We start from the raw sequence: 144,179 nt of genomic DNA, 5'->3' as shown, positions 1-144,179 counted from the left end.
CAGGGTCTCAAACCTCCATCTTTCTTCAAGACAAAGAAGAACCTGGTGGCGGCTGGTGAGTCCTGATGGTTTCATTATTAAGGGCTTCTGCCACTAACTGCTCCATAGCCTGTTATTCAGACTTGGAATACAGATGTCCTGATTAGGTCATGATAGTAAGGTGGGACAGTGTCAAATGCGTGAGGGCGGTGGCTGTGGTTGAATGCACTGGCAATGACAGAGGGAGCCCCACTCCAGCACTAAACCCGAGGACTAGGAGAGAAGGGGTTCGTGAGCGGCAAGCCATGGGTGGCCTAAGAGGAGAGAGACGGAGACGATTGTTGTGACAAGGAAGGTGATTGATTTGGTGTGGGCATTCATGTGCAGTTTCAGAGGTGTGGTCTTATGCGTGATGGGATCTGAACCTACCGGCGGCCGTCTATGAAGTTCCGTGCCACCCCAGAGTCAGCAAATTCAGTGGTCTTCTCTTGGAGTGGGTTCTCCAGGACAGCAAGTAGGACAAGACGTGCAGGTAAGGGCAGGGGTGATGTGACCTGAAGGTCAGCTGACATGGCCACGGCAATGGGACAGGTGGCATGGTGATGCAAGGGGGGGGCACAGCAGGCACATAGACATACTCAGTACCAATGCTCGCTCTCTGTGGCTGTCAGGGAGGTCTGGCCCAGTTGATTGGGTTCCCCCAGATTTCCTAGTCGTTTGAGGACTGGACGAGGCATTGAGGCTGGCGGTCTGGCTGGTCGCTGCACATTTCTGGTGTGAGCCTGGGACTTCACCTCCGTGTTGCTCCACCACTCAGAGAGGGCAAGGTTGCATTCTGGGGAAGGAGGAAGCGGGACGTGAGCCACTGCCGAATGCGCCCCGCAGCCACTTCATGTAAACGCTGCTGAGTAACCTCCTGCGAGAGACGTTAAATACTGGTGGCATGTCTGGGAACCCGATCACATAATTCAGTGAAGTCCACTGGGTTAATTGTGGGCTCAGTCATCCTGTCACACACAGTGGAGGAGACCGGTGTAGGTAGGGTCGAGAAACCCAATTGCAGTGAGGTGCAAGAGAGGTGAGTGAGTCCCACCATTTTATTCTATGAGCAATAATCAGTTTACGCTGCAACACCCACAGATGTCAAACCAAGATCAGGTCAGAGATAATAGGAGATAGAAAACACAGAGCAGGCAGATGAAAAGCAAGGCTCAGACTCACTGTCATTAGGGGGTGTAGCCAAACAATGACTGAGCAGTGGAAACAGGTATCCCTCTGAATATATGCCGGGCGTGTCACTGACTTCCATGTCTACTGGGTCACGTTAGCGCGGTCACGTGAGATTGAATTATTCATATTTGCAGCATGACCTCAGTTAAACAGACAGTCATGAACCTTTCAACAAACCATTTTTATGGTGTCACCATAATTTAGCCACAACTAATACATTCGATTTTACCTAGGAGATAGAAGGAAAAAAAAACATTCTAAATATATATATGCCTTCACAGAGGACACAGGTACTATGCACTGCAAGCCACTGCGCAAAAAACAACATCTACAGAGAGTCCAGAAAGCCTTTGAAAAATGACATCTGTTGGAAAAGTTGCATTTTAAAATTCTGCTTTTCTGTACTGTAGCCGCTATGCATCCTCCCGAGGTCAATGGATGGTTCAAGGTAAGATTCTGGCCAACATCTCCTTTGAGCAGGCACAGTCTATGGCCTTATTGATCCATAAGCAAGAGAAACTTGGGCTCATCAAAGCAACGAAGTCCCTTTGAAGGTGTGTTGATCAGTCAGCTCTTATCTTTCACCAGGAACAGGAGGGCACTCAAGAAGGGATAAAAGGGAATGATTCCAATAATCCCCTGCTGTACGGAAGAGGATTCAGCAAATACATGGTATCATAGGAGGCTATCATGATTTTTGTTTTTATCACATCTTCAATAATGAGATTTAACACCAAACAAAAACAAATCACCAAGCAAATATTTTAGGTTACTTCCTTTTTCCCTACTTTAATATATTTCAATAATTTCACAATATTTTGTTTGCAGGTCATTGATCAAGAACCAGTTCAATATCCATTAAAATTGGTGTGTAAAGATATAGCATTGAACTCATTTACACACTCACTCACTCAGAATTCCTAATCAGGACTTTGGAGGTGAGGCGGGCACAGCCCACCACAGGGTGCACACACACACACACACTTCACTCACTCAGTCAGACAATTTAGAGATGTCAATTCACCTACTGCACATGCCTTTGAGTGGCGAGAGGAAACTAAAGTACCCAGAGGAAAGCCACACCCACTCAGGGACAGTATGCAGACTCATAGGGTCTGTAGAGTTGTATTCATTTTGTGATGAGGATGGAAAAAATAGAACCACCGTGTAAAGTCCATTAGAAGAAAATCCCAAAGATTCTCATTCACGTCCATGGGGCAGTGGTGGCCTAGTGGTTAAGGAAGCGGCCCCATAATCAGAAGGTTGCTGGTTCGAATCCCAATCTGCCAAGGTACCACTGAGGTGCCACTGAGCAAAGCCCCCACACACTGCTCCCCGGGCGCCTGTCATGGCTGCCCACTGCTCACTCAGGGTGATGGGTTAAATGCAGAGGATAAATTTCACTGTGTGCTGTGCAGCTCTGTATCACGTGTGACAATCACTGAGTGCGGAGTTCAATCGGCCAGAGCCTGAGCCATGGATCGAACTCTGCCCCACCACCACATCCAGCGCCAGTCAGGATCCGGTGCATGAAGACCCAGCACTGGCGGGCGGGTGATCCTGGCTGTTCCCCCTGAGGAGGAATGTCAGCCACAATTCCCTTCTTTGTGTCCACCAGATGGCGATCCGGCAGCAGAGCCGAACCCCAGGGAGGAAGTTCCTGACCTGACTGCGTGGTTCCAGGACGAGTTTTTGGTGGGGCTGCATGTGCCCAGAAGGCACCAGCCTGGAGTGCAGTGAATGATCGCCAGAGGGTCCAGGACTGCCTCCCTGCGCAGTACAGGGAGAGAAGCTGGCCGCACTGCCAGCAGGCACGTGCAGCAAGAGGGGCCCCATGTACCCCGAATGCACCTGCCTGGGAGCCTGGGGAGCATTGAACGGTCGCCGGAGGGTCCCGGACCACATCCCTGCGCGGTGCAGGGAGAGAAGCTGGCTGCTCTGCCAGCGGGGACGTGCAGCGTGAGGGGCAGCATGTTCCCAGAAGGCACCAGACAGAGGTGCCGTATGTGGTTGCTGGAGGGTCCGGGACCGCCTCCCTGTGTGGGGCAGGGAGAGAGGCTGAGTCACTCTGCCAGTGGGGACGTGCAGCGTGAGGGGCTGAACGTTCCCAGAAGGCACCAGACAGCGGTGTCGTGTGCTGTTGCCAGAGGGTCCGGGACCGCCTCCCTGCACGGGGTTGACACGGGAAGCGTCGGAGGGGACGTGCCTGCACTTACAGGGTTGGCCCTGTTTTATGTGTGCAGGTTCGAGGGACCGAGGCCACCATGCGGGACCACGTCGGGGGGCCGCTAGTGGGGGGGTTCAGCAGGGCAGGAGCCCTGTGGTTGCCGCCGGCTGCCCCGCCTCCTCCACTGATGGTACTGTTGGGGCTCCGAGAACGTAGCCCTTGGAGTGGGGCTATGTCAGGATTGGCGTGAGCTGGGGACATCACCTGGGGCCAATCGGGACAGGAGTTAAAAGGCAACCTGCATTTTTGTGAACATGACAATCTTTTGTGAAACGACTTTCTTTTGTGGACCCTGCAACTTATGCATGTTTTGAGTTCTGGCAATCGCCGCACGCCTGCAGGCTAGTTTTGTTTCTCACCTTTTTTCCCCTGTTTTTGGCCATCGTGCCATTGTTTATTTATTAATTAATAAATCCTTGTTTACATTATGTCCCGCCTCTGTGCTTCCTTACTTTTGTTTTACAATTAGCCACATTAACAAGTGCCTTTATTGGCCAAATAGAAGTTGAATCCCATTTCTCTAAATTCTTACAAAGTGTGAGTTCAATGTTTCACAATTTTAATATACCAAACATTTACATGGACTCTGATTCATCCTCTGATCATTCAAAGTTGAAGTTGAAGTTGAGCTTTATTGTCGTAGCTATATACTTGTTAAAAAGTACAATGAAACAACGTTTCTCCAGAACCTGGTGCTACATGTAATATTTGAACAATTAATGTGTGGTCAATATGGTTGTTAAAGAAATGATAAGGTATTCACTTTGTCAGGAAAGATTAAATAGCATGTTACCAACTGAAACATAAATAAATCAAATTTAACCATTAAAATCCTAATGATTAGTTATTCATTTAAAAAAAGCAGATGACTACAGTTGTTTTGGTTGCTTTTAATTGTAGTCTGGTCTTTGTGTCAAGTTTTTTTGTTGGATTGTTTGTTTTTATTTGTCTTAGTCACATGCATACTCAGTTTAGTCTAGTCAAGTTTCAGTAGACTAAAAGTCATTTTAGTCAGAATTATCCATGACTGTTGTTTTAGTCAGTTGACTAGTTTTAGTCATGGGTGGTAGTAGCCAAGTGGGTAACACACTCACCTATGAACCAGAAGACCCAGGTTCAAACCCCACTTACTACCATGGTGTTCCTGTGCAAGACACTTAACCCTTAGTTGCTCCAGGGGGACTGTCCCTGTAACTATTCGCTCTGGATAAGGGTGTCTGATAAATGCTGTAAATATAATGTAATGTAATGTAGTCAACAAGAACAGCTAACATTTTAGTCTAATTTTAGTCAATGAAAATAGCATTTTACTCTATTTAAACCAGTCAATATACTGTAGTTGAAGCACCTAGAAAAGACAAAAGAAACATGTTCTTTTGGTCAAACCTATTTCATAATTAAAACATCTTATTATTATCTTATTATTTTATTATTTTATTATTTAGGGCCTTTGTCCCTTTTATGTAAATAAACCAATTGCAAATTAAAAATATGAACTGAACACGCACAATGGCAAACAGACACCAACAGGATAGTTTTATACAATTATATAAACAGACAACAGGTGAACACGATCAGGGAACATTACACAGGACGAACATGAAACTCCGGTCCGGACTATGGATCCGTAGTAACCCCTGCCGGTCCGGATCATGACAGTAACATTAAAACAGAAGATGACTTAGAACAAGAAAGAAAGTGAAGTGATTGTCACATGTGATACACAGCACACGGTGCACACAGTGAAATTTGTCCTCTGCATTTAACCCATCACCCTGTGTGAGCAGTGGGCAGCCATGACAGGCGCACGGGGAGCAGTGTGTGGGGACGGTGCTTTGCTCAGTGGCACCTCAGTGGCACCTTGGCAGATGGGGATTCGAACCGGCAACCTTCTGATTACAGGGCCGCTTCCTTAACTGCTAGGCCACTCTTTGCTTGAAATGAAGCTTGGAGCTCCTATGGATGGGTTGAATTTAGGAAGATTTCGTTACAAGTAGCAGAATAATGCGGAAAATTCCAGGATGACTTTTCAATGTTGGTAGTTTTGCATTTTATGAGTGCGGCTATGTGTTTAGAGAGAATCCGTCAATAGAGCAGCCATAGTGGGATGGGGTAGCACTCCTCTTAAATGAATGAATGTCTGTCAGGGCCAAGGAGGAATACACAATTACCAGAAGAGAACCATAAACTGGCAATTTGAGAGGCGACTTTTATGTTCAAAATGTAATCTGAATATAGGGATTCTTTCATTCAAAATGAATTTAAACTACACTCCTACTACAGAACCATGCAAATACAAAACACCACAGAAAGAGCCAGCAATGTTCGCTGAAAGAACCAATCTTCATGATAATGCTCATGGTAATCTTCATGATAAGCCCTGTGGTGTAACCATTCATACATTTATTTTTACTCTTTTATCCAAAGCAACAGGAGTTTGTATGGATTTGTAGAGAACTATAGACAACGAACTGTACACAATGCATTATATGAAATATGAAAGATGAACATCCATTTACCTGCTTATTTGGAAAAAAATAACTATAGCCAGGGCAGGACCATACACAAAGGCATTTTGTATAGATCTGTCAAGAACTGCAATATGTTCAGGTGTGAGAACAGAAGCTGTACCTTTCCTATGGGTGGCTGGAAGATAGATGGTCTGGTCTGTTATGTTACGTTTCATAAGTAAGGTTTTGTTTTTATGCATTGACTCTTCGTTCGCTCATTATTACAGCCGTATGCGGCGCAAAAGTCAAGACCGGCATCTTTGCAGACAAGCATGGTTGAATGAGCATGAAACCCCATCCAAATACAGTAGTAGCATGCTGAGAGGCAGAACATCTGTGGTGAGGAAGCCTATGGTGAGGTCTGCTTCGGGATGGGCGATATAGGAAACAGAAACTGCAATATAATGCGATTAAACTAAATAACGTCTTGTATCGTCTGGCCAACGGCAATGAAGAGATATTTTAGAGACATTTTTTAATTGTCAACCCATATTATATTACATGATTCATTATAATTATTGTCACAAGACCAGCATTTACATCTAGTCTCATCTTCACCATGTTGAAAAGGTTAGTTATGAGAACAACACAACTTCTCTTTTTCGTCCCCATCTCCATATACCACAGGGCCCTACCTCAGTGCTGATTGGATAACTGAGAAGTTCATTTCTGTTTACCAGTAACACACTCGCCTGTGAACCAGAGGACCCAGGTTCAAATACCAAGTGTCTTACTACCGTTGTGTCCCTGAGCAAGACACTTAACCCCATGTTGCTCCAGGGGGGGACTGTCCCTGTAACTCCTGATTGTAAGTCGCTCTGGATAAGGGCGTCTGATAAATGCTGTAAATGTAAATGTTGACATTACAAGGGGCATCTAACTTGCATTGCATGATTTCATCAAGTTTATTTTTATCTTTATTTTAAAATGAAGAGTTCATACGAGACGTAGATTATATTGCCAGGTAGGGGGTTTGTTTTTTGACAAGGCAAAAGAGGCAAAATGTGCAAACAGTCAACATTTGATCATCAATGTCAATGTTGCCCTAGTGACATGGCATCTCACACTGCAACTGTTTCAGGATGCTGCACACGTTACCAGGCTGATGCAGGGAGTCAGGGCTTGACACATTAAATGAGAACAAACACGTTACAAGCAGCCCTGCCAACACCACAGGTTTCACCCGACCTAACACCCTTTCTGAGAGGAGAAAAAAAAAAACACGCATGGAAGAGGGAATGTGAAAGGTCTCCACAAAGAGCTTCTCCAAATGCTGAAGTTTTGATACTTGACGCCGCCGCCGTTGAAGAAGGGCGCTGTAAGAACACTCTGTTTTGCACGCCAAATGTCTGCAGTGCTTCCCACAAAGGATTCGTCTGTCGGTCTTCTACACGGATGACAAGATCTTTTGACCAAGACTGACATTTTTTTTAAAACAGATATAAAAATTTCCAACTGGTAAGGATCGGGAAGTCAAGAGTGAGTACACCACAAATGCTAAAAAAGGGCGACTTATTTTGTGAAGCTCCATGCGGTCTACGCATGTTTCAGTGGCCTCGCTTCATCAAAACTGAAAGGCTTTCCAATGGGTAGAGGGGAGGGTGTCATTCTCTCATTGTACAGATGGAATAGAACATTTTGTGAACTTTCTGACGTCAGTGTAACTGCAGCGGGAAATAAAACTGGCATATGGTAATATCTTCTGTCCACAAGGCTCAAACAAACGGACTCTATAAATAGAGTGATAAATGTCTGTCCACGGATAAAAAAAAAAAAAAGCATTTTAAATATTTTATTGATTTAGCTGAAGAAGTGTTGCAGACAGAACAAATCCTGTTCTATTTCAGAATTAGCTCTCAGATGTAGGACAGAGAAGCACTTTATTATATTCGTAATGCACTTCTCACTGATCCATTCTGCAGAAGCAAAGGGGGGGAAACCGAGGGAACAGATAATGATTTCTCTCTTTCCTCAATTTGTCTAAATGAGGGTCATTCCACAATTATGTTTTAATATTTTGGAGGTGTATATGTCAACAGGTGTGTATTTATTTATTTATTTTCTATGTACACGTTTTCAAAAATTGCCACTTTTTTTCTCATTTCCATAAATGGAAGAATGAACAATTCCCTGAATATTCAGTCTCACAGGCATCTATTCAGCTACTGTCTTTAAATATTCATCTGCAGGCCTGAACATGCAGGTGCAATGCGCTTCCTCATACATGCCATATGGCCCATGTTTTCATCTACATAAATATCGCTAATTCATTCTAATGACTGCAGGTGGGGTGTCAATCTTACCCTTTTATAGCTGATTATTGAATAAAACGATTAACTGATTTACTCCTGAAGAATGTTAGCGGTATGGAGTGTCCCAGTCCTGCTACCTGGAGATGTTCTGGGATAAGGGGCATTACTCTGATGAGCAAACGTGGAGCTGCAGCAGACCAGGGCCCAGCATGAGACACACACACCTGTATAAATGAAGTGTATAACCTTGCACACATTTGTGGTGCATAAGACACAATTTATATATTTTATAAGACCTAATTAGGATCCCCCTAACTCTTGAGAGCTTACAAGGTGTGTTCTTCGTTCCTGAAGGAAGGGACCAGGAAAGAAAGAAAGGAGAGAACGAAAGAACTTCTTTTCCGACTCTGGCCAGCAGCAGTAATGAGGCTGGCTTCCCCCTCGGCTGTCTGAACAGCCCTTAATGGGCGTCCAGGGGCTGTGAGCGGAGGTAGCGCAGAGCAGGGTGGGAATTACAGTGGATCACACTCGCCGGCGCCTGTGCCCACTTCTGCACGAGCTCCCTACTGCTTCAATTACAGGAACCCCCCCCTCAAACTCGCCAGCCTGCCTGCCTGCTTCAGCAGCCCGGCACAGTTGTTACACCCTCTCTGACAGCCCTCCGGCCCTGCCGAAGATCTCCCAGCGCCGGAAAGCAGGCTGCGGCCCATCAGCCGCCAGAGACTTCAGGAGCTAATTCCTCAGCTGCCGTTCATTCCGGTTAAACAGCGTTCAGGCCCAAACAGGAATCGTACTCAAATCCTGATGGCATGCCCAGCAGCACAGTTATGTCTCCGTTGGCGCCTCCATTTGTACGGCAATGTCACTCACGTCCAAGACCGGGCCACCTGCTTGCCGAGCCAAGCGGAACACTGATAGAGTGTCAGTGATGGAGCTGGCAGCCAGTTCGGGGTGACGCCTGCAGGAAGCTCCTTGTGTGGTGATACGTCCTGATACTGTCTGTGTCACTGCTGAGTCATCGACAGAGTGTGTATGAACCGAGGGGACTGTTTCATTTAGTCTGCCGGCCAGTGCTAGTCTGCATCCCACCCTCCCTTACATGCGCGCACACACACACACACACACACACACACATGCACTGCCCTCTGGCATCCTCCATATGGACCACACACTGGGAGTAACCTGGTAATGCCCACACACCACTGAACACTACGCACAGTTTACTGCCCAGACACAAGATTCCAAAAAGGGACGGGAAAAATCTCCCGCTCTGCCTCTCCGTCTGATCATTTTTATTCCACTTTATTTCATGGAGTGATGCCAGGAGTCAGAGATAAAGCCTGAGGTGCAAAGAACATCTTTTGAGCTTTGCTTTTATTGATGGGGCAGCAAAGCCCTGTTCAACTATTTGTGTCATAGCTATGATCTTTTCTGTGTAACTCAATTAAGGACAAGACCAAAATGTCAAAGAAGGGATGACATTATTGTCTTTATTCAAATAGGTTAATGTCTAGTCAAGTCTCTGGAAATATGTAATATGGGGAGTCAAGGTTAAAATAAATGTTATGTTGCGCCAATCTAGGAGACATCATTGGCTCTGTCATGTCTAATTACCGCTTCATCTTATTTCATGTTGCCATGCCAAAACATTCTCCAGGCAGCAAGAGAGTCTGGATAGTATGACATGCGAAAAAAAATTGATCCCATAGAGGCTAATTAGACATTTGGAAGACAGTGTGTTGAACTCCATCTGCATGCATCCTTTAATTTCTCAGTAGTGAACTGTGACTTGACCTTGGCCCTCTGACCCCTCTTCCATTCTAGGAAAAAAAAAAACTGTCCTCTCCTGTAATTGCAAAATGTACAAAATTGGAAAAAGGCTTGTCCAGTCAGCAAGGTATAGAAAACTTAACAACAAACTTATTATTTAATTTCCTCTATTTTTTGCGTAACTAGCCATAACTTAGTCATGACCTGCTCTGTTTTTCTGTATAGGACAGTTATGTAAGCGTAGGACGGCCTTGGTTGGCGCGCTCAGACACTCTTTTTCTTAATAAAAAGCCAGTGGACTCATGTATGTACAGAAATTTTATTCATTTGATCTTTGCCTTATGTTCGATGTTAGAGGAGTCCTTGAATGCGGTAAGGAGTTGTTCCTACCTAACGATATGGAGTTTGTGGCATCTGTCATGGTCAAAAACCATGAGGCTGCATGCCTTGCTAACTGGGTTCCACTTCCTAGAAATGATTCATGCAATAAAGTTTTAATTCCAGCCCCTTATTAATGACTGTCTTCTGTCTCCTGTGTAACTAAACTGTCTCAAGCAAATAATACCACAAAAAAATTCTATCACATAATCAAGGAAAAGGTGTAAATGAATAAAGCAGACAGCAACGTGCCTCCCTGTTGGATTATACCCCTAATTACGGAGTCCTGAGTAATCTCAGATGAAGCCAATAAAGCATGATTACTCAAGACTCCTTAAAAGCAGGTCGGAAGCACCCAGTAAGATGTTGCGACATTAATGTGGTTACAGTTGAGACCTGTTGGATATGGTTGTTTCATGTACTTTTGACACACGCCTGTGAGTTAGTTTTAGGGTGTTCCTTTGTTTCTGGTTTTCGGCCCTCGTGCAGTTTATGTTGACATTTCGAATAAAGTCCTTTTCCTCAAATGTCCTGTTCCTGCTCTTCCTTTCCCCACAGCCCTCAGTCGTGACAATATGACTGTTAACAGGAAGTCATTAAATGTAACAGTAAAAACTCACAATGTATCTGCTCTCTCAAAATATCCTCTGGTGAATACATTAAGAAGAAAATTAAAAAAATTGAAACAGGTGAATTCATATGTATGTCTATACGAATTTACTTGTTATACACATGCACACACTGTTGCCCAGGCGAGTCCCACTGAAAGAACTGTCAAATTCCTGTTTGTGAAGACAGGACACTGGCTTTATTTATTTATTTTTTCTTGTTCTGTAATCAACGGCGACAAAATCGATTTGTTCTAATCTGACCCATTTTATTGCCAAAAGTAACTCAACAGGCCTAGCACATTGTGTGCTGGTACATTGAGAAATCAACGATCCTTGCTTGAGCACCATCTAAGATCTATTCTTTCCTGTTTATTTAGGATAAGCACCGTCTCGAGAGTTCAAAGAATATACTCCTTACCCCATTAGCACTCAGCAGGGCTTGTGTTTCCTGGTGCCCGACATTGAAGACATGCAGCTAATCATGGGCCAATCTCCAGCTAAGGAAGCCCCAGGTAACATACATATTGAATTAGCACGCATCAAAGAGCTTTTGAATGAGTAGTTTCTAATGATAACACAGCCTTTTCATCTCCACATTAAGCAAAATGCTCCATAAAAATATCCCATTGTGCTTTTTTTCTTCTCCCTGCTCTTAAAGAATCTAACTCACAGCACTGAGAATAAATGGGATAAAATCGGAAAAAATTATGCAGGGTGATTGTAAAAGGACCTTCTTGAAATTCTAATGACAGCCATTATAGTGCCACTTCAGTAATGCCCAATTACAACAAGAACAGATAATTGAAAAAGAGGACCAGAATCATTCAAGGGAGAAATGTTGACAAGTCTAGCAAAACTGAAGCTATGAAAAAGCAGACTATTGTATTAAAAAGAACAAGCCTACGGTGAACGTTGCTGTTGTTAATTTGGCTGGAATGCTAATGATAGATTTTTTTTCTTTCGATTTTAGAATTCATTGGAATATTAAACAGGATTCAGTTTAGCATCTAACCAGACAGAAGACAGTGTGTATGTGTGTGTGTATATATGATATTTTATATTTCAAGCTATGGATGGCGGGTGTTCCCGCCATATACTTTAACAGATTCAGTATTACATGTAGAGCCTCAACAAAGAGTTTCTATAGTTCAGCTCCGAAAAAAAAACGATTATCGGGAAGGCACCCCATCCTGTAGTTAATGTAGTTTACTTTTACTGCAAGGGCGAAAGAGACGAAAGCAGCTGTTCCTGCCATGCTCACACGCCCAATTGCTGCAACCCAAAACAGTGCAAAGTCTGACAAACTTGCTCGCATTTGAGTTGTTATTTCACCAGGCAGAAATCACACTGTCCAGGGGTTGATGGGTGGACTCAGGTTTTAATGCAATAACCTGCCTGGAAGAGACAGACGTTGATGTTAACCTTTTTTCGATGGTGGGGGGTCGAGGGGTAGGAGTACTGTTCTAGCTTCTCAGTGAGTACCCTGCAAATTTTCAAATATCCGTCAGACTTAATGCCGTGTTTTGATGCTGCGGCATTTGAACAGCGCCGATAGAAATTCCAGGTAAATATCAAAAGGGCAAAATCTATCGGGGACGGACGGCAAAGCTGAGATCAGAACTGAGATGCCAGTTGGATCAATCACGATGTTTTTCTTACTTTACTCAGAGCCTGGCTTCCATCTTGTGGAGGAGGCAAACGAAACTGGCGTTGAGGGCCGACTCAGCCACAACACCCGAGGGCAACAATTTGAGTCGTCAGCTAACTGTCGCGAGCCCGCTGCCCTGCGCTAGCTAGTTTTCCGCCCGCTAGCTGTCATTAACATGCCAATCAGCTTTACACAACGACCTAATCAATCAAGCTGATTGGTCGTGCCACGAACCAGCTGCAATCAGCAGGGGGGGTCGCACCTGTTGCTGCCGCTAATCCGACACAGCACTTTCTGCACACGCCTCCCTCGGCTGCCGCGTTGCCACAAGACCGTGGTGTCAGGAAGCACTAGTCTAACCTCAAATTGGCGCAATGAGCCAGAATCATCACTTTCAACGTCTGATTAAACGCGGGAGATCGTAAAATGCGGCGCTCGCGTGATGTACGCAGAGCGATCGTGCCAGGTGTCTGCTTTCCCAAGGTGAAATGAAAGTGTTACTTATTCATGCGTCTTTCTCTCCCTCGCTCTCCTCCCTGGGGAGTTGGGGTGGCCCAAATAGCAGGGACGGGCAGTGGAGGAGAAAAGCAGTCTGCCATGGAAGATTCTGCCCTTTTTCTAAATGAAGCAACCTCAATAAAAACAAAACACAAAAGACACAATCATGTGACAATAAGCTATGCATTAATGATCACACACACACACATATATATTTCTCAGTTTCTCACACACTCCAAAGTAGAAATTACATGCTCAGTAGCCCTGAGCATTGTGACTTTTCTGTGTTTTTGGAAAATGACAACAACCCTCTGCATAAAAAGTGAAAATGCCAACAAAGACTCATTTAAATATAAATTGAAAGCATCCAAGGTGTTAAATTATATGCCACCTAGTCACATTCACTTTATTATTGGGGGTTGTCATTAATGGAGGTGTCTAGTTTCAAACAATGTATTATGAATAAAACATACATATAAAATCTGTGTGTAATAATCTCCCTGGGCTAATTACCATAAGTCAACACCACAAGTTGGCTTGGTGCAATACTTTAAAGCAGCACAAGAAAACATAAAAAATTGATAGTGAAGTGATTGTCATTGTAATACACACCACAGAACAGAAGACAATGATAACCAACACTTTCATAGCTGTGTTGATTGTGATGCACTCAAAGCTGAATTATATTGTGAAGCCTATTTTCTTTTCCTTAGCCATTGGCAAGGCGGTAAACATAACATGCATTCCACTACTTTATATTGATTGATCCTTTAAATGCATCTTCAGCAAATCTTTCAGATTTCAGCAACATCAAAATGGACACTCAGGTGAACCCTGAATGCACAGATTCTTGCTGATGTTAAGCAGGCGAATATTCATTGCACCCTTGGAAATTTTAATGAATTTCAAGGGCTGACATCATTATTTGCATTTGAGGTCAGCTCACGGGAGCTCTGCACTGTGATGACACCCAGCAGTGTCCATTCAGATGAGAGATACTTTATTGATCCAGAGGGAGAGTCAGGAAAAACTTAATTAAAGAATATAATTCAGGTTTAAACTGAGCATCCATAGGTGAATGTTCAGTCAGTGGAATCAATATCAATGACATCATTTGCATGTATGGTATTTGATGCCGATTTGATTTGGGGAAAATTGGTGTACATCCATTCAATGCAATACCAACCAAAACCATACAGTGAGATATGTCACAACTATTTTTTGCTCTTTTATTTTTTACAGCATCCATGGTCATTGGTTGCTTTGACTAAAGTCTTAGTTTAGTTTCAAGCAACACCCAATGTTGTCTTGTTTCCTATAGAAGTTTCTTATATATTCTCATATAAATTATTACCAAAACCAAAATTTTGTATTTGCATGTATTCTAGCACCATTCTATTGCATCCGGTACAATATTTGTCAAACTTAGGTCAGATTATCATTGCTCATTGAATAAAAATAAATACTTAACTTGTGTTTTTATTTATTATTTAATTTGTTTTGCTCTGTACATACATTGTCTGCTGTACATTTGTCTTGTCTAACATTAAAATGGAGCTATAAATTTGCCTCTATTTGCCGGGGCACTGCTTGCAGACCGAAAGACCTAGTGTCATTGATTGGAGGCTGGCAGACTGAAGAGGACGTATGGACTTTACCTCGTGGCTCTCTTTCCATCCGCCTTCCTCCATCACCACTCCCCCATCTACTACATCTGCCGATATGGTCAGATGGGCTTTTTAGACAGTGGTCAATATTTAACCACCCCCACACATTGACTCAGCAATTATGGCCTAATTGATACGAGTCGGATGGTTGTCAGAAAGATGATGGTAGTTCCTACTTGACGTCAGTGGAAAAGAATTTTAAGAAAGGCCCAGAGATCTTTCCAGCTGGAACAAATTGGCATTTGAGTGTTGGGTTTTGGACCATGAATTGGCTTAAGCAGTGGTTGAATGAGGAAAGCCTTTTTTGGACTATGCAAGGTGCATAGGCTATTAGAGTCATGAACTTTAACAATGACCAAATGAAGTTGGTCAAAGGTGGTGATTAAGATTAAGTGCTCAAAAGTCCCTGGAATCTTCTTGCAGTGCTGGCTACTGCCTGTTCCTGAGCCCCCAACCGACTCATCCAATCAAAGCCGCATCCAGCGAGCTCAGTACAAAGAGGCAGCGCTCTCCGGGAAAAACTCTTTCCAGACGCAGCCCGCCACATCAATCCAGCCCAACACCGGGCTCCGTGCTGCCACAGCTACTCTGATGTTCACTCCCAAAGCATTCTGGGGGGTACAATCGAAGTTTGTGTGTGTGTGTGTGTGTGTGTGTGTCGGGGGGAGGGGATGGGGGTTTTTGTCCTCATTCTAGAGGACATTTTCTTTTTGTCCCCACTATGTCTTTGTGCATCATTCCATCAGAACAAACAAGCCTTCTGAAAGACACTCCCATGCTGTGTGTTTTGAACACCGAGGAAGTTTTTGGCAAACTCTCAAGTCTGCGAGCCTAGCATAAAAAAAGGGGTAATCTAATAATTTCATGAGGCGCAGTGTGAGAAAGGCAGCCATGAATCTATCCTCGTCCGCACGGAGACAAGTCAGGTTCCTTGGTAGCAATCGGATCAAGAGCATCTTTGTTTACCTGTGTGGCACAGCAGAAGAGGTTAAGAGCGGCGGATGAGTGGAGCGTCAGACTCGCTTTGAAGACAACAGCCTTGGAGGAGAAGGTGTTTGGGCGGACCTCGCGGTTCATTACGCGTCTAAAATATCTACAGCTTAATTTGTTTCAGGAGTGATTATGACTGCACGATTGGCTAATTAAGAGCCCTCATTAAAATTTTCCCAAGACTGTTTGTAAAGCAGTAAGTCCCACTGATTAAAAATGAGATCCATGACGAGTACCCATTGGCGAAACGATGCGTCCTGAAAAGAACAACTGCTCGGCGGCATGCAAATTCTGCGGCCGGGTTTCCTTGTACTGGGAAGCGCAGAGTGGCTGTGGAGTGGGGGTTTATGCATAACATATTCCAAGGCCATTGGGCTTGTTTTGTTTGTGTGTACTTTTCAAATGTCTGGGTACAGGTGCTCCAACTCCAACGCGAACTGCGTGAAGTCATGCAAAAATCGATAAGTGCTAAGCTGCGCCGTCCCCAGAGCAAATAGCGCGAACGCCACCCCAGCCCCTCGCATTTCTGCATAACCTTTTGCTCAATGTGGTCCGATTGATTTGATTTGTTTTTTTCTCTTCGTTCTACCGACTCTCCCTTTCCTCCGATGCCACTTCCGCTCTCCTTTTGTTTAAGTCACAGAATGCCACCGTTCTGTGTGGCGCGCCCCTATGGTTGGCCCCCAATGTTCCAGGGTCATGGACATTTATCTGGGCTCTAAACAATGGAGGTGCCCCAGACCACAATGAGTCCAGGGGGGCAATAAAAACAATACATCCACCCCTCCCCCCCCCCTTGCCACTGTTAGCAGGCAATTTATCCTTCCGCAGGTCAGACACGGTAAACACCGGACGTCATTTGGCCACTGGCCTTGCTCATTGGAGCTTGTAGGCGACTTCCCACTGCGAAGTCGTGACTGATGACTAAACTAAGCGCAAGAAATGAAGCTGGAACGGGGCCACAACGGCACCGGAAAGAGAGACCTGGTGGGACCTGGCAGACAGGCGGTGGACATGAGGGATGAAATCTGACTGGTGTTTACTGTACGGCTGCACGCTGTACGACGATGACCTTCTGCTCAGGCCATGATGGTCATTCACGAGGACGTTTACATGCAGCTGTCGGGCAGAAGAGAAGAACCGACACTCAACCTCTGGCTCTTTTTTAATGTTTTGCCATTCAGCTAAATGAAAAGCCACGCAGTTTCGAATTTTAAGCACCCACCCAGCCAGGATTGTGACAAGAGACTACAGTTTTTTTGCTTGAATGCTTGCTCATTAAGACTGCATACAAACACACACACACACACACACACACACACACACACACACACACACACAGCTGTTTAGACCAAATGATTGCAGATCAGTTGCGGCTGCTAAGTAATCAGATGTAGATAGGAGCTATTAAAAAGCTTGCGCTGTAAGCACTGCTGAGAGAGAGAGAGAGAGAGAGAGAGAGAGAGATGGGAAGAGATGGGGGGATGAAAGGAGGGGAGGGCAGCGTTTAGCTAGCAGACAGTTAGCCTGATTCAGCTTGGCTGGGGAGAGGGGTAGGCTGTCTTGCTCCATGTACCTCATCTATCACTGACTATTTCTGGAGACTCTCACCCTCCTTCCCCTGCGCAACAGAAAAGCGAATTCAATCTTTCCTGTGCCTTCCAGTCATCTTCGCAAATGCATTTGTTTGCCCTTCATGCAGCGTAGCCCCGCCCCAATCTGCCAGTAGTAACCGGGGGGGGGCATAGATGGCCAGGGCAAACCAAGCCTTCTCCATGTATTCAGATATCAATCCGTATAGTCTCTTTGGGTAGGCTGGGTCTGGAGGGTGGATGTTGCTGTCTCTCAAGGTTTCTCTGGAGCCGCGAGGTCCAGACAGCGAGAACCAGAGCAGATAAGGACAATCATTCAAGTGCCCTCAGCTCAGTTTGTCACATGGCTGTGTGATTAAATCCTACTTCTTCCCAGCATCGCTCCAGTGGCAATTCTAAAAAAAATTAGAATAATCTTGCATGCTAATGTATCCTGCAAGCAGTGTAAAAAAGTAAAGAAAACGACTGTCTCCTCAATGCAGACGTAGTTTGACATATTCAAACTAGACATATTCCTGGGACAATTAGCTGATCAGTGACAACTAAAGAATACATTAAGTCCCTTTTCTTAGTTCTGAACAATGCATGATATTTTATTTGCTGTTGCTGCTGTAATCTTTATTAGCATTTTATTTTATGGAAAACAACGGTTTTCACCTCCCACCAGCCTACACACCACAGGAACCCCACCTCGTACTCAGTTCTTCGGTCTAAAGACCTGAGAAGTGTGGTTCTTGTGACGTTATTGGCAGGTGTGTTGTCAGGTACTCCATACGTGTGAGGAAGCTGTTGCTCTAACCTGCAACAAACAACCATACAAGAATCATTGTGAAAGACAGACAGAGATCAGTAAACCAGTAAAGGCTGGCTTAGGCTCTGGCTGAACCCCGAAAATCCTACCCTTCTTACCGTTCTACGGCAATCTTCTTCAGTGTCTTACAAAGGTGTCAAGAAAAGCAAAGAACCTTTCGAAACAACCAATTCCAAAGTTCCTGGCCTTTTTTTTTTTTTTTTAAGTTGTGCAATCTGTCTGTCTGTCAGTCAATGGCTTCATTTCACACAGGGAGTTTTATTAGACGTGCATGTTATGCTGTTTTCATCTGTGAGTCGAAGATGGAGGAATGAGCTACTGACTGCTGGCAGAGAAGCTCCATCACTCTCTTTCTCAAGAATCTTTTGAAGACTTCTCTTCTGAACTTATACTTGCTCACTCTGTCTTTGCACACCTGTTCTAAAACCGCATACAGTTCATGCACTTCCAATTGAGCATCACGTTTAAATTTACTTGTGTATAGGTTTGTTTCCTGTGCAAATTTTTTTAATCCACAGAAACTCTTTTCATGAAGGGGTAATGACCCAAACCTTCTCAAACCTCCCAAAGAGGCCCTGTGAATAACGAGCCTGCAGGCCTTTAGGTCGAGAACAACATGAGAACCACAGCTGTACTCACCAAAAGCCAGAACCTTAGTGCCATGCTATCTGGCAGCTCTGTAAGACCCTTACGAATGATATTTTATTTGTATTATATGTACCATAGATTAAAAGCGCCATTGCAGAAAAGTCCTGAGCAGATTACACGGTCCGCTGAAAGCAGCAAATAGATTGAATACAGGAATGAAAGGACGTGTGATATGATTCCTCATAAAGCTGCAATAACCCATTCACCTGCAGACTGGGGTCAATAAGCCAAGGGGACGGTGGGGTTGCAGTTAACATAAAAGACACAGAGCAGAGAAAGGTGATAGCGTTGCAGATATAGCATATGACTAATGACTTCGGCATACAATACCTTGAAAGAAAAAAAAAAACATGCATTTATGAAAATGCATTAATAAATAAACAGCCCGCACATACATGCAGTGGGCATGAGTGTCTGGTTTAGATCAGGCAACAGCGTTCATTTATACTAGTGGAAAAAAATAAGGAAGTGAGACAAACAGGATGTTGTATGGGCACGGCTATAACAGGATGAGCTCCAAACACACAAATACCGAACACGCACCCGTCTCGCACACACAAACGCACGCTCAGAAACTCATCCACTTCCACCACAGCCCTTATTGCCCCAAACACAAGGCAGAAAGCCTGGGAACCATGAGACCCTTGACACTCGAATGCTTCCCGCCGCCGAAGAGCGGTTTAAAGAAAACGCAACCCCTAAATTACACCGCAAAGGCTTTGTTTTAAAACCGTGTACTTTTTTCCAGATGTTCCTGAGACGGGGAAAACAAAAGAAAAAAGAAGCAGTTTGTTTGTTTCAACACTGCCCCCAAGTGGAGTTGGGATGGTCGATGACAGATATTTTACCTGAGAGCTGTGAACCTCGTTATGTTCCCCATTACGTCATTATGGGATTTGCACTTAAAAAAAAAAAAAAACCTGGAAAGGAATCCGAATTCTTTAAATGAAATGTAACTCATTTGGATGTTACGATGATTTCACTACATTTAATTAAAATTCAGGTTTCGGACCGTAGCGGATTTCAGCTCTGCCAGTGGCCTACCAGCATAGGATTTTTTACTTGAGAGAGTGACAGTGCGAGATGGTGACCTCACCGTCAGAGTGTCTGATAAGAGCCTGTTTATTCCCCCGCGTCGGTCTGACCCACAGCTCTCCAGAACATGGGGGCGGATGTGTTGGGGGCTAATGCTTTTTTTTCCCCCCTCCAAGCCAGAGTCACATTCTGAGAGTCTCCCCCTCGGCACTCAGACCCAACAATGCAGACCAAGCACCATGACGTAATGAGAGGAGATGAAGGGGACGGGACGCGCTGACATGTCTGACACTAATCGGTCGGTACAGCTTTTGCGGCGATGGAGGGCCGAGCCACGGCACAGGGTTAAATTATTTAGCAGGTGCAATATGTTCAGGCGGGGGGGAAACTTCCCTTAAAATGGCTGCTCTGCCCTCTGGTTTGTTCAGAGTCATCAAGTGTTGGTGGAAAATATACTCTATCCCCTCCCCATCCCTCTTGTCTGTGACAGATCTTCCTCTCAATCCCCAGGACAAGAAGCAGTGATTTTTTTTTTTCACGCCTTCCTCACTTTTTTCCCCGTTCACTCTTTTTTTTTTTTTTTTTTTGATAAGATATTTATTGTTTTTCAGCTTTTCATCAGGGCTGTGTTGCCATGACAACAAAGTGGAATGTCGTGCTGCATTTCACCTTTGCTGTCTCACCTCATATGGCGTTCTCTCCTCTGTGAAAAACACGAGAGGCTGAGGCTGCCATACAGATGCCTGATTTCACAGCGGCGCTGGGTGGCAAGGGACTGACCTTGGGAAGATGGCCCTCCCCAGGGTCAGCCCCCCCGTCGGCACCTTGCTGGGCACAAACGGTGGATGCCACCGCTGCACTCGGGTGTAACCGATGGCTCTCGCCGCTGAAAGCAAAGGTCTGTTCAGAGAGAGAGAGAGAAAGAGAGCGAGGAAGAGAGACAGACAGATTGCCACAGAGTGCAGAATTTCGATTCAAAGATCAAAGTGAGGTGAAAGGTCAAAGTAATGTGTTCATATGTACCTCTGTCTATAGAATTTTTATGTAAAAGTCGTTGAGTTGCATTCAAGTGTATGCAAAGCACCGTGAAGTAAGATTTGCTTTATGATTTATAATATTGAATATGGATTTTTAAAAAAGGCTGAGAGTGGAGGAGGAAGGAAAAAAGCAGATGCCATCTCCTTCCTGTCAGAACTGAGTGGCTAGGCGGATGAAAAATGCCCTCCAGAGGAAAAGCCGGTCCAGGCTCACTTTCGGTTAGGTGTATCGTGGGAGACCTGTCAGTCCACCAAACAAAGGCAGCCGGGCTGCGTGCGGCACACCTGACAATAATGGGTGCCACTGTCACCACTGACGGCTGTATTATTCTGCCTGACAAATGTGTTTGAATAGGAAGAGGAGAGGCAGCCATAGATCATACTGCCTGTAATCCGGCTGCACCTCCATAGTACTCTTCCCACTTATATATATATAAAAAAAAAAAAAAAGTGACGGACAAGTTCATTATGGCGTTCTTGAGGCTCGGTCCAACCCACAAACTGAAAACGGCAGGAGAGTTAACCAACGTGAGCCTGAGGACTGGGACGAGAAAGCCTTTTGACGGGTTTGATAAGTACTGTTGGAGGGGTGCTGAGAGCATGCGGACTGGTGATCAAGTGGATTGTGTCAACAACAAAGATTGAACGTTTCTTTCATTTAAAATAACACTTGCAAAAGAATGAGCTACAATTCTGATGACTGAAAAGCAACAATTCTGATGCAGTTAATTTTAACCTTTCACAGCATGGTCAAAAACAGTAACTAGGGACAAACATTGGAACAAATAAGAATAATTAGTAGAGCCAATATATTACCAAGAAGCTGCCCAACTGTATAATGGGACACCGGGTATTACAAAGATCTTCCTTTTCTTTTAAAGTAATTTAAATCTTAAGAACAATCCGTTATTAAGTCACCTTTTCTCCTAAAGGAATGAAGTGTTATTACAAGGCATGGCTGGCTACTGCTAGCTGGTTAACATGCTTACTTACTACTTATCACCCACTTTAAGAAGTTTTATGTCCTCCAATTTTTTCAATCTTAGAATAAATAGATCAACTGCATGAATAGAAAAATTAATCTCATTCACTCTCAGTTTTAATATAATGATCTTCACCGAGCAAGTTATTTCAACCTTATTCTGCTCGAGCTTGCGTTTCCTGATTCCTTCAGTGGTGTTTTTGTCTGTCCACTATCATGCTGCTGTGGTCATCTATGGGTACGTGCCCCTGTCTTGTTCTTTTGTTTCGGGAAAATGTTTGAGGTCTCCTTTAAGAATAAATCCAATGTACTTCAGCGTTGCAGTTTTACATAATGATGTCTTAAACATCTAATTCAAGATAACAATCCTACACAACCATTTGTATCAGTGTAAAAAGTTATTGAACATCCCTTGAAGCTCTGCATGTCCCAGTTTCTTCTTTTGAATCTGAGCAACACAGTGGTTACATTAATGATGGCACAGAAATTGAAACCCTCTCTGAAAATGATCTAGTGGAAGTGACATTTTGACATTTTTTGAAAGGACCTACAACATATAATCAGTCTCCAAACAGGTGTTTAGAATTGCAGGTAGATGCCAGAAATGGAAAATCTGACCCCTGACCACCTCCATACTCATTCAAAAGTACAGTTGATTGATTCCCAGTCAAGGTTTAGGATTTTTATATTGTTTAACAGATGATATTATCTCACTCCATCGTCCTTTTGTTTCCCAATTGAACTCAACCCTTCCACACACACCACCCAGAAAGGATCTCCTCAAGATAAGCTAATGCTCTTTATTCCGTGATGAATGTATATCTGTCAGTTTCCATAAGAAAACAGGCGAAGCGGCCTGAGCGCTGCCGGGAGCCCTCAGGCTCGCTGCTCCTGTTAGAATTTATTAAAACGGAGAGCCCCTATGGATTATGTGCGTTTCATAGGCTGGCATGAGTCCTGCAGCCCTGACAGGTCATTATTGCACATCACACTGGGCCCCACTACAGCGAGAGCTGTGCCAGCCGTGCCTCACACACACACGCCCGCACACGCCTCACAGGTACACAGGAGGTCCTGATGCTACTCTTGCACCAGTCTCGGGTCTCACCGGAGGACGGCATGCCTTGGCCTGGCTTCTTCATCCGAAGCTTACAGTCGACGCCGAAGATAAAGTGTTAATCCCGAATGGATGTGTCTGATGCATGAAAGAGGTGTGAGGCAAGAATAGCACAGCAGGCAGCTTTGATGGACACAGGCATGGGAAATGGACAATTTTACAATGATCATGTGACCTACAGACAGATGGACAGATCACATGGATTTAAATTGTTTTTACAGGTTAACAGATAGGGAAAATGGATAAATAGCATTTACACACAGTAAATCAATATGATGAGCGTGGGACGATATTAACAGCTGACAATGTCAGGGAGTGGCTGCAGTGCAGGGCAAAGAAAAACAGGATCTACGATGGCAGATGGTATTGATTTGTTCTCCTGTTTAAACAAAGCTCCATAATGCAATTCCGGGGGTAACAGACGACCAAAGAAAAGCTATTATTTCTCAATATAGCAAAACAAATTGTAATTAGACTGGATGATTAAAAAAAAAAAAGAAAAAAGAATAAGCATCAGCAGGTGGAAAGATGCAAAAGTTCATCAGATTTGTTCCACTCAACCCCAATAAACTGCCCAGATTATTATGGGTCCGATTATAAACCCCCGTGAACCTGCTGCAGCGGATCTGACTGGCAGGCCGTGGGAGGAGGTGGAGGAAGAGACGGGAAGAGAAAGGGGGGAACAGCAGATCTCCCGAAATGAAAAGGCAGCTTAACCCTCCGGCGGATATGGGTTGCAGGCGGATGGCAGTGCATGGCGTGCGAGGAGCGCGCTGGGCAGGGGTGCCTCCGTGCACTGGCTGGTTGGCCAGCCACAGCTTTAATAATGAAGCTACGGACACCGGGATTTATGAGGGGGTCATTTGGAGTGCAGCCCAGCTGAACGCGTTCAATCAGACAAGGCCGGAGCGGCATTAGCTCCCCCATTTTATCCAACAGCGCCGGATGAAATCTGACACACACACACACAGTTAATATTCGTTGTAATTAGATGACACATGTGGCATGTCAAACCTGGCCTGGATTGATGTCTCCCATCTGCACAAATAAGCCATTTGTTGAAGTCCAGTAAGACTTTCTTCTCTGCTTTTTTGGAGCAATATTAATACAATTTGCACTTACTGACCTGCGAATATGTGCTTTCTGCATGTGAGTGAGTGAATGGTGGATTTGTGATGAGAGACGTCGGTATCAAAATTTTGTATGTTACACTGTACAAAATGTTAAAGATAGAATGCAACATAATTAGCTGTACTTACTCTCTAAGGAGTTTTTTTTTCTTCTCTCATCACTTTTTTATACTCATGTTGGACAGCAGGTGCAGAGTTTTAGTTTATACATTTATTATACATGTCAAAAGCATTTACATTTTAATAAATACATTTAAATACATTTTAAATTAATGCAGTTGTGTCCTGGATGTGAGAGGGGATTCCAACTCTTTGGAACTATTCCAGCTTAGTGGGCTGCAGTTGGCTGGCATCACGCCCTGAGACTTTTCCAATTATGAAAAATGAGTGAGTAAGAAATGTAGCTTATGTCACTCTATACATATAGGTATATCTATGTTTCAGTGTTTGTTACACCATCTATCATGTGGCAGATTATCACTTTCCCATGTGACCAGTAAACCATGATAAATGTCTCTAACAAACATGAATTCCACAGAAACCCTTAAAATTCAAAATCCAGACCTGGTTAAACCAGGAAAGGACTCCAGTGGAGCTGGAGCCTATCCCAGCAACAACATGCACAAGCTCCAAGATTCACAAAAACCCACCAGGGCCCTTTAGCATCACCAACTTCATGTTTTGGACTGGGAGGAAACCACTGAGTCAAACTCTACTCAGAGTGCAGCCAGGCCGAGACCCAGGGTTCCAGGCAACAGTCAAAATTGAGCAAAACAGCCCCTCTTCCCAAAAATGTCACTGCAGATCTGCATTGAGTCGTGTGCAAAAATGTCTCGCTGTGAGAAAGATCAATAAGCAGATGATGAATTTGGGTTTCATAATGAAACAGTTGAACTAGCCTTGGGGGGGCATTTCACCCAGTTGTGGCTCTGTGCAGTGCTTAGCTTTCCAATAATTGTCTTTATTGGAATGTCTCATGCCAGACGTTGGATCAAAATCTCATTGCATCTTTCATGGCCAGCGACAAATCAAAAAGAAAGGGAGCAAATAACTGTTTGGGGTACTGTAAACAGATTGCAACACAGATTCTCTGGCCCTCGATGGCAAACTGCTTTGAGTGTTTACATCATCGATGAGTAATTAAAGGACTTAGGTCCCATAGAGAGGGGCTTAACAAGACCCTAAATAACCCCTATCTGACAATGGCTTCCATTAATTGCTCTTGATTCAAGGATTAAAACGTAATGCCACTGGCCAGCTCACATTAGGATGGCGAAAGAAGGGACCAATTCCAAACCGCAGGTGAGGAACGCGTCTTTGTTCTGAGAAAGCTGGATATGGAATTGGCATGAAAGTGAAATACTGTGATGCCACCTGTTCCTCTGGATCCGGTACATTTGTCACTTGCCCTGCCTCCTCGTTCGGCTGTTCCTGCTGTAGCTCCATCGCTAGTTGTTTTGGGTCGTTTTGATTCTGCTGCTCCAGTAGGCCATTTTATTGTAGCACCTTTGCTGTGCTGATGGGCTCGTCAGAAACTCTTCCTTCACTTCTGGTCCAGATGGGTGAGTCTGCCCCTGGTTAAACGGGTTTGGGTCAGTCTGTCCTGAGGTCACTAGACTGGTCTTTTATATATTGGCTGTGTTATTAGAATGATACCTCCTTTTAAAGAACACGAGGGAGATAAATATTTTATTCATTTTGAAAGAGTTGCTGTGACTTTGAAATGGCCGATCGATGTTTGAACCTTGTTATTGCAATCTGTTTTGACAGGAAAAAGCACACTCAATTTTTTCCGCTTTGACAGTACAACAAAGTTCTGATTATGGGTTTGTGAAAGCCGCTATTTTACCTGCATATGAGCTGGTCCCTGAGAGATTTGTGGGCTTTGGAAAATGGACAGAGTTACGTTTGTCGGAGAGAAAGAGAGTGCCTTAGCATTTACACACAGCGTGCACATACTAAGGAACAAATTTGAATTCTTTTGGAAGAATTTAAAAACTGTATTCCCCCCCCAAAAAAATTGCGATGTACCTCAGATAGTTACCACTTTGGCGGAGGTGAGCTGATGAGTTTGTACTTATTCAGTCACCTCTTCCTCCTCCACCTTCAACCTCCCAGTTCGTGCCAGGTTTGGAGAATTCCAAGCAGGATCAATAATCATCCAAAAGTGAGGCACACACTTTCTTTTTTTCATTATTTAGAAATAAATATTCTATAAAATCTTGACCATAGTGCACTGCATTGTGCTTTCCCCACACATATTTGTTCAAATCCCCATTACCCCAAGGCCGGAATGTAGCACCCAACAAGAGTGGAATTCAGGTCGTATCACCAGTCTTCGCTTTCCCAAAATCTCAGGGAAACGGGCGCAATGAATTTTGCATGGAGTCATCCATCAGAATGGAGTCATCCACCAGAATTACTGATGTCACTTCAATATTAAATCTCCTGGGACTAGCCATCCAATGGTAGTGAGAAGCTATACTATGGTGTTTAAATGGCAGGGTCACCATTATATGTCCGAAAAATCTGCACAATTTTCAAAAATATCTTTTTAATTTACACACTGATGTATTCACAACTCATAAACTAATGGTAATCATTAGTGTTTGTATATGCACAGCATGGCACAGAACATGCTTGAGCAGACATGATGTCAACAGTGTTGACATTTACATAAAACACATAGACATATTCAAGACACATTCAGCTGTTCATAATGGTCCTGACATTCAACATTCGACAGTTATCAATGAAACAGAATATAACTCCCCACCCCGGGCTCCACCTGCTTGGAGGTTTGCATGCGTCTGGCAACGTGAGTGAAATGATGACTATTTCTTTTGAAAATACACCCTCAAGCAACTGAGAAATTGACTCCCTGAAAAGTGGCATGTTTTAAGACTGAAATATTTCACATGAATGGTCTGAATTCACACACACAAACACACACACACACACTCTGCAGGAAAACTTTACACACATGCAGGCTCCATTTGGTACTCTGGGTACAGGCCAAACAGACATCCAGTCTGGAACAGTCCAGCTTTGGTTCTGCTAAAGGTAAGAGGCTCTAGATGTACATCTCGACTGCAGATTTGGACCCCCATCCACTCCCCGAACCCCCAGCCATCTTTCTGCTGAGTCAGGCCCCCACTGGGGGTCAGGATAAAGGCCCTCAGTGCATATGAGACCGATTGCAGCACAGCTCTGCAGGGGTTTTAAACGTGAAGGCCCGGCTTAGCAGCATTAAGAGTCACGCAGCCAACATCTTCAGCCTGCTTGGCATGCTGCTGGAGGCAGCGGGACACTGGTGTGATGTGTTAAGTCACAAAGAGCCTCTGTGGGAGAACACTCTTTACACATTCCGATCACCGTCCGGCCATCCAAGGCTCAGAGAGATCCGGACCCTGGGATTTATACATTTATCTGAGACGGGCCTCTGCTCCTTTCTGGAACCATAAATTCTTTTACAGCCCTCGCACAAATGCCACTGTGGGGAATAAGCAAGGTTACTGGAGATAAGACAAGCTTGAGAATTTTGGCTGGAGAAGCGGACGAGAGGGGAGAGTAATGAGACGAGTTGCCGCTGCCGTCCCCTGTGCAAGCTGCTGGACTGATCGCTTAGACAATACATTAACATGATGTGCCTTTCAAGGTTCTTTGTAGGCATACAGTAATGCCCAAACATAATGTAGTTCGCCCGTGCATTTATCTAAAGGCTGGGAAAAACATTATATCAATCACAATATTTTGGACAATTTTGATCAGATTAACAAATCCAGCTGCAGAATGACATGGTTTCATATTGTCATGACTTTGGGTGCGACGGGAATGAAGCGAAGGAGCAGGACATTATGGGAACAAAGGATTTATGGAGTCCTTACCAATCCAGCCTAATTGGTTTAAGATGGAATTGATCAGGACTTCTTCATCACACATATGAATGTGTATGTTGTACATTGCCAGGGGCAGCGGTGGCTTTGCAGTTAAGTAAGCGGCCCCATAATCAGAAGGTTGCCTGTTCGAATCCCGAGCCGCCAAGGTGCCACTGAGCAAAGCACCGTCCCCACACTTTGCTGCCCACTGTTCACCAAGAGTGATGGTTAAATGCATAGGACACATTTCGTTGTGTGAACTGCAGTGTTTCACAATGACAATCCCTTCACTTTCATTGCATTTATTTATATATTGTGTTTTCTTGTTCATATACAGTATGTCTGTACATATTGCCCTTTATACAAAAGTCTGCTAATGGCTATTTACTCTTTTCCAAGTTTGAGCTAATTGTATTATTTTCACTGATGACCTGCTCTACTATGTGGTCATTAATTTTCAAAATTTGCAAATAAGATGTGCAGGACAATAACAAAGCAACACAGGTGTCACTATGCTGACCTCCTGCCCTAAGAGCATTCTAATCTTTTTTTTCTCTGTCCCACTGCTATCAATTGTAGATTATCCACAGCATAAGCAATTTCCCCAGAAGTTAAGATGCATCCCTACCACAGAATTTCCAGGGTGAGCAAACTGATGACCTTGGTAGTAATTCTTATCACCAAAATTAAGCATGTATTATTCAAATGAATTACTTCACTTCAGGTTTAAACGGCACTCATTCGGACAACTTCATAAAACTTGCAGGAACTAAATTCATGAAATATGTATACTGAAGCCATCACTTGCTGGATAATGAATAAGCATACCTTGGAAGTGACACATTTACTATGCCCTGATTATAGAGCTGTCATTTATATGACCAGGAGATTGTCAGGATGCTGATATACTGTTCAAACACCTAGTGCAAAAATAATAGTATGTAATTCTAGCTATTGCAGATACTATGCACATACAATGTTTATATCCAATGTTTTTTTTTTTTTGTTTTGTTTTTTTTTTGCAAATCTTAAATATATGATTGTTTCAACATTCACTAATAGATTGAGAAGAGCACTCCAATGAGTAACACACTCTCACCTTATAAGCCACACGGAATAATTTCATTTGATGCAGCATGTACTAAATTACTGATCCCTTTTTTTGCAGGGGATCTGAAAAGGACAGAAATAATGTGGCGTTGGTGAATCACAATTCAAACACTTCTCTGCAGGCAGAGAACTTCAATATTTGATCACAGTTTAGACTCTGTGTGGATGGCAATAAGGGGATCGTGCTCAGAAGGCTTGATCGTAAAACGAGCTCTTCCATCCAGCCCTACGGCGATCCGCTTGCCAGTGCACTTCCTCCCTCTCTGCTGGCCTGAGATCACATCGCAGTAGACCCCAGCAGCCATGCTCGTTTTGTAGGATGACATCCAAAGTGCTAATATTCAGATGTCTTTTGTCATATATACAATAATAAACACATTTGATGAATTCTGTGTAATAAGTGACAATTATCTCATTCTCTTATTCTATTCTCCTTAAGTCTATTAAATATACATATTTGTTAATGACTTTAAACTGCCAGTTTGACCTGAATATAAAACAGTTTGCAAAACCAACTGATGGTAAATATGATATTTTGTAACATGTATATTAATTTATCTAGAAAAAGGGGGTTCCTCTGTTATTTGGGGTAATTTTATATTTGGGCCATTATTATTATTGGACTTTCCTGTAATGTCATGGCATTTCATGGGATAAAAGTCTTACCAGACATCTTTATTGATTACAATGAAGCCACGGTCACCATGCCCAAATGCAATTTGGTTTTCTCCATTGTCCCACCAGTTTACTAATGGCTGCCCATCTACAATATTGCAGAACGCAACCATATTCCTAAACGTAAAGAGGAAAGTGGGGAAGGAAGCATGAAACACATTCAACCCTGACTGGACGGTTAAATTAGATCGTGGTATATGTCAATATTTAAACCAATATTAAACCAATATTTAATTTATCCTACAAATGGAATTGATGAACATGAATGGTTGGCAAGAGAGGGAATGGCGTGTTGCCTTAATCACCTGATCTGATGCCATCTGTGTTCACACCCCCACCCACCCCCACAAGTGCCATCAGGGTTGATGGGCACAGGCTTGGTGGAGCCGTCAGGGTAGCTGGGGGGGACCCATCCAGTTGTTCTGATCCTGACAGAGAGAAAGAAATACAGAGGAATGTACACCCAGGAGAAAAGAGGAGAGGAGACAGTTTTGCGCTGGCGTGACAACGACAGCACAATCTGGAAAAGCCATAGTTGGAAGTGCTTCTGAAAGTGTTGCAAGTGCTTCACATCGGTGCCTGAAGCAGGGCAGGACACCCTCCAGACTGCGCCTGTACTCCACAGTGTTTACTTATTTATCTGCGTCTGACACGTCCTGTCCCAACAGAGGCCAGAGAAGAGATGTCTTTTACCGCCACCCACCTCTCCCTCCGCTATTTGCCGATCCCAGCGGTAGCTTGACATCACTCTGGTAACTCCATAAGGGCGTGCCAGCATGAAGGCCACAGCCATTCTGTACAATCTGTGGACAGTACTTGCAAATTCATAAGTTGGGTTTAATTGCTTTTAGAAATACTCCTAGTATGATCTCTGCATCTATAATGAGGTGTGAAATAAAAGATGCGCCGGTGTTTTAACTAGTTGGATAGTCATGTATTGGGGAACGGTACAGTAATTCTTGCTCGCTGAGCTACCTTGGCTCCCAAAAGGTGAGAATGGATGCCCCTCCAGCTCCATGCCCTCTCTGGTTGTCGTGGTTACACCAGGCCTTTTTCAGAAGGCATCAGTGCACAGCTTTCTCTCCAAGTCCTGCAATACAAGACTTGCTAAAATAAATTTGTCCAACAAATCGAGTCCAGGTCTTTCAGAAACTGCTGGAAAGAGGTTGTGTATGCTCAATGCTGGTTTCCTCATATACGATGCACTTCCAAGAAGCGTGACTTACTTAAGGTCAGCCAGCTTGTCTCCATTCCATCTGCAGATGATGGCTCCCAGCACAGCACCATATTTGAACTCGGTGACATGGCCATGTCCAAAGTATTCACTGCATTTTACTGGTTCTCCACCGAGGTCAATGACCTCAAAAAAAAAAATTTCTTTTTTTTTTAGTGTGTGACTTTTGGAATGGTCTTTAATCGTGGCATACTACAAAACAACAACAGCTTTAATTACTTTAATTCCTTTCCTGTTGGTATTGCATGCCCCTTTGAACTTACTTCCTGGCAAATGAAGGGTCTGGAACCTTCAGGAAACCATTTCATATTGAGGTTGTGCAATTTGCCATAGATGGCCTTGAGGTCCTCCGGCCACCCTGATGTTGGCCACCCCCATGCCGATGAGGGAGTTCATATATTCGGCCACCTTGTCCCGCACATGCCGCTTATCGTGGGCCAAGTCGAGCAGCCCCAGCAGGCGGCAGTTCCGCACCCGCAGAGTACCCATCATCGGTTATGTGCAAATAACATCTGAGATTTCATTTCGTTCAAGAAGAAACATTCACCCTTCCAGGGGAGAAGGGGAAAAAAAATAAAACAGATCTATTTCCATCTGTGTCCAACTGTATTCACAAGCGGAGATCTTCCATCTTCTCCCCAAATCATACCTGATAAATGTCCTGGTAATTCTCAATATTTCCACTGGCGGACGTGCATTTGTCATCATTGAAGTGGGGAGTTGAGTAGGGCACAGATGGGAACTCCTCTTTGCTGGCATTGAAGTACGATCCACAGGTCGAGCGTCTGCCCCCCCCCCCACTTGATGCACACATATGATTGATGACCACATCTGCATAGATCTTTACCTGCAGAAGACACATGTAGCCTCATTACCATATTCATACTGCACATCTCCTAAATACCACAACAGTTACACCAAAAAGGCAAAGGAATAAACAAGCCAAAGGTTATGTCAATGAACATTAGTATTGCTCCCTAATAAATTCCATAACCCAGACTTTAATACCCATGGGAGCCGGAAAATATTTTCTTTTTTTAAAAATAGTGACATACTTTGTCATACAGATGGGTCACAATTTAAAGAGAAGGTCAAAACACAGTGTCTCAAAAGGATGTTGGGCACAAAAGACCACCATTGTTTCTTTTCGTATGGTGGTGGACGATGTGTCCAAAATCTGTTGAGCCGGATCTGGTGAATAAAGGTCACATTATGTGCTTAAACGTGACGCTCATGTCAGGTGGATGTGGTACGGTCTTCCAGAGTGACAACTGTGAATGTGATATTCTACACAGTTGTAAAATTCTACCCTTCAGTGGAAAGAAAGTACAGTCAAACATCCTATTCAAGGATTTGTCAACAATCTGCATGCTTAATAGAAATTACTGCATCATTTTTGTTAAAAAAAAAAAAACAACAACAACAATCTGCTCAAGCCCAACACTGTTGCATCTGGAGATCATGTCCCTCAACTCCTGCTCTGTTCCAGATCTGGAGCACAACTTATAGCTGATGGGCTGGTATCTCTCCCACCAGGGTCTGTGTGGTTCCTCCACTACAATGCTCTCATTGGGTGGAGAAATCTGATAAAGACACACAAATGTTACACCTTAATCAGATGTATTTTTTTGCGCCTAGTAACAGGATGCAAAAATGTCATAATACAATAGAGAAATAATTATATATATATATATATATATATATAGATAGATAGATAGAGAGAGAGAGAGAGAGGGTGCTGACTACCACAATAATACAGAGCCACTTCAGAATTTGCTATTCATTCCCCGTACACTGACCTGTACTGCATCAAACCCACAGGGCGCTAGGTAACGTTCACATTCTTCAGCTATGTCAAGCCAGCGCCACTCAAACAAATGGACAATTGCTGTTCCTCCGGGTTTCTTACTTGAGTGATAGAGAGAGAGAGACCAAGACCAAGAGCCAGTAAACACAATCTGGAATTAACCTGGCCACAGAAATGCAACAGAACAAATACTATACTACCTATAAATCAATTAACAATACACACCCACATGTCGTATTTCCATAAGGTCATATTTTTTTGCAGTGAAAGGTTCTCAAATTTGATCAGAAACACTGTCCAGGTATTCTTCATGTTGTAAAAGATTATGGTAGCTGAAAGTGGCTGCCAATGAATGGAATATTTGCAGAAAGAATCTGATAGTTTCCAGTTCACAAATTTTCTTCAATTATCATAGTACAGTTGAAAGCAGTTGCATTGATTAAGGAAGCATTTCAATTGTCCTTCTGAAGACTAGTTGTGTATCTGTTGAATCAGTAAATGTAGCTTCCTTTAACGTTTGCTACGGTAGTGTGTTTATTAGGTAAAATTGCAATCAATTAATAAAAAAATTGATTTTACAAATACAGTACAGGCCAAAAGTTTGTACACACCTTCTCATTCAATGTGTTTTCTTTATTTTCATGACCATTTACATTGGTAGATTCTCACTGAAGGCATCAAAACTATGAATGAACACATGTGGAGTTATGTACTTAACAAAAAAGGTGAAATAACTGAAAACATGTTTTATATTCTAGTTTCTTTGCTCTGATTACTGCTTTACACACTCTTGGCATTCTCTCGATGAGCTTCAAGAGGTCGTCACCTGAAATGGTCTTGAAGGAGTTCCCATAGGTGTTTAGCACTTGTTGGTCCCTTTGCCTTCACTCTGCGGTCCAGCTCACCCCAAACCATCTCGACTGGGTTCAGGTCCGGTGTCTGTGGAGGCCAGGTCTCCACTTTTTGTTAAGTACATAACTCCACATGTGTTCATTCATAGTGTTGATGCCTTCAGTGAGAATCTACCAATGTAAATGGTCATGAAAATAAAGAAAACACATTGAATGAGAAGTTCAAACTGAGAAGTGTTCAAACCTTTGGCCTGTACTGTACATGACTCTGAAAACAGAGACATGATATGAACCCAGAATAAAAATGCAGTCTACCAAACATCTCACCTTCATCCTGTTTCCTCCACTCCTCCCCAGACTCACGCAGACACAATGTGGGTCAGTTTGTTTTCGAGAGCAGCAGCTGCAGTTGTTCTGCAGTTGTCACGGCAAGCCCCGGACCGGGGGGTGGGGGGTGGCGCTGTTTCTGCTCAGTTCCCATCCGACCAAACGCAATCTGTGGGGGGAGACGCATGCTAACAAGTTCCCCACCAACTGCTACAAATTCGTGGGTCTGTTCGTTTGGCCGATAAACATTCGTAATTTGTAAGCGGGAGATGTGGCGTATGAACATGTTGAAATGCGTGAGACTTGAGAGCACTGATCATTGCAAGATGATATAATATATAATAATATAATAACACACACACACACAGATAGCAAGATATATTTATTGAGCTGTCTCAACAGCTGAAGTCTCAACTTGATACACATTCTTATATTTGAATCTTAAGGTCACGGGCAGGCGTACAACTGTATATAAACACGTCCTCAGTGTCGCACTCGCCCCTGAACGAAAGCACTTTTCACACTCCGCAGGTCTAAACATGTCTCACTCGCCGTACACCCTACAAAGAACCCGGGTCAGCCCAGACCAATGGGGTTCAGAGAGCAAAAGCATAAAAAGCAGCCTCCGCCAGATCAAGGCCAGCTTTTCAGCCGTGGCCATTTTCCCCCGGATTTCTTTCTCTCTTTTGTTTATTTGTTTTTCATTGGCTATTCCCTCCCCGCTTTCGCAGGACCGACGCGGCCATCTGTTGCGTGGCATCTGAAAGCAGAGATGGATTTCAGATGACAAGCAAGCTCAAATTCACACTCCATCAGACAGCTGTCCTATCGCCATCGCAACACCATGGAAAACCCAGATGAACTGGCGTACATGACTCAAATGACACATGGTCTCAGGCAGGGTTTTTTAAAACATTTTTATTTATAAAAAAAAAAAAAAAAAAAAAAAAAAAACACTATTTACATAGATCTTCAGTCTTCATTCATGAAGGGTTCATCACGAGGTCTGGAAGCAGATACGGCACAAAAAAATACATCAGATTCACAGGCGTGTCAGTGGAAACAAACTAGATGTGGTGATATTTTATTATCAAATCATAACGCTACATATCAAAACAAAAACTATTCTAAAATATCATTTTAGTAATAGCTTTTATTCATAATTCTTTTAAGATTTTTTATTTTTTTACATCCTAGGATTAAAGGTGCAGTATATAACATCTAAATATCAGTTGAGGTGATAACCAAGCTGAATTCTCAATGGGTTAATCCTGGTCCGTCCTATGGAAACATGACGACTTGTGGTTAACTGCACCTTCAGCCTCTATAGTCTGAGTAGGGGCAGCCTCCAATGGTTCTCTATGCTATTGCATCTTGCAGACACTTAGTGATAATTTCATACATTATGTAAACGACGGTTGTTCCCGTTTTTTTTTTTTTTTTTTCTCGTGATTAAAGCAATGTATAGACAGGTCCAGTCAGATGCAAATGTTAACTAAACAAGTAGGGGTGTTTTAAAAGGATATGTTAGCATTAGAAGGATACATTTGCTGATTGGCCGCAATAGAAGTCTGTTACTTGTGATCAATCTCTTGAAAGAATAAAAAAAATGAAACAAAATGAAAAAATACAAACAACAAATGTACTTCAAAATTATATTACATTGTTGGCAAAAATGAATTTTATGAATTGTGTCTGATCTACAGTACAGGCCAAATGTTTGGACACACCTTCTCATTCAATGTTTTTTCTATATTTTCATGACCATTTACATTGGTAGATTCTCACTGAAGGCATCAAGTGCTAAACACCTCTGGGAACTCCTTCAAGACTGTTGGAAAACCATTTCAGGTGACGACCTCTTGAAGGTCATCAAGAGAAGAGTGTGCAAAGCAGTAATCAGAGCAAAGAAACTAGAATATAAAACATTTTCAGTACATAACGCCACATGTGTTCATTCAAAAGGTTGATGCCTTCAGTGAGAATCTACCAATGTAAATGGTCATGAAAATAAAGAAAAACACATTGAATGAAAAGGTGTCCAAACGTGAGGCTTGTATGTTGACTGCATTTTTGCTCATTCAACAGCAAAACTTACCTCACCATTCTACTGCCTCTTCCCTCCTTTCTTTGACTCTGCTGCATCCGGTTTAGGTTTCGCTGAGCGAGCAAATTGCTGATCTTTGCATTAAGGTTAATTTCACGAGAAGAGAAAATTCACTCAGATTGACGAGCAGTGAAGTCTGTTGATATGCAGATTTGTCTTCAGCACTAAGGCAGCAGAACATTCTCATTAACACAGATGGATACTCTTACACTCAAATTACACCAATGCTTATATGAGTTAAAGACTCAAGAGGTCTAATTTGAGAGATTTTTGTTTAAGGTTACCAGTATTTTTAAAATGTGAAAAAATAGCTGTTTACAGCTATCAAATGCCATCAAGGATACCACAATGAGGGGCTTGTCGTGTAGTACATATCCATTGGTGTCCCTCAAGGCCCGCTCTGCACTTTTCTCACTGGGGAGGCCAATGAAGGCTTGACCTTTCATTCTTCCCTCCTTCATTAAAACGATATCAAACCTGCAAAAAAGGAACAGTGACATTCAGTCAGCTGGAATTTCAAACACCTGCTGTGACAGTCACTTTCCCCATCTAAATATCAAACCTTACATGTTCCTCTCAGCCTCTGATGTGACGTTGATGTATCGCCCATAGATGTATTTCAAGTCCTATAGCAGAAAAGTAAGGGTTAGACGTGTTTAAGCCTGGCTTAATTTTTTTCTTTCTTGAGGCAGTCACAACACACACTTACTTTTTCCTCAACTTGCTTAGATATGTTCTTCACGTAAAGTCTGCAGGTTGCTTCTCCGGGTTCATAATTTTTAAACACAGACATCCTTTTTATCTCTGTTTTAGAAAGAAAGATGTGGAACATAGGCCAATGCAAAATGATTAGCAAGGGAGTTCTTGCATCAAAGAAATGCCAAAAAAAAAAAAAAGTCCTAAACACGTATCAGTATTGAATGCTACAGAATTTAAAACAAACAAAATACACTGAGTGAAACACTCATATGACACATTTACAAATGTAAATGGGCTCCTTACAATGACAGGAGCGGCTCTGAATCAAATATTAATCTCCTGTTGAAACCTCAGAGGTCGTCTGAGGCACAAACTTGCAAGTGTGGATATTTTATTCTGTCTGATGTAGCATGTTTGTGTTCAATACAGCACAAGTGTTTCACACCTTCTCTTGAGAGCCGGCCCTTCTCCAGCTCTTTCCTGGAGATGAAGTCAGATGGGATGTCGTCGTCTTCCTCGCCATCTTCCTCCTGTGGAGGGGCCTGGGCTGTGGGATAGAGCTTGCCAAACCCATCAGTGGTTTCATCAGTGACTGCCTCATGTTCCTCTTCTTCTATAAGGAAAAAGTGTGCATGGAGGGAAACAGAACATTTATTTAAGAAACACTGTATGATATTTAAAAAAACGATATATGCGAGCTGACCAAAATACTGGAATATTGGGGATTATTGCTAGACACCTAGACAGAAAAATCCAAGAGATGTATCCTGTGATGTATTCCATGTTTAGAGATCAGTACACTAATTTAGATCATACTATGGCCCTCTATTGCATTTGACTGGTTCTGACCCCATTTTGTTATGTTCACATTGTTGTATGTGTACACATATTTACTGTATTTGTGTCGCTGCACAGCACCTTGCACTGCAAACCTTTTGTCAGAAAATACAAATACAACAGAAATTTCACTGTAGTGGTAGCACGAGACTGAGTGAGCTGTGGCAAAAAGGTTTGCAGTGTCTGTCAGCGTAGTGTCCAGAGCATGGAGGTGCTACCAGGAGACAGGCCAGTACGTGGGAGGCTGTAGGAGGACAATCCAGCTGCAGGACTGCTAGCTCTTCCTTTGTGCAAGGAGCGCTGCCAGACCTCCAGCAGGCCACAAATGTGCATGTGTCTGCTCAAACGGTCAGAAACTGACTCAATGAGGGTGGCATGAGGGCCCGACATGCAAAGGTGGGGGTTGCACTTACAGCCCAACGCCAAGCATTATGTTTGGCATTTGCCAGAGAATGCAAAGATTGGCAAAATTGCCAGTAGCGGCCTGTGCTCTTCACAGATGAAGGCAGGTTCACACTGAGCACATGTGACAGACGTGACTTAAGTCTGCAGATGCCCTGGAAAACGTTCTCCAGCATGACCGGTTTGGCAGTGGGTCAGTAATGGTGTGGGGTGGCATTTCTTTGGTCAATGCCATGTGCCCGCCAGAGGTAGCCTGACTGCCATTAGGTACTGAGATGAGATCCTTAGACCCCTTGTGAGCCAAACACACTACTGAGCCTCATTTTGACTTGTTTTAAGGAAATTACATCAAAGTTGGATAAACCTGTAGTGTGTTTTTCCACTTTAAATTTTGAGTTTGACTCCAAATCCAGACCTCCATGGGTTGATAAATTTTATTTCCATTGAAAATTGTGTGATTGTGCTGTCAGCACATTCAACTATGTAAAGAACAAAGAATTAAATAAGAATATTTCATTCATTCAGATGTAAGATGTCTTATTTTTGTGTTCCCTTTATTTTTTGAGCAGTGTAGTTATGTGTGTGCGGGTGTGTGATTGCCGACAAGTCTCAAGGCAAGGGTGGGACTTCAAGCTGTGGGTGATAATGAACACAGTTCGTTTCTATAAATCTCTGCGCAAACAGCTCTACTGCATGTGCAGCCAAGCCCACTGTCCCAGGATGACATCAGAGACGAGCTGCCACTTCCGAGCGGACTGCCGCATGCTCGTAGGTAATACACAAACATGCCCATTCCCCGTTCTTGGCTCGACAAAGAAGGAACCGTCATCTGGCAGACAGCGCGCAGACGAGATTCTGACGCACGAGAGGAATTACAGGGGAGCCGGCAGCCCGCGCAAATCCTCTGGAAACGCACGCCGCAGATCTGTGGTTGCGTGTGTGTCGGAGCAGAAAGGCACGGGCCGCGCTGATAAATTCTCCTCCGAGAACTTAGATCCGTTTTCAAATTATCCTACTCCTTATCACAGCCTGCCCTCCTCACTTCATTTCAATGCTTGTTTATCAGCCCAAAACAAAATGGATGGAAAAAAAAAAAAAAAAAAAACCTGGGAAAAAATGAGCTCGTGTCATTCTGGTTGACATGCGAACAAGGGGGAAAAACAGAAGGAAGAAATGCTTCCTGAATAATTTTATAAAATCCCCCCCCCCCAAAGTCTAGCCTTGAGCGTAAGTGCACTCATGTTTAAAAGTTCAAAATTAAAAGTTCTGCTTAGTGGCACAGTCACCTGCTTTGGCTCAATGCTCCTACGTCTAGGTGGAGTGGGGATGGGGGCACGTGGTATTTTCACTCCGACTGAGTCCCAACTCTCAGGGCTAATTGGAATGTTAATTAAACCGCTCGTCTCCAGGTACAGTCTGGAACCCCGGTGTCTGCGAAGTGGGCCCAGGGAGCCAGGTGTACCGAGGAGCTGCGCCACAGAGACTTACCTTGCTGGTCCTGGCCGGCGGACACCTCAGCGGGGATGTGGAGCTCGATCTTTTTAGTCCCCAGTGTCTGTGGCTGATCAAACACGTCACAGGGCTGCAGTGTCTGGGCAGGGGTGCTGAGGGATGGAGACACCATGACCATGATATTAAACTTCCAGCAAAACTATTTCACCACATCCCTCTATTTCAGCTTAATTTGTGAAATATTTGGTCTGGACCACTTCCTATAAAGTAATATGTTATATCAGACAAATCCTATAAACATGATATTATTATACATATAGTATTAAACATTTATTATGTGAGGACAACTCATGCGATGGACACTTGTCATGGGTTAGGTGTCAGCCATGCTGCAGACAACAAAAATAAACAAAAAGTGAGCACAGACATGGTGTTTTTCCACTAAAATTGAAGTAAATCCCTACACACTCAAGGTTAGAACACACGGTGCTTACACAAATACAGAGATCAATCAGCAGACTCAGATTTATGCAAACAATGAATGACTGACATACTATGATCCACATTTTGGAACACTGAATGCAAATGCCTACTAGTGCACTGTGCAGCCCGTTCTTTCTCAATCTAGCTTTCATCTCCACAGGGTGCCATTTATATTTTGCACCGGCACAGTTCAACAGAGAAAACAGAACGATCCATTGGTATTTTAACAGACAACCTGCATTCTTCTATTCAATCTTGCTAGATACAGAGGACTGGTGTAATATGCAAGCAAAGATAATGAAAGAGAACAGAATTTTGTTGACACCAGCCCAACCTGTGCAGGGGGTGTGAGAGGGACAGATAGACATGCATGGATGGGAGAGGCTACCTGTGAGATTCGGGTTTGGGAGTGTACAGAAGGTCTTTCAGCTTTGGCTTCTTTCTCTGAGCGGATGACTTCGTTCGTGCAGGACGTTTGCATGGCTGGTTCAGACCAATCACTCTGAGTATTCTTAACAAAAAAAAAAAAAAAAAATTAATACATCTAATGTCTTGTCTCTTTACCCTTTACAACTTCTCGTTTTTGTTAAGGATGCTCCGTGCAAAACTCCAATTTGAAAAAGCTAACAAAGATAGAGATGGTACATGACTAAATTTCGACAGACAATCTGTATTTTGTTTCAGCGTGAGCAGACATTGCCTGGGGCTGCAGAATGGTGCAGACGAACTCGGGACAAAACTAATGGAAGTCTGTTTTCACACACACCTCTCCTTTTCCTCATCATCCTCGCTCTCATACTCCGACTCTTCCTCGCTCCCATCCAACCCTTCCTCAGGCAAGGGAGGGTTCTCTGGAGGATAAGGCGGGGGCATGGGTACCATCGCAATAGGTGGTGTGGGGAACAGGTCAAACTGAATATGGACAATTAAAAAGCAGTTTTAAACAAAAATAAGGCTAACAGTACCGGGCACACAATATTGGCAAATATGTAAAATCAGGTAAAAACCTAACTGCCTTTCCAAGATTTGTTAAAGCATCTGAACACTAATTACCAAAAATGATGACTTATATCAGACTATGATTATCACTTGCCAAAAGAGCTTCCAGACCTGTTTGCTTATTTGAGTTAAACAGTTTCATGTGGTCTGCAAATTATGTTTGCATTAATTGATACATGTTTTCTCACATTTGGATAAATGTTTGTTTGGGACCCAACCACTCAAACATAAAAAAAAAAAAATCAACCTCTCCTCCAGCTTGGTTTGAGCGCCTGTTTTGATGCTTTGTTTCTTTTGGTTGCACGATAACTAATCGTTTCTGCAGCGGCTCGTGGAGCGTCACTTTCCTGCTCCACTCTGGCCACTCTGCTGGGGGGCAGCGCAAGATGGTTTTTAGCCACGCATCCCATAGGAAACAATGGGATTCAGAATGCAGTGGCATGCTGGAGATTTACATTTACATTATCCAGAGCGACTTACAGTCAGTAGTTACAGGGACAGTCTCCCTGGAGCAACTTAGGGTTAAGTGTCTTGCTCAGGGACACAATGGTAGTAAGTGGGATTCATAGGCGAGTGTGTTACCCACTAGGCTACTACACAACCCACAAGATGATTGGTCTGTGAAGGCCTTTACAGCACTCAGTGTGAATGGTCCTGTAGGGCTGTGGTATAGTGGACCCCAACATATCTAGTGTCAATCAGAACAAGTAAGAGATTGTGTTTACACCATTAAAAGGTCCCATGACAATTTTATTTAAATAGGTCTTAATGTTGTATATGAAGTCTCTTTCCAAAATTCACCCATGGTGTGGAATGGCTGTAGCCACTGTGAGCCAGTCCCACTCTGAGATTTCGCCAGGATGCATTGTTTGTGTGTGTGTAGCTTTAAGGAAGAGAGTGGCCTACAGAAGTTGTGGGGGCACCATTCATAAACCACAATGTTTGGCGCAGGTTTTAAGCTAATTCTGTGTGTTTCTGATCAGTCATAACAGGGTACTGTGTGGAATTTGAGGAAGGACTAAGCAAATAACCCTTTATAAAGAAGAACGCCTATTAATATCTTAACCACCTTGAAAGCTAGATCAATCAAGAATGAATGTGAATGTCAGAATATATCAGTCCATTTTTATGCAAAGTTGTAATGGAATTGCAGATCCATGTAAATGAGTAGCTTTTCCAGCTGTAAAAATAAGGGTGAATTTGGCATTATACACTTAAAAAGCCAGATTTCATGCTGCCTAAGGTAATACAGCTTGCTTGACAAACACTCATACTCTGCAACACGACTGTGGTCTTACCACGGGTGGTCTGGGCGTAATGGGGCCAAACGGACAAGGCAAGTTCATCTTGTTCATCAAGTGCAGCACCTGAGAAAGCAAGAGTGTGGAATTAACAGAGGGTGTGATGAAAGACAGGTGCAGAAGCAAGAAGAAACAAGGTAGGAGAGAGATCAGAAGTTCCCATCAGAGAGGCTCATTACGGATGCCCAGTGGCGAGGAATGTGCGTTGAAGGCCGGGCACAGCAGGGAATCGTACGTGCTGGATTTCAGCACCTGCTGTTGGGCATCGGTTCGACACAAACAGTAATTGTGACCTCGCCTCCATATGCAACACAGATTGCAGGGAAACAACAGATCTGGGGCATTTAGGTTAGTGAGTGACGGCCGGGGTATCTGAGAAATTTGCGTTGCTGGGGAGTGGAGAACCAGGCGCTTCAACAACCCAACAGCACCACCCGCAGGCTGCAGATAAAACCAAGAAAAAGCTAGAAAAAAAATGGGAAATTATGCCTTGAACGAAAAAGTTAATTATTTATGCTCTCTACTGAAAACCTCAATCAAAATATTTTCCATTTGATCTTTCTAAAGCTTGATTTGGGTAAAAAAAAAAAAAATCACCTGCTGACCAATAACGAAGGCAAAACCTGCATTCTTTGGAAAAACTCATTTATTTTTCACTCTCATTTATGTGACTTTATTCTCTTTTAAATACATTAACATCCTTTGACACAAGAAGCCATCATCCTGAGAAATCATCATCCGTTCTATGTACAAGCCGATGAATTCGTGCTGAGGACCAGGTCGCACTTACTTGAACGTAAAACTTAGGCACGCTCAGAAGGGCATGTGCGATGTTTGTCAGAACCCCGCTGGAGGGGGGCGGGAAGAGGTACTTCAGCGAGGGGTTGATTTGAAATTTCAGCCTGTGGAGAAACACAATATAGTGTAATGTACACAGGAAAAAAGGGGCGCGCGCACCCCCCCCCCCCCAAAAAAAAAAAACAACCCCGGTGACAAACTGCACCAATATGGTGAGGCATAAATATGTAAGTAGGTAGCTGTAATGGTTGACTTTCCACCTTCTCTCTCATGCTGTGTTTGAGGAGAATGTCAATCTGCCTGTGCCGAAAGAAACTCAATAGCAGGAGTGGAGAGGTGGAAAAAGTGTACAATCGTAGCATCTATTCAGGCTGTGGACTGCTGCGGCATTAAAAAAAAAGAAAAAAAAAAATTCTTCTCACAGAGCCTTTTTGTGGGCCGTAACCGAGGCCGGGGGTGAGCACATTACAATCCCCTAGCCTGCTGTGTTTGGTAGGGCTGCGTGTGCTATCTGTTCACTAAAATAAGACAGTCGTCGGGCCGACCGGCTATGTATTACGGGGGTGCAGCTGGACATCCCCTCTACTTAGCACGCTGACTAGAACACCACACCTGTTTTTGAAAAAGGCAAGCAGGGGAAAAGAATAGAATTTATTACATTCTGATGCACTCCCCCCCCTACTTTGTAGCTGACCTGCAGTTTACACAAAGTCTAAATAAGACTTAGTACATGTGTAATGTTGGTTATGGTCAAATCTAATTACACTGCAAAAAAATGTGTCTACACACTACACTTAATATATTTTGGTGGCGGGTTGTATGTTGGCAACATCAACAAACTTTAATGATGGTTTAGGCAGTTTAAAAAGGGAGGAGCCTGTTCACTCTTTAGTGACATTTGCAAACACTCACTGTGGCAAGTATTATTTAGCCTCAGTAGTGAAGCGAATGTGATTTTTGTTCACACAGCAAGCACAACACACGATGCACACAAGAAAATGTGTCCTCTGCTTTTAACCGATCACCCTTGGTGAGCACTGAGCAGCCATGAAAGGGGATTGTTTGGGGCAGTGTGTGGGGACTCAGTCGAAACGCGACCTTCCGATTATGGGTCCGTTTCCTTACCCACTAGGCCACCACTGCCCCAAGGCAATTCACTACCCCCAAAAGGGACCTTATTGGAACCTTGGAGATTCAATATTTGAACCCGCAACCCTTTGGTTAGTCTGCTTCCTTAAAGCCACCATGCCCTCTGAATGTCCCATAAATGGAAGACTGTTTAATAAGACAAATAAGTTGTCTGTATGTATACTTGCTCAATAGCCTGACCATTTCAAGTTCCATTTGGCACGGAGGAAGGGTAATTAAATGGAATAACATGTAGTCAAGTTGTCCAGTGACTGAAGGTGAGTTGACTACTACTCAATGTGGAATTATATCTTAGCCCAGAGCGTCTTTATCAAAGGCCACCTGGTGCCGGCACATGGCAGGAGCAGACGTGCTGTCAGAGCGGAGCAGCCAGCCCCAGACGGGGCCACGTAATTGGACATGAGACTGCTGGTGACAGCCGCTCGCTGACTCTCCATCAACCCCTGGGCAATGCAGGAGCCTGGAGGACAACATGAGCCGGCACTGACACCACGCTTAGATGGCCCCAGAATGAGTGTGTGTGTGTGAGTGACGCCAGGGTTTAGACATGCAAACACTAAATAAAAAAATAATTAATTATTTGAGGAGAGTTACATAGACAACACACACAGAGAGCGAGAGAGAGAACACCTTTTCATTTCTGTACTTTATAAAAGGCATCCACAATGAACAGTAAAAGTTTTCCTTCTAGTCCTCTGCTTAGATAGCGACCAATGCTTGTCATTCTGACCATGACTCCATTTTTATTTCAGCTGCTTTAGCACTAGGGACTAATACACAACCGTTTTCTGTTATGCTCAATACACTAGAATCAGGTACCTATGGGTTCATTAAAGTGTACTAACAGGAACCGTAAGAGAACTTTTAAAACTGAACTGGAATACAACAGAGTGGGGCAAACTAGTTCAAAAGTTGGCTGAACTTTTTCAGTGGAAAGGCAAAATACACACTTGAATTCAGGGATTAGGTCCAGAATGCCAGAATACACACATAAACACACAAACACAGAGACAGACAGTAAATAAAGTTACCCACCCGAGCTTTGGAGCTATACCAGTCTCTATGAGAGGAATGTTCTCCTGTGGTCTCCCTTTCTTCTGCTGGCCATTGGAGGCGCTGGAGCAATAAAATGACAGACGGCAATGGGGACTTCCTGCCACATTTGTGCTAAAGTCTGAAAACAAACAGCCTTTCCGACCATATGGCCTTCTTTCTAGCATGGACATACAATGGATATATTTCCATCTGCTCAGAATAAATTGCTTTAATAACAGCACGTACCTGTTGGCTATGGGTGGGTTTTTCAGGACAATAACATTTTCCTGATCTTTGGCAAACTCGACTACTAATGTGTGACCGAGAAGCTTCATCTGATGGAGTCTGGTCAGGGCCTTCAGTGAATAAGGAAGAGACGAGCTGCATTATTTATTATGAATGCAAATGTATAATTCATAATTTCACATTAAATAAAAAGGTAATTAACTGTGATGCACAAGTACCTTTGCTGCTGAACCCTCGCTGTCAAAACTGGCAAATGCTGTGTGTTTCTGGAAAAGACATCACCAGATGATTTTAGAGAATACAAGTCAGAAGCGGTGGACAGGTTATTTTTATTTTGTTAACAGACAGACCAGGGCTCCTTTATCAGACATGATGCGGACACATGTCGCCCCAAAGTACTTCAGAAAGTCTTCCTTCTCATCTCTGGTCAATTCCGCAGGGAGATGTCGAACAATTAGCGTCCGAATCTGTTTTGGCTGGGCTTTGACGTCTTCTGGGTCCGCCATTTTGCTATGAAGAAGGGAAATATCACAAATGAGACATCAGAATAATGTCTCAGGCCTAGGGATCATGTTTATACCATGAACTCCATAAACAGGCGATGCTTATTGCATAAACGCTGATTACAAATAGATTGGAAACTGTTTTATTTACGAATTGCAAGATCCTCAGCATCTGGCTGACGAAATGCTTTGAAAGGCCTTGATGTCCTGTTTACTGCCACAACGAAAGAGGCTGCAAAACTGGTGCAAACCACTGAGATTCTCAATGAAACTGGCATGACAGACTAGAATTTGTCAGGCCTGTTCTCACTCAAATCTCAGTCCAGCACAAGCTTTGCTCAGATGCACAGAAGAAGACATTGACGCTATTATTTTGTCAAGCCTACAGACATAAAGTGGTGACGTGGACATTCAGCTTCTGTGGTGTCCACAACGTCCAAACAAAGTGTCTCAATGGAAATATTAAACAATCAGATTTAATTTATGCTGAAGAAGTTGTTGCAGGCAACAGATCTGCAACAGTAAAGCATCCATGAGCACAAATACAATGTGAAGTAATTAAATACAGGGTTATTACATGTTTGTAAAAGAATATCCATAACTTTTCCATTACTCTAAGGCAAATTTTCATTGCCATACGTTCTTTGTACTTTTAAACGTTGTAGTTATAAAACGTAGAAAAACAGTTCCTGTAAGACTGCACGAGAAACATGTACCTCAGGTTATACATTAAATTTCAATGACTTTTCCAAGACTTTATATGTTCATTCCAAAACTTTTTTCAAGGCCTGGACAATCCTCTTTTCAAACTCCATCACTTTTCCAGGTTATTCATGACCGTAGAAACCCTGTATATACAGTACAGGCCAAAAGTTTGGACAGACCTTCTCGTTCAATGTGTTTATTTTCATGACCATGTACATTGGTAGATTCTCACTGAATGAACATGTGGAGTTATGTACTTATGGGTGGTAGTAGTCTAGTGGGTAACACACTCGCCTGTGAACGAGAAGATCCGGGTTCGAATCTCACTTACTACCATTGAGTCCCTGAGCAAGACACTTAACCCTAAATTGTAAGTCGCTCTGGATAAGGGCGTCTGATAAATGCTGTAAAATGTAAATGTACTTAAAAAATGGTGAAATAACTGAAAACATATTTTATATTCTAATGTCTTCAAAATAGCCGCCCTTTGTTCTGATTACTGCTTTGCACACTCTTGGCATTCTCTCGATGAGCTTCAAGAGGTCGTCACCTGAAATGGTTTTCACCATTCAGGGCTTCACACTGTGGTCCAGGTCACCCCAAATCATCTCAATTAGGTTCAGGTCTGGTGATTGTAGAGGTCAGGTCTCCACTTTTTGTTAAGTACATAACTCCACATGTTTTCATGTATAGTTTTGATGCCTTCAGTGAGAATCTACCAATGTAAATGGTCATGAAAATAAACAAAACACATTGAATGAGAAGGTGTGTCCAAACTTTTGCCATGTACTGTAATAATCACTTTCAAACCTGAAGCTAAGGTGACGATTTAAGGGAACGCAGGGAACCTTACCAGTGATGTTTGGCGATATTTCTTTGCCCTAAAGACCTATAATAAGATCGCCCTGTGTATAATCTTCAAAGAGGCAACTGTTTAAGAACGATTATTAATGTCGGCCACGTTTATTATGCACTGAATGAAAGAAGGACGTTCCTTTCCCTTTCCCTCGAAGCTTAGAAACAAAAGCTAAATGTTGCTCAACACGCAACGTTAACAAATTCAGGGCCGCGACCAAAACTAACAGCGACCAAACTGCGCACATACCCGTCGCCACTACACGAATAACACACTTCACCTCCAATTCACATGGTTTCGTTACAAAAAATACAAAAAAAAAAAGCATTCGTTTCGTACCTTTTTCCTTCCCGGTGGCAAGCGTGGGCGGGACCTGGCCGTACACAGTTTCCGCCTTTTTGACTTCTGATTGGATGGCATGACCTTCCCTTCTACTATTGGCTTAATTTTGGTGTCAATCACAGAACTATTTAACCGGCTTCCGGAAAGCAGTTTTTTTAAACTGGTGACCAATAGATGTCACTGTTTGCAAACTAAAAAAGCCTCTAGGTCAGTCTGTCACTCACATGTTGAGGCCGAGTTCATAAATCCTTCATAAAATCTTCATGCAACTTCTGCATTGTTGCTTTTTATTGTGTATTTTTCAATAAGATTGCTTTTATTAAAACTGATCTAAGGTGAGCATGACAAGTATTTCAAGACAGTTTACATTGATTGAAAAAAATTACCAATTCCTGCTTATTGGTCAGTTTCAAAGAAAACAGAAGCATCACTTACCTCAATGCATTGTGGGTCGTCTAGTCAGGTTAACATAGGGATGGGAGACATCCCTTCTACCACCGGGTTGTCAGAGACCCTCCAAATTCCTGCGCAAATTGAGTCTTTTCTTCATGGACAACGTGGGCATTCCTCGCCGAGGGAAACAATGCCGCCTTTCAGGCTGTCTGGTCCTGAAATTTCACAGGTAAGGGGAGGATCGGAAGACATTTGATCTCAGGCCTGGCCACTGGCTGGGGAGCCTGGGCAATTAGGAAGGGGGCTGGCTGCGGCCTATCCATCAGCTGGCCCGGCTAGTGAAAGAAATGTGTCTGCGCACCATCACGGATAAAAGCGCCCCCCCAAAAAAAAAATCTACCAAAATGCCAATATACCAGGACAGGGTTTGTATTGTGTAAAGTGCTTTTACTTTACCAAGTGACGACTTTTTTTTCTTTCCAATATCTGAGCTGTTGTGGGAGTCAGACCCCTTGCCATCACTACTACACATTTACTATCAGAAAAACATGCGGTCAAAATGGAAACCTTTTGTTCATCATATTTCCCAGGAGGAAGGAGGAGGAAAGCCAGCGGGATCTAAAGTCTTTCATTTTCGAATTCCAGCAGGCTTCTTAATAGTCACATCCATATTTATTTGTACCTTGAATTGTACTTGATTTTGGACCTTAATGGAGACTTCGCTGGAAGACTTGGGGCCTGATGGATGAAAAGGAACTCAGATTTTACATATAGTTTTTTTTTGTTTTTTGATTAATTCCCTTTGATGACCTTTGGGAATCCATGATTTTTTTTTTTGACATTTTACACTCAATAGAAAAATGTGGACTGGCACCATACCTAGTCAAATTAAAATTGTTTGAGGTGCTTTTTTTTTTTTTACACAACTCGATGCACAGCCTATGCCTTTGAAACAGGAACTTCTTTGAAAATCAAAAGACCACTTGATAAAAGGACGATGTACTTTAAAGAACACCGTGCTGTGCTTGCAAAAGTAAAAGGCATACGTCCCCAGAGAGAGACCTGGTCCCAACTTTGAGATGTTTGCTAATAACAAACATCAATTTAGGGTAGGAAGGGGGTGCTGGAGATAACCCTCACTGCCATGCTGCAGTAAAAAAAAAAAAAAAAAGCAAGAGGCTGGATCAACAACAGAGTAAGGCCTGCATTCCTGCAGCTGTAATTTATATGACAGCTCCAACACAAGACTCCTGTCCCCCGCTGTAGGCTAAAACTCTCACGTCCTGCGCATCCTGGTTCTTTCCAGAACATTTGAAGGAGGTCGTAGTCCTTTTATGCTTTATCTACTTTTGATTGGGTTGTAAAAGTATGAGGGGTTTTCTTTGACACACAAAGTGCACGTGTGACCCTTGCAGGGTAAGCCAAACCATATTTTCAAGCGTCCTTTGTAAGCATACATAGTGTTTTTTGATAGACATTAATGTTAGCACTAGCCCAAAAAGTAAACCCAGGCCAACCTTTTAAAAAGTCTCTTTCATGCTGGAGACTGTGAGTGGAGCCAAGTGTATTTAAAAAAAGTTTTATAAGGAAACATTGTCTTTCATTGAAGCCTGTCATTCAACGTGACATGCAGTTAAAATGTATTTTATTTTAGTGCTATTGAGCTGGAATGTTTCCATTTGATACCTGAAATCATTTAAACATGAGGTTTTAAGCCTCTTGTAATAGTTTTGCCGGTCAAGAGAACAGAACTTGTCATCAAGTGTGACCAGATCCTAAAAAAAAAGAAAAGAAATGCAACGCTGGGATGGAGTGTAGTTTCCACCTACTGCTCATGCCAGGGATCTCAACCTCAGACCCCGCAGGGATGAATCGCTTCTCCTGCACACATGATTCCGCTCACGAGTGGTGGAATAACTCGCTCGTTAGTTAAGTCAGGTATGTACAAGCTGGCAAAAGCCTGAGTTGTGGAGCTGTGCTACTGGAACTGGGCTCTGTCCAGAAAACGTGAGCCCCCTGCACCGTTCCAACATTTTCATGATTTGTCATTTGTGGGGGAAAGGAGGAAACAGGGAATAGAGTGAACACTCGGACACCGATTTTAACACCATTACACTTTAGGGTTTGGGAAACATGACCACAGAACGAGGGGAATGTGTGAAATATTGTGCTGTTATTTACAGTGAGCGGTGAACAACCAACCAAACCTAAACTACACAACAATCCATAGGAGGACTACACATCATGAAAAGAGAGGCTATACAGATACACAACAAAGCCACAACTAACAACACTAACCACTCTAACACAAAAAAAAGGCTTGTCTCTAACTCTACAACTCTACAAAACTCCCAAACTCTCCTCTCGCCGCCTCTTCCTCCTCCGGCTCCACAACAATGAGCCTCGACTGGTGGTTGGAATGGTCCTTAAGTGCTCCATGGGCCTGTGCCTTGATTGGCTGGCACCGGAACCATAATCCCAATCTCTGCCCAGCAGACAGCCTAAAAGGTACCACGCACAAACACAGAGCACCCCAAACCATGCTATGGCCCAAAGGACGTAACAGTCCCCTAATATGAAAATGTAACTTTGTGAGATTATTTAACATTAATTTGATGTCCCCTAGCCTGTCTGTGGTCCTGCAGTAGCTGGAAATGGCGATAGGTGTAAAGTGTGCTTTGTCCAATGTGCTTCATCGTTCATGTCAGGCGGTCGGATCTGGAATGTCTCCCCTTATGTTGTCATAAGGGGAAAGGCTTTGTCTGCCCAGAGAATTTAAAAAAGGAGCTCCACCGTCCATCATGGCTTGAAAACGTGCAAAGCAATGCAGTTGCTCGGTGATTGGATATGAGCTCAAATGTATTTTATAGATTCGTTTAGTTCCAACTCTGAAGATCCAGTGGGTTAAACGTCAAAATGACTTCCTGTTTGAGCCAAACATTGTGGATACAGAATGGTGTTGATGACGTCATTTATGTGAATGCCCCCTCAAGTTCTATAGGCTGCTCTCCTCCTCATCCCACCTCTCTCCTCCTCATTAACATTTAAAGCTAGGATGCACTATTTCGGGAAATCTCATTGTGTGACTGGGAAAAAGTGGCTGCAATTCTGCTTCAGATACAGTATTAGGGGACACTAAGACCTATATAAAAGCTAAAACATGTTCATAATAGGGGTCCTGTAAATGAAAGGCAAATGAAACCTATTAAGTACCTTTGAACCATTATATTTCGCAATATTTCAGTGTTGGACATTTTGATCAGGTGTGTATCAGTATTTTAGTTAGTGTTTCATGGGCTACGTACAGATCTGTGTCTTCATTACATAAAAAAAGTATGTTTTTTGTCCCTAAAGTTGTAACAAGTTCTTAATATTAGAAATAGAATGTAAAAATTATTGATGTCCTGTAAAATCATTGAAAAATCAGTTTAAAACTGAAACAGATGTGTCTCTCAGCAGTCTGAAGAAAATGGGACAGGAACAAAAAACTCTCAGTTCTGGACACCATGAATAAAAAAATTCAAGAGAAGCCTGCAGGAGATGGAATAAGATAAGACAGAGATCAATGAGACTGTCGGTTAACATCATGGCCCTTCAGGCGCAGTTTAAATCCAATTCAAAACAGCTCAGCATTCTTAGCACACACTCATTGTAGACATTAGTACAATCACACCCATGTTGTAATTACATATGACAGTAAGGCGCACTGTGTGCCGCAATTATCAGTCATTTAATTGTCCTTACAGCCAATGAGAGGCAGGCCCAGATGAACGTGATATGAACTTTAATAGCATTCCATTGCAATGTGCCATGCAGATGTGTTCCTAGAATTATGGAAAGAGTTGCACCCTTGGACTCCCTTTATTCTCACTTTATATAAGCTAAGTGCCCCAGCACTTCCTGTCCTCCTCTCTTCCAATTACACTAAAATCAAAATCCTCCTTGGGTGATTTGGTAATATTAATGCTTTTTGTGAGCAAAAAATTGCATTATTTTTAGGGAATAACATAATGTAAACTATAGAAGGTCATTTGTTTTATATTTTAAATAAGCTTATCAAAATTAACCATGACCATGATCAAGCTTTGGGTACATTGTATGAATAGTGCCTGGACCTTGGTATACCAGTAAAAAAATGTTACCTAACAGACATGTCAGGTTATTATGAGTATGGCGAACATGGGGAAAACTAGGATGGGGGAAAGAGATTTGATGCTGTGAAACCCCTGGGCATGTGATGTAATGCCAGTAGTGGGTTTACATCATGTGGAAATAGGAAGTAGGGTGAATGAGAGTTGTCAGTCATCCTATTGGCTCCTTAACTTTGCTTCAGAAATCATATTAAATTTACACATTCTGGGTCTTGGAACCACACATTTGAGAAAAAGCTGAGAAGGTAGTTAATTCCTCCAATTTGCAGTTTACTTGATAGCATTCTTATTTGATTCTATTTATTTTATGCAGAAACCATATTTGATGTGACATTAGTGAACATGCCTCTTGTCCAAAGCTTAATTTAACATTTGAAAAATATGTAAATTTGTCTTTAATCAATGCACAATTAACTTTATTGTAATTTTTAGAAATAAAAATGTACTTTTTTAGGTCTTGCCCTACATGCTCAAGCCACATTTTAATATATTAAACTGAACAGTAAATGTAAAAACAAGCATGTTCGTTTGTAAAGAAATTAGCTAGCAAAATGTTCTAGTTGCACCTGTTCATGGACTGTGCTCCACTCTGTCTGAGAGACGCCAAATGCCAAAGCGCAAGCCGAATGATGGCTGTCTGAGCCAAGAACCCAACTTTTCTTCTGTACTCAGCCTGACTTCACATAATGTCCTTGTCCTGCATATTTTCGGGCAAGCCTGACAAGGCCACAAGAGGCTTAAATATGAAGTTAAAATGTTCATCCCATCAATTACAGTACGCAGTGCTCTGTGACATCATACCGCCAATTGCAGATGTAGACAAGCTGGGGATTTGTCCTGCTTCTTATGTTTCTGAGAGATATTTTCCTCTTCATGCCCTGTCAGCAGGTCAGTCTACCTTATTCCAGGAACAGTGTCAAATGGAAATGATCTTTTCTTTAAGCTCCTTAAGAATAATATAATAGAATCAGATATAATAAGCTCAGATTTTTCAGTCCACATTATACAGCAAAAATCACTTTTGGAGGACTGTGTGAGGGGAAATTCTTGTTTTCCAGAGAGGAAAGTCTCTGAAACTCTGAAAGCTCTATGCAATACAGATATGTTGAATTTCACAAGTTGGATGAATATGTGTATTGTTATTTCAACAAAAAGTTCTAGAAAAAATTTTTTGAGGACCAGATGAATGCTATTAGCATTACTGGCCTACAGATGATTTCTGGACAGCTCCAACCCCCGTTTTCTAAAGACTTCTGAAAGACCATAATGTATAGCCATTCACACAGCATCAGTCTATTTCTGATCCAGGATCCTGCAATTCAGACAGCGCTCATCCTTACATTCCCGCCGCGCTCTTTTGATCTGCAGTCTTCCTCCGCCTCAGTCCACCGGTTCAGCCATGCCGCTTTCTCTGAGCTAGCAATTATCTCTGTGATGCCGGGCCCCTCCTGTGGTGCTCAGTACACCACATGGTCACGAAACCTCGGGCCCTGACCACACTGGCAGCCTCCTCCTATGCTTGGCAAAGCAGAAGTCGGCACAGTGCTAGACTGGGAGTCATAACTGACATGAATTTGCCATCACAGCAAGGTTTGTTATGTTCGTTGTGTACAGCAAAATGCATTATAGCCACTCGGTAAACTCGGTAATGTTCATTGATCAGCAATCAAATGTGGATGAGAGATTGGAAAAGACAGACAGGGGTCGTGCTGAACATATGTTCTAAAAACATAGGTCACGCCTTGTGCGAAGAGAGCAGCATGGCTGAGGTATGGTGATTTCATTAACAATGTGGTGAAAGGATCCTTACGCTCAGAAAATTTGTCATGCTTTCATTGTACCAGTTTTTTAAAGAAGTTGTAAATGGAGTCACTTGTTCCATATTTTATTTATTATATGCTAATGGATCCTCTAAATAAACTGACTTTACTGTCTTCCCAGGAAAACAAGAAAGATTCTATATTGCACAATAAGGAACAATAAACTTCATGCAGAGCTAGGTAAACTGAAACAAGGATCTTGCCCGAACCGCCAAGGTGCCACTGAGCAAAGTGCCGTCCCCAAACACTGCTTCCACACAGTAATGGCACACTGCTCAAAAAAGCAGAGGACACATTCTGTTGTGTGCATCGTGTGCTGTGCTGCGTTTCACAATCACTTCATTTCCAATGTGCACCATTGGGGGACAGCATGCCAAATCACTGTAAACTGTAATCATTGTACATTTTCTTTAAATATAAAAGGAGACCATCTAGTCATGCACGAGTTATGCAGACAGCTGCTTTTCTTTTCATCAATATGCACCAGAAGATTGATCAAAAGTTTCTCCCTGCCGCTAATTGCTAAGTGCAGATCCAGTGTAAATATGAGGTTCCTCCATAGGGCAACCACTCATTATCTGACTGGCAGAGTTGCTCTGGATGCCAGGGTCGAGGCCCGCTCAGTGGCAGTTCTTGTATTCTTTGATGCAATGGGTAGTGAGGCATTTGAAGTTTTAATTGAAGGCTGCAAAGCAACCCGTGCGCGTTGATGTTCCATACGTGAAGAAACTTGAACCTGGGGAGGATGGAAGATCATCATGCAATGAAAGCATAACAAGATAGACCAGGGGCAAACAATCATCATGCATGAGCTTAAACGGCAATGACAAGGTGGGCAAGCTCATGCCTGTGTCTCTTCTAACACCTCCTGGGGGAGCAACGTTTTTTTTTTCCTGCATTTTCTCAACTTCTTTTCCATCCATCGCGTTTTCCCCTCTGTGTGAACCTGGCAGCATTTTCAAACAGTGGCAGGCAGTCAGGGAAATAGAGGAAGGGGGCCGTGGTGAGGAGGGGCATTGCTCCGATGACAAAAGGCGTTGCGTGAGGCGGAGCAGGTCTGAGCAGCGCCAAGACAGGCAGGGGAATGCTGGGAGATTAATACACACGCCGTGACGTGAAAAAGCCTGGGTCCTGACCCCTGCGCTTTAAACACACCCAGATGGTCAAAGGGCAGGAGCCCCCAGCCAGCGAATTGGGGCGGATCTCCTGTGCTGGCTTTAAATGCTCAAAACACCACCTTTTAAAATGGATACCAAACACCCCCCCCACCGCTTCCAGACCGCCAACACATACCCATGAAAACCATGTTTGGACAAGATGGTGATTTTGCAAAACCATGAGTGCAGCAATGTGTGAGATCTGGTTTTATTTTAGTTGCTTTCTGGGTGGAAAGATGTCATTATGTCGGCTGCTGAGCAAGCCCTCCCAGTTCCTGAATGGTGGGTACCGTCTGTCAGACATTCCACATGAGTTTGGAGGAACGTTATTTGTCATCAGGCACATTTATGGGACCACTAAATTCTTACCACTAGCACGACACAGAATACAGTAGGTAGTATAACAAAGAGGGGGAAAAAAAACGAGGAAAGGAAGTTAAAGGGAGTAAAGCTGCTTCCTGCTAGAGCCGGCGAATGGTACAGAACATGGAAAGTGATCCAGAAAATCCTGGCTTTGTCGCCAACGCTGCAGAAGTCAAGGTGAGTGAATGGGCCATTCATTGGCAGGTCGTCATATCCCAACTGACATGATTTACACTGGCCCTTAATTGCCGGCATATGTTTTTTTTTTTCCATTATTCCTTCCAGAGTCATCTCAGACGCCCACTCCCGGTGTAAAGCATGGCCTGGGTTTCCATATGAAAAAAAGTCTCTCAGTGCAGAAGAATCAGCCTCCGACTCCAAGGTCAAGCAAATTGACTCATGCTGTTGTGTATGTTTACATGAAAGTGAAATTGAAGTAATTGTCATTTTGATACACAGCACAGCACACATCGCACACAATGAAATGTGTCCTCTGCTTTTGACCCATCACCTTGGGTGAGCAGTGGGCAACCATGACAGGTGCCTGGGGAGAAGTGTGTGGCTCCTCAGTGATATTGGGATTTGAACCAGCAACCTTCTGATTACAGGGCCGCTTCCTCAACCGCTAGGCCACCACTGCCCCAGCATAAACAGCATTATCAGACCAGTTATGACTGTCAGTTATATCTAATCAGGATTAGATGGGTTTGAGGATTTTTGCCCATTATATGTATGTGCATTTTGTCAAGTTTTGTTTTTGGACATTTATATCTGTGATGGCCAGGGGCTGGGCATACACAGCAGGTGCTTATGCGCCTGATTAACAGGTCCTGATCACTCCCAGTTGAGGCCAATGGGTCACACCGTTGGGTCAGTTTTAGTGTCACGTGACTCCGATCAAGTGGCCGGGAGCACCGTGGAAACTAGGTAACGCGGCTCCCATAAATTGTCAAGATGGCCACTGCCAGCCTCTCAGTCGCGACTCCCATAAATTGTCAAGATGGCAACTGCCAGCCTCTCAGTCATTTACATGAAAGTGAAATTGAAGTAATTGTCATTTTGATACACAGCAAGGCACACATTGCACACAATGAAATGTGTCCTCTGCTTTTGACCCATCACCTTTGGTGAGCAGTGGCATTTTACGCAATTGGCATTTGTCAACTCGACTCAGCTCTTTTTCTCCTCAGCTAAGTAAGACTGTCCTTATCTGTCTCCTCATCTATCAACTCATCCTTTCATCCTGTCCCTACCCCAATCTGTCTCACGTTCGCAGATTAATACAGAGGAAACTTACCTGCCTCCTTTGCGTTCTCATTCCCACCAACACACACTCTCTTTCTGTTCTGCGTAAGAACCATGACATTTAATTTCCCATTTTTTGCTTTTTTGTTTCCTTTGTCGGCCATTGCACCAGGTTTTGCATTTCCCTTGTTTTGTTATAATAAATCCCTTTTACCCTGGTGTCCCACCTCAGCGCTCCCTTCCCTCAACATCCCTAAATCGTGACACTATCCAAATTATCAACTCAATAATGCCTAATCCTAATTCTTATTCCCATGCTGTAATACATTAATACAATGTAGAAATATGTATTTTGAGTGCAATTCTGGGTGGAATCTGTGTTTCTTCTGAAATGATGCAAATGCTAGATTTCCTATCTTAAGCAGTGTGATATGGCCAATTTATGAGTTATCTATGAGTTGTGCTTTCTCAGACTAATTGATGACATGTGCTAAGACAGTAGAATGAATGAGTGAAATTAGTTTTTCTTCTCCTCAAACAAGCTGACTAAGCAAGTGTCTGGTTACAAAAATTTGAATTGGAAATTAGATAACGTTAATTTTGGTTTTGATACACAATTTCTACTGTGCCTACTGCTACAATATTAGCACTTCTACCTCTACACATAGTTTGTGCACATCATACACCACTGTTAATAAAGTGGGTAATAACATGTAGTTTTATGTTATTACCCAAATAACCTGAATATAGCATATAATGTATATAATTGTATATAATGTATAACGTATGTATATAATTTTTTTAAAGTACATTGGCCTCCACAGTTTTCCAAGTGGTCATTTGAAAGTAAATCGAATAGGGTGTGTCTGTTCTGTTTGTATGGCTGTCTTTCTCTTCTCCTGTATTTTTTCTGTATTGTTGCAGGGTGGCTCCTCATCAGCCCGTGACTGAACTCCTCCCCCTTCCTGCATGATTGGTGAGCTGTAATACTGCAGAGGACTCAAAATGTTTGGGACAGATCTGGAGAATTGGTGTGAGCAGGAGACAAGAATAAGGACAGAGACCTCAACCACAACCCAAACGACCAGAACAGCTTTGTGAGAGGAACAGAAGGAAGGAGCGAGGAGTGTGTGTTGGCCTGCATGGAGGCTGTTTGTCTTTGTCCCTTGCTTTTCATAGCCTAACTCTTTGGCTTTGGGATGGGGTTTTTGTCCATTAATTTATTTTTTGTTTGTAATAAACTGTCAACCGTATGTGCATTTGCATCGTTTTGGAGCCTCTGCTCCCCTTTCCCGTGGCCCTGACCCTAGGCCTAGACCAAAGAGTGCCATGACACTGCAACACAGCAACCTTTAAGTATATGTCATCTCTTTAAGTAAATGTCATTCAACAAAGCTTAAGGCTGGATTGCTGAGGTTTGGCTATAGACGATGTTAATAAACTTTGGTTTGAAGAAGAGAGCACTAATTGGCAAAAATTGGAGTGGAAAAGGACGCGTACCAGAGGCTATAAACCTAGCACTCCCAATTAATCTTAGGTCTTCACATGTCAGTGGCCTAAAAGTGCAGTCATTCAGTTTTATTTTCCAGTTACTGTATATCTCAGCTTTTTGAATGTCTGGCTTTAGTGGTCTGTAAGCTGCCTAGACAGAGCAGCATCAAAGCCACTGCACTGTATTTCATATTAAGAAAACAAGTGACTTCACATGGCTAACGTTCAATCGAAGCCTGTCAGATCACATCGCCACATGAAACAAACCTTGGCGTGTTATTAGAGATGAAAGAAAAGTAAGGTACTAAGAGAATTTAGTTTGTTTGTTCTTTGTAAATAAGGTATCCAATTACTCGGAGGGTTAACTAAACGTTTCTGTAGCCACAACTTTAACACCATATATTAGAACGAAGGCCAAAGGACTTCTGAAGGGGACCAAGGTGTTTGCAGAACATCACTTGCATTTGTGAAATTTTGAGCAATTTACAATCTGTAGTTACAGGGACAGTCCCCCCGGAGACACTTATGGTTAAGGGTGATGAATAGTGGTAGTAGCCTAGTGGGTAACAAACTATGGATTCAGGTTCTAATCTCACTTACTACCATTGTGTCCCTGAGTAAAACACTTAACACTTATTTGCTCCAGGGGGATTGTCCCTGTAACTAATGATTGTAAGTTGCTCTGGATAAGGGCATCTGATAAATGCTGTAAATGTAAATGTTAAGTGTCTTGCTCAGGGACAAAATGGTAAAAAGTTGGGTTTTAACCTAGGTCTTCTGGTTCATAGGCGAGTGAGTTACTTTTACATTTACATCATTTACCAGACGCCCTTATCCAGAGCGACTTACAATCAGTAGTTACAGGGACAGTCACCCTGGAGCAATTTAAGGTTAAGTGTCTTGCTCAGGGACACAATGGTAATAAGTGGGATTCGAACCTGGTTCCAATTTCTGGTTCATAGGCGAGTGTCCAAGGCGAGTACCACCTGCAGCAGTTACCCACTATCTACTTCCACCCTTACCTAATTTATGTAAGCTGTGAGGCTGAACATCCATAATGAAGCTTTGCATGCTCCTGAAAGTCTTACAGAATAATATTGCATGCCATCCTGCTGAAAGATGCCACTGCCATCAGGGAACACTGTGACTACAAAGAGGTGTGCGTGGTCTGGAACCATTTTTAGGTAGGAAATATTTGTCAAGCTAAAGATCCATTTGAATGCATTGAATGCAATGGTTCCTCTACCACAATCCCAACTTCCCTTTCTATTATGACTAACATTACATTAGCTCTTCAATGGGATATGGGATATACAGTACAGGCCAAATGTTTGGACACACCTTCTCATTCAGTGTGTTTTCTTTATTTTCATGACCATTTACATTGGTAGATTCTCACTAAAGGCATCAAAAATATGAATGAACACATGTGGAGTTATGTACTTAAAAAAAGGTGAAATAACTGAAAACATGTTTTTAATATGATTACTGCTTTGCACACTCGTGGCATTCTCTCGATGAGCTTCAAGAGGTCGTCACCTGAAATGGTTTTCACTTCACATGCCTTATTAGGGCTAATTAGTGGAATTTCTTCCTTTATTAATGGGGTTGGGACCATCAGTTGTGTTGTGTAGAGGTCAGGTTACTACACAGACAACAGTCCTATTGGACAACTTTTGGACAATCAGCTGACTAAAGAAAATCGAGTGTCCATCACTACTTTGAGAAATGAAGGTCAGTCAGTCCGGGAAACTGCAAAAACTTTAATTGTGTCCCCAAGTGTAGTCACAAAAACGATCAAGTGCAACTGGCACACATGAGGACCGACCCAGGAAAGGAAGACCAAGAGTAACCTCTGCTTCTGAAGACAAGTTCATCCGAGTCACCAGCCTCAGAAATCGTAAGTTATCAGCAGCTCAGATCAGAGACCAGATAAATGCCACACAGAGTTCTAGAAGCAAACTCAGCAGAATCAAATAGCTGGTCAAATAGCTGCCAGTAAACCACTGCTAAGCAGAGGCAACAAGCAGAAGAGATTTGTTTGGGTCAAGATACACAAGCAATGGACCAATGGAAATCTGTGCTGGAGGTATCCACTCACCTTTTCTGCGTCTCACAAAGACACGCCGGTTGGAACAAAATATCTCAAATTTGGACTCATCAGACCAATGGAAATCTGTGCTTTGGTCTGATGAGTCCAAATTTGAGATCTTTACTTCCAACCGCCGTGTCTTTGTGAGACCCAGAAGGTGAGCGGATGTCTGGTTCCCACTGCGAAGCATGGAGGAGGAGGTGTGATGGTGTGGGGGTGTTTTGCTGGTGACACTGTGGGGGATTTATTCAAAATTGAAGGCACACTGAACCAGCATGGCTACCACAGCATCCTGCAGCGACATGTCACCCCATTTGTGGTTAGTTGGACGATCATATTTCAACAGGATAATGACCCCAAACACACCTCCAGGCTGTGTTGGGCTATTTGATCAAGAAGGAGAGTGATGGAGTGCTGCTGCAGATGACCTGGCCTCCACAGTCAACGGACCTGAACCCAATCGAGATGGTTTGGGGTGAGCTGGACCGCAGAGTGAAGGCAAAGGGGCCAACAAGTGCTAAACACCTCTGGGAACTCCTTCAAGACTGTTGGAAAACCATTTCAGGTGACGACCTCTTGAAGCTCATCGAGAGAATGGCAGGAGTGTGCAAAGCAGTAATCAGAGCAAAGAGTGGCTGTTTTGAAGAAACTAGAATACAAAACATGTTTTCAGTTTTTTCACCATTTTTTGTTAATTCCATATCATCCTCATGAGATATTTGATCTTAAAAATAAGCCTGGCAGATAATGATTCTTAAACTTAAACTAGAACTGTATCATCTAATCACAGAGGATTGTACCATTCTGAACACAGTGGTCAAAGATAGACTCAAGTTACTGATCTTTGTTACCAGTGCAGTCTCTACCAGATGAGGTTTAATCAGAGTAAGCTTATATAATATAATTTATGTTTAAAACATTATGCTTCCTAAACCATAAAGCAATTCCATAACCATTTACATTACCTTGAAAAGGCTTTTATTTTATTTAATTTCAATCAACTATCAGAATCCACAGGGTGTTATACATTGAAATCATGGGCATCTTTGCCTTGCTTGTCATAGTTTTGATGCCTGATCATTTAAAACCTGCTTTTTCAGGTCAGAGCTCCCACTGATTCAGTTTTATGGTGAGTTATATTTATTATGCTCTTTGTTTATGCTATTATGGAAAAATGTCTTACATGAAACGGGTGTGTGATGCAGCATGCTGGAGTTTTCTGTGTAGTAAGCTGGTTATGTATAAACACCCACCTCTTTCTGGTCAAACATGATCTGCTAATTTTTTTACTCATGAGAGTAGCATTGCACCCACATCTATAGTCCAGGGTGCCCACGATCCTGTCACCATCTGTTCATTGATTGTATTCCTCGAACCACATTTTGCAGGTGAAAATAACTGCACTGGAAACACCAGTCAAGGCCCATGTCAAGACACATGTCAAACTGGCTCTTTTGGCTTCACCATTGTCCCTACTTCCAATATCTCAGCTTCAAGAACTGATCCTCTCCATTATGTTTCAGTGTCTCCAGTGAAAGGTGTCTAGCATTAAACTGAGCCTGGCTTATGAAAACCTTTTCAGTTGAATGGTTCTTCTTTAAAATTTTAAAATGAACTAGATGCTGTTGCTGGGAAACCTAAATTAGCCTTAGGTTTGTAAATTCTTTAGATTTGCACATTTGCATTCGACAAATGTATAGAGATCCATTCCAAAAGCAAATACAATTTTAGCTATACAAATATTTATCTCAAAAACAATACATTTAAAAGGAATGAAATAAAACACACATGACTGTAAATTAAGAAATAATGCCCACTATACAGTATATGTTTAAAAAGAAGTTGCTGTGCTATGAAAAGTGGACATTGTGCATGCTCTGCACAGCACATAGCACTATTCACGGTCAGCCATCGCTCCTACATCAGTGACGTGGGATGAAGCTCGTCTGTAGGTGTGTGTCCTGCAATGAAAGGGGCTCTGTTAGGCCAGTGAAGATTCCCAGCGCTGCTGAGGTGAGGGATGAAATGTGATCTGTGTGTGGAGGACCAGGCAGTGCTGGAATACAGCACTCAGGAGTCGAAGATGTGGCACTGCCGCCCTGGTTATTTTCACCTCTGAGCGATCGCCAGTTGCAGGATTACACTTGTAAAGACACTTAATACATTTTACACATAATTTACATACAAAATCACTGATAATGCATTAAACTATGTTCAGTGTATTCATGCTGACCTGATGCTTAGCAACAGCTGAAAATACATTACTTATCCCAAACCCATACAGAAATATCAACGTAAATAGCAAAGTGAGTTCTGATAAGAGTTATCCAGCATTTCGATTGGCTGAGAAAATTTTTATTTTTTTTTACCAATTACTCTGCAAAGAAGGAAGTATAGTTTAGCAACTGCAACAAAAGCTCCATTTGTCATGGCACCACTATCACCACTATATCTCCTAATGTTTTAATTGTCACAACAGCCCTTCATGCATAGAGTTAAAACCTTGGCATGACTGAAATACGACTCAAGTTTGAGATGTATTCTCATTACTCTTATATACTTTATCATCTAGTCATATACAGTGAATATTTACATTTTTCTGCAAAATGTGTCTAGGAGGCATTGTTAAAGTCATGTAAGACTGTTGTTTACAATTGATAATTTCACAATTAGGTCTGTATCAGTTAAAAAAAAATCATCACTGCAGATTGCAAGGCATTTCACCTCCTCACAGTTCTCCAGCAGCTGTTCCAAACACTGGTGCAAAGCTCACGTTTTGTTAAGGACAGGCTGCGACCAGCCTCAATAAATAATCGGTATCGGGAGCTGAATGATTTAGCCTCCTGTTTATTTTTCTGTTTGTCCAAATAACGCATGTAAAAAGCCTCATTCCTGAATAACATGAATGCATTACCACAGGCCTGAGACAGATGGGCAGCCAATGGGTGGTCTTTTTGTGTTTAGAAAGGAAGTTATTTCAATAAACACAGGGGCGGGATGACTTTCATCAGGAGGGAACAGGAAAACAATCCACAGAGGTTCTGTGGATGTTTAAGAGTAATTTTTTGGCCTTATCTGCTTAAGAATAAAAAAAAATAGAGGGTTTGCACAGTGAAAGTTGGTGGAAAATAAACAAAAAAAATAAAGCCAAGACAAAGATAGAGGGTGATTAAAAAAAGAAAGGAAGAATGAAAGGCTTGCCATTTTAAATAAATTGCTAATATTTTGTGACTTTTCACCGGTGTGCTGACATGTTTGACATTGTCCTGTGTCATTAGCTGACACCCTTATTGTCAGACCCTGGAAACCAACACTCGTCCTGCCAAGGATGGCCGGGCCACCCACCACCATCAACACTGCGGACTCCTGTCCGGGCTATCTGGGGGTGCTCCGCTCCTACCTCGCCCTTCATGTGGCCTGCAGTGACCATCTGGGATCATTCGGGGATGACCTCCATGGAGAGTTTCTCCACCCCCTCTTCTTTTCTTTTTTTAGGCTCTGTCTCACCATCCTTCATCTCAGACAACTGGGGAAAGAGTTATGCCAATTACGAGACAGGAAAGCTTAGTGCACATGTTGCAGATTGGCAAACCAGCCTTTGCCATGGCAACCGGGCGTGAAGCATGTGTTTCTCATTTTGGCCTTTAGAAGATAACTAGCACTTGTATACCTTCTGCTGTGGCAGTCTCCCAAGTGTGGGGGTATATGCTCAGACTTTTTCCTTAAGAATATTAACTGTTTCACCTCAGTGCTGTGTAGACTGACAGCTTTACCTTCTCTTATACTTGATTTAATGGCCGGGCTGTAATGAAAATGAGGTGACTTAAAATCCTGGAAACTTCAAGCCATTGTAAAAAAATAATGAAAAGATTTCATTATTTCATTCATGAAAGTATTTTGTGAAAAAAAAAAAAAACTCTATATGAATTTATCATGACTTACTATTCATCATGACTGATATATTTCAAACTATTTGTCAAAATGAAATCTTTTTAGCTCTGTGGAAAACATTTTACTGTAAGGCAGCCAATTTTAAAAGTATTCTTTATTAATTGTAATATTTTGCATACAATTTTGTGTTTCGTAGGTTTATTAAAAAGATATTACTTACATTTTACTAAAAACAAATGTCAGTGTGTTTAAATTCGGAGTTCGATCAAATTGAACCAATAATTCTTAGATTACCGAACATGCCCTGCCTAGAAACCGGGATGTACTGGGCTGAAACTTACACTTTCACAGTTTATGTGCTGTTTAAAGTGGACACCTGTTGACTTTATGAGGTTAGGATCAATGATGACTAAAACAAATGGCCTCATCAGGATGAGGGAGGCTCTGTGAGTGCAGTTAATTCCAGCATGGCCTTACAGTCTATTGATTTACTGACGCTTTTAACCAACTAACGGCTGTTGCCTGTATATTTATGTGCAGTTGTGCAGTGAACCCGAATGTGACATTTTACCAAAGGACAATTCTTGCTATATTACTATATTATAGCTACATGACTAAATGCCCATGATCTTGCCAAGTCTGACCGCAACACAAGTTCCTGGCTTTTCTAAAGCCTGCAAGGGCCAGTCACACAGGCATACATCAACAGTCAGCACAGCCTTTCGCTGCAACTTGCATATGCAGACAAAATTACATTCCTGTCTAATGCTTGGTGGCTTGAATCTGGTACAACAGCATTGAGTCTGGTGTTCTGCTCCATATATGCAGAAAATGTGCTGAGAGTCAGGTAGGGAATAAGAGAAATTACAAATTAGAGTTTTAAATCGAAATTAGAGGGGAAAAAAATGTGGGGAATTTGGTGTCCCATAATGTCAACAATCCAAGCTCCTTCTTACCTGGTTCCCCTGCCCTGGATAGGCAGCGGGCGTACTGATGGCAAATTTTTTTTAAATCATCCAAAGTAAACTCGGCGGGTGCGTGTTTAAAAAGTACAGAGTTGTCATCACAGTAAACCAGGCTGTTGAAAGTAAAACTACTGACTCTACGCAAAGCTATTTGAGTTGAGTTTATTTACTCAAAATTAAAAAATAGAAATGGTCATCGGCACCCGTTTCTCCCGCCTGAAACGTTCGGCCGGCCAGTGTTGGCATTTTAAAAATGGAAGCGCCGTTTAGCCGAAGTTAATTCTAGAGTTCAGCGCAGGAGACCACACCGAAAATAAAGGGTTTCCAGTGCACTTGGTGGCAGGCTGGGCCAGAGTCGCTTTTAGTCGTCTTTAGAAATTCTGCCCTCGTCTCCTTCGTCGAGGCGTGGCGAGGCTCGAGATGTTTGCGTTATGATTTCCATTTCCATTTCCCTCGTCTTGAGTGAGCCATTCAATGCTTCGCTACTGAAGTACAAACAGGGCTGTGCGGCAGCCGGCTTTTCGTGGCCCCGTGTCCGCCCGTGAAAGGTCTCTTTATGCTCCTGCCGGGGCCTGTGTGTACACTGACAGACTGTTGCTGGTGCTTGGCTAGTGTGTGACTGTGAAAAGTGCTTTTCCTACAATACCGGACTGGGTCATACCCACACACACGGAGGGCCCAGAAATGTCCCTCTTATTGCAATGGCTGTTCTAGAGCTGGTGAAAGCAGAAGCCAAGGTCCTTCGAATTAAGAGGGTGTCTAATTTGAACCGAATCTGACTGATATGTTAACAGCTTTGCTCCTGGCTATCCGAAAGGCACCCGGGGAGCAGTGTGTCGATTCAGGATTTGAACCCGACACTTTTTGGGTATGAGCATGTTCCCTTAGATGCTAGGCCACCACTGCCACCACTGCCCTCTGCCTTGTATTCTTCATTCTACTTTTATATACACGTATCCCTTCATCTGCAAGTTGTGCTCTCATTGAGTATAAATTAATGCTTGTGAGTATTTTATAAACCTTAAAAAAGCATGTTAGTTGTAAAATGGACCAAGACAATTCGACAAGAGTGTAAGCTGAGCTCCGCACCCATCTAAAAGGGCCCACCTAAAACCATTTCGGACCCCATTATTCAAAACACAGGACCCCTCCTCACTCCTTTCTCTCCTCACAGTTCAGCAATAGCAATAGCCAGTTTGACTTTGAGACAAGATATAGTTCTTCGCGGTCAAAGGTCGCACACATGATGACCCAGGCAGATGACACGTTACATACCAGAGAAATGTAAACCATGGTTCCCATTTTGACCCAAACTTAGGCCTTTAAATATAGCAGGTTTGATTGAAAAGACCACTCTTCACTTATTTGTTCACTTATTTGTTCAAACAAATCCATCAATGACAGAGCCTCGTTGATTGATGTATGTTTGTTTCTGAAAAACTTGGAAGCAGCTCTTAGACTGCTGCTTGGTGTTATGGCATCATCAGACCACCCACAACAAAGTCCACAGTTCTAAAGAATATGAACTGTTTTGCAACAGGTGGATGCTAGTAGCCCAATGTATAACTCACTTACCTATGACCCAGAACACCACAAAGTCCCAGGTTCAAACCCCACTTACTACTATTGTGGCCCTGAACAAGACAAGGGTGGTAGTAGCCTCGTGGGTAACAGAAGACCCAGGTTCAAATCCCACTTACTACCATTGTCTCCCTGAGCAAGACTCTTAACCCTAAATTGCTCCGGGGGGGGGGACTGTCCCCTGTAACTACTGATTGTAAGTCGCTCTGGATAAGGACTTCTGATAAATGCTGTAAATGTAAATGTAAGACACCTAACCTGAATTGCTCCAGTTATACTGTCAGTGCAACTACTGATCTGGACAAGGGCGTCTGATAAATGCCATAAATGTAAAAAGGGAAAATGAAATTCGTTGCAACCTAACAATTTATTGTAAATAATACAATTATTTTGCACATCTGCAATTTAATAAACAAAAAGCATCTGTGAATGTTTCCAATAAGCACCAAGTGCAACAGTGTATCACAGGTAAGTTATTATACAGCAGAGGAGGAGCCAAATACATGCAGTGTTGTGAATTTTTTAATATGCATGTGTAACTTAAATTAGAATTAGATTTAGTTTCTCACAATTTGAAAGTCAAAAGTTTCAGGATCACACACGAGAGATTTAGAGACTTTTGGTACTCTGCCTCTGGCACCTAAACTTAGATCGTCTTAACATCCAGACACCAATTAGGGAATAATTATACTTTCCCGCTCCACTACAACCTGGCAGACGGTTTGCAAAATCATATGTCTGTAAAACAAATTTGTTTTTTTTTTGTTATTTTTTTGGGGGAGGTCTTCTTTTTTTTGGAAACTGAATATGAATCCTTGAAAGCAAATCTTTAGAGCGCTCCTGTGTGCTCTGGTGCTCCGAAAGCCAAGTGGGTCAGTAAAATGAGCCCTGCTTTTCCTAATTACAGGGAGTAGTTTCACATTGATGTGTTGGTTATTTTAGGGACTCGGCATAATGAGTGAGTACCTGACGTGCAGCACGTTACATGTTCTCAATTTCCCTCCCTGGAGGGGGCTATTTAGGTTTGCTTTGCTCGCTCATGTGTGCCTATGAAGAGGTAAATTGGATTAAACTGTCAACATTTCGAATTCTATTTCAATGTCTGGCGTTGTAATGAGACGCTTCAGCAAGAAGAAATTCTGTGTCAGTGGCTGTGGTTCAACAAAGGTGAGACACGGGTGCATGACATTAAAATCCCCTCAAATCACCCTTAAAATCATAAAACAGCACAATTTACAAATCCTGGACTGGGTGCTCTTGGCACAGGTGTGTGTGTTCTCCCTGTGTTTGTGTGGGTTTCCTCCAGTCAGCCGGGCCCTGACCAAGCAACCCTGACACCCAGACACACAAAGTGTATTTCTGATACCAAAATTGTCATTTTCTAATCTGTACGGGAACACAGATTATAGCACAGGGGCCATTAAATGACAGAAAGGCAGTTCCACTGCCAAGTGGCAGGGGGCAGCGGGTCCTTGTCATACGCTGGACACACACACACACACACACACTCACTCATGGTAAATATGAGCTAATCTTAAGCACAACACTTACATTCCAAAGCAAGCTTACGTCTCAATTATTTCATTCATGAGGTGAGCCCCGGCTCAGGAGGGAATGTGCACGGGCCAGACTGCGCAGCACAGTTGCCATCCTCCACTCGCCACACTGACAATACAACCCAGGTTGTTATTTTGGCAACAGGACCGCCTGGGAACTTTTTTTTTTTTAATGCTCATTAGGGTGTCATGATGATTTTGCCGTTTGTTCTTGGTCCTCATTAGCACAAAGATTGGTAATTACTTGGAAGGTTGTCGGTAACCCTAATAAAAAGAACAGGGAAGAGTCATTTTCATGATGAGAAACACATTCTTTTAAACACTGTACAGGGGTTCGTAAATCTGGAGTGTGGTTTAACGATGACACAATAGATATGCCAGCACTTTTTACTGATATGAGTGAGTTCAGAACATCACAAGCGCTGCTTTGAGAAAAGAGAGAGAGTAGCAAAGTAAATGCAATTGATTGCTATACTAGCACAATGTACAAATCCTGGTATGAAAACGGCAGTTTACGTTTTGCACCAAGGTCCGTAGATGCAATGTTGCAAAGGAAGAATAGTAAAGGTGTTTAATACAACATTTTGTTGAACTTAAATTGGTCACTAAGTTACAGATAAGCCTCCAAAAAGAAAATCATTCTCAAATCCAGTTGTTTTAAGGTAAATTATTTGCATTCAGTGTGTTCTGCTTATAATTCAGACAACAGTGTGTGAATATTTATTGGCATTGAAATAAATGATTGTGCTGCTCGGGTGTCTCTTTATCTCATTTCCTCCAGTTATAAAAGTGACAAATATTTAAGTATATATAAATTAAGTAAAAAAAGCTCCAATTTTTGCGACCTTTTCTGGAGGAATATATTACCTTGAACACCTCTTCAATTAACTTTAAGCAAGCAGTCTGTGTATTTCATCCACTACTGCTTTGAAGTCTTGCGTGTGTCTTGGAGACTGTCCTTTTTTGTGAGGGACATACTTTTTGAGTTTCTAAAGCTCACTGAATCATTTTCTGCCATGCATGTGTCTCATATTTTTTTTCTCTTGAACAATTTGATCTTTCCTGTTTGCCAGCAATAATTCAATTTTATGGCCAGATTTCTTGATTTATTGAAATGGCCTGTGCTCATTCCAGTTGGAAACTGGTGCCCAGTGAAGCCCATCTTTGTTTGCTTGATCTGTGGCGGGGCGTCCATGTGTTTCTTGTGATCTATTGTCCTACTGTTTGTGTGTGCAGCCATAATCCACTACACCTGATGTCACTTATCAAGACTTTGTGGGGACATCGGCGCACGGAAGGAGTGTTGGCGTGATTGGAGTGGGAAATAAAACAGATTCAGTCTAACCTAAATGTAAATTTCATGAGGATGTTTCTGTACAGGAGAAGATCTCTGTGAGGTGGATGTCAGGTAGGTCTGATAGGTGGGTCCGGTGGGTTCCGAGTCATGCATTGAGGAAGTTGCAACCCACCCCATTCTTCAGGCACAAGGTGACGGTGGCCTCCAGACCTGACACCGGACCGTATGAGGGCTGATTCACACCCATGTTACTATGTTAATTGAGTGATTTTCAATTAACGAGCTGAGATAGTAGGTAACACTAGGTGGTAGTGGCCTAGTGGGTAACACACTCGCCTATGAACCAGAAGGTTCAAATCCCACTTACCTCCATTGTGTCCCTGAGCAAGACACTTAACCCTAAATTGCTCCAGGGAGACTGTCCCTGTAACTACTGATTGTAAGTCGCTCTGGATAAGGACGTCTGGTAAACGCTGCAAATGTAAATGTAAATGTAATGATAAAACTTAGTTCAATGCCAAGCTGGAGACATGTTTATGATTTTGAGTACTTTTGTACATTTTTGCAATGAGCTGTCGCCGCAGTGAACAGTCCCCCAAGTTATGCATGCAGGAGGTAATGTTTAAGGGCGGCAGGGGGGTCAGCCTGCCCTTGCTCTTCCCTTTAAAGTCAATCCTCAGCATTATTGGAATTTCCATGCGAGCTTTCCGAACCGATCTGCAGCCTAATGCAAGTTTATTATTGAGACCTTCTGCGACTCTGCAACCCAGTTGACCAGGTGACCATCGGTACCCTGGAGATTGTTCGAATGCCTGCTGGTTCTCTCACTCTCCTGCCATTCCGCTCATTCCCAGGACACTTGTGGAAAACCGATGCCGGCTCCGGATGGCGTTGGGGCGGGGGGGGGGGGGCGAGGATCCGTAAAACTGGTGGGCGGGTCCCCGGGCGAATTTCGAGCCCGGTGATTTGCTAATCGGCCGCGTCTCCCTTGTCATTTGGCCCCGCGGACGCGGGTCGGTTTCGCGGCGCTCGTCCAGCCCTCTGACGGCGGGACTCCCCGGGTCTCCGGAGCGCGGTGCGTTGCGATTAAAGCCCCAAATCCCCTCAGTCCGAAGGCTGGCCGCAGGAAGGGGAGATCGGAGGGGCCCGGAGCGGCTGCGCGAAGAGACCGAAGTTCCCACCCTCCCCGACCCGTCACTTATGGCCGCGTAGCACCGACCCGGCACGCTTTGGGATTGTGGAAGGGACCGTCGCTTGTGCTTTTGGGGTTTTTTTTTTTTTTTTTTGAGAGAGAGAGAGAGAGAGAGAGAGAAGGCGACCATGGAGATGCAGAGGTGGTCCACAAGGTGGAAAACGAAAAGGTGGCTTTTGGATTCCCCTGTAACTGCAGCCATCACTTTAACCCTCGTCCTGCACGTTGCCAATGTCAGAGCAGGTAAGGCAAAAGATATATATATATATAAAAAATAAAAAAAACCCGTCCACTTCTTTTTTTCTTTCACTCTGGAGGAGGGTGAATATTGCCTTTGAGAAGAAATCAGAACAAAGCCGTCCTGGTCACCCTGGAAAAGTCTTGATAGAAACTTTCCTGCACTGTTAGCCACACGATGCTGCTGTTTTATTAGAATATCAGATGAATATTACTGTCTCACTTGTTTCGATCCCTCCCTAAATTATTATGCATTGACCATTATTATTATCATTATGTCCGGCTCCTCGAGCTGATAAATAAGAACCTCTTTGTCCCGGTCGGTGGTCCGTTAGGTGCGTGTGGACCCTTCCAACAGGGCGGGACACCGAGAGGTGTTCAGATCGCAGCTCACTCCTTATGGTTATTTAACTTTTTAAAAATATATATTTATATACGTGCTTTTTCTGGTGTTGGAAGGGTATGAAATAAAAAAAAAAGTCCACGTTACATCTGGATCACTTCTGGACTTTTTTCCCTCTGATTTTGGCATTAGCGGAGTAATATTGTCTAAAGAGGTTCTAGACTATAAAAAAAAAAAAAAAAGTGTTCATCCGCGGGGGTTGTGATGAACTAAGTTGTGTGAGTCGGAGAGGACGTGAAAATATCACATCCTGCTGATTCATAATTAATAAAATCTGGCCACTGTCCAGTCCCCCCCCCCCCCCCCCCCCCCCCCCCCCCCACGCTCTGCGGTGGACAGTGACACCCTCTGCAGCGCTGCCATCCAGCCTGGCACCCTGTCTCCACAATGCCCTGGTCCACACCGAAGCCCAAAGGGGGGGTCTTGAACCTCTGCACGCTAGAACTTTTTTTCTCTCTCTCTCTCTCTTTTTTTTTTTTGCACTAGTGTGTCTTCACTCAGCACAAGGTCGCGTTGTTCTTCTCCTGACACTTTTTCCTCGGGTCATGGTGGGAATGTTTCCACCCAGAGTCCCGTGCGCTTATTTGATGATGGCCTTCTTCGCGCGTCCCTATTATTTTAAGTGCCTTCAAAGGGCAGGCCAGTGCAGGGGCCTAGTCTGGTCTCATAACAGTGTCTGAGTCACTGGGCCCAGGAACAAAGGCGTCACAAAATCCGACCTAAAACATTCATTTAGGACAGTTTTATGGAAGATGTATTTCTGGCTTTCGTTGAAGAATAAAAGCACTCAGCTATTTGAAAAAAAAAAAAAGACCAATTGCACATTGATGTTTATTTGGAATATAATTTTTTTTTTTATTTATTCATGAATCAGCAGTCCAACAAAAGCATGGCCATATGTTGTGTAGCCTAATATCGCTAGTCAATATCGGCATATTTTCAATGAAGTGTGCCCCCCCCCCCCCTTCCGGTAGCTCAGGGCGCGTAAATGCTTCTCTGCAGGCTGCCCTCTTTTAGCTTGCAAGTGTACAGACACGTTTTCCCTGCCCCTGGGGCCAAGGCACCACTGACGCACATTCCTGCAGACAATGCTCACATTTCATCAGTCTCCCTCCGCTTCTTCTGTGGGAGAGTAGGAGACGTAGGCGAGTCAGGTTTTAAAAATGGATTCTCCTTCTCTGTCTCTCTTCTCCATGCTTTCCCTCTTCTCTGCGGCTTCTTGCCCCTGTAACTTACTGCATAACACGTGTTTGTTAAATTATAGAGCGTACACTTCCTTGGCAATGGCTATGGATCACTCCCAGTTTTCCAATATCCAACATACCATAATTACATGATGTATACACATTTAAGGTCTTGTTATAGTGGTGGGTGTATATATACACTTTCTATTCTTTTCTTTCTGAGGTAGAAAGGAGATCTTCTGTTTTTTATGTTCAGTGGAAAGAAACATAAAGCGGAAAAAAAAAAGAAAGTTTTCCCCCAGCGAGAGTTCCTCGCGACACTGTGGCATAATGCAGGCCTGTTCAGACTGTGAGCAGGTCAGAAAGGGCAGAGATTTTGAGGCGAGGGAGAGGGGTGAGTGGGTGAGCGAAAGAGAGTGAGAGGTGTTAGTTGAATACTTTTGCTGGAGTCTCCGGGAGCACCAGGTGAAAAGGTAGCCTCTCCTCATTGCTATTTATTATTATCTAGAGAATGAGTATCAGTATCTACAGATCGGGTCCCGGTGAACCAAAGCGGGATTCCAAGTTTAAAGTTACTCTGGATAAGAGCATCTGCTAAATGCTTTAAATGTAAATTATTATTATTATTAGGAGAATGCCAGGTGTTGCCCTGTATGCTTTTCCTACAGATCAGAGCCCAGACATCTTTAATCCCTCCCTGCCTGTGCCAGCGCATGTTGCAAAGTTTGCTGCCTTGATGCAATTGTGTTAACATGACAGGCATTAAATCAGAACACGGTCGCAATGGCCAATCAGATGTTTCCTGCTAATGTCGCGTTACCACGCCCCTCCGACCCGGCCAATTAACATGCTGCGTTAGCCAAATCGTGAATCATGATTCTTTAACCCCTCGATCTGAGCACCTCAGCCGGGACCCCTGTGTTTGCACAGCAGCTGGGGGTAAAAAGTCACACCTTCTCATCAGTTGCACCATTTTACTGACTGCGCGCACTCATCTGGATGCTTTAATGGATTTTCGGGGGTCCTTGGTGTTTTTTTGGCATCTCCCTGACAGGGTTGTAGCCTGAGCTAACCACATCTGGAACACATGAGGGCAAGAAGTATGCTGGGTAAGAGGCTCACAAAGAGCCCCTCAGTTCAGGCTGGAAAGCCCAGTGGCTGAGAACTTTTCACTGTATTTAAAAAAAAAAAAAATAAAGTGAGAAGTTCGCATCCTCCTTTCATCACTCTGTCCTCTCCTTATTGTTGCTTTTCATCTCCTCCCCCCCTCAGTGCAGTCAGGTTGTGCACTAAGCATAGCTGGTGAAGAGTAATCACCAATAAGAACCCGGGACCCGCTCGACACAATGAGGTTTTCTTTTGGAAACAGAAGAATGGGCAGGCAGACCTCTGCTTTTCAGAGGTGTTGAAGGGGTCACGAGTGAGTTTTCACCCCGGGACAGCGTCCTGCTCTGCTATTTCAAACATCTGAAAAGTGCACGTTAGCTGAAGGTTGATTCGACGAAGAGACTTTGAGCCGTCCTCCCTCAGACTTCTCAGAGTTTCGTGCTTTTTCCTTGCTCTCCCCCACCCACCCCCACCCTTTTTTTTTCTTCTTCTGGTCTACGTGTAACATCTCCACCCTTGCTTGCCCTTTCCTGAGACACATGTGCTCCATCCCCGCTGGGTGCCTGAATGAGATTCAGGACTTACAGATGTGGTGGGTAGGCCCAGGCACTCGAATGCCTTCATCATATGGGCTAGAGGGACTTCTTGCCGGATGGCGGGGTGGGGGGAGGGTGGGGTGTGGTGGATGACTGGAAATGGAGAGATCAGCATTTCCCACCAGGCCTCTCTCTGAGGTTCTGTGACTCAACAAGAAATGCAAATCTAGGCGGCCCAAATAAGTGCATCAGTAGGTGGTGCAGATGGAGAGGACTCACATGGCGTCCCATGATCCTGTGCCTGTAGGATTATTTATTCTGTAAATAGATACCAGAATTCACATAATATTTTGGGAGGTTCTTGGGGGGTGGGGGGTGGGGGTGTCTCTCTCCTGAGTGAAGATGTCCATTGTATGAGCCTGAATACACTTGAATGTATTGAATCAGGCCGTGTTTTCTCAGCATGCTCCATTGGCCGTACTGAAACGATTCCGTACGGTTTGCTTACCCTCGCTGGACCTGGAACGTCCGCCGAAGTGTGTTGAGAAGGAAGTCAGACTTTTTTTGGTACAGTGAGCAGCACAAGAGTGTTTGGGATAATTTTGGTGGCCGTGGCCAGAATAAACAGTTACTTTAGAGGCAGCCCTGTTCAAACCTGGACTCTGGGAAATACTGATTCGTTTAAGGCCCTTTTGTGTCGTGGCTAACAATGTTTTTCTGACACTGGACATCTCCATAGAACTGTGGGCTCTTGTGAAGGTTTTATGTCCACAATCATGTCTGCATGCATCTAAGCTGTCAAAAAAACAATAAAAAACTGCTCACCTGCTCATAAGCTCTGTGTAAAGGCTGATGAGGTGTTTTGATAAGCTCCTGATTTTCATACCTTCTCATGGTCCTTCATGGAAGGTAGGGCACAGCCTATGGGATCAAACAGAGGAGTCTCTATTAGAGGTGAATCAGACTGCAATGCAATGAAAGAGCAAAAAGTACTCGGGTGACCCTTATCAAAGTAAACCTATCCACTAGGTGTTATAAGATTGGCCAGCGGCACAGGCTCGGTTTAATAGGTGTTGGGCTTGACTGAGATATTTCCTGCGAAACAGAAGGCCTTCTTGAAAGGGCCACCGCCCAAGTGAGTTGTTCTCAAGGCATCATATGTCGTCATTGTCATAACGCTTTAAGTGTCAAATGTTAAATTTAATTTATGAACGACTAATGTTCAAACATAACATAAATATTTTATCACTTGATAGCATATTGACTTTTTTGTATTCTTCCGTGAAGGCCTTTTTTTTACCTATATAGCCCATAATCACATACAGTATGTCTCAATTGCTTTGACAGTCCCTACAGTTGACACCCCCCACACAGTCCATGTTATATATTACAGTATTTAAAAGACAGGTACTTACAAAATAGAAGACATATTCTGTCTTATTTTAAATTATTGGTTCCCAATCAGTATTCTAAAAGTATGCTGAATACTTGAATTTTATGTACTTTAATGAAGTACATTGGAGTACAAATACGTTTTGCCCAAGCTTGTACATTACTTACAATCTATTAAATATCATGGCTGATTTAAGTGTCTCTTATTTAAAGTGCTCTGTATGTGCTTCGTTCCCCACCTGCAGCTGAACCAGTGGACGTGCTAAAAGTATTAGACTTTCAAAATGCCCCCGAAGGAGTACAGAAAACGACAGGATTTTGCACAAACAGAAGAGCCTCACAGCCAGACACGGCCTACAGAGTTGGAAAAGCGGCCCAGATTAGTGCCCCAACCAAACAGCTTTTCCCAGGTAAGATGAGCCCATTCTCTCTCTGAGTTTCCTGCTTGTGTTTAGCTGCATTTTAAATGTGCCCATTGTTAGCCATGCCAGGGCTTTTGACAGCAGATGCCATCCCTGATTGTACAGTGCTGTGTTTCACCTTGCTTGCAGTACTGGGGGCAGCAGTAGGTCCTGTTGGCTGAAATGCACTGACTGTTGCCGAGTTGGCACTGTCTGGGGCAATGCCATTGAGAGGCGGGGTGGTTGCACTGGATGTAATCATCTGCTGTTAGAGGAAATGCATGAAGAATTCCATTAGTTGAAAGTGCTTTTACAAATATACAACTCAGACTGAAGTTAGAAATGGTTAAAAAACACATTTACAGGTAATAGTTAATGATCTCAAGGGTGAGTGTCCTTTGCCTTTAATATAATGGGAAATAACAGCATGTTAATGTCACATTCTTCATAATACGATCTATTATACTATCTATTAGGTATGATCTATCTAATTTAATTTCAAAAGGGACTTTTCCATATGGTTTGAGCAATTTAGCTGCAAATGTCCTCATATTTTTTATATTTAAAATATAACATGTACATTTTAAAAAATATATTTTTTCTTTATATTTTAACTGAGTGCTGATTGTTCAGGAGATGTGTGGAGTTAAATGAGGCAGATTTTTTATGACTTGCTATTTCCCTCCTTGGAAATGCATTGAAAGCATAAAAAGTAAAACATATAAAAGCAGGAGAAGATGATGCAATTTCCTCATCTGGCAACAGTGGGCTGAGTGTTGTAGCATAGTATGTGCATGCTTCTCAAATAAACCTGATGGTGTGTGATGTTCCCCAGCCGGAGTTTTCCCAGAGGACTTCTCCATCCTTACCACCATCAAGCCCAAAGCTGGCATCCAGTCCTTCCTCCTGTCTATCTACAGCGAGAAAGGCATCCAGCAGCTAGGCATGGAGGTGGGACGCTCACCCGTCTTTCTGTACGAGGACCAGACCGGCAGGCCTGCCCCTGAAGACTACCCCCTGTTCCGCACTCTCAACCTGGCTGATGGAAAGTAAGTGTGGCGCTGTGCTCATGTGCCTCAGTATGCAAAATGGCACCACCGTAAGCTTGTTTAGCTCTTCATCCAGAAGGGTCGTCTTTGCTGGGTTTGCAAACCAGAGCCTTTAATACTTCTGCTGCTCATCCTTTCTAAGCATTACTTTAAATGGGCTGGTTTGTGCTGAATAGCCGTTTGGAGCATCTTCTTGCTGTTACTGGTTATTGAGAACTGGCTGTCATTCATAAAAGACCTCCACTTTTTAGAGTGGGAGCTCGATAGCTCCTAGTGTCTTCCAGTGGGAAAATGCCCCATAAACCGGCATGGGCCAACTGACTTCAATTGTACTCTTCGTCACAGGCTCTTAGTTTGGCTGTAGGTTTCCAGTAATTTCTGATGCAGATGGGCCTGCACATCCAAGCACAAGCCTACCAGCACCATATTTTTAGTGTAGTCTATTGTTGAGTGTTATTTTGTTCATGCTATGCTTGGTTTTAGTTGGGTTGCTCTGAGAAATGTATATACCTAAAATTGTCCTTAATGCCCCCTCAATGGTCAGCCCTGACCAGCTGAAAAAGCTGTTTTAATTGGTTCATGGTTGTGAGAATCATAAGCAAATGTTATAATGGTTTTAAGGATCACTGAGCTTTATAATGCACCATAACACAATTATTAATGTAAACACAACCAGCAAAGATTCTTTGGGGAGGCATTTAAGCCCAATATGTATAGATGCAAAGAATGAATCTCAGGTCACAGTGCTGGTCTGGCCTAGTTTTTTTTCCACTGTGTGGTTTAGTGGCCCACTGTCTTCTCGCTGCAGGAGTTTAGCGCTTGTGTGAATGGCTCTTTTCCAAACGGCTTTGACCAACTCCTGCAGATTTTCTTTGTACTGGCTGTATTATTGAGTGTCTTCATGTAAGCCCCATTGGGGAAATAGTTATCTGGAGCCTCCAGTTCTACATGAAAATTTGTCTTCTTTAAACAGCATCAGTTTTCACTGGGTCAGGTTCCACACAACCTTGTGCAACACAGTGTTAAGTTTCCTTCAGTGGAAATAGCTGGAAATGAAAGCTTTAGCATCCGGATGTATAAATTTGCTGTTGATAACCATTCATTTGTTAGTCCGTTATGATGATTAAATAAAATGCTTTCAATAATTCATGCACAAGTATTGCAAGCATCCATGATGTCAATGTGAAATCTGCTTTTATTTTGGAAAATGAGTGAAGTGTAAACCAGTGTAAAGTGGGAAATGTCACATTTGGTTTGTGTTCATGGTTGTGTGTGTGGATTTTATTTACTGCACTGATGGGAAGCAGGTCTTTTGGTACACATCTCTATGATCTGGATTTATTTCACAAATGAATGCCTCAGCAGCTGGGAAGAAATATGGCCTCAGCAATGTACTTCCATTCATTTCATTCTGAGCCTGTGTTTTATTTCCTTTATTTGCTGTGCCATTGCTTATTTCACTGTGAGACTTTGTTATTTGATTGCTATTGTTCTTTTAGTCTGGAAAGACATTTAGTCTTTCCAGACACTTCTGAAGGCCATTTACCATGTTACATAAATATGAACATTATTTATGTAAAGAAATGTATATAATAAAATTATACTGTCATCATATTTTTCTAATGTTTTGTTAAGTGATAACCTGAAGGGACTATGCATGCTTTCCTTGGAGGCAGCCTTACCAGGCTTTAAGTCCTCAGAACAATGTTTTGACTGTACACCTCCGTTTCCCCGGCCCACCTCCCTGAGCCACACTTTCCCCAATGTTCACAGTGTCTGTCATGCTGACTAACCTAGAAGGAGGATTTACTTCTGGGTTTAATGAGTTTAATCCTGTGTTAAACAAGGCCAGAGTTGGGGAGGGGTAGAGGGTTTGCAAGGAAGGCTTGGAATGCAATATCTCCAATGCAATCGCAAATTGTCCAGAGCTTTGAGGAGGTTTGGCGCACGTGCAATGTGCATTTGGCTTTTTTAACCCTCTGCTCACTCTTTCCCAACTCTGATGTGATTTTCTGCTCTTCTCCATGTCAGGTGGCATCGTATAGCCATCAGTGTTGAGAAGAAGACAGTGACCATCATTGTGGACTGCAAGAAGAAGATCACCAAACCACTGCAAAGGAGTGACCGTCCCATCATTAAAACCAACGGCATCACCGTATTTGGGACAAGGATGCTTGATGAAGAAGTCTTTGAGGTAGGGACGACTGACCTTTTGACCCCTTGTTCTGCTACCCTGGCAACGATAATCTTGTGGTCATACAATGGGCAACCAAAGCATACAAAACAAAGCTGAACAACATAGGTCACCGGTGAAGGAACTATTAATGCTTATCTACATGTTCACAGAAAACGCTCCTGTCATGCTATTTCCTTAGTGAAGTGAAAGTGAAGTGATAGTCACACGTGATGCACACAGTGCACACAGTGAAATTTGTCCTCTGCATTTAACCCATCACCCTGAGTGAGCAGTGGGCAGCCATGACAGGCGCCCGGGGAGCAGTGTGTGGGGACGGTGCTTTGCTCAGTGGCACCTCAGTGGTACCTTGGCAGATCGGGATTCGAACCAGCAACCTTCTGATTACGGGGCCGCTTCCTTAACCACTAGGCCACCACTAATATGGGAAGACTGCTGAATTTCAAGAAGACATGTAGTGTCCTCAGTCTTGCACTAGGTCATGTTTGGTTTCAGTGGGACTCATAATTTTAAATTGTTGCTGGTTTGTTGAGAAAAGAAATATTGGCATTAAGATGAACTCTTAAGAGCTGGAAATATGAGAATGAGCCAGTGTCTCAAAGTCAGAAAGCCAGATATATTTTGTTCCCAGCGTTTAAATTTACAGCCAGAATGGACTCTAAGGGACCATATGGGCAGCTCCAAATTGCAGCAGTTACGTTTTACTGCAAATAAAATGCACAGGGCGGGGAGTTTACAGGCCTGTAAAGAGGCATGCACTGAAAACTAAACTAATGAAACAGTGTGATGCAATGGCAGATCAAAATGAAATGTCATTTCAAACTAACTTTCAAAGCCATTTTTGGAGAATAAAATGTGCTAACTGAAACCTGTGAATTGAAAATGCATTAATGCACTATTAATGTCTTATCGGGTGTGCCGCTCCTAAATGTTCTTCAGCTTCATTCAGCTTCAATTTTTATTTTAGGTAGAGTCAAACATACAGGGGTTTAGTCCTGGTTAAGGAGTGGAGGAGGATGGATGATTGAGGATAATGTTGGGAGCGGAATCTCTGTTAGGAAGATGTTCAGATCATACACATTTTGGCCTTTATTTCAACAATGCTCCATTCAGATGAAATAAGCCACTAATGGTGCTAATGTTCACTAGTGTTCGCTAATTTCATGAGGCATGTCTACAGCAGATGTGGTTTTCAAAAAAAAAAAAAAAAAAAAAAACGTTGCATGCAAATAGGTCTGGCTTGTGAGGCACTTGTTCAATGTCCTACATTACTGCTTGTGTGGAAGATCTACTATGAAGAGTGTCATCCTCAAAACACCAAATTTGTGGCAGCCTTAGCATTATCCAAATAAAGCCATCAGTCTTAAAGTGTTTTGCTTGTGCTTACCTATCTAATTGGTCTAATTAATTTATCCATGAATTGTGATTAATTGTTATTTTCTAAGAAATTTAGTTTTTCCCCAGTGCTCTTTAATTCAAGCCTTTTGGAAGAAACCTTCTGTAATTGAATGGTTTATTTCATCTGGATGTCATGGAGAGTGCTATGTGATAAATGTGAACAGTCTAGTTTTTACCTACCTGATAGACTGCCCGGCTCCTTTATATGCAATATGCAATATTCATGGGATATTTGGTCTTCCCGCACGTGAGGTTGTGTGGGACAGTACAAGGCTGGCCTTGTGTGACTCCTGCTTGCTTTAAAGCTGCTCTTTTTTCCATCACTTCCTGTTGCGAGGGCGTCCTCTGCCTTGTAATTACAGTCGGCGAAGGCTGGATCAGCCCCAGTTCACAGTAAATCTACATTTAGACTGTAGCTTAGTAGGCACGCATTTCACACAGAGATCTTGGGGGTTATAAAGAGGGATTAAAAAAAACGGGTGTTTATAACAGGGTAATGACAGACTAATAGGCCTTTTAATGAGTAACATTTGGTCAAGAAAGAGGTGACTTGAAACCTTTGAAATTGCTTTTATATATTCCGCAATAATTTCATTTTTGGAACACTATATATTTTCGTTCTAGATGATGTCACATTGGTGAGCAAAAAAGACTTTTGCAAGATATACTAGAAAAAAGCGAGGGATGAGACTGTTGAAGGTCAAATGTAGCTGGTAGGTAAGCGGAGTTGCAAGAACTGGGATGATTGTCTAGTAGCGCAACGTTGGAATCATTTAGGATAATGGTGAGAGTGAAAGCAAAAAAAAAAACTTCTTTAACACTAATTGGCTTTTTTTTTATGGCAGGATATCCGTTTGATCAGTTTTAACACCAGGGTCATCCGCCATTGTCTGCTGTGTTGTGTTCCCACTCAACACACTGGTTCTGCTCGGTGATTTGTGTGTTTGCCCCACTTGCTTGCGTATCCTCGCACATGATACCGAAAGGAAGTAAACTAGGGGGTCAAAATGAGCCGCCGTGTAAACAATGGCAGACAATGACTAGTTGTCGCGTGCGATTGAAATACATTGCATGTGGGTGAAGGAAAGGCCACCTCTGGCCTGGGCAACTTTCGTTTGCTTGCGAGGTGCGGGGGTGGGGAGCCAGGACGGAGACTCCATTATTCTCTTGGCATGGGCTTGACTGATGGCTGACGTAGCTGTTTATTGCCTCAAAGCCATTTTTTGTGCGGGGAGTCTTATTTCCATGGCGACGGGGTGTCCACCTTGTCCTACCGTGTGGCATGTCTCTGCTCCATTGTCTGGGCCGCTGGTTGCTCAGCTAAGTCTTGGTGTCTTGATCACTTTGACACTTTTGCATGATTTGGGTGGATGCAGAACTCGGAAGTGCTGACAGAGCTCATCAATGGTTGCCAGATGTGAGCTGGGGATTGCATTCCAAAGTGAGGAGGGGTCCCGAATGTCTTCTTTTTCTTGTTTACCTACGCTACACTCTTCTTAGAGGAATTTTGTTCTATGGTGTTGGACCAGCAATTCAGATGTTGAAATATTTTTCTGCTCATAAATATTTCTTTTTCAAGATGTAATTTGAGATTATATTGACTGCTATTCAGAAAACGGTTAATCTAGTCAAAACTGAAATGGCCCTACAGTGAGGCCCATAGGATGTGTAACAGTGCGCTCAGTGTAATTTTGGAACAGAGGCTTCATCTGTTCTCTGTATGGCCACCGCAGAAGTGTACTCTGGGAAACATGAAGGAAATACCTGGCCCGACTCTGAGAAACCTCAGTCCCTAATGCATTCTCCACCTCGGCTGAATCAAGACTCTGTAAAAAGTGTTTCGGAGGGATAGCTGCTTATTCACCCGCTTCAAATTTCAGACATTTTTGGGGTTAAAAATGCCTTAAGAGGGTGTGTGAGATCCACCAGGAAATCGCTCTAGAGAAGAAAATGGTTGTTTGAAAAAAGGCTTTAAAAAAATGTTTGTGTATAATTTGGTCATTATAGGCAGATTTCGACTCTCTGTGGGTTGCCGTGGAGCATTTCTCATGAATGAGGGCCTTTCATGGCCCTACAGCTCTTCCCAGTACGTACTCCCCTCACCCCTACCAAGCCAAGGCCATGAGAAAGACCATTCATTTGCGCTTGACACTAGCTGTCAGAGATATGGATTGGATCCCTCTTTATCCCTTTCCCTTCCTCTCCCCTTACCTGCTGTGCACGTTGGGCGAGGGCTGCTGGTGTTTGCGTGTGAGCTTAGTGCTGGTCTTTGTGTCACAGCGCACTGGTTGGTGGTTGAATTCAGACAGGCAGATGGATGAAATGCCTCGAAAATTGAATCAGACAGGCAGAATTGGATGGATGCGAATGTTTCATGGGGGGAAACGGACCCTGCCGATGTCCCTTGGCTGCCTGCATTTTCAAGGTGCTAATTTTGCAAGAGCTTGTCCCCGTGGGCCACCAGGAGGCTGTGTTTGATTGAATCTGGAGAGCTTGGCCTTGTCTGGTCTGTCAGGCCCTGTTGCTTTTTGGCACGGGCGCTTGCTCAGTAGCGCTCAACAGTTTATTGTGCGCCGTGGGGGGTGTGTGTGTAGGGTGGCTTTAATAGGTAGGGGGTGGGTGTGTCACCTAAGCGACAGGCTCGCAGCCCTGGGCAGGGGTACATCAAAGGTCAGACCTCCTTCTGGTTTGATTTTGGGGCCAGTCGTTTGTGCTGCGGTCGTTCTGTAATTAAACCCGTAGTGCATCCAAATGAGCAGAGGGGAAACAAGATCTCTCGAGCCCTTCAGATGCCGCCCCTTTTCGTTGACCGTCCTTTAAAACTTTAAGAAAGTTGGCCCGCATTTTAAAAGAAAGAAGAGACCTATTGCACGTAAGCTCAAACAGCATGAGCCACAGGAACTTCCAGCACAAAGCGCCTCTGTGGTATTATTAGGTCTTCTGTTGTCATGCCAAACAGTTTCCTGGGGCTTCTTCCTGTGGTTCTAACTGTCTGGTTCTACTTTGGAGCAATAACCCACGTACAGTTATGGTCACGTCCGGGGTTTTTTTTATCTACAGTATTCGTACAGTCGTGTTTGGTTCTTCTGCCGGGCCATGAAGAACACGGACAAAAGAGAGTCATAAGTGCTGTTGTCCCCTGTTGGGCTGAGTCTGAGCGAGGGTCTCAGGTATCTCGCTGAGGTTGCGACCTTCAGAAGGGTGCCGTCTACCGTCTAGCGCCCAACTGTGAATCCTTTTATTTCTCTGTCAGGGTCAATACACGTGCAGCTCTCAATACTGATGCTACCCACAACTCAGATTACACGAAGGCATATTTTATGCGTGCGTGTTTAAGTGTGCGCGGATGAAAGGCCAGCCAGCAAAAACACAACCAAAGCCCCTCATCTCCCCAACCTGCAGGAGGAAGATATGGGGGCTAATGCAGCACAGGTGTGCACGACACACAGCTGCTCTTTACAATGCCCCACCCCTCCTTTACATTTTTAGATTACTTCCTTCAGCCTTTCCCTCTCTCTCCTCCCCATCCTTTCTTTCTGTTCATCACGTATACCAGTGCATGTCAAAATATTAGAATATAATGGAAGGGGAATGGGGGAATGCTTTAAAAAACAAAAAAAAACTCTTTAGCGCCAAACTTTTTAAATGAAGACGTTGTTGGATTGTGAATCCTTTTTTTCACAGCATTAGGAAAACTTGTCCTAATTTGAGATGTCTGGTTTTCAGGAGCCGTCAGCCATAATTATCAACATGAAAAGGAAACCTTATTGTATGTGTGACGAATATGAAGGTTTAGCTTTTTTTAGATTTTTTAGATTTTACCAAGTAAAGTAAAGTAAGTATTCATAGTAAGACAGTGACATCATGTACCCTGTAGTCACACCATTCTCTCTATTTATTGTGACAGATGGACATGAAAAACATGGATTTTTAATAAGCAGGAAACTGGACGCTGGGATTTTACTGTACTAATGAGAAATGATGCAACACACATCACCTGGAGTCAGGCTCCAGCTTGAACTCCCAGGGTTCCGCTGGCGCACGTCTACGGTGCCTAGCCTGCTGCCTCGGCTCCCTGGAATCCTCAGGAGCCGGTCTTGGCTCTCGTGCCCCGGTGATTATTTGCCGTTCTGGTCACAGGTGACAGGTTGTAATGCAGCCGTGAATAATACTGGTTCAGGTCGTGTGCGATTATTTCTAATTTGGGAGTTTGCTGTGGTTGCTGCTTGGCATCCGTTGCTGGCATTGTAATGCTTCAGCATTTTTTGGAATAAGGAGTTTCCTCTTTCCAGAGACATGGTATTATTACACACAATTAATAATAATGTAATGACAACTTATGTAGCTTTGAAATATAAAACTTCCTTTGTCAGGCATTCCTGACCAATTGGTTGTTTATATACGACTTTGTCAGGTATTCACACACGCATACAGCAGCAGACACGATCCCTGGCGTGTTCCAGCCTGCTGATTCACTCTCTGAGTTCTCGCTCAGACCCCACCGCTGCCACTCAAAGCCAAGTGTCTCCTGCAGCGCGCCGAGCAACGCCAAGCGTGAAACTCGACCAGTCAGCTGCGCAGCTTACCTCGCCGCTTCGGGCTAAGCGTTTTTGTGGGGAATGCCATCGCAGCGCAACGCGGCATTCCAGAAAAAAAAAAAAAGGAGTCGGTGGGGGGGTGGGGAGTTAAATTATGATGGGCTCCAAAAAAAAGCGATCCAGATGTGTGAGCCAACATGTGGAACCCCCCGTGGGCCCTGGCCTTCCACAAAACTCGAATCCCAGGGACAATAGACTCTTCTCGCCCGTCGCATAGACAGTTGCTGGGAACATGGTGTTTTAAAAGTGCCTGCCAAGACCTGGACGGGAACCTCAAGTACCCCGACACACTCGCCCAGCGCGGAGAATGTGTTATTATGTCTTCCAGTTATAACTTTTAGGATTCTCTCTGGGGCAGGGCGATAATCCAACCGCAGCTGATTCCCCGGAGCTGGGAGGGAAGGCGGCTCACTTCCCAGACCACTGAGGCCGGCAGCCGACCTCGCCATCCGCTTGGCTCCGATGGACGCCAGTGCATTTCATTCCCCGTTCCTCGCACGTTGTGGCCTATTTGCCAAAATCTCTTGCAGATGTTTCGAACTGTGCAGTGGACTACGCTCGTGGGATTATAGCTCGCGCCATCAAAAGACTGTCCTCATAAAAATTGCGGTCGACGCGGCGACCCCCGATTTAGCTTGGCTGAGACATCACCTGAGCACTTTTATATGTTTGCCAGATGTTTCTGTGCAGAGTTTTATGGAGCATTTTGCTTTAATTTCCTTGAACACATGGGGAGGAATAACATTTTGGATGTTTTGGGCTGTCTGGGGTATGTGCATGGATCCATGCTGGGTGGTATGCACTGTTTTAATTAATCAGCGGGAGGACGGACGTTCCTGTGATGCAGAGAAGCTTGAGAATGTGGAGCTTGAACGGATGTCCAGAGACTGGAAACACAGTGCATATGTAGCTGCATAGGAACACGTGGGTTAAGATTCGAGAGTCTCTTTGTCTTCTCATACCCTGTTGCCAGTTATAGAGCTAATTTCATATTGTTTCAGTTGAATTCATATCATATGAGTGAATCTAATACATTAAGATGACTGGTCCAAGCTGTCTTAACTGTTTTGTTACGGGTTATGGTCTCTTATGCAACTGAAGATTGCGCATTATTAGAAATTACAGAATTGTTCTTCATCTCCACCCTTAGCTACCATTTGCAGAGAATGTAGAAGATTCTTATCTGTGTGCCTTTTTTTTTTTTTTTTTTTAACAGATGCTTGTTATGATGTTGTGATATTATTGATATATGAGCTGAAGAAGTGATAATTACATTTATATTTACAACATTTATCAGACATACGCATGATAATACGCATCTGCATCGCTGAGAGTCACCGTTAAAGACCCAAAGGTGCAAAATTCTCCCTCTTTTCATCCCCAGGGCGACATCCAGCAACTGCTGATCGTGGCTGATTCCAAAGCAGCTTACGACTACTGTGATCACTACAGCCCTGACTGTGAAACCCCCCAGAAGAGCAACCTGCAAGCCCAGCAACCCGAGGACGAGGTCAGTGTGGACATGGCCCGAGGGCGTCGCCAAGGGATTTACCCCACCTGAGCGGCCTGGCCCCTATACAAAGGGCCATCCATCTCGCTGCTTTGTGCAGGAAAATTTGGAAAGTGACTTTATGTTTTTCAGCAGCTAAATTACATCTATCTTTAAAACATCACGCATTGCAGTAAGTCATTGTTGGGCAGACAGACGCGCTATTTCTGTCTGACAGACTATGGTGGAAATTCTTTAAAAAACCATGACGTCTGAGTTCTCCCCCTCTCTCTCTCGAGGAGTCTGGGAATTGTGCCCGCTAATGCATTGTGCAGACCTGTTAGAAATACTGGAAAGAGGAAGCGATGACGTACGTGGCTTACATGCTTAGCTAACACGAGATTCACCAAAAGTTGTATCGCAGAGACATCGGCGGTCGAGATGTAGGTGTACATTTTTATGAAAGTTTTTTATTATTATCATCATTCTAACCGATTTTCGTCTATTAAGGTTGGGTGGATGCAGCTTTGGAAACAAACAATTATTTTGTTATTATTTTGTTGTTTGGTGTACAAAAATCTTGCAAAATGCCCTTCTTATAAAACAAAATTCCATGTGAAATGCTGACAGTGTGAAGTCCCCTGCTGACTCAGCAGAGTTGCACTGTGCTTCATTTTTTTTTTTTTTATGTTACTATTTCATGCCCAGAAAGTTAAGGCATCGTCAATTAGCCATTTATAGTCCCAGTCCTTCTAAAGGTCATGTGAGTGCTGGAGAGAGGGAGCGAGAGATGGCCAGGCTCCTGCTAGATGTCTTCACCCTGCGCTCTGCAGCATTTGGCCGAGTCTCAGAGCTGTGTAATGCAAGAGGGCGTCTTGAAGGTTCTGGCAGGACAGGACCTCTCCATGTGGTCTCCTGATACAAAAAGGCTCATGGAAGGCAGCCAGCACATCCGCTCCTGAGTGCTCCTGGTAGCCCAGCAGCTGGATGGGGACTAACTCATGTGTGATGGATGGAGTGTCACAGGCGTGCGCTGCATCAAATCCTGTAGAGCTTTAAAAACAGCAGCTAATGCTTTGAACTAAAATACAGAATCAGAAAAACACATACAAACCTATTCATTAATTATAATTTATAAATGTATTTTAGCCATTTTTTTTATAAAGCCCCTCTGATAAAAAAAAATGGTAATATAAACACAAAACCATGAAGTACCATTAATATGTTAATAAAATATATGTGGCAAAAACTAACTGGGGGGGTGCTTTTAATCTCATCATCATTACTTTTGTGAAGCAAGTCTGTAATTTAAATTCCAGTTAATTAAAATGTCCATATGATGAAAAGGCCAAACATTTGGTAGCCACAAAGATTTTTTTTTAACACTGTCATTTTTATTTATTTTAACACTAAGCTACAGACCCATTTTTGCCCTTCAACACATGTTTGACCTAATAGAAATGGTTGAAACATGGCACAGGGCTCTAGTCCACTTTTATACTAATGCTTTTGTATTAATACATCTTTTTTTGCTTCATGAAAGTACTGATTTTCTCTGCGTGTAAGCACAGCAACAGTACTTTTGAATCACATTAATTATTTTACCATGTCACTATGTAATGTGTCCAGTGGATGCGTTACATAATTTAAAGATACAGAAGTGTATTATTCCAAATACATTCTTGACATGGTAACACCTCTGCCTGCTCTCTCTCTCCTTCCCAATTCCAGTATGCTACTGGGTCAGATTACGGAGACCTATATGAGTACTATGATGGTGAAACTGCCAAAGAGACAGAGGAATATACTCAACCTCAGGTAAAAATGGTTATCATATTATGTGTTGCTTTTTCTACCTGAGAACAGTTTTATCCTAGTTTTGTAATTGACTAGGCACAAAGAATGTACCAGATTTTTAAATCTGATTTTGTGAAAACTTTATATGCATACGCCACTGGGATGGGCCGGCATTTCAAACTGGTTTGCAGTTATTATTATTTTGCATTCATCAACAGTTTTACTGCTTGTTCTATCCATAGAGCCTCATTCATATTTTAGGTTTTGGCATTCAACCTCATTTAATAGTCCAAAGTCACTAATATGTGTTGTGAATAGTTTTTTTTTAAGTTGTGAAGATCATGTGGGTTTTTGAAACAGTTAAATAGGGTGAAATTCAAACTTTTCAAGCATTTTATGAGTTTCCGGGTGATACTGACATCTCACAAACATTTAACACTCCATGCTTAAATGTCTTTTAACTTGGGCAGATGACTTTACCTAAGGACTACTACTTGTAGTTTAATTGATCGACTGTCTGTCCATTAAAAGGACATTGTTTAGTTTTATTTATCTGTCTTTGTGCTAATGTGGGCTGTATTTCTTTTTCTTTGACTGCAACTTTTCAGAGAAAGAAGAAAAAGATTGTTAAATATAAAGCCAAGCCTGTTAAGTTCCTGACCACACCAAAAAAACCTGCTCAAAATTTACCCGCCAAGAAGAAGCGTCATGGCTACCAGGCTACAGCGCCACAGAAACCATTCTATTTAGGGGTAAAAGTACCTGTAGGCCCGATCAGAACACATCAAGATGTTTCCTCCGTAAATGAAGGAAGGTCTTTGATGCTAGTCTGAAGCGCTACCTAACCCTTACCCACCTCCACATCCCCAGACTTTCAACCGAGCGGAGGCATAGAAAGTTCTAGAGACCGCGGCAAATAACACCAGTACCATGCTTGCCCCTGCTAATCCCACTTCTCTTATTTATTTATTTATTTATTTATTTAAAACTTCTTTCTTTTCTTTCCCTTCAATATGGGCCACCCTCAGGTAAACAATGTAGATGGCGAATACTATACTGACTACGGAACAGTAGACGGTACTCAAACTCAGTCTCCCATTGCCACAACTGGAGCCAATGAGGTAAATATTGACTTTTCTACACTTATTTCACTTGCTTTCTTTGTCCAGAAAAAAAAAAAAAAACGAGTGGTCGGGATGAAAGCCCAATGAAAGCAGGGGGTATGAAATGATGACGACAGAACAACGTGAAAGCCTTAGTACCTCAACAGCAGAACTCTGCAGGAACCGGTGTCGAAGAGTTTAGCAGATTTCAGCATTTATCTGAATGAAATTGCTTATTTGAGTGATTAATTGTGATTGGAAAATTTTCATTTGAACCCAGTGGAGGAGTCTGAGTTCAAAAATCAGCATCTGTCTACATTTGTCTATGATAATGCAGGACAATGTGTACAAATGATCAAAAAAGCATTCAAATCAGGTAAATGCTGTAAAATGATAAACATTTTTTTCGAACAACATAAAGCTTGGCAACTTAGGTCTGGTCAATTCACTTCAGATATGGAATAATGTTTATTATGTGTTTCTTTTTGAGTTTATGAGTCTTAGTGGATTACCATTCTTTTGGTGTGAAGCTTTACGTTGTTTAAGTCAGTTATGGTTAAGGCTGCATCGGGTGAAACAGTCACCCAATTCACTTTTGCTAATAACTTCAATCTGTATGAATATATGGAGTACAACACACCCGTAAAACAAATTGTTGCTGACAGGGCTGTAGACTAGCAAGTAAATAAAAGTCCTTTTTATGCGACACAGGTTATTGTTTGAAACAACGGGTATGTGATTTCTTTTTGAAAATATATTCCTTAGAATTTCTTGGCATGTTTGTGATTTTTGCTCAAGGCTAAGAAATTATTAACAATAGTTTTTAAAAGTCCTTTTAATAGTAATGAGAACCATGCTGGACGAAGGATGGCTGTCAGCACTCAGTACAAAGCATCTACCACACAGGATGCTCCAACAGTACAGCTTTGTCTTGTTTGTAGAGAAACCCGAAACTTCTGAGGCCACTGAGAAATTGAACATCCTTATGCTGAAAAATTCAGCAGCAAAACCTGCGGCTTCTTAAATGAAAAGCCTTAGATTGTTTCTAACTTTCCTGACATCCATGCAGCCTTAACCAGCACTGACAAAGTCACTGGTCAGTGTTCTCTGGAAAGGTATTATGGGTAACACGTCTGGTTTTCGAAAGGTGCCATACATGAGGTTCCAGCACCTCCGGACAGATACAGTTATCAAAGCAATTACTCCCCAGCCCAAGCCTGCTTCACATCTGCAGCCATTTTGACAAAGCAGCTCTGATGCTGCCAATTTGAAGGGGACCTCACTTCACCCTCTTACAGCAATCTTCAGCGCAAGGTCTTACGGGAACATGGGTGCAGTGACACTGAAATAGAGAAAATACCTACCATGTTGTGTGTGTGTATATAAACAAACACACACACACACACACACACACATATATATATATATACAATACAATCAAAGAACAAAGACTTATTATTCTCCAGAAATGCTACCTGTACCTTCATAATATGTATTTTGTGATATATTCCACTATCCCATAATGTTCTTATAATCAGTTTTATGCTGTTGACATCAGAATTGGACCAAGAGTTTAATACATTTTATCTCAAAGGATGTTTCGTTGCACCCGGTGTTAACCCTTTTGTTGACCGTGTTAATGAGATTGCTGTGAAGGTTTGTGATGGCTGCGGCATTATGCAAACTGCAGAGTGAACATGTTGGAAACCGAAAACCTCACTTTAATATTAATTGTCAGTTTTCTGGGCCAACCAACTCTCTGCATTCTTGCATACCTTGAGCATTAAGAATAATTTGATGTCATTTTAGAAGTAGGGCTGAATTCAGTTAAGTTACTTCACAATGAAAGCTTAATTGTGTTCAACCTTAATTTTATAGCTTTTATTCACTCATGCACAATGCTCCTTTAATTATGTTTACTGCTAGTTAATGCCTAGAATAATTCAAAGTATGTTGTAGGCTGGTGTGATATATTTTCTTGCAATTGATAAAAAATGGCAGCATTTAAAATGCTTTATAATGCTATACATCTGGGTAACACTTCATTTGGCCTTTATTTACTTTATATCTACAATTAAAAGAAACTGTAATTACTAGAACATTCAAGGCTGCATAAAACTATTCATGGTGTTAGAAAGGGCCTTCATGGGCTGAGGACATGTGAACCAGGCTTTTTTTCCTGATGAACCCTGAGTAAGAATTATGCTCAGTGACAGGCGGGAATGGTTGTCTGTCTGTGGTCCGAATGAGATGTTACCCAGTTGCTATTCCAAGGTTTGTGTTTACATTAGCTGGACCTGTGTTGACCTGCTCAGCTGTAGAAAATGAGTAGTCTGGGTCATAACTGCTTGACTAACCTCTATCTTCCCTCCATTGCTCAACGCCTTGCTCTGCTGCTTGGGTAATGTGAGGCTGTGCTGGAAGAGGAAATTGTTGATGAAATTGTCCCCGGAACGGCCGAGGCCGCTCCGGAGCCTTCCATGGATAATGCACAGCCCGAGGAAGCAGTGGACCCGGCAAAGAGCGAGTATGACTTTAAGGAGTATGACGTTAACCTTAAGGAGTATGACGCAAACGAGCTGGGCGGGCATGAGTATGATTATGGGTTGTATGAGGGTCTCGCTCCAACCGTGGCCACGTACGACGATGAGGTTGGCGTTGGCGCCGCCGTCCAAACCGACGTCACGGAGAGCACCGTAAGTATGGCAAACCCCAGCACCCTGTGTGTCTGCATGGAGGGAGTTTGCGAAGGGGCTTTTCAGATGGGGTCTTGCCTCGACTTGCACCCAAACCTCTGTCACATGTCTCTGCCGCCACGGCATGGGCAGGCTGTCTTTGTCGTGTGTGGAGCCTGCTGTGTCCGGAAAAATACCTCCAGTTCCTTCAGCTAACTCTAACTCTCACTTGTTGTTTTTTTAGTGTAAATATGGTTCTCTTCACGCAACCTTTCTCTGTTTGTGTCACTTTCTCTCGATTTCGTCCAACCTTCCTCTTTTTTCTTTGTGTTGTTTTTCCCAAACACGCAAACCACAGAGGACGTCACTGTCACTGTGTTCTCTAAGGTCTCCCCTGCATGAAGGTTGAGTCGTGTCCACTCTCACATTCTGCTCATTCTGTCCAACCCTCCTCCCTTTTTTGTTTTAAATGAGCTACCTGTCAGTGCTTCATCCTTCTTGCCCAGGGGCATGGTCATTAGCCCATACCACAGCCTCATCTGTCTCCAGAGCACCACCTTCTGCTCCTCCTGAAATGAAAATAACATTATTTAACTGTCAGTGCGGACTACACTAGCACGTCCATGTAATGGCTGCATAGCCTATGTCAAGTCCAACATAATTCTGATGAACGGAAAACAAATGACCTTATTTCCCCCATTAAAACTATGTTGCCACTGAGTGTGTTTATTGCACGTACCGAGACATTGTTAGACATGAAACATTCTTAGATTTTTCTCAATGGGATTTTAAGGCCTGTCTGTGTCTGTGTGTGGGGGGTGGTTTCCCTCTTGCTCTCTGTAAGGTCTCAATGAGACTCACACACACTCCCACATATTCCTGGGTGATCCCGTGCACTAGATGGACAACAGTACAGTAAACAGTGAATCAGCAGTAGTGGGAGTTTGCAGGTCTGGACAGCTACAGAACCCAAATTTACGATGGGAACCTGAACATGGGCCAGAATAAATCCACATCCTCCCTTTACTACTTTTCCATGTCACACAGTCGGGGATTCCAAGTTTTTTCCTCCGTTCTGTATAAGCGACTACACACTGATCCACCGCCAGCATGTGCAGCTTCTCCACCCACCATTTAATATCTCTCTGCTCGTTTATTCTCATATCATACAGCACTGTCAAGCCACATTCATTACCTCACATGAACAATAAGTAGTGTGGATGTCTAAGAATATGATACAGATTTTATTTTGATATTTCGAATGAAATAGCCATTCATAAAATATACATACATTTTTGCCACATTCAGACCATGAATTGAAAATAAAAGAGACAGTGGTACATGGTAGAACAATTTTGCTGTGTCATATTTTATATATTCACATACTTTTTCATTTTATTATCTCACATTCCAATTAAGCCTAAGCTTGTCCTCAGGCTTATCCAGTTCTGTGCTGTGTATCTGCAGGTGGCTGGCGGCGTCGGCTATCTGGGCCAGAAGGGAGAGAAGGGGGAACCCGCTGTCATCGAGCCCGTAAGTGAAAAGCCACCAAGCCAAGGCTTCATCAGCGCGAACAATGACCCTAATAACTCCCGAAACCCACCTGTCCTGCTGGCTGCGCTCAGCATCAGCAGAAACAGAAGAGCAGCTGTACGCTGCAATATAATGCTGAGCACAGCTGAAGTAGGCTGTGGACATAGTGGACTTTACCTGAATTGTTAAATATAGACCTTCCTTCTGGTCCTGTTTTAGGGAATGCTCATTGAAGGCCCTCCGGGACCTGCAGGCCCTGCTGTAAGTACATTTTTTGACCCTCACGTTGGATGAAGCAATACCGACGACCACAAAAAAACTGTTCTTAATGTCCTCATCATGTGTTGTTTTAATGTGTATCTTTAGGGTCTTCCAGGCGCACCTGGCCTCCAAGGCCCTCCTGGCCCTGCCGGAGATTCTGGTGAACGGGTACGTTTCTGCTGCGGCAGAACCTGATCTGACATTTTATGATTCAAGCCTAGCTAATTCAATGTGGACCTCTATTAAATACCAGAGTCTCCCATTCCATGTATTTATTCCATGTAGTTATTAACTTGCTCAATATTAAATAGGAGCTGTCTATGGTGCTGGTTAGTGGAGGGTTTGGATATTTATCCAGTACAAGACATTGTTCTGTGTCTATAAAGTAACATTAAGATAACATGTCTGAAATGTAGAGAGAGAATCTGGAGGAAGAGAATCTGATTAAAATAGAAAATGTCTGACCAAAACAGTCTAGATATTTACGGATATGCTAAAAAGACAGAGAATGCCATTCAGCTTCAGAGAATGCAGACTGTCTAGAGGAAGAGGCAGCATCGAGTGGCAAAGGGAATAAGCATGAAGGAGAGAAGAATAGATAAAAGGTTGTAGGGAAGGAACAAAGCTTATTAAAAATGTTTTTTTTTGTTAGCATAACTGCTGGCTCCCGGGACTGATACTTGCTGTTGTTGAAACATCTTCGTCTTGTTAGTTTAGTGGCTCTGTGCCCTTGGGAAGGGGTCCCTGGAGCTGTCTGCCTCAGGGAAGTGTACCGTCGCATTGAAGGCCTGTAATGATTAGACTGTGCATTTGGATTCTCAGGCTCCCCCAATGCATACAAAGCTGTTTAAAGAACTTTTACAAGACAAAAGCATTCCTTTACCACACAAAGAGAGTCCCTAGAAGGCTGGTGTCTCATAAGGGATTATAAAATAAAATGGGTAGTATTATTATTACTATGGTAACTAATATGAACAAAAACTGACCATGTTGTAATGAACTGGTTGGTTAACTTGGCCCACCTTTACGTGTACAATTACCTAAAGAAGAACTCAAACTTCCAAACAGTTAAAAAACATAGCGGTTTTAAATTAAATTGTAGTTAAAGCATTACTCAACATTGCATAGTGGTCTGCAGTAATGAAGTACAATGAATAGAATATGCATGTGCATTGTGTGCATCTGTAAAATATTCCAGTGTACTAGTCAAAGTATGCACAGCACATAATTATAGGAAATGCATGGGCTGTGGAACACATGGAAGCAATTAGTTTGAGAAAAAGAAACCAAGGTACCAGCAGTAGCAGGGATGAGTATTCTAATGGCTTTAAATGCAATAAACATCCTGTGGTGTTTTGTATCCATGTGGTGTCTCTATACTTGGCGTCCGCATCCTCTGTCTAATTCTGGTTATTTGTCAAGACTTCACTGACAGGTCAGCAGGTCGTCTTGTGCCATTAGTGGTCTATCATGCAGCAGGGTCTGCTGGTGACACTGAGTGGGGGGTAGGGCTGCTTTTGGTTTTGGGGTTTGTCAGCTTGTGGCTGTATTAAAATGACTGTTTTGACTGTGAGTGAGTGGCGTAGGGTTTTAAGAGAAAGTGATGATAATTATATTACCATATAAATCCCTGCCCCCCACCCCCCTCCCCATTTTCCTTTTTTTTGAAGGCATTTGCTATGCCTTCAAAACCCCAAAGAGCACTCTTAGAAATTCAGAAGACATTGCATCATCCCAGAGCTAGCCGCAAGGTCATGGGTTCAGAGACTGGCGGCAAAGTCTACTGCCCTCAAGCTAGACACCTGAGAACATCGTGCCCGATTTAGTGGCCCTTTGTCTAGAGAGGAACCACGGCCTTCCATGAGCACACTTTTCCATATGTTTCCTGTTTCAAATGAGATTGCAGCTTTTCTGTGAAATAAAAAACGACACGTCCAGACCAAACAGAAATGGGCACGTGGGGGTAGAGACATTCCAACTTAATTCTGTTTATTCGACCTGTTTAACAAAGACATACATTTCTCACTGAAGAAAGTATGTCTAGGGAATCATCTGGAAACGTGAGTAGTGTATGGAAACTTGAGATTTCTATAACAGGCTTGGCCCAAACATGGAAATGAGCTCAACCACTGACCTGAGAACCCGCCTACCCCTTTCTAAAGAAAAGCTACTTGGATCTGGGAGATTTCAAGATTGGCCACCACCAACTGATTTCCATGTTACTCTATCAAGGAACAGTTATAACAACCTCTCTCTTATCCTGTATCCCAGGGTCCTGCTGGGCGCGCTGGTCTCCCTGGTGCTGACGGATTGCCAGGACCCCCTGGTACCATGCTGATGCTGCCAGTAAGCATTTCCCTTTGAAACATGCCCATCCTGCCATCACCTATTGACGTCCTGTAGGATAAAAACAAAGAGCCTATTTTATTCTAATTTAGACGTTGCATTTGTAATTAAGGATGTTTTCAAGCTCTTCTTAGGCGGTTTGCTTAAATTAAACATAATGAATTGTGTGCACTGGGTGGAAATATCTAATTGATCTATCCTTGTCATGGGCTTTTGGTAATAAAATGGAGTATCAGTATTCAAGAAAATACTCCTACATTGGAGACATGCCATCTGATCTGTGATCTGTGTCCTGCCAGTTTCGATTCGGCGGAGATGGAGAGAAGGGCCCAGTGGTTTCTGCCCAGGAGGCCCAAGCTCAGGCCATCCTCTCCCAGGCTCGGGTGAGTGACCAGGGGCCGAGGGAACTAGCGTTATAGACCCCTAAATAGGTTATAGACCCCTCTTTTATAACCTTTAGGGTAGAATGGTGGGAGGCATTGTATCGGGGGAGGGGGCTTGGCCTTGCCTGACTTCAGGGGTCTGAGCTATAACGAGAGCCTGCAAGCAGGACAGCGAGCCAGGGGAGGCTGTTTGGACAGATGCAGGAGGTGGTTAAAAATATCACCAACCTCTATGATCCATGGGTGGGCCAGCCCAACAGGTGTCAGAAGGTTCGCGGTGAGCACCATGGCTCGGCCTTGAGAGTGAATGGGAGCAGGCCTCGCATTTCGCCTGTGAAGAGTCTGACTGACAACAGACATCAAAGGCCATCAATTTTCAACAAAAGAACACACCAGAACACACTGGCCGAGCGAACCATGTCAGGACTATGTCAGGTTTTGTATATTTTGACTGAAACTTTGCCTGATCCCCACAGCTGGCCATGAAAGGTCCTCCAGGTCCAATGGGTCTCACAGGAAGATCCGGCCCTGTGGTAAGTTTCTCTCCAAAACAACCCCAGTAAGCAGTGTCTATTGCTGAAAGACACAGTTCATTAACATTCTTTTGAAGAAGAGGCACTACGGGCCCCTGGATTTTGTCGCTTCTTATCGTAAAAGCCAAGTGTTTGAGATAAATATGCTTATACTGTACATATTATTACACATATTGTTCACATTCCACTCTACCAAATCTGGACATTATAACCATGCTGTCATTCTCTGCTATCTGTCCCCAGTGCTGCCGAGGGAAAATTTCACAGCCGTCCCCATGTCAGTCGGTGTTTCAGGGACTTGTTGATACACGACCCCTCCATTTAACTGGAGGCAGCGCCACTTTAGTCAGAGAAGCAGGAATTACCTCTGCTAGGGTCTGGTTTTTATGATCATGGGACCAGGATAATAAGGGGAAAAGCACCTAAAATTGTCTCTAAAAGAAATAGAAATGGGCAGGGGACCACTGAACAGGATAGAGGGTTTAATGACACTTTGCAGGTCTAGGAGCACTTTTGTGCGTCTGCCTTCCGCCTGAAGTTGCTTTTAGGAAGGGAGGCGACTGTAAAATAAGTCGAAAAATGACAGGCTTTAGTGTTTTTTTTTTTTTTTTTTTTAGGGGTGCGTCTAAATCCAGCCGTTTGTGAATTGAAAATGAATGCCGGTAATTGCTAAATCACTAGCTGCAAGTCTGCTGAAGTGTAATTCAAAAGACAGACAGATTAGATGCTCCATGTCCTCTGCGTAGCGTTTTGTGGAACCTGCTAATCTGCTGTACGGTTTTAGAACTAAACATATTTTAAATTTAGTTATTATGTTTCGAATGTGTAGTCCTGCCACTGGTTGTTAAATGGTTTTAAAAAGACATACCGTGTTGCCTGACACCCGGCGGGAGTTCTTTCGTTTCGGGCAAAACAATGAAAGTGCTCATTCAAATCAACAGATTGGATTCATGTTTATTCATCCCAAACCATGGTTCAGTCACTGTATAAAACATGGTTCACATTGCCATCTGCTGTCTGTCACTGAGGTGTTCAGCTGCTTTTTAAAAAACTCTCATTGTACTTTATGTTGATGATTTAGCGCTTGTCCTCTCCCAACAGGGTCTTCCTGGCCCCTCTGGACTTAAAGGAGAAAGTGGAGATTCAGGTCCACAGGTAAGACTGCTGGAAGTCACAGCGTCGATCTGATTCAATCCAGAAAAACTGCTAGTGCTTAAATGTATTCTTTTAATGCCCTTCTCAGGGCCCAAGGGGTATCCAAGGTCCTGCCGGACAGTCGGGAAAAGCTGGCAAAAGGGTGAGCAGTCTTCATCTTCGTGAAGCTTTATCTGCCATGCTGGGATGCTAGTGTTCAGCAGAAATTTCCCAACATGCAGCCAAACAAAGGCCGGGGTTACAGCAACTTATGGATATTGAAAAGTAACAAACAAATCTCCCCAGACTGCTGGAGAATGTCAAATTAGACCACTTGGCAAACTGCTCCCTGGCATCAAAGAGCTCCAGAAAGATATCATCGTCTGATTGGCTGGAGAGAAGGACACCAGATGTTCTCAACTCTCTGACCAACTGGCAAGGTCAATAATTCCAAGAGGAACTTAAATGACAGAAAAAGAGAGGGATGAAAAAATAGGGAAATCACGATCAGTTTGTGTTCATCACTTCTTGCTGGTTAGTGACATTGCCAGTGTCCTGAAAACAGAATGAATTAGATTTTTTTTTTTTTATGTGTGTTTGTGAAAGGGTCGGGCTGGTGCTGATGGAGCCAGAGGAATGCCCGGAGAATCGGGATCCAAGGTACGGAGCTACACCATCTACCACTTTCCTTAACTCTGAATTGCACACATGCTAAAGCACATGCCAAGGTTCTCCGCTAAAGGTTCTTACACAAGAGCAGAGGACCAGTGGTAACACTGTGTATGTCACTGTTGGACAGGGTGATCGTGGCTTTGATGGACTTCCTGGTCTTCCTGGAGAGAAGGGACACAGGGTGAGTGAGTCCAGTGGATGTCCATTTTAAATATTAGTTTAATTGAATGATAAAGTGGCAGTTTTGCAAGACTGCAAGACATGCATACTTGTTTCAAGCCAATTTCACATACTAGTGAAACTTGTTACGTGTTGGCAACCATGTCAGGCTGTTTTCTGAATCTTAGTTCATAAATTACTTAAACCATGTGTAATGCAACTTGAATGATAGTCTGACAATTGTCAGATTGGATGCAAAGCACTCAAACCTAATGAGCCTTACAGAAAAATTGTCCCTTAATGTCGCATTGGCCACATGCACATACGGCTCACTGTGCATTTCATTTACCTAATGTGCTAAAAGCTGTAATGTAATGCAGTAATACTAGGGCACATATTTCCGGCCCTTTCAGTTGGCAACAAAAAGAAGAGGTGTTAGCTGTAGATGCATATTATTGAATGCTTGCACCCAGATGGGGTCCATTTTGAGGGTGCTTCTGTAAATGTGTGGCGTATTTTTTTCAAAACAAAGGGCTTTCACTGAGAAATTGCCGTACAACTTTTTTTTTTTTAAAAAAAGGGCAGCTATTAAACCCTCTTTCAGCCCACAATAATGCGCTGCATCCTGGATAAAGAGGGGAATTATGGTTAAGTATTTATGGGCTTACTCTCAGAACACTAATGGACAAACTGTACTTGCCACTGATTACATTCTGTAATTTTATTTATTAATATCAATTTTAAATATTAATATCAAGTGGACCTTGATATTAAATAAGCTGTTCTGAGAGATTAGAAAAATAAAACCATTGATTTTCCATCAAACCTCAAACCAGATGTGATACTGAAAAAAAACGTAATAACGTACATTAGTAACAAATTCTGGTGCTGCGCTGTGTGCTTTTCGAATGACGGGTTATTGTGGGCTACATTTGTTTTCGTGCAGTGGGTGCATTTCACTAAATATCTAGGCTGTCTAGACTAATTTACCTAGATGGGTGGAGTATAGGAAAGGTATTCGTAGCCTGCTGACTGCAGATTTAGAATCCACTGCACTCGTAATCAGCCCCTTGGTCAATTAGGGGATGTTGAGAAACACACTAAAAATTGATGTTTTGATGGACAGGACGGGCAGCCCACATCTCACTTTTTCTGCTTACATTTTCTGACAGGGAGAACTGGGTCCAGCCGGACCTCCTGGGGCCTCTGGAGAGGATGGACAGAGGGTGAGTGTGGCCTCCTCTGAATTCTCCCAGATTTTTTGCTGTTAATCCGTGTTTATGCTTGTTTCAGAGGGCTCACTGTTCTTTCTTCAACTCTAGGGAGAGGACGGAGAGATTGGGCCAAGGGGATTGCCTGGCGAGAGTGTGAGTTTTCACAGAGAACAATGTTCCTAACTGTTGTGGTGATTTTAATTGTCCACTAGGTGGCAGTGTTGCACAATATTGCATTTTGTGGCCATGTCTGTTCCTGGACATCCATTTAGCCGGAGGTTTTCTAGTCCTTTCATTAGGGAATCAATTATATTCATGTGAATAATGGAAGTTGGAGCAAACATTTTCTTAATAAGCTAATTTACTTAAAAGAGAGTTGTTGCCTAAAGGCAAAATGAAACCCATTAAGTACTTGTCAGCAGTAAAGGTTTTGGAATCTGTTGCTAATTTCACAAGCGTTCATTCATTATATTATGAAATTAATCTCACAATCGTTCTTTTTAACAGGGTCCAAGGGGTTTGCTTGGTCCTAGAGGTCCTCCGGGACCACCTGGACAGCCTGTAAGAATTTCATTCATATCTTCGTTTATTCATTCATTCAAGGAACTGAAGGTTGAATCAGATCATGTGTAATGGTTTCTCATAGGGTGTTGCTGGTGTTGATGGCCCTCATGGACCCAAAGGAAACATGGTGAGAATAATTATTCATGCTATTTATTTATATTTTTTAGTGTCCACATCATTTGCATAGTAGCATACATTGTTTCTTTTTTTTTTTTTCATTAAAATATTTTTCATTATTTTAAAACCATCTTTTGTGAATGTCAAAACTCAGCAGCAGTGATCTGGACTGAAAGGTGTCCGGCACCTCAGTTCTTTCTAATAAGTCCTCCCACTTGCTCCCTTTCCCACAGCAGAAGCTTAAAAATTCGCACTGTCTGGGTACTGCACTCAAACTGCAGGCATAAATGCTTGAATAACAATGGGAGGACAGAAGTGCCCCATAATGCATCACTGTACCATGGCTCATTTATCACTGTTTGTTTGTGCAGCCTAATATTATTGGTGTTTCCATCTTTCCATCCATTTTCTAAACAAATTAATTATTAGTATAGTCATAAAAAATATGTAAAAACACACTGCCCTGGAAATGGGCCAGGTTATTAGTCACTTGATGCAGGGGGTGGTGGAGCCACCGTGTAAGAATAAATGACCAATCACTAACTGGTTTAAAATATATAAGCTATAAACTAGAAATTAATCTTCCAGAGTCTCGTCTCATGTGTGCTGGACACACACACAGGTACAGATGTCTCATCACAAACTGATCCTGTGGAGAAATTAATAATTGTTTTTTCCCTTCTTTAGGGACCACAAGGAGAGCCAGGACCTCCTGGACAGCAGGGAATTCCAGGAGGCCAAGTGAGTATTATTAGCAACTCTGCATTAAAACTAATGAATATAAAATGAAATGAAAGACATTAAACATATGCAGTTAATGTGCACCACTATACTACTGTAGTAAATATTTCCCATGTCTATTTATGGCCGATTGCTGGAAAATGCACTTTAGGACTTCATGGCGCCTCCTAATTTATACAGGTATTAATGTTTTATCAAGCGGCCTTGCGGATGAGCCCGTTAGCAGTCACCACTTCAGGCCATTATTCTAACCTCTGTCCTTCCTGTAACCCTCCCTTCACTGTGCCCTGCCCACTCACCCACCCCCACCCCCACCCAGAGGCACAGAGGGCACTCAGTGGAGAGTGCTGGAATATTTCTGGAGGGTTGAGTTAGGCAGAGGTGGAAGAGCGGCCTGAAAGCATCTCATTCATGTAGTTGGAATTCCAGCAGGGAGCGACACACACCTGCAAGGGCAGGGAACTTGGCTTAGGTTACTGTGTGTGCGTGTGTGTGTATGTTTGTATCTCACAGACTGGTATGCACTGTATATATAGAGAGAGTAATATAAACACATATATATATATATATACACACACACACACACATATATATATTTTTTTTCATACAGTCCAGCCAGTTTTATTCTTCCCGCTCGTACACCATCATTAGCCCAAGCCCACTATTAGCCCCTCTGGTTGGCACATGTCTTGAACCATTCCCAGCATGCCCTCCCAGCAGGCTTCCCTGGTGCTATGGCAACCAAATCTTAAACCTGTCTGTTTCTCTTCCTTGCTCAGGGTCTTCCTGGTCCTCAGGGCCCCATCGGACCACCCGGTGAAAAAGTGAGTTTCTCAGCTTTACAGCACAAACCTTTTTTTTCCCTTTCACTTACTTTCAAGGTTTTTTGTAAGGACCGAGGGAGCTGCAGGCTTTTGAAGAAAGAAAGAAAACCACCAAAGAAAGAATGACAGACAGACAGACAGTCAGATAGACAGACAGACAGATAGATTGACACTAACATGGCACACCCCAGAGAACGAACCTCAAAAATACACAGCAGAAGTAGAACACACTCACAGCATTTGTCTCACACATCTCACACATTGACATCATCCCGGTGAGAAAAACAAATATAAAAAATAAATATAATTCCTCTGAGAGCCGACTACAAGGACAGCGAATTAATGTTTCCACTTTTCCTCCCCCACCCGCTTTCCATTTTTATTTGTTTGCAAAAGTCTGACCTATAACCTGAGCCATTCTTCCTTCCCATTCTTGATGTGTAGGGACCCCAGGGACGGTCGGGACTGCCTGGTTTACCCGGCTCTGATGGGCCTCCGGTGAGTTGGGCTGCCTGCCTGTGTGCTATGTGCTGCTTACATTGCCATACATGAAAATGCAAATATTAATAACAATAATTTGACAGCATCAATTTTTGTAAAATAGTTAGTAATAGTTCCTTCCGGGTAAAGAAACAAACCCGTAATCAGAAGGTTGCCAAGATGCCATTGAGGTGTCACTGAGCAAAGTACCGTCCACAGGTGCATTTTGTGCTGCCCACCAATGGTGATGGTTAAAAGCAGAGGATATATTTTGTTGTGTGCACCATGTGCTGTGCTCTGTTTCACAATGACAATCACTTCACTTTCACTATTGATACAACTGGGATCATGTTTCTGTGAATTCGTCACATTGGGGTCGATATGATGGAAATTAGCTCTTAATAAAGGTATTATAATATTATAACAACCGTCCTAATAACACTTAACAACACAAATCTTCTGTAATAAAGCTACAGAGCCGCAGCACCCCGTCTACTTTGAAGTGCTGTAGGCCGAGCCGAACTCGACTCTGCTGTGGGCCACGGCGGTGGGTGCGGTGATTTACAGTGCAGAGCGGCTGACAGCCACTGTGCTGTTAACTGAGCTGCCAGGTGTGCGAGTGAAAGGTCCCTCACCGCGGGTCGGAAAAAATGCTGTCAGCGCCTGGAGCTATGGCTGCTTATATACCAAAATCTGCCACTCGTACTGCCACCTCTCAAAACAGGAGATGGCAGCAATGTGATAAATATTCACTGCAGCCATAATTCATGGCAAAAGGAGTTATTACACATCAATGGATTCTCATAAAGCCTGGCTTATGTTTCACTTTAATTATCTTAATAATTATTTATACCTCTATAAAGGAATCATTTAAAAGACCTAAAACATTATTGCAAGTCAGATAAAGTAGCTCACAGTGAGTACCAGTATAAAATAGACTCGTAAAAATTCACTCATTCACAGATGTGGGCTTTCATGGACAACAGGTTCAGTGTCACCAGAATTTACATAATGGAGCGAGGAAACGTCACTTTAGATGCACACTCTTCATGTTGCTGAGAGACGTTGAGGCGATCCGAGTCACTTATTTTAGCCCTTCTGTCTTACAGGGTCATCCAGGCAAAGAGGGTCCACCTGGAGAGAAAGGAGCTTTGGTGTGTATCATTAGATCAATGAAGACCTGCTTATTAAGTATTCTGACTTAGATAATTACATGCATATGGAAAACATAATGCATAACAATGAGCGTTGTAAATGGAACCTTGTTTATGTGGATAATGAAAAAATGCATTAAGGTGAGAGTCGAAGGTGACTGAAAAACACTCTCAGATCCTGCCGCTGAATGCTTACTGCTTCTTGCATCTGTCCGAAGGGTTCAGCCGGTCCTCAGGGTCCTATCGGTTATCCTGGCCCCCGTGGTGTCAAGGTACATTTTAAAGCACACTGCATGATCTCTCACCGTTTCTATAGCTGATGAGAAGTGTATTTCCATCCCGGAGCTGTCATGATGTGCTCTTCCTCTTATAGGGTGCTGATGGTGTCCGTGGATTGAAGGGAGGCAAGGGCGAAAAGGTACAGTTTTGATGTAATTTAGGCAAAAGAACATTTTTTTGTAATTAATCCAATAATGTAATAATCTATGTTATTAAAATAATGGCACAAGTGTGAACACTAATTAGAATGTTGAGGCCCAAACTGAAAGTAAAGAGGCGTCAATGGATTATCAGACCCAGGTTAATGCACACAGAATACTAAACAATGGGGCAGGTACGTATAGGGAGAGGCGGGAAATGAGCTGTAAATACACCCCAAAGCTACATGCACAGGAGGTAAAGGAGGGGAAGTCGGTCGTTATCGGCCAGAGGCTGCTACAACGGACAGAGCCAAAGCTCCTCTGGCTCCGTTTGGGATGTGTAAGGCAACTGAAACAGGGTACAACACAAAAGACGGCTCAGGCCCTCAGGGCAGGAAGACCAGACCATAAAATGGTGGGGGTGGCAGGGGGCGAGAACAGACCCTCTGAGCAACTCATTCTCTCCATGCCCATATGCTGTAGGGCGGACCTTGGATTTGCTCTTCTCTTGTCACCTGTCAGTGGACTGAAGCTGGTTTCACAACCCAGAGTAGAGGGCCATATGAGAGCAAGAGAGGACTGAGGAGATAAGGTAGAAAGTGAGGGTCCAGAGATGACGTGGGGTAGAGCCGTATGCTGCATATGGTGCTAGTAGCCTAGTGGGTAACACACTCACCTATGAACAAGAAGACCCAGGTTCAAATCCCACTTTCTACCATTGTGTCCCTGAGCAAGACACTTAAGCCTAAGTTGCTCCAGGGAGACTATCCCTGTAACTACTGATTGTAAGTCGCTCTGGATAAGGGCGTCTGATAAATGCTGTAAATGTAAATGTAAAAGAAAATGCATTGGCCATCGGCTGAAGAATTGAAGGTTATTCTACCTCCACAGCTTTGGGGGAAAACTCTATCTGATTTTGTGACACCTCTCCTCCTTACTGTGTGTTAGGCAGAGATCCCACAGAATGGCTTGATAGAAAACGCATCTCAATGGTCCTCGAATTATTAAACATGCATCAGATAAAGAAGGAACCACTTACAGCTTGTGAGGGTGGGGTGTACTGTAAATCTGGCATGGCACCTCAACACTGAGACTTTTCCTTTCGCTGTGTGTAATGTGTGTAATGTATTTTACTGAAGCCACATAGGTTGGAACTCATGCTAAAAAAAAGACAGTGGCTGAGCACAGGGAGATGGTTCGTAGTGGTACAGTGTCTTGAATTTGCCAGTTGAACGAATTGATTAAGGTCTCTATGATGATGGCTGCGATGCAATGATTAGCATCAAATTGTCATTGCTAGTAAATAAAGAACGGGTGTAATATTGAGAACATTCTGGCTTGTGGCACTGGCCTATATTGTGCAGCCATAAAATATTCGGCTTTCTTTACATCTTTGGATTTTGTTTTTGTTCGTTTTTTTTTTTTAAACTAATGACAAGTAGAGAAAATAAACACTCATAAGACACACTCTCGTCAAAAATGTAAAGCATCCCTGCAATATGTTCCTGTCATTGCTAAATCCTTACACACACCTTTGATAAAAGCGTTTTGCCTCTTATTTTAGGGTGAGGATGGTTTCCCTGGCTTCAAAGGTGATATGGGGCTCAAAGGTGACAGGGTAGGTAAAGCAATACTTTCATAGGAAGTGCCAGCACAAAACATAATCATATTCATAATCATATTCATGTTGCATGCATATATAATCATATTCATTCATAAATTCATATGTTTTCATGTACTTTGAAGAACACATTCTATAAAACATATGTCTTCAAAGTACATGCATTTAATATGCTGACCTGTGTCCCTGCAGGGAGAGCTTGGTCTGGCTGGACCCAGAGGAGAGGACGGTCCAGAGGGACCTAAAGGTCGTGCAGGCCCGAATGGTGAATCTGGCCCCCTTGGTCTTGCTGGAGAGAAGGTAAGACTGATTGAACTGAACAAAGCTTTGTTTTAGACAAACACTCATCTACATGTTAGTCTCCAAGAAACTTTTGTGACTCTGAGGTGACAAAGTGTTGTTTGTTTCTTTTCTAGGGCAAACTTGGAGTTCCAGGATTGCCAGGCTACCCTGGAAGACAAGGACCAAAGGTGTGTGCGAGGCTATTGGCTCAGAAGTAACACGCCAAAACTCAGCTTATCAACATGGTGTACCACACTGCCGCGGCTGAATAATGCATAATGGTGTCTTAGGAAGGGGCTTTATTAGCAACTGGTTAGTGTGTGTATGTGTGTGTCAGCGGGTCGTTGAAGATCCAAGTCAGGCTTTCTCTGAGGAGAAGGACTGGGGGCGTTGTGGTGTCGGCAGCCTTTCATCAGTTCAGCACACACACACACACACACACACACACAGAAACACACACTATTACCCCCCCACACACACACACACACACACACACAGAGCAGAGTGCCAGTACTTTGGTGTTGGGGCACACAACCTTTCATCAGCTTGAATACTGCATTTTCTTTTTCTAGCTTTCACACACACACACACACACAGACACACACACACATCAGTCGGTGAGCACAACGGTGTGTGCTCATCAGCTGCGGGCTGTCATCTATCTCTCAGCAAGACCTTCACATGAACTTCTACGTGTAAGGAACAAGACACACACACACACACACAGACACTCCCAGACTACTGAATATACAGACCACCACATACACACTCAACAACAACCCAGAACACATGGGTGCACACTAGAAAGTGCATTTACACAGAGACAGAGGGGACAGAGGTTGGAAACATCTTCTGTGGTTTCCAAAATGAATACAGATAAACGAGGCAACATGAAATTTAGCTTTAACACTTCCCAGGAACATAGAAGATGCTGACAGACAAGCTCAAACTGCTCTAAAAGGTCAGTTGCAACACACCAGGCTCTGTTATAATGCAGCTTCATCACACATACAGGAACAAACTCAGGTAGTTGTAAAAAACTCACAAGTTGTACATGAAACGGCATCAGGTATTATAAGACTGACATTATATCCACAGCCATTAAAGTAATTAATTCCGTCATTTATATATATATATTGTGTGTGCTTGTGTGTGCGCACTCTACAAGAAGGAATGGCTACCAGTCAGAGTGGTGACCCCACACCCCTTGAGGAGATTGATGATGTGTTAATGAAGGCTCTTTATTTGCCATCTGTCAAATGCGTAGCATTTAGCCTGCAGATTTTCTTGTAACAGTGCGCCAAACTATCTCTGTCCTGCTGAAAACCAGGTGATGGTCTGCTAAATATCCAGATCTTAAAATAAAAAAAAAAAAGCATTGTATTGATTCTTCTCTTCCCAACGCCTATTATACCAGTGGGCCTCAGCTGCACGGGTTAGCTGTTTTAAGTCAATGCTCCATTGAGACCATGCGAATGAGAGCGAGTCTTATTACGAATCCTTGGTGTTAAAGTCTGATTGCTTGTATTTTGCGTGTGGAGCTTGTTTACACAAGTTAAATGATGTCCATTGTTTCCTGCCGTCCCCCACTGGCAACAACACAGTCGTTTGTCTCCTTCATGAATAATGATCTGTTTCCGCTGCATGAGACGTTCATATTGGACCCCATACAAAGCTCCCATGATATTGTTTCCCCATGTAATGATTCTATTTTTTTTTTTTAAACAATGGAGGGTGGCTGATGACCTAGGATCACCTCATTCATCTCAAGACTCTCCAGACATGCTTTGAAATTTGTTATTCGTCCGGCTAAATTCACAGGCGCACATTAGAGAAAGACCTTCATTGTCGTAGCGGCAATGAAGCCATAGCACAGGCCGTAGACGCTAATAGCTTTCGACAGTCAGTAAGCAGAACTTTTCAGAAATCATTTCTCATTAGCATGTCTCTCAAGGCGCCCCACTCTTCCTTCCTCTCAAGTCCTCCTCTTTGATCCACATAGGGTTCGACCGGCTTCCCGGGGTTCCCTGGAGCCAACGGAGAGAAAGGAGGCAGGGTAAGATGGTTTCTCTTGCACTCGCTGTCTATACCATGTTAGTATGAGATGCACATCGCGTCATAACGAACACAAAGACAAATTGATTCCCATTATAGATGGATTTATAATGCAAAAGGGGGGACAAACAAACTCTGTGCCCAAGAGACGGGAAATACTGTCATAGTGCACTTGGTAGTGAACAGTTGCTATTGAGTGATGCAGCAGGCAGGCACCACTGTCTAGCTGTTCATTCAAATTATGTAAATTATGCCCATGGTTACAAACAAAGAGCATTTCTGTTGTTATCATTAGTTAATGATACTATTATTAGTAGTATTAATAGTATTTTAGTAGTAGCTATAGTAGATTTTGAATTCATATATTGTTATTTATATTGTATGCTGTATTTAGAATAATTTCAAATATGAATTTAAAATAAAGGCTTTTTTTATAAAAGTTACAAAAACAGTGGTTCTGCCAAAATGTTAATCTTCAAAATGTCAAACCAGCACACACTCCAGTGGTTCCCATGCAAACTTTCAAAGACACAAGTAAAAGGGCAGAGTGTGCATGTGCGTATGAGAGCGTAATTTTGTTGTTTTTTCTTATCTTGGGTGCATTGCTGGGTGTGGATGTCCGTGAAAGTGTGCAGTTTACATGGCATTTGCCAACTTAAATGACAAAGCGTAATAATCCGCAGCAGAAAGACCTCGCTGCCAACTTCCATTGGCTTCTTCTCTGTTTTGAAACACACAAGGCAAATCGGCTTGGCATGCACTCTGGTTGTTAATATTTTGTTTCTTTCTTCCAAAGGGCGTGGCAGGCAAACCAGGTCCAAGGGGGCAACGAGGTCCAACGGTATGTGTTCTACTACTGAGTGGTCCTACAGGGTTCCTGCCTGAGGTCAAAGCCCGGTTTGTTCCGGTGGTACAGGAACTGACCTCTTTGTGTGTTTCTTATGTTATGTGATTAACAGGGCCCACGTGGTGCTCGGGGTGCCAGGGGTCCTACAGGAAAGCCAGGTCCTAAGGTAAGCATGTCGGACTTCTTCTGCAGCAAATGTAGTAGTTTGGTGGTGTAATTTTTGTTAGTTGAAGGCTAACAGTTTTTCTCTTTCTCTCTATCTCTCAGGGCACAGCGGGCAATGATGGTCCACCTGGCCCGCCTGGCGAGAGAGTAAGTCCACCACAACATAACGCAACTTAAAAAAAAAAAAGGTTGTCTGGATCACTCCAGCATCTAATAATGTTGGCTGAAAGCCCACCAAGGAGAAAGGTGCACCATGGGAGCCCTGCAAGTTGTCACGGAGCTATCATTTCATCTCTGTGTGTCCACTGCAGGAGACATTAACTAGCAGACATAGTCCCAGACATCAAAAATAGTTTGGAGATTGTTTGATTGATCATTCTTTCGTGTCACCGCTCTCCTTTGGTCTTCCTGGGGAAGGGGCAACAACGATTTGAAACCAGTTGTGTTCCAAGGGCTACATATTCCCCTCTCCAGAGCTGGAGTTTTATATTCAACATTTATGGGCTAACAGCTGCATTTTGAATTCATCGTCACTGAATCCTCTTCTTGGATTGAGGAAATAGTTACTTGCAACCAAGCAAACCCTACATTTTTTGGCGCACTTTTTATTTTTGATCATTTGAAAAACCCCGGGAACTCTGCTAGGAGGAAAACCATGCAGGTAGATTGTTTTAGCTTGTCATATGAAAAAATGTTAATCGAACTAGCTAAAAACGATCATTAATAGGTCCTTTTAAAAATATTAAAATAGCTGGTCAATCAGTGAAATTCTGGAAGTATATTAATTGCATGTAGTGTAATGCGCTTGTAACGTTTTGTATTCCTTCAGCGGCACAGATACGTCTCTCAATGGCTCTGCTCATCCTGCATGCTAATCACGTTGTCGAGACACAATTTTATATTTTTGTCTGCTTTCGCCTCACCGACATTGAAATCCACACAACAGTAGATGATTCTGAGGTCGCATCTTGTTCCTAACCTGTGATGGCCCTCATGTCAGACAAGGTCAATGCCTGAGGGTGTAGTAGAGGAGTTGAAAAAGGTGGTTTGCCAAGTTTTAGCTTCTGCTTTGCAAAATTTGGATTTTGACCCTAAAGGATGCATGTTTCACTGAAAGCTTCTTGTATAATAAGTAGTTTGCTTGTGCCTTAAGACAATGCATCTCTCAAAAAGAAAAGACTTTTGGCTTCTGAGTGTCTTATCGATTTCTCGTGTCTTTTCCAGGGACCTCAAGGACCCCAGGGCCCAGTTGGGTTCTCTGGACCAAAGGGCCCCCCTGTAAGTGCTTTTCAAATTTGGATTTTTTAGATTGATGTTTTTCATATTATGAGTAAACTGCTACTTGCCTGTGTGCTGTTTGTAGGGACCGCCTGGAAAGGATGGGTTGCCTGGACACCCTGGCCAGCGTGGAGAGACGGTCAGTGCATCTATGCGCTCGGCTCTGAGCTGGCACACACGTGGGTGAACTCGGCCAGTGGGCTCAGCCAGACAGTTGCGGCCGGGTGTGGGAACGTGCCGGACACATTCTCATCTAATGAACACGCTGCAATTTTCACACCCGGCTGGTTTTGTCTCGCTGAGTCCACGCACGCTTACACCAGTTGAGTGGCCCAGGTGTCTGGCAGCTCTCTAATGTTCTATTTTAACACACACACACACACACACACACACATACACAGCGCATTATGCAAACCGCAGTCATTCGAAGGTACGGGGCCAGGAAGCTGAGGGAGGTGACGGACAGAAGAATCCAATCAGATGTTAGATTAAACTCTCTGTAGCTTTCCAGCTCCATCTGGCTGCGCTGTGGCCATTTGTCTCATTTAAAGAATGCAAGATAAATGCCACCATCGCAGCCAGATGCTCGGCTTGAACCTCCTTTAAAATCACAACCCACACTCACTGGTCACCAGAGCAGAGCCCTGGACATCTCATGTCTGAGCATCTGAGCGAATCAGACAGGAGTTGGCATGTGAGTGGGGGTGTATCCACAAACTCAGACGAGTATAAAAACATACACACACACGGAAAATCGGTTTACTTTGCTCCACCACACCGTCTTGCATGGTGACACACTAGCGCACTACTCGCATCAGCTGAGAACTTTGGGAATGTGAGCTTTAAATATGTAAACTGAAAGGTCAGGTGCTTCGCCAGGTTACCAGAAATGTTTGCAACTGATGTGAGGTGGTTCAATTCTGTGGAACATGGACGAAAGCAATCAAAGCCATCTGAGATCAGAGACATGCTCAACAATTATCCTGACATAATGCACTCTCCTGTGATCTCTGCGGTCAAAGCAAAGCTCTGGTCTTCAGCCTAGCCATGGTCCGCATGCTTCACATTGATCTGATCACCCTTGAGGACCAATAAACTTGCTAAAAGCCTAGGAGAGCCAAGTCAGACTTAAGGCCTTCTTGTCATTTGCTTCCCTTCCCAAGTGACACATTAGCATTGGCTCACCGCCGCCCGCTCTCCAGCTCCCATTAACATCAATAAGGAGCTTCGTTAGGTTGTGAATAATGTCCGATTTATAACCATGGGGAGAGTCAGGCGATCTTAAAATATTGAGAACGGATTCAGAGCCGGTGCATAAAACACTCGTCAGCATAATTTGTAAATGTTGAAGGTTAGACAGGAGGATGCGTTCTCATGTGCAGGTTCGATGCTTCTAATCTCTCTGGCCGTGATTTATGGACCATAACCTGCACAAATCAATTTGCATTTAATAAATAGTAACAGGTACCACCTTTGCTGCGTCTGTGGTGTGCTGAGAGATTTCAGACGTCGAAGCTGACTCATCTGCCATTTGAAAAGTTGTCCTATAAATGCTATTGCCATCAAGATAGAGGAATCATTGGTTATGTCACCCTCAGTTAATTCCTGAGCCCCAACCGTTGCTTTGGTTGTGTACATTTCCACGGATTTGCTGTGTTCATGGTGTCTTTTCTTTTAGCTGGGGAAGATAGCAAGATATCTCAGTTGACTGGATAACCTAAGTAGCTAAGACAGAGAACTCCTGAGCCTTCTGACAATGTGTGAGGCTCTTCACTGAATCAGCAGCATTCTGATTCTGTTCTTCAGAAGATTGCAGTTTTTCAGAAAAAGACTTTGTCCTTCTAAATGCAGCCTGACGCAGACCTTTTTTTGGAAAGTTTGCAGTCCTGATTTTCCCTGCGGCCCCAATTTTGTATTTTTTTTAGTTTGTCCTATTTCCATGTTTGTTGCCAGAAGTAGCTTCATCTCAGTAGGCCAGTCACTTGCTGCCAATTTATCTGCTGTGCACAACTAACCTGATTATTTCAGCCAACCTTAAGTTCTCCTAAAGAGGTTCATATTTGCCCTGAGGGCCATGTGATACCTCCTCTTACCACTAGGTGGTGAGGTGGTAAGTAAGCATGAGTAGATAAATGCCTACAAAAGTAGCATTTATTTCTTTATTTATTCATTTCATTCATTTGGTAAAGTTGCAACTATCATACCTTAACTAATTTACAGGTATTCACTTTACAGATAAACCTTACAGCAAACACTAAAATAAATGATTAATTACAAAAAGTAATTATTATTTACAAGCATTCACTTTACAGATAAACATTCAGCAAATATTATCATACATTATTTATTATAAAAAGTAATGTATAAATGTTTTTTTTTATTTGACATTTTATTGTTATAGATTTATATTGAAATGCATGTGCTGTGCATGTTTGCTGATTTGTCATGTTAGAGGCAGAGTTTACAGTCCTGTTTCCTATGTGAGAATCAATATCTGCTCATTCTCCACTGTTCCCCCTAGCGCATAGTAGCTTAGTGATTGAGCTTCTAATCCTTGTAGCACACAGCAATAAACAAACTATGGTAGAGAAATGATTATTGATCAGTGGACAGATGAGACATAATGATAATTGACTTCAGCCATGATGGAGCAGCCTATAAAGCAAGTTTTTTGTTAGTTTATTTTGTTTGCTCTGAGTGAAAATTAACTGTTCAATCGGATCCTCAGGGTTTCCAAGGAAAGACAGGCCCGCCTGGACCAGGGGGTGTTGTTGGCCCACAGGTAAAGTGAATATTTAGTAGTTAGTCAAGTATTAAGACCCAAACATGAGTTTTACATCACATTTAGAGATCTGTCTGTCACGGTCTGACAGGGACCCACTGGAGAGACTGGGCCAATCGGTGAAAGAGGTCATCCTGGACCCCCAGGTCCACCTGGAGAACAGGGACTTCCAGGTGCTGCTGGAAAAGAGGGCGCTAAGGTAACATAAATATTCTGTTTTCAGATTCTCTATTCTCAACCTTTAGATTGCAAAAGAAAAGCAAAGTAACCAATTTGGTGCAAGATGTTTTTTAAAGGAACATTACCGACCCCACGAACAACATGTCTCTCACCTGTAATGTCATTTGGTATGGAATGAGGAATTCCAGTGAGACTGGGGAAAAAGCTCTACCTTTCTACATTATTCTCAATTTCTCCATCTCTCTGCTCAGAGACAGTTCAATCAGCCGGGCAGTCTAACCTCAGGCCGTGTGCCAATCAATGACGAGCCCCACGCAGTCAACCCCCCACCCTCCCCCAGCCTCAGCCTGTTCCCCGCGATGCCTCAGATAACAGATGGGCAGACGTTAAAACAGCGACTTGCTGATTTAATCCGCCGTCTGCTTCATGAGCCCTTTACCAGGCAAAAATGCCATTTAGAGATTTATCCACCTTTACCTTTTTTTCTGCGACAGAAGAAAAAAAAAAAAGCCAATTTCTCCTAGATGTGACTGGGCTGATATAAAGCGTTCCATTTCTGAACTCAGCTCTGCCTTTTTTTTTTTTTTTTTTTTTAAAGCTGGTCTTATGCCTCAGAAGGCATGTTTAACTGCAGATGGCAAATTGCGTTTAAGACTGTTAAAGAATCGTTAAAATGCAGTCTACTACTTTTTTCAGACTCAATTAATTATTTACGTATTGATCAAATTCCTTAAGGAGAGGCGGTGATTTAACAGATCGAAATAGAATCCAAGGCCTTGCTTGCTGTACGGTGCGTGTTAATTCGCTGTCCATTTCCACCTCTAGGGCGATCCTGGTCCTGCTGGGGTTTCTGGTAAAGATGGTCCACCAGGTCTGAGAGGGTTCCCAGGAGAGAGAGGTCTTCCTGGGTCTACGGTAAGATGGCCAGCACTGAGCAGCCTCCATAGCAACTACCAGGCTAAGCCAGCAGAATGGATTTCACAGCAGGACAACTGCTGTCTATAGGCATTCATAATTGCACAGTGATGGTTCAGACAACCCAGTTAGCATTTAAATAAATGACATTACTGTGACGCAACCTTGGCAGGATGGTGACATTAGGCATTTCTCTATTAATTCACCCTAGTTCTCACTTCTTGAGATGCACGGCCAGAAGAGGATGCATTCGCGTTATGTGCCTCTTTCTGATGTCACAGGGTCATAGGTGTGTGTTGCTGCGCTGACAAACTATTTAAGTGGGCGGAGAGCTGTAGGAGTTGGAAACAAGGGGCTTTTCGGCTGTCGGGAGCGCCGAGCCCAAGGTCAGGGTGGTGCAGTCAGGCTGAGGACTGATTGTTTTCCGCTGGTGCAATTTGCCTTCCTCCAGACGCCCGACACTGTCATTACTGAGAGAGAGAGTCATGTGCGCCCGGAGTCTTCAGAAGAAGGGAATTGTGTATGCGTGCACACACGCCACAGACATACACGAACAGACAAAAACCTCTGCAAAACAGTGCCACTTTCTCTGTCTGTCTGGTGGGCTTTCTGGTTGTCAAAGGCATGCACAAACGCCTACAGGTCCTTTTTACTGTAAGGTGTGTACAGAGTGAATGGACAGACCCACCTGCCAGACTGCGACCATCACGCCTACCTGCTGTAAGCACAGTAGCACAGTGGAGTTTTCTCCAAGTCAGTCATAAGAGCAGATATTAAGTATAGTTCAGTTCTATCTTATCATTTCTTCTTTTTTTAATTGTGCAGTGTAGTGTGCTTTTGCAATGTTGGCACAAGACGGGCTCCTTTGACTTTAAAACAGTGTTCTAATCATTCGTAATTGTAAAAAAATAATAATACCCTGATTCTACAGAAAATATGATATGATATAAAGAGAACAGAGGCAGGTCTGGAAAACACACATATCAAGATGGAGGGATGACAAGTGCAGCTGGCGATGTGTCAGAAGTTTGGACCCTAGGTGCTGTATAATTGCACATCACTCATCCGTCTCTCTTTTTTTTCCCTCTTCAGGGTTCTGCTGGTTTGAAAGGAGGAGAGGGTCCACAGGGTCCTCCTGGTCCAGTTGTAAGTATTCTGTTGCCATGGTTTCCCATCGCTAAAATAAAACTGCGCCTTCAAAAAAATGATAATTTCTTTGGGGTCCAAACATGAAACTGATCAAACTGAGAAGCTCTGATTTACGAAGGCCTTTAGGAGGTGGTGTTATAAACACAGACTGGGCAGTGGAGCATCAGGAAGGAGAGCTCCTTGGCTCTGAATAAACCCCGCAGTCATGTTCAGGGTCACTGAAATCTTTTCACGGCTGGATGAAATGGTTCAAAACTGAGCCTGCAGTTTCTCGTTTTGAACACGAGGGGGCAGTTTGAATCTTCTGAAAGCATGCTACTATCTGCACGAGTTTATCATGATCGATTCAGGGGTCCGGGATCATAATTACTGCCTCTCGACATTTCACACCCAAGCTGCCAAGCCAGATTTAACAGGACAACGATGGAACTGGAACGTCTTCTAGGCCTTACTGGATTAAAATGACAATCTGCTTCTTTGATGGATTCATTTCTCTTAAGTACAGCAGATAACTTTTGTCATCTCATAATTGCTGTTTTTTTTAGAGCTGACAGCATAATGTGGGATTAGAATTGATGACGAAAGTTTCATGGGGTGGCATTTCAATTCTGCTGGACTCCCAAGATAAAAAAAAAAACACATTTGCATCGGAATGAAGATGCGTGCACACTTTAGAAATATGGCATTGCATGAAACTCACATTTGTTTGAGAGATGCTGAAGAAGGGGGAAGGCGCACCTGACATTGGTTGATTGTGCCAGTGTTTGAATAATTTATCATGGTGCCATGATGTAGTAGCTTTTTTCATTGCCTGCGACTGTAAACAGACACCAACAACCCCAATGGCAAGTGCTGGAGGCGATGGTGCTTTTGCCTTTGCATTCGCTGAACTCGACAGGTAGGCGAAACAGAGGCACTCAGACACAAACGGAATCCGCTCTTTCCCGGAGAGACAACAGAAGAGCCCCTTGGAGGGTCTCATCCAGTCTCTTGCAATCATCCGTCCCCTTTGGGTTAGATTAACACTGTCTGCCTGGGCCACTCAGGCTTTGGAAAGGATCCACTTCCTGTGCAGCCGGGCCAGAGTTAATTGTCTCTTGCTGAAAGATGGCTGTTGGACGCTGAGAGAGCCAGAGAGCATGACTGGGAATGCAATATGAATGAGCGTCACACAGTACCTGTATCAGGTGGCCTGTTCTTCTGAAGAGAGCCTCCCCGGCAGATAATTCTCAGCACGGGTGTTTCTGAAAAAACAAGGTTCATGGAGCACGTTGTCGAATTAATGTCTTAATTGGGAAGGGAAAAACAATGTACTTCAGGTTATTTGCCCTGCAGGATAAAGTATATAATTTAATAGGCAAATTGTTGGATGTAGAGTCGTATGAAGATGGGTTAGGCATAAACTATTGAGTATTTTTTTGTCTAGACCACAGATGTAAGATGTTGAGTTCATAGCGTAGATGTAGTAAAGCCAGGCCTGGAGAATTAACAGCCCATGCCACACTGTAGGGCTCCCCAGGTGAAAGAGGTGCTGCTGGACCTGCCGGCCCAATCGGTCAGTCTGGACGGCCTGGACCTCAAGGACCACCAGGACCTGCTGGAGAGAAGGGTGGCCCTGTGAGTACCTAAATCCTGCTGATTCAGCAGTTCTATAACTAAAAATATGTTTTGTTTATGTGTGTTTTAAAATGTGCTATTTAGACAGTGTGGCAGTGACACTGATCTACCTATCTACCTAGGCAACATCATCCCAGTAACATGTCAGTAGGACTGCATCAATTGAGCAAATAGTATAAGTATTAGGTGTTAACACTTATTAGAAAGTACATTTACATTTACAGCATTTGTGAGACGCCCTTATTCAGAGCGACTTACAATCAGTAGTTACAGGGACAGTCCCCCCCTGGAGCAACTTAGGGTTAAGTGTCTTGCTCAGGGACACATTGGTAGTAAGTGGGATTTGAACCTGGGCCTTCTGGTTCATAGGCGAGTGTGTTACCCACTAGGCTACTACCACCCCTGTAGATGTTGTCAGGAGCCGTATGTCATACTTATAATGCATGTTTAATCTGTGTATTCCCAGGGAGAGAAAGGACCCCCGGGACCAGCTGGTCGCGATGGAGTCCAGGGCCCGGTAGGTCTTCCAGGCCCAGCTGGACCTCAGGGACCACCTGGAGAGGACGGAGATAAGGTCAGTCCATCCCATCTGCCGATACACTATGTCATTAAGGACCATGTTGCTGTAGCTCCTGACCAATATGGCCTTGCACACCAACCCCTCCAAATTCTGGAATGAGGTTTGATGAGCACTCAATCTTTATCATCTTGTCCACGCCCGAGGTATCTCAACTACAAATCTGTCTCAGTGATGCTCTCCCTTGCTGCATATCTATCATCATAACCAATAGAGGTGTACAATTTTAATCAGACAAGGTATAAACGGGAAAAACTGTCAGTTTTATCTTTCTTTATCAACGTATCCTGTCAGGAGACATCCAGTCCATACACCAAGGTGCCAGGCATTCTGTGTGTCACTGTCGTTGTTTATTTAGAGGTGTCCGGTGCTTCAAAGCGATATTCATCATTTCATTTAGTGTGTTGGCTTTACTGGTGTCACATCTTGTACTGTGTGTGGCATCATCTCTATCCTGTTATACCAAACTGTTCCAGCTTCAAAATGGAAATGTTAAAAACATTTTATGCAGCATAACTGCAGTCTGGTGTTGTGCATCACTAACAGAGAAAAATGGTGCTTTGCAGGGTGAAGTTGGTGAGCCTGGTCAGAAGGGAAGCAAAGGTGACAAAGGAGAGCAGGTGACAAGTTTCTCCAAACAATACAACTCTGATGTCAGTTGTCCAGGTCCTCAGTGGAACACTTCTGCAAAGGCTTGTTCTTCTCATGTCTACTAGGGTCCTCCTGGCCCAGCAGGTCTTCAAGGTCCGATTGGTGCTCCAGGCCCAGCTGTAAGTAGCTTTGTCCTTTAGGACATGTTTTTCATCATGAGCTGTTGTGACAGGCTCACCTCACAATCCTGCTATTTGAAAAATCCTTTTAGGGTAGTGATGGAGAGCCGGGGCCCAGAGGACAGCAGGGAATGTTTGGACAGAAGGGAGACGAAGGTTCCAGGGGTTTCCCAGGACCCCCAGGTCCCATAGGTTTACAGGTGAGTTACAGGTCTAGAACACCTGTAGATGTTGTGCATGTGGTGCAGTACAGACACATCTAGAAAAATAAGACTCTTTTTTTCTCTGCCCCGTCATCTGCCCAATGTTGAATCTCTGTTATCAAAAAGCCGACGGAGGACTTCATAGCCTCAGTGAAACTCTCAGACAGAGGGCAAAAAAACAACGTGAAAGCGCATGCATCAAAGCGCTCCAAAGAGAATGGAGTCGATCAAAGCACTGCTGCATCTTCAGTGGCCAAGTTTCCCTCCAAATGGCTTCTAATTACGAAGAAGTGAGCGGGAGATGACGAGCACTTCGAGATATTGTACACATAGCAAAAGGCAATTGAAGCAAACCGTGATTGTGGCTGTTTAAGCGAGCTGTATGGAGAGACTAAAGGACCCCCTCATTTGGACGTCTCCCTTCTGAAGAACGTGGAGATAGAGCGGGCAGAAAGCAATTCTTCATCAATGAATTAGCCTTTCATTTCTTTAAAGCAGGGATCATTGCTGTAATGGAATTATGCATACTGTGCCGGTGCTCCCACGATGCTTCAAGTCATTTGATTCAATTGGGTTTTAATTGGGCGTAATGCACTTCCATTTTGATTTTATTAATTGTGTCGACTGACCTCGTCCACTGGCCATTATGCCTGCGCATACTCTTGCGACTATTCATAATGACTGCTCCTGCTAATGATCTTCGACTGAGGGGCATGCGGCGCTGTAGAAAGATTTCCTTCCGCAGTGTAGGCATCAGTGTGAGCAAGGACGCACTCCAGCTAAGCCCCCAGGGGCATGTGGGCATTTGCCGTGTAAATATCAGCCAGAATCAGACCTTTAATGTCCTTGCAACAACTCGGTGTTGGTGGTGAAGGACAGGGTTTTGAGTCAAGGCTTTAAAAATACAACCAGAAATGGCCAAAGCAATTAGGCATAGGCAGAGCAAATGTCAGAAAATGCAGGGAAACCTTGGCCAGCTGTGTGTTCAGGCCTTGAAATTGTGTGGAGAGGCGGCTCCCTTGCAGAACAATTGCCTCCCCGGTGCCTCTTTCTGTGTTGTAAATGCACCGGCTGCAGGGAGCAAAAGTCGGCACTGCAGCAGCCCTGTAACATTTAATTGGCCATTAATTACACTCCCGCCTGCCATCAGCTTTTCAGTGTTGAAATTCATGTAAAAGAAGGGAAAAGGAGGAGAAAAGGTTTGCAATTTTGCTCGCCAGTGGGCACCCACCTAGGGCAATGCGTTATCAGCGTGAAGTGTATGTGAAATATATATATGGCCAATTCGCATAAACGCCAGGCTTCTGCGAGTAGGTTGATTAGCTTTTGTGCTGCGGCGTGCAGTGGCGGGAGGCGGGAATGGTCTCAGCAGCCAATCAGGTTCTGCCACTCCCCGCCACTGAGCTACCAGTGGGGGGTGAGGAGGGAAAAAAATCGCTATGAAATGACCTAAATGGTTGTCAGGAGGAGTCGTCGGGTTCCTCTCACAGCACCGAATCCCCAGTGATGAAGGAACACCAATAACACCAGTGTGCTTCACCTGCTTTTTCCCATTTGCCATATGGAACCTCAATTCTGGCCCCTTCATTCTAAGACTCCATGCATTATTGCTGTCCTTTAGTAACTCCATTTTATTGCTCCCCTTTCTTTTATTAACTTTTCGTCTTGTCCGCAAAGGTGTTTTATTTCTGTCTGCAGCATTTTCATGATCTTGTGCAGCTGCTGAAACTGAAGCACTGTATTGTTATAAACGTGCAGACATGGAATGTTTTTTTTATCTTTTTTTGTTTTCTTGTGCGTATGTGCATATTTTTTGGAGCTTGATGCATAATGCAATTGAGATCTGTGCCACAGAGCAAATCAAAGCAATTTGTTGTCTGTTTACACGACATTGTCCTTCATATATCTAAATTTAATTTTGCTGTGAATGTGACTTGGCAATCTCGGGAGCAATTAGTAGACCGCTTATTGAATTTCAGATGAAGTGAACCTGCTTGGACTTGTCAGTTTATCCAAGTGGTATTGCCAAGGTTATGGTTTATGCAAGGTCATCAGAATTATCAGGAGACTTTTTGCAGACTTTTTTTTTATTAAGATCAAAGGTGTTGATATAATTTAAACATACAAATGAAAAGACCACAACATTTAACATTTTTCAGTTCATGGATAAAGACTTGTTGAAATTGTCATCTGTCTGCAGGGCCGGTGCTTTTGCCCTGCAGAGTGCAATAATCATTTTTAGATATAAAAATGGTGACCTCTATTTGAGACCTTTGGACCTAATTACAAAATGTCACTAACAGTTTATACATTCATTTGGGAACTTTTTAAGACGTCACTAAGCCCAGCCAATTCTTCTCAGTCTGGTCTATATTGAGTTTATATTCCACACCACTGGTCTTATGTGCACATGGCACTGCAGATTCTGGTGGCAAATTTGGAGACAACACCCTAGTTCTCCAGTTATCATATTCATAATTTGGACCTTTGCAACTATGCAAAAATAAACAGTCACCAGTTCAAGGAACCATACATCCTGTCTACAAAGCTATACCTGTGGTAGCTCTGGGGAACTCATGCAATGGTCATGCAATCTAGTAAATTGCTCAGTTATTACCAGCTTACATGCAAAAACTGAAAATACTTGAACCAGAGCATGTTGCTATAGAGGAACTGGCCTGCTTGGACACTATAGACTGGGATGTTAGAGTGTTGAAATTGAGTAGTACACTGAAGAAATCTACATACACAGAAGAAATCTACATCTCAAAAAGCAGAACTCATCAAAGCAGTCAGTCTCATCTTCTGTCTGCAGACAATTGCTGACTGCAGTAAGAAATCCCCCTGTGTGGCAGCTGGACCATCATTACTGAATGACCTGAAAATGTTCTTTGTGAACAAAAGGCTTTGAATTGCATTCATTCATTCTGCCAGTCATCCAACGGCCACAGTTTGTGCCACGATTCCTGCTGCAACTTCCCCATAACCTGATGGCCCAGTCTACTCTACAAATTCATCACAATATATCCCTGCCTACAGGATGTTCATGAGCCAAAACAAAGGGGTAGGTCCTGGTAGAGTCTCAGCTGCCTGCTGCACCTTAAGCCATGGAACAATTCAGGGTTTCAGCATCCAATTGTGGAACTGTTGCCACCAAACAAAAAAAGAAAAGAAAACCCAACAGAATTACTACAGACGTCTTGAACAAGTTCATTCGAAATCTTCACAAGCCCACTCCTTGACCCTCTTTGGTTCACCTCCAGGTCAGTTGAGGATGCTGTCAGCATGAAACATATCTGTGCCACTACATCATGATGGCCCTGGCACTTATGTCATAAGTAATCAGAGGCACAGGGCTTTATACAGTCCCTGCTGCTGTTTTCACTGCATATCAATGACTGCATCTCGTGGGACCAATTCACTTAAACTCCTCAAGTTGGCTAATGACTTGACTCTTCATTATCACTGATGGACCATCTGGCATCTTGGTGTAACAGTAATCACCTGGAACTCCACACAGACAGAACAATGGATGCAACCATTGCCTTTTGCAAATAATAAATACCTGGGTATATCACAGTCTACATTCTCTACATTCTCTCCATAACCAGAACAAAAAAGACAGCAGAGAATTTACTCTTCCTCTAAGACCTTGGGTGTCACACTCACTGCAATCATGAGCATCATCCATAATTGGTTTGAAAACTTGCTCCCTTATCAAAGCACAACATTTCTTTTCCATCAACTAGAAAAATCATGCTCCCATCTTCCCCTACCAGAGACACTCACTAACTTTGAATTTACTCACCCTGGTCACCACAATTACCAACCGGTACCACAACAGTTTCATTACAAGTCTCATAACAAGTGACTCCACAGCTACACACTGTATGCACAGTTTGTTAAATGCCAGATCTCTGCAATAAATGTATAGACATCACTGCAAATGACTATCTTTGTAATATATGTATAACTGAGACTCTTCTCCTGGCACAACAAAATGTGTGCATTGCTTGAGCTTAATGTAAATGAAGGAGACTAATGGACTATATGACCAAAGGATCTTATCTTTTCTCTGATAGGGCCTTCCTGGACCTCCTGGCGAGAAGGGGGAGAATGGCGATGTTGGTCCTATGGTGAGTATATTGACCTCTGTCCTATGTTGCATCTCATTGCATTTACCTTCACTTATTCATCAATGGCCATTCATTAATTACAGGTTCACAAACCCTGAATCAACTCATGTTTAGATGTGTTGTGCCTGGCCTAATTGACCACTAGACTTTTTACATTAGGCTACTGACTTTCAGCTGCTGTTGTGCAAAACCTGATCCTCATCCTGTCTCACTTCTCCTCTCCACAGGGTCCACCTGGCCCCCCTGGCCCTAGAGGTCCTCAGGGTCCAAGCGGAGCTGATGTAAGGCAAATAGCAGTTGCTGATAGAAAACCATGTATGTTTGGTTTGACGGTCATCTAACTGAGGTTTTCTGATTTGTTTCAGGGTGCACAAGGTCCTCCTGGTGGAGTTGGAGGTGTGGGTCCCGTTGGTGAGAAGGTAAAAACCAACTGCCTCCCCATGTCTGTCTTTTTCTAGATCCTCTTTTCTTCACAGTGGACCTCAGTCACATCAGCATTCAGCCTTTTGTCTGTATTAGTACCCGCACACTATTAATGTCCATTTTACTGCAGCTCCAACACCGTCCCTCCATTTTACTACCATTTGGCAGGCCTCCCTGCCATCAATTTTTAACACGATGCCCAGCCCCCTGAATAACTGGCGGATATGAAAACATGGAGGGCCACCAGCTTCCCAACAGCCACAGTGGTTTTAGCCTGCACATAATTCTGCCACGCTCTTATTTTAGTGTGAATGCACACAAGCTATTAATGTCAATGTTTATTGTCGTATTCATCTTGGCCTCAGTCGGCCGACTGTTTTTTTTTTTTTTCTGTTTTCTCTCTGATGGTTTGTTTGCTTTTGGGATGATTTTAACCAACATGCCGCTCTACAGGGTGAGCAAGGAGAAGCTGGAAATCCTGGACCTGCCGGCGAGCCTGGAACAGGGGTAAGTATGTGTGATTGTGAGTGGGAGTGAGGCTTTTTTCACATATGTATACATATATATATATTTATATTAATCATTGTGTGTGTACAGTGCGTGCGGGTGAGTTCCTGCTGTTTGTGAGTGTTTTATGTAAATAAAAGATGTTTGCGTGTAGGCTGCCATTCTGTTGAGTGCTTCTGTCTGACCTCCCCCCAACCGCGTCTCTCTATCATCTACTCAGCTCTCAGTGCGCAGTCTTCCACTCCACGTCCTCAGATAGCAGCCAAATCAAATCACTTACCGCCCTCTCCAAAAGATCATTACTGCAGATCTGTGTTTAGTGGGGTGGTGCTGGGACAATCAATGTAATCAACAATATTACAGTCCCAACATTTGAATTTCCGAACAGTCTGACGTGCTCCCATATCATCTGGGATAACCCACAGGGGCAGAAAACAGAAAATCATCCAGTACACTTTGCTGCAGTATTTACCTTTGATTCAGTTTTTCCAAGTCCCCAGACTGTGGTTAGGATTGATGATGTATGTACACCACTCAAAAAGAGATTGAGGGATGCTGACAAGTTTGATATTCTCACAGCAAGCTCTTACCATTAAATTAGGCTTCATGCGTTATGCAGCATAAGACTCACTCATCATAGCCAATCCATCTTAGTTACTCGAGAGCTTTTAGGCACAGGTTTGCACCAATTGCATTAATTTATCAAGGGTTGTCAGATGAAGTTGGTCTGAAGTCTAAATAAGGTGCTGCATAGCAGCTTAAGGCCGTGATAATCTCTTGTACCTTTTATCCTCTGTACGGCGTGGCATCTGGGACACTTTTTTTTTTAGCAAACCCTATTTTATGCTCAGTCATCTGAAAAGGCTCCCCTTAATCCAGCAAGTGCTAAAAACAGCTCCAGAGGCAGGGCTTTGCATCAACTAGTGGCCCTGAACCCCAGAGATGCCAGGCCTGGCAGCAGATAGGGCAGATGCTGGATGTGTTCCCGTTGAAGAGTGCTTCACAGTGCCTTGTTGTCACTTAACGACTCTCTGCAGCCCCTAATGTCCCTTTTGTGTTCTACAGGGCCCCAAAGGTGAGAGAGGAGAGAAGGGAGAGGCTGGACCACCTGGTGCTGCCGGACCTGCTGGTGCCAAAGGACCCCCAGGAGATGATGGCCCCAAGGGTAACCCTGTAAGTGACTTCCAGAAGAAAACTCTTAACAGAACACAGTGAACAAAGTATAATTACATTGAACAAAGGCCTGGCTTCATTTTGTCTGAGGTGCTTTTGAGTCTAATGAACTGTAAGTCGGATGAAGTAAAAATTTCTAATTGTGCTTCACTTGAAGGAGCTGATTAAAGGTAGCAATCTTCTGACCAGTTATTAAGGGCTCTGTGGTACAAGCACATTAGGTTATGCTCAATTGTGCCATGTAAAGGGGCCATGACTTATTATGCCAGACATGAGTGGGTATCAAGGCTTTCATTCAAAAAATTAAGTGGGAATTTTATTTAATTGTAGGGCCCTGTGGGATTCCCTGGAGACCCTGGTCCCCCTGGTGAGCCTGGCGTTGCTGTAAGTATTAAAAAGCTTATTGGTGGGAACTAACAGACTAATGTTATATCTGATGAGCATTATTTTAATTTGTGCAAAGTCAAAGAATTTTGACATTGATGAATCTGATGTTGAGACTATAAATTAGGTTGAGATATAGTGATTTTGGGGGGGCTTTTGCAGGGTACAGATGGTTCACCCGGAGAGAAGGGAGAAGATGGTGAATCTGGCCAAGCAGTAAGTTCTTTGCACACAGAACATATGATATAAGCCTCAGATACTTTTCATCCTTCGACCAAATACTTGGCGGTATCACTAAGATTATCCTTCCCACCAAAAACCCACATAAAATGCCAGAATTTGCAATGAATTTGATTTCAGGCTCCAGAATAAAAAGCAACTCAAGTGTTTTGTTTTGTATTCAGTGCATATAAATAAAAAAATATTATTTGAAAAAAAATTTGATAAACAAGGCATCAAAAGTCCTTGTTGGACTTCTGTGAATTGCCATTTTGATTAGCATTTATAAAAGTGATTTGATTGTACTAGCAGATTGGGGGGACTTTAATTTACCCATTAAATGTGTTTTTTTTTTTTTTACATTTGGCAGTTGCTTTTTCTCTCTCAACTAAGTCAAACTTTGACTTACAACATCCAACTCACATTTGCTGATTAATGGTTCATGATTTCAGCATCAACTTATCCCACAGTTGACTGGTTTTGTAAATTCCAGCCTAGTCTCTATTATCTGATGGTATACTCCAAACATTTAGTTATACCAACATGTTTTGATAGCTTTTAATTAACTTTCAGATAATGGGGGTATGGAACTGTCATGCACGCATTCCAAGTTTAATTTTACACACAGAAATGCACACCTACGCCATGCATTCACTGTCTTGTTTAACAATTGAATGACTTTTTCTGTCCAAACTCGTTTGCAATCCCCAATAGATAAGAATACTCCCAAATTTACTCAGCTCCTTTTGGAGTTTAATATGGTCATAGAGTCTCACCCTCTTTTCTTTGTTTTAGGGTCCACCTGGTCCATCTGGAGAGGCTGGTCCACCTGGACCTCCTGGAAAAAGAGTAAGTTTTTCTTGCTCAGGTGGACTAATTTACTCATTCTGTTACTGGGCAAAGAGTTCTAATTGTTGCCATAAAATGCCCTACCCTGCTGTTCTATGTTTTACACTGGATTATGTTTACTATACTAATCTAGACTATAGACTAGACTATTATATATTATTCTAATATATTATGCTTTAACATGCAGTTCTTTACTGTTGAGTTTGATGTTGATAATATAATAATGATAATGTCTTCCCAAATTTGCTTTTTAGAGTAATTCTTTAGACTAACGATACTGACATGTTGTGATGTCAAGTTAAAAAGAAGTATTATAGTACAAAATATAGTATGTGATGTGCCAATTAGAAAACGGCAACAGCTTTGCTTTTTTTGGCCTCAGTACATTTCTAAGCAGCGTTATCTATTCAGAAAAAAAGCACATTTTCAGATCTATTGTTGCCTACCACTGTTGTGCTTATCTTCATATCTGTGAAAATCATTTTTTAAAATCTATGTGCTTCTTTATACCCATGTGGCATTTGTGATTGAGTCTGATCAATAGCCTTTCCATTTATGCTTCCAAAGAAAACAAACACAATGCGTCGTCTCTCCACACTGCCGCGCCGGAGACGCGCTCTCCCGCTTATTGATGGCCAGTAGATGGGAGCTCTGCAGCACTTCCACTTCACATGGCCATCCTCCCTGGAGAGGCAGCTTTAAGCCCACAAGGCCTCAGCTCTGGCAGGGTCACGCGCCTCCACTGTAAACAGAAATAAAGGCGTCTCAGAACAGGCCGCTGAGAAATGAACGGCTGATATTTAATCTTTTGTGTGAAATTGAAAAATGCGTTAAATATACAAAGAGACGTCCCTCTCCCGAATCTCATTTCCCTTACCTTGCTACCCCGGCTTTCGCAGAGTCACACACTGATATTATTTCTGGCAGAGTATTGATCACCAGAGGCTGAGTGACAGAAATGAGAATGTAGGAAAAAAGAAGCAACAGTAACTCTCGGTGCAGGGTTCATGAGACAAAGAGAGAAAGAAAGGAGAGCGCTGACGTCTACAAGAGACCAGATAGTCATCCTAAAGGACCCACCCAGAGACACCCAGCTCATGAATGAAAGAAATAATGTTCCATTTTTGTTGTTTTTTTCCTATTGTCTCCCTGTGCCTAGTGACTGATCTATACTAGCAACTTGTTCCAGTGAAGTGAAAAATGAGGTTTGGAAACAATTGGTAACAGTGTTTTGTTTTTCCACCTCAAGTAAAGTCATACATTATAATTGTTTAGTATTAAACTATTTATTGAGTTCTGTTTATGTTCGGCAGGTTGCAAAAAATTATTTATGCGGTGGTGGACAAACGCATTTTCATATCTGAATATTAACAGGGCTAGGGTCTTATTTTCATCCAAGAAATAATGATATATTGTTGGATGTATTGCTGAGACATTTGTTTGGATTTATTAATATTAAAGTTAGGGGGAACAGGGATTCATTTACATTTTTGGCCAAGAAGTACCACACTCTATTTAGCAAAACCCCCGCCAATCCCATCAGCAGATATAGAGCGGCCGCTACTGACAGAAGGATTATGTTTGTTTATTCATTTTTCTCTGCAAAGGTGTTTAAACCCGTAGAAGGAAAAGAAAAATGCTTCTAATGGTGATTTCTTTTCAGAATTTGTAATACTGTGGCGTTTTTGTTTTGCATCAAATGTTAAGGGTTTTTTTGTGCTTTTTCAGCAAAATCGCCAGTAGGCATTTCAAATGAAGCAGAAACCCTTTTCTCCATAGATGTCCTGTGCATCCTAAAAAAGATCCCAGCTGTTATTTTCATATTTATCTTTTTTTAAATATAGAGATGTTTAATTCTCTATTCATTTTAGTTAAAAAGGGCTTTTAGCTTCATGGCCTTAGGAAGCTGCATACATTGGACATCATTCATTCTTGTATAATGCTTCAATAAATTGTCTGTGATAAGTGCAGCAGCATTAAGAGATGCAAGCCCGGCGCTCATGATGCTGCCGAGAAGGATCGGCCCTCCGGCAGCCATCCTGTGTGTTTGGGCTGTCAAAACCTTCAACCGTTTTCCAGGAATTACAGTGCAAGGGCAGTCTTATCTCAGTCTAAGACACATCAACGAGAAAGGGAAGGAGATGAGGTTTACAAAGCTGTGTTCATGTCAGTACAGAGGTGGTACGAGGGGCACAGTGAGGACACAGGTGCCTGTCTGTAGACGGGAAGAGGCAGCCCTGATTCCAGTTAAACTGGCAGGGAGAAGGAGCGATGGCGAGGCAGTCGGCGAATGACGGACGGAGGAAAAAAGAAAAAAAGAAGAAGAAGAAGAAGAATCTGAAATAATTGGCCAGGCAGAGGTTATGCAGTGGACCAGAAACCGTCAGAGCCTGAGGAGCTGATTGATGGTGGGCTCAGGCTTCGAATCCGCTGCAGCCTCACGTGTGAATCTAAGGGGGGGAGGGGCGCTGCGTGACATTTGATAAAAGCGTACCGATTAGGTGATTGAGTCTGAAAAGCTGTTGCTAAGTATTATTCAGAAAAGCATGCAAATGATGTCCTGTCCTGATTGGACTTGGGGAAGACCCTTATTAGAAGGCATTTGAGGAAAAGAAGATTATGGGCCCTAATTTTGAGCATGCAATAGATGCTATTGCTATGCAATAAAACCATCGTTACGTGCAAAGTTTTTAGAAATCTGGTACTAAACGGTTCAGTAATTTCCTTGCAGTGCAAGGAGCAAGTGGACATACTCCCTGTAAATGAGCCTGTGCAATGGGAGGTCCATGTTAATGAACTTGCGAAGGTGGGAGGGACACTCATATGAAGCTGGTGCGCTCGATTTTTTATTTTATTTTTTTTTTGTGTGTGTGTGTGTGTGTGTGTGTGTGTGTGTGTGTGTGTGTGTGTCCATAATACATTGAACTTAATGCCGTAAATTCAGCCTAATTTGACTAACAACGTTCCAAATGTCAGTCTGAATATGAACCAAAAGAATGGAAATATGTTAAGCCCCAGTCCAACCACATGGTGAACATCAGGCATTCACAACATCTAGATTCCCACTAAATATATTTACACATTTTACTAGATAAATACAGCATTCAATAGATTGCTTTCCACAGACGTTCATTTGGTTTAAGAAAAATGTGTATTTTTTTACCTCAGTTCCTTATTCATCTGTATATTTCATACTGTCCATGTTGCAGCATGACTGTAAAAACAGGTTTACCCTTTTATTTGTTGGCAAACAGAATGAAATCCCCTCCAGTGTAGCAAAATTGACAGAAACTGGAGTCGGTTCTTTAGTGTTTAGTTTAGTTTATAAGGGTGGTAGTAGCCTAGTGGGTAACACACTCGCCTATGAACCAGAAGACCCGGGTTCGAATCCCACTTACTACCATTGTGTCCCTGAGCAAGACATTTAACCCTAAATTGCTCCAAGGAGACTGTCCCTGTAACTACTGGTTGTAAGTCGCTCTGGATAAGGGCGTCTGATAAATGCTGTAAATGTAAATGTAGTTTACTGATGTGGATGTCTTGGGGCTTTAGGGGTAGAATACAAGGCCTACATGAATAAATAAGGCAATAAATAATTTGAAATAAACACATACTGCAGAAATGTAATTTGATATAGGATATGAGTTGACTTGCCTATTTAGTCATTGTTTTTTGATTCTGTGGTACTCACTATTGTCTCGAAAGAACCTTTTTTTTTTTTTTTTTTTTATTCTTTGCTTTTGAGCACATACCAGCATCATGACACAGTATGGTCTGGCGCTAAGCTTCACCACGCCCCTTGCACCTACAACGATCAGATTCAGTTAACTATACATCATGTCCAGAAGTGCTATTTTTTTATCCTGTTTTCAAATACTAGATGCAGGGCATGATATCAGATGCTCTCTATGAATACATGTCTTTATCTGTCTAATTAATAATATCAGGCGATGAGTATCTGAATGCTGTGATCTGTTTGTTGTGCAGTGGCGATGCAGAGAAAATAACTAAAGCACATTCCTCTTCCTCCTCCCCCAGGGACCCCCAGGAGCTTCCGGAGCTGAGGGTAGACAAGGAGAGAAGGGCGCCAAGGTACCGTAACATGCAAAATCAATTCAGTCCCGCAAACAGGGGGGCTGAGTCGCCACCATTGGACGTGACCTCAGGAATTAAAAACACAAAACCCAGAGGAGGGAGAATAGATTTCAGTCACACGCACATGCTCATACACACACACACACAATGATGAGATGCAAATACGCAGGGACTGTATTGTTGTGATTCCTTTGCAGGAATGAGAACGTTGCATTTTTTTTTGTTTCTTCCAAATGCTGCAGTCCTCTGGTGTGTGTCCTCAATATACATCAAAACACAACCTTTTTGCTCCATGGTTTTACAGATGAGTGTCTTGCTATCCAGCACTGTGTGTGTGTGTGCGTGTGTGTGTGTGTGTATTCAGATCAATCATGTAGCATTTCTGTTATCTAAGGCTTATGAAGCTATTGGTGAACAGGGGACATCCAGTCAAATAAGCTAGACAGACAAATCTGAGAGCTTGATGTCTTTTCATCGTCTGGTCTTCTGACAATGAGCTCTTCGGCGACGTGGCATCCTCTTGTGCTCACCTCTATGAATAAAAAATAGGATTTTGACAGCTGTGCACAACATTAAATCAGGGCTGAAATGTCTTTCAAATCTGTAACGTACTGTACCCTGACATCCTTTGACACCTCCATTGCAAATGACTCTGGTCCTTGTGTTCGCAGGGCGAGGCGGGCATAGAGGGCCCACCAGGCAAAACCGGACCAGTTGGACCCCAAGGACCACCAGGAAAACCCGGTCCTGAGGGTCTCCGAGGAATCCCTGGCCCTGTGGTGAGTTTCACCTGTCACCTCGGTCCCCTTGGTTCAGTCTCATCAGCACACATTGGTATCAGCTCTACTCCCAGAAAAATCAATAACTCCACCAGCTTAGACTGTAGTTTTTTTTCTGTTTATTTGATCACATCTTATGTGTTTCTTTTCGCCTATTAATCATCATGCTGTCAACCGAAAATCGATGGGAGGCCATAAGAGGTACAGGAGGCAATAATGTTTGCTATAATTGGATGAATTTTTGCAGGGTGAACAAGGACTTCCTGGCGCCTCCGGACAAGATGGCCCACCTGGACCTATGGTAAGAAAAGCGTGTTGAGGTTTTTTCTTTCTTTGAACCCACCCCACCTTATCATGGGTATGCATATTAATTATATTTCAATTCTTATTTAGGGTCCTCCTGGTCTCCCTGGTCTCAAAGGTGATCCTGGCTCCAAGGGTGAGAAGGTGAGTACATTTTAATTTCCAGGAATATTTTACAGTTTTTGGCTCATTTTGTATCCTAAGTCACTGTGCATTTAGATTTTCAGTAGCCTTGCCTTTGAATACAACATTTTAATCTTTAATGTCTGTGTCTTATAGGGTCACCCAGGTCTGATCGGTCTGATTGGCCCACCTGGCGAGCAGGGAGAGAAGGGAGACCGAGGTCTGCCTGGTCCACAAGGTACTCATGGAAGCAAGGGTGACAGCGTAAGTGGCCAACCATTAATCCTCATACAACTGTCCTCAACAGCCCAGCTGTTCTAGTCATCACACTGTTCTATCAGATCATCAGCCAGGCTGTAGGACGATTAACCATGAACCTCAGAACAAATGAATGAATGGAACAATCCTTGCCGACTCATTCTACCTGCACACAATTATAGGTTCTTATCATTTCCTCATTGACATGAAGGGTTCTAATGAATGCAGTGAAACGTACCCGGGGAGGCCACTCAGATAGCGCCGGAGAATGGTGGCTCGCCCAGGGTCACGGTGAAATGCGGGATGAATCTCTGCATTAAGTGGGGGTGGCAGCGGGAGGCAAGGCAAAGGCGACTCATCCATTTTTAAACAAACACTGTAGATTGAGTGAATACGCAATTAGAGTCCAACGTGGCCTTTCGAGTCCCTCTTTAGTCATTTCAAACCAGGCCATAGATAAAATGCATTTAGATTGGTCTTAATGAAATTGTAATGTCCTTTTCAATGTGTGTGTGTGTAAGCATGTGCGTCCTCCAGTGTGACCTTCAAATAGAGTGCAATTCAACTTCTTAGGCTGTTTTTAAAATAAAGAATTACTCTCGCTGTGTACGTGGCCATTGCACAATTCACGCACTGCCAAGCAATTACATTGTTGTGGTTGCAATTAGATAATGACCTCACATCAAATATAGCACAGAAGAGTGATTTGAAAGGAGCAGTTGGAGCACACCTCTGATGTTCCTGTCTTTTGACACCTCGCGCAGTAGATGGCAAGCCACCTTGCGGTCGGAAAGATAGTTCTCCCTGCCGACGTAATGCTTTCTGATGTGCCCCTTCTATTTGCCTCACTTCAAAGCACCTTGGTTGTCTGTCTGATGTTTTCTCACAGGGCATTGCTGGTGCCGGTGGTCCCCTTGGCCCCCCTGGTCCTCCGGGTCTGCCTGTAAGTCTCTTTATTCACGTCTTCCATAAGACCTTCGGTCGTTTGGTTGGTGAATTTGTAAACGTTCGTTTTGTTTCTTAGGGTCCACAAGGTCCTAAAGGTTCCAAGGGTTCATCTGTAAGCACCTGTTTACTTACTTCTGAAGGAATGAAAATGCAACTCAACGTGTAAGATAGGAGACTAATAATATGTTTTTCTTGTCCATCCAGGGTACTGCTGGTCCAAAGGGAGACACTGGTTCTCAAGGACCTCCTGGTCCTCCTGTAAGTAACAGAAATACTGATGACAAATAAACTAACACAATATGCAAATGTAGTTAACATTTAAAGGTCCAAATACAGAGGTTTAAGGAAACTTTAACGTAATTTTTCCTTTGAAGGGTCCCCCTGGTGAGGTTATCCAGCCTCTTCCAATCCGGTCACCCAAGAAGAGCCGACGTGACGTCCAGGCAGACCAGGCAGACCAGATGCTTGAATATGGCGAGGGTATGGAGGACATCTTCAGCTCTCTCAACAACCTCAAACAGGACATTGAGCGCATGAAGTACCCCATGGGCACCCAGAACAACCCTGCCAGGACCTGCAAGGACCTTCAGCTATGCCACCCAGAGTTCCCTGATGGTGAAGACCAGATCTTTTTTTTTTTTTTAAACTATGCTATATGGAGGGGTTGATATATTAAAACCGTTTCAGTTTAGAGTACTGGTGTTCTATTATGATCATATTATAATGTTAAGCCACATCAATTCATAACATTGAGATAATTTGTAGATTTCTGTGGGAATTTATATAAAAAAGCTTTAAATGACAAGATTTTATATTAATCTTGCATTATATTAATGGTGCATTATATTGTTATGTAACTATTAAACAGTCATACTTTTTGCAGGATGTTGCACCGCTAAAGCTAATGTATGTCTTCTGTTCTTAGACATTTATATTCAGATTTATTTTCTATAGTTTGCAAGTAAGAAATATGAAACGTATTCCTGCATGTCATTTAGAGGACGGCTTTTGCTCAGTTTCGGATGACCGACTTTTTTTCTGCAGTGGTTTATATTTGATTTTCTGATGCATCTGTTTAGGCGAGTACTGGATTGATCCTAACCAGGGGTGCTCTGGGGACTCCTTCAGAGTGTACTGTAACTTCACCGCAGGAGGCGAGACTTGCATCTACCCTGATAAGAAGTCGAATGGAGTGAGTGACACTTAAATGTGTTCCAGAGAAAGTCTAGTCAAACCTAAGAGCACTGAGCATATGCGACTTAAAAATCAGAAGTGGAACACCACTGGCTATCTCAGATCACGTTTTTTTACGTGTTTTTGTATATTCATGCATTTTTTCGCTGTTTTTCTCTCAGGTTAGGATATCTTCCTGGCCCAAGGAAGTCCCGGGCTCCTGGTTTAGTGAATTTAAGCGTGGAAAAATAGTGAGTGCTTCTTTTTTTCTGTATTTTCACCCCCATCTTCTCAGTCTCTCCAGCTTAATGGTGCCCTCAGCCTCACGGCTAAATGAATAGGATTTCTGTGGGCCGCAGCAAGAGCTGGGGCGTCTCTTGTTAGTCTCTTTTGCTACACTTCAAAAGACAAGACACAAATAGACATTAATAGCACCGTCACTGTCAGAGGAGGCAGATGGACTGACCTAAGGTCAGCAGAAACTCATGGCTAAGAGCCGTAACTCTGTATGAACCCCATCTATATTTCATATAAGCATAAAGTGATGGGTGGTAATAGTTTTCTCATCCACAGCAGTTCCAGCATGTATAGAGTGGAAATTGTAAGTTCTAAATGGATTTTTTTTTTTTTTCGCCCAAAAAAGCTGTCATACGTGGATGCTGAGGGCAACTCTATAAACATGGTGCAGATGACGTTCCTCAAACTACTGACGGCCTCAGCCAGGCAGAACTTCACCTACAGCTGCCATCAGTCTGTTGCATGGCACAACACCAACACAGACAGTTACGATAAGGCACTACGCTTCCTGGGCTCCAACAACGAGGAGATGTCCTACGACAACAATCCATTCATCAAAGCCCTGTCAGATGGATGTGCGGTATGGACCCCTGCATCTCTGTTTCAATTAATAAGGATTTGCTGTATCACAGCAGACTACAGTCCTATGATACCACAGTTTAGTACTGTTTAGTACTGTTGCTATGCAACACTGTTCAGTCTGGTGGGCAGTACCTGCTTGTAGCTTTGTTTTTTGCCAGGGTTAAGATGGAAAGATACCTAAAAAGATGCAGTTGCACTCATGGAAGCTCCACCTGTGTGCAGGATCACTGTTACATTGACATGAGAGGGTAAAAGGAATACACGGAATAACAGTATCTCACAGCATCTGCACTCTTAAGATTCTCTTTAAGTGTAATTTATTGTTACATCAGCCATAAATCTGAATTAAATGCTGTAATTCGACCTTGAATTTGACCATGCCACATTTCTTCAGAGCCAATATCTCTCTACACTATTGCATGCACACACCAGTTTTATTGTTATATTAGTAGCACTGCCCATGGGCAGCATCACTGACCTATACAATGAATAGTTTTTACTTGATTGAGACTGCAAGGTATAAGTGAAGAGTAAATGGAGCTTTATAAAAAGTGAACAAACTCAACTATCAACCATTTGACCCGTATGATCTCCACTCTTACCAATCCATCTACTACCATTGTGTCCCTGAGCAATAGGTGGAGTTTTGGAAATCAAATCCTAACCACATCAACACTACTTCTGTCTCCCTACAGGACCGGAAGGGCTACGGAAAGACTGTGATGGAGATTAATACTCCCAAAATCGATCAAGTGCCAATCATCGATGTCATGTTGAATGACTTTGGGGATCCCAGTCAGAAATTCGGATTCGAAGTGGGTCCTGTTTGCTTCCTTGGCTAAACAAAAGAAACAAAATGAACTTGGCAGGGAAGGACGGGTGAACGCAAGAGTTAAGACTCTTTCTTTTTCCTAATTTTGGTACGAACAACAACCCTCTCACTCCAGACCCCTTCATGCCACATGCAAGTTTTGAATTAAGAAAGGTGTAGTGAACATGTCTGGCCATATATGTATGCATTATCCAGGAAAAACTTGTCGCCCTTGTAGGGCCAGAATCACATGACTTAAACCTGTTATGGCGATATGGTGAAGGACGGTCGTGGCCGAGAATGGGAACAACCCAACGGAGGTCAATACGGGAGTGAGAGGGGTCTCACTTCTGGAATTCTCCTGGTGCTGAGCATTAAAAAAAACATGTAAAAAAAAAACAAAAAAAAAACACAACAACAAACAGTGGTGCTTGATTTAAAACACAAAAAGAAATTCTATATATTTGAGGCGCTAAGGAAGGTGTATTTTGATAAAACTGTAATTATTATTTTGTACATTACTGTTATTTCTGAATCCACTTTCAAAACTTGCATGTGTATGGAAAAACAGTACATCTGGCTTTTAATGTCAATGTTGTTAACAGGTAAAAGTTTAACTTAATGAATGAATAAATAAATAATTATCATATTTTGTCAATGAATACTGTGTGCCTATTATGAAGCAAATAAAAGCAAGCATTCAAACAGTTCCCCTACTTCTAATTATAATACTCACCCTTTGTATATATGGACCACCCAAAAGCCTGAGGCTACACTCCGGCCCAGAAGAGTGCCACTTACTTGACTGGAAGACCAACACACGCAAAGCAACATGGTTCCCTAATGTTGTTTCCTGTGCTTTCTTAAATAATTATATAATTCACTCTTCAACTATTTAAGTTTAATTTCTGTTTTTGCGATATTTTTTTTTTCTGTCCACTTTTGGTTTTTGTTTCATTTGGTTTTTGGTCATATACCTCAAACATTCTTGAACACCATTGCGATGCCAGGATGGTATGCCCTGTATATACCTCGGTTTCATGATTAAGTTTATATATTTTGGGTGGGGAATTTTTTTTAATGAAAAAAATACTTCTGATAGGCCTCTTCTGTGAATGCAATGCTAAGCCCTTTTAGGTTACCCTTTTTTTTTTTTTTTTTTTTTTGCTTGTTTGTTTGTTTTTTGTGAACAAAATATGAAAAAATGTTTCAATGTGCTTTTTATGGTTCATTTAAATATTAAAAACTGGATTCAAAACCATTATGACACTTATGTGTGCATTGTCTGTTTGTGTTTGCATTTGGAATGCAGAACAGCAGCCCGGCTCATGTGATTTGTGATAAACACTAATCACGTATCATTATGTTTCTGTTGCTTAAAGCAATATCTGTATTTCTTCATGGGCATCATCGGCAGTATACTGGCAACTATAATTTCTGAAGACATTTAAAAAGTATATTTTCAGTAACTCGTGTGTAAAATAAGGGAAATTCACTTATTAACAGATGGTTTGTCAGCAGGGTGTGTCTCAATAAGTTAATTTTATTTTTAAGTTTATTTTTCTTCTGTTTCATTCATGTAATTTGTAAAATGCGTAATCATGTCGAACTGATAAATTTCATTTGATATGAAGTCTACAGGATGCTTTCAGCCCATATTATTCAGAGTCATTTAGGAAGTACAACCTTTAACCACAAAGGGGCACTTTTTATAATCATGTCACCTATTGTTTTGTGTCATCTGCTTTTTCAGGCATATTCGTGTATCTTTTCTTCAGCAACAGCTCATGACTTCAATGGGAAAATAGATTCCCAATATTTAAGAAACCACAGCAAGTGACACATTCGCTGACACTAGGTTTATCTGCCAGAAGGAAAGGGATGTTAATTAATACTAATTCATCTCCTTCTCCCAGCAAAGTTCAGTTCTCCTAGACTTTTTGTGTCTCTTAAAATGCTGTGTCTTAAAAAACTTTCTTTTTCCTTCTCAGAAAGGGCAATATGATTCACAAATAGACAAGTCCAATGGCAAAAAGAGGAAAGGGGGCAATTGGAAGAAGAAGAAGAACCGACTCTTTGAAAAGGAGACCAAAGGAAATATTCTTCAGATTGCAGACAATAAAAAAAGCTCACAGTCACAGAGAAAATCCCGGCCCATGCAGGATTATGAAGTCTGTCGACTGCATCATGCTCCTGAACACCCACACACCCACACTGCAGGTTTCAGAAAAAAAATCCCATCCTTCCATAATTGTCCACGTCAGCAGTCTCTTTCAGCAATGTGTAAATTGAGAGCACCAAGGTGAACAAATGTAAATGTTTAACAGTCTTAAAATTCAATTTCAACTTTCCTTTTATAGCGACAAATAAGCAAGACTTTTAAACGTGTGAGACATCCCAGTGCCATATTGAGCCAAATTCCTTAATTGCATCAGTTAAAGAATCTTCATGTCAAGTGTGTGTGTGTGTGTGTGTGTGTGTGTGTGTGTATATATATATATATATATATATATATATATAAATGTGTGTGTGTGTGTGTGTGTGTGTGTGTGTGTAATGAGAATTTCCCGTTAATTGTGGGCTATTGCATACCACGCCTTGATCTAAGATGACCACCTCTTCTTCAACACTAATTGAAACACTCAGTAAAACCAAATGCTGTATTTGGGATCTTCTGGTCTAGAAGCTGGAATGTAAGATGACTATATTTACAGAAGTATTTCGATGCATATTCAGATCAATACAGACAAAGACATATGACACCGCTCAACTGGATGCTTGAATTAAACTGCATGGGGTGTACCTGCACTTGTAAAAAATCTAATTGGCTTATAGAGTGGATTTAACTTTCAGCTATCCTTTAGGAAGACCATGCAAATGCATGCAAGGGAACACATAGTGAACGCTGGGTCCTCTGTGCCTCTCTACAGCTTTATTGTAAAGGTAATACATATCGAATAGACACAGAGCCTGGGATGCTGAAGGACGCAGTAATTTAGAAGTTCTGCGCTGCGGCTGAGCTACGGTACCTCATTCCAGGTTTGAAGTCGGCAAGGCAGCCGTTAGACTCCCCAGGGACTTAATTGAAGTGGCACTCTGACCAAGAATGACAGAATTTTTTGACAAATCAGTATGAGCCATGCACCCCTTTGACCCCCCTCATTCCCTCCTCCGCCTTTGAGGTGATCACACAGAAGCGGTGCGTAAATTAAGGAGCAAAAGCAAAGCCTTATCTGTTCCACAAGATAAAGTGTGACAAAAGCGCGCCCCGTCAGTGTGTTCCCTCTGTCCATGTCAGTAATTACTAGAACTGTCTGTTTCTGTGCTGGCATAATTAAAAGACTTCATGTCCAGCAGAGTGCCGCTGTGCAAAAAATGAATAATCACGTTCCCTATCTGAACATACAGTATTTAAATTCCCCCACTTCCAAAGAGGAGTGGAATAAAAGGGAAGAGATCAAACAGTGCCTTAGAAATCACACAAACACTGGAGTCTCAGTGGGGTCCCCGCAAACTAAGGTGGAGGTGCTGGTGGGAGACAAAGAGGCACAACATCAAGGCCCTGAGAGCTGGTCCTACAGGTTTGATGTTGTGTGTGTGTGTGTGAGAGTTTGTGTATGTGTGTGTGTGCGTGTGTGCTTGTATGCATGTGTGTGTGTGTGTGTGTGGATGAGGGGATGGGGGGTGTATAGTGGTGTCATTACAGCTCTGTTGCTGAAATCAAGAAAAAGAATATAAATGAAACCATTTCAAAGGTCCCAAACAATTAAACTTAGCAAAACTGAAACTTTTTACAGTGCCATAAAACGATTTTCAATTCCCACCATGTGGACATTAGTTATGGCCAATAAAATTTTAAATTCAAATGATGAGTGATGGGCCAATAAAAACGCAAAAACCAGAGGCCATAGGCGACCCTTGCACTGTGAAGTTTATGTCACTATTTACAGCCTAGAACTGATGGCCCCCAGCAGGCTGGCATGAACATGAGGGTGACCTGCGGAGATGCCTGGCCAGCCGTGCATGGACGACGTAAAAAAAACACACACACAATCTAACTCACTCACACACACCAAGCCCCAAGACACACAGCAGGCTGGTGTAGGTAGCGTCCATTTGTTCAAGGACAGGTTTTCTGACTTATTACATTTGGCCCAAGTTTAAAGAGGTAAAGATTGATGCTGCTGGGGCTGGGTGTGATGCTCTCCAGGGCATCAGATTTGCAGCTTGACCACCATGAACCCTAAAGAGCTCTTAAAACCAAGCCCCTTCCATGCATGGTTTTAACAAAATCATAATTCAGCCACGTTTTAGATGTAGCAATGACACATAGGGACGTGGAACAGACTAACTTGCCACAGCGCAAGAGCGTTGCTTTCTAAAGGCATGCATTTCTTAGCCGGGCCTGCAGCTAGTGGCTTTCAAATTCAAATTTTATTATGTCACATACATAGTTGTCATGGCCAACGCGCCTCCAGCCCACTAGAGGGCACCTCACCAGCCTGGGAGATGGCAACCCGGAAGAGGAAATGGAAGCGGGCGGTGGCAAGTATAAAAGGGAGGTAACACCAAGGAGACACGGCCCGCTCTTTGTATGAGTTAAATGAGTTTACTCGCCAGAGACGCTAGCTCTCTCACCCACAACCTACGATAATTGAGATTCCCGTAATACGACCTTCGCCTGCCCACGACTTCGAGAATTGCCTGATCCCCTGGAAACCACGAAAGGAACCCCGACCGGAACTTCCTGGCTACAACCTCTTCCTGCCCCTGACCTTGAACCTACCTGACCCCTCGGCTAAGACGGGATTCCATGCTCCCCTACCTTTCTGCCGCCCAAGACCTACTCCCGTCCTCCCAAAGATACCGAACCATCCTGAAACCCGCCGTCTTCCGGTTCTCCTCTGCCCCGGTCCTTCCCAAAGATCCCGAACTGACTCCCCGCTGCGTTGCAGCGCGTCCATTACTTCCTCATTCCTCGCCGGCCAGGCGCCCCCGGTCCTCCTGCCCCGCTCACCCAGCGTCCTCTACCGGTACGACGGCTTATCCCCACGCCCAAAGTATGTCTGCAACTACGTCATCGAATTCCCCCTGTGACAATAGTCATACACGGTATGATATGCAGTGAAATGCTTTTTGCGACTGCTACAGACCACAGTATTGCAAATGTTGCAAGTATACAATGAACCAAATATGCAAATATTGCAAACATAACCAAATATTACCCTTTTACTTCTTTAACATAAAATATGTGTAACTGGTAGGGTGAAGGTGTGCAAATGAGTGAAAGACAATGTTTAACGAAAAGAGCCATAAAAAAAGAGCAGTAAAGTAAAAAGCGCGGAGTGATTTTGTGCAAAGTGATTTGTTCAAAGTGATTTTGTGATTTTTTCAGACGCATTGGTATGAATATAGAACATAATCACCATTTCATCAAGAAAAGATTAATAAATACCGTTTCATATATCAGTATTTGTCTAGACTTCAAACACAAGACACAATGTTTTTGACAGTCAGATATACAATAAAATATACAATACAGTTTCAATTACAATATAATACAGTATTTAAAATAGTATTAAATATTTTTTGTGAAACCATATTGCACATCACATCATTGATTAATTTATTGACAGTAGATTGTACTGCAGCCAAGCAGCAGAGGTGCTATACCTGATGTTGCTTCATTTTTAGCATTTGTTGTCCATGTTTTTTTTTTTGTGTGTTTGTTTTACAATAATTTGGTTCATAAGTGATTGTCATTGTGATACACTGCAGCACAGCACATGGCTCACACAACAAAATGTGTCCTCTGCTTTTATCCATCACCCTTGGTGAGCAGTGGGAAGCCATGACAGGCGCACGGGGAGCAGTGTGTGGGGACGGTGCTTTGCTCAGTGGCATTTCAGATGGCCTAGCAGTTAAGGAAGTGGCCCTGTAATCAGAAGAAAAAAAATTACATATTCTCATTTCAATGTGTATAAAACAGGTGGAGCCAAATCCAAACAATTGTCTGAAAATAATTAACACAATAAAGCAAACTGTACAGATAGACTACTTTTTTCTTTTTGTCTGTTTAATTTTTTCATCCTCAACCAGTCCAATCAAGTATTTTACTTGTCAGGCTTGTAATAGTTGATGCAGGACTAATTTGAGCAGTTAGATAACCTTCCCTATTCCCTGACCGTGTGTTTATACTCATTTAAACAAAACCATGTTGTGCAGCAGTCACTTTTTGGCAGTCCCTGCAATCATTTCTCTTGTTTGGAAATGATGACTCTATAAATGTAATAAAATCTTCTGCATACAGGCAAGCACCTAAAGTAAAAACACTGCTTTATGTGCTGCCTCAACAAATACAGATAGAAACAGTACACACATCTGCATGTGTCTTTTTGACATTTTTTTTTTAAATAGAGCACATCCTGGCCTTCATTTTTAACAGCATGTTAAACATGATTTGAGGTCAGGTTCCTGTAAAAATAAGACAATACTTGTTCAGATGGCAAGTAATTTGATGGAGCATCATAAGGAATTTAGATTCAGAGATTTAAAAATTGGCCAATGTAATAGTGGCCTTGAGCCTCTATTTCAGGTGGAATTACTGGGTATTGATTTCACTTTGGTGTGTGGGAATGGTTGTATGTGTAGAAAAGGCTGTTGCCAGTTCAGGGTTTTTTTACACTGTTCTGTAATATGTAATATTGTAATAATGGCAAAATGATTTTTGCTGACTGGTTTCTTCTTGTTCTGCTTGTGACTGCTGGAATTGGCTTGAGAGAGGAGGGAGATGAGAGAGAGCAGGCTATTGACATTGCCCTCCACACAGTCTCTGCTCGCGACTGCCGCAGAGGCAACATTGCCTGGATCACATCGCTGTGTTGCCTTTCAAAATCCTCAAATGGACTTCAAGGACAAGTTGAAAACACGTACAGGAAGTGATCAGAGGCTCCGGTGAAACGATGCTGAAGAAGCCCTGAGGCGTAATCTAAGTTTCCCCTTGTCAAAAACCTGAGAGCCAGTCAACAGCACGTCTAGAGGGAGCCATTAACAAAGCTCTCCGCCTGCTTCAAACACACATGCTCATTTGAATAAAGTCCGCCAGCCAGGCAGAGGCACGTTCTTGTCACAGTCAGTTAGGGAAGAGTCAGCCCTGCTCATAATGTTGGCCAGACCTGTCCTTTTGATAGGTAGGGGATGCAGTTCAGTGATAGAGTGCATGCTTTGCATGTATGAGGTCTTAGGTTCATCGTCCACATCTCCTGGGGCAGTGGTGGAATAGCTGATAAGGAAGCAGAAGTGGGTTTGAACCGTCAACCACAGACTGCTCCCCGGGCTTCCATCTCACATGGCTAAGGGTGGCGGGTTAAATGCAGAGGACACATTTCTTTGTGTGCACCATGTGCTGTGCTGTGTATCACAATAACAAAACAGTCACATTCAATTCTAGCAAGCACAGCTGGAACATGGACCAGAGCT

The 144,179-nt window shown here is 42.9% G+C and overlaps 2 protein-coding genes, 1 long non-coding RNA gene and 1 pseudogene across 7 annotated transcripts; 1 reads left to right on the top strand and 3 right to left on the bottom strand.

The window, feature by feature from the left end:
* Nucleotides 1-28,210: 28,210 nt before the first annotated feature.
* Nucleotides 28,211-34,209, bottom strand: LOC114783469 (alpha-amylase 1-like; annotated as a pseudogene).
* Nucleotides 34,210-35,175: 966 nt separating this feature from the next.
* On the bottom strand, nt 35,176-47,970 carry rnpc3 (RNA-binding region (RNP1, RRM) containing 3). Of its 3 annotated transcripts, none has more exons than XM_028967677.1 (16): nt 47,906-47,970; nt 45,853-46,012; nt 45,721-45,768; nt 45,503-45,612; nt 45,257-45,337; nt 43,065-43,176; nt 42,272-42,340; nt 40,741-40,886; nt 40,363-40,485; nt 39,528-39,643; nt 37,246-37,413; nt 36,811-36,905; nt 36,669-36,727; nt 36,446-36,578; nt 36,093-36,170; nt 35,176-35,585 (listed from the first exon to the last, which is right to left on the bottom strand). In XM_028967677.1, the coding sequence occupies exons 2-15, from the start codon at nt 46,006-46,008 to the stop codon at nt 36,102-36,104; spliced, it is 1,485 nt and encodes a 494-aa protein (XP_028823510.1). In that variant the 5' UTR covers nt 46,009-46,012; nt 47,906-47,970; the 3' UTR covers nt 35,176-35,585; nt 36,093-36,101. The 3 variants fall into 3 exon arrangements, with proteins under 3 accessions (XP_028823510.1, XP_028823516.1, XP_028823522.1); XM_028967683.1 differs by having other exon boundaries at nt 36,098-36,170; XM_028967689.1 differs by having other exon boundaries at nt 37,246-37,410.
* Nucleotides 47,971-70,890: 22,920 nt separating this feature from the next.
* On the top strand, nt 70,891-137,131 carry col11a1a (collagen, type XI, alpha 1a). 3 transcript variants are annotated; one of them, XM_028959214.1, is made up of 67 exons: nt 70,891-71,345; nt 76,207-76,371; nt 77,198-77,411; nt 79,443-79,605; nt 86,986-87,111; nt 88,822-88,908; nt 89,916-90,008; nt 92,402-92,686; nt 94,133-94,198; nt 94,418-94,459; nt 94,565-94,627; nt 96,731-96,805; nt 97,105-97,188; nt 97,665-97,721; nt 98,823-98,876; nt 98,965-99,018; nt 99,462-99,515; nt 99,655-99,708; nt 100,859-100,912; nt 101,009-101,053; nt 101,408-101,461; nt 101,547-101,591; nt 102,269-102,322; nt 103,102-103,146; nt 103,591-103,644; nt 104,736-104,780; nt 104,999-105,052; nt 105,154-105,198; nt 106,764-106,817; nt 107,013-107,120; nt 107,237-107,290; nt 109,105-109,158; nt 109,954-109,998; nt 110,117-110,170; nt 110,272-110,316; nt 111,394-111,447; nt 111,533-111,586; nt 114,176-114,229; nt 114,321-114,428; nt 115,235-115,324; nt 116,417-116,470; nt 117,983-118,090; nt 118,557-118,664; nt 119,234-119,287; nt 119,384-119,437; nt 119,530-119,637; nt 123,723-123,776; nt 124,004-124,057; nt 124,142-124,195; nt 124,653-124,706; nt 125,772-125,879; nt 126,210-126,263; nt 126,426-126,479; nt 127,278-127,331; nt 131,370-131,423; nt 132,098-132,205; nt 132,453-132,506; nt 132,599-132,652; nt 132,788-132,895; nt 133,779-133,832; nt 133,914-133,949; nt 134,042-134,095; nt 134,212-134,452; nt 134,917-135,029; nt 135,193-135,261; nt 135,654-135,887; nt 136,585-137,131. In XM_028959214.1, the coding sequence occupies exons 1-67, from the start codon at nt 71,231-71,233 to the stop codon at nt 136,729-136,731; spliced, it is 5,418 nt and encodes a 1,805-aa protein (XP_028815047.1). In that variant the 5' UTR covers nt 70,891-71,230; the 3' UTR covers nt 136,732-137,131. The 3 variants fall into 3 exon arrangements, with proteins under 3 accessions (XP_028815047.1, XP_028815064.1, XP_028815056.1); XM_028959231.1 differs by lacking the exons at nt 89,916-90,008; nt 92,402-92,686 and adding an exon at nt 89,496-89,639 and having other exon boundaries at nt 88,822-88,935; XM_028959223.1 differs by lacking the exons at nt 88,822-88,908; nt 89,916-90,008; nt 92,402-92,686 and adding an exon at nt 89,496-89,639 and having other exon boundaries at nt 136,585-136,731.
* LOC114767437 (uncharacterized) lies at nt 131,505-140,796 on the bottom strand. The gene is made up of 4 exons (XR_003742936.1): nt 133,620-140,796; nt 133,128-133,265; nt 132,044-132,501; nt 131,505-131,958 (listed from the first exon to the last, which is right to left on the bottom strand). It is a non-coding gene; the product is annotated as an uncharacterized LOC114767437 (long non-coding RNA).
* Nucleotides 140,797-144,179: the final 3,383 nt, after the last annotated feature.

Source organism: Denticeps clupeoides, chromosome 2 (assembly GCF_900700375.1).
Source record: "Denticeps clupeoides chromosome 2, fDenClu1.1, whole genome shotgun sequence".
In the NCBI taxonomy this organism is placed as follows: Eukaryota; Metazoa; Chordata; class Actinopteri; order Clupeiformes; family Denticipitidae; genus Denticeps; species Denticeps clupeoides.
The sequence above is the reverse complement of the archived record's forward strand: the minus strand, read 5'-3'. Positions and strand labels throughout refer to the sequence as shown.

Coding starts and splice junctions, on each gene's coding strand:
- col11a1a (XM_028959214.1), top strand. CDS start 71,231: ATGGAGATGCAGAGGTGGTCCACAAGGTGGAAAACGAAAAGGTGGCTT. Junction 105,199..106,763: donor AGGGAGGCAAGGGCGAAAAG/GTACAGTTTTGA, acceptor CTCTTATTTTAG/GGTGAGGATGGTTTCCCTGG. Junction 114,230..114,320: donor GGGGTGTTGTTGGCCCACAG/GTAAAGTGAATA, acceptor ACGGTCTGACAG/GGACCCACTGGAGAGACTGG.
- rnpc3 (XM_028967677.1), bottom strand. CDS start 46,008: ATGGCGGACCCAGAAGACGTCAAAGCCCAGCCAAAACAGATTCGGACG. Junction 36,906..37,245: donor GGGCCGGCTCTCAAGAGAAG/GTGTGAAACACT, acceptor TTTCTAAAACAG/AGATAAAAAGGATGTCTGTG. Junction 36,171..36,445: donor ACGACAAGCCCCTCATTGTG/GTATCCTTGATG, acceptor TGCAAAGATCAG/CAATTTGCTCGCTCAGCGAA.